The sequence below is a fragment of the Bubalus kerabau genome, chromosome 1 (assembly GCF_029407905.1).
Source record: "Bubalus kerabau isolate K-KA32 ecotype Philippines breed swamp buffalo chromosome 1, PCC_UOA_SB_1v2, whole genome shotgun sequence".
NCBI classification, from domain to species: domain Eukaryota; kingdom Metazoa; phylum Chordata; class Mammalia; order Artiodactyla; family Bovidae; genus Bubalus; species Bubalus kerabau.
In genome coordinates this window covers 264,855,401-264,999,579 of record NC_073624.1, presented here as the reverse complement: position 1 = coordinate 264,999,579, position 144,179 = coordinate 264,855,401, and the positions used below count along the sequence as shown (strand labels likewise).

At 40.0% G+C, this 144,179-nt stretch overlaps 1 protein-coding gene across 6 annotated transcripts; it reads left to right on the top strand.

Annotated features, from left to right (window-relative positions):
- Positions 1 to 57,943: 57,943 nt before the first annotated feature.
- On the top strand, positions 57,944 to 130,784 carry ELL2 (elongation factor for RNA polymerase II 2). Of its 6 annotated transcripts, none has more exons than XM_055565160.1 (12): positions 58,483 to 58,767; positions 79,117 to 79,164; positions 101,841 to 101,962; positions 107,463 to 107,626; positions 114,224 to 114,483; positions 117,509 to 117,633; positions 117,801 to 117,888; positions 119,848 to 120,415; positions 122,937 to 123,003; positions 126,630 to 126,801; positions 129,007 to 129,051; positions 129,143 to 130,784. In XM_055565160.1, the coding sequence occupies exons 1-12, from the start codon at positions 58,615 to 58,617 to the stop codon at positions 129,257 to 129,259; spliced, it is 1,929 nt and encodes a 642-aa protein (XP_055421135.1). In that variant the 5' UTR covers positions 58,483 to 58,614; the 3' UTR covers positions 129,260 to 130,784. The 6 variants fall into 6 exon arrangements, with proteins under 6 accessions (XP_055421168.1, XP_055421135.1, XP_055421163.1 ...); XM_055565167.1 differs by lacking the exon at positions 58,483 to 58,767 and adding an exon at positions 60,042 to 60,548; XM_055565193.1 differs by lacking the exons at positions 58,483 to 58,767; positions 107,463 to 107,626 and adding an exon at positions 57,944 to 58,033.
- Positions 130,785 to 144,179: the final 13,395 nt, after the last annotated feature.

The following is a 144,179-nucleotide window of genomic DNA, read 5'->3' as shown; positions in this document are numbered from 1 at the left end:
GCTGCAGGGAGGGGCCCATGGTTCAATATATCACACCTGCTGGTAACTACAAACATCCTGACCATTCTAAAGCTAGAACTGTGAGACACTGGCCCAAGGAGTAGCAAAGAGTGTCCTAACTTCTCTCAAGTTTGAACTCTGTGAAATTTAGTGACATTTTGTCTTCAAGATTCTGTCATGGCTGTCTATCTGGATCATAAATGGAATGGACTGAAACAGAAGGCAGGCTTAGGAACTCACAGGAAGAGAAGGAACTTTGGACCACACTTCACCCAACACTTTTCATGGAAGAGGCAACTGACGCCAGGATAAATAAAAGTTAGAATACACAATAAACTGTAAGATAAGCTGAACAGCAACAGGAAGTACCTAAAAAGACCCATAAGCCCTAAAGCATAACTGTTTATTTGGACTAAAGAACAGTCATAATAAGCTTAGGAGGTACATCAAAGATGCATAAGAGATTGATCGAGTCAAGTTTCCTGAAAGTCGAGATGACTGGCTGCCTGAGGGAATAAGGAGGGCAAACACCAATGACATTAACTACAAACAGCACCCGCAGTCACAAATACGGACAGATTTCATGCAGACAAAGGAATTCTGACTTAGAGATAAATCTCAAACATACATGAGTAATAATGTGTATTATATATTTATTTTGAAATTTGTTATTAGATTTTTTTTTAATTTAAATGATTTCAAGGGTATACAAAAGATGCCTTTTTTTGACCAGACACCAATTCTACCCTCCCCCTGCACCAGAGCAAAACACTGTTAGCAATATCTTATTTTACTCCATAAATATAACATGCATTCTAGGTTTATGGAGATAAAGACCTGGACAATTTCAATACTCATTTTCACATAGGACTGTTAAAAAATAACAGATTTTTTTTTAACCAACTAAAGTGTCAAATGGCATTTAAAAAACAATTCATAATTTCAAGACCCATCAGCTTGAAAACTTATGCAACACTTACATAATTCATTTTAAATTAAGGAAACTGACAATATTTCATTTATATCAAAATGCAAAAGACATGTGCTTCCCAGGTGGCTCAGAGGGTAAAGAATCCCCCGCAATGCAGGAGATGTGGGTTCAGTCTCCAGGTCGGGAGGATCCCCTATAGGAGGGCAAGGCAACCCTCTCCAGTATTTTTGCCTGAAGAATCCCATGGAAAGAGAAGGCTAGTGGGCTACAGTCCATAGGGTCGCAAAGAGTCAGACACAACTGAAGCAACTGAGCACGCACACACGCATGCAAAGGACATAGAAGAGCCAACAATTTAGAAGAACAAAGTTGGGAGAGATACACCTGATTTTTGAGACTCACCATATAGCTACAGTAATCAAGACAGTATGGTACAGCACAGCATGGGCGCAAGGATAGACAAATAGGTTAATGGAACAGAAGGCAACGTGTTCTTGGCAGATTCATCACATTAATAATTGGAATTGACCTGAGAGTTCACTAAAATCAATAACTTTTTTTACAAAGGTAACTATATCCATGTTCAGCATCATCCTTGTTTTGCCCAGTTGATGTGTTGAAGTAAGCATGGGACTTTACATTTATCACTATTACACTTTAGTTTTATTAGTTGTTACTCTGCCTTTTAGCCAAGATCTTTCTGGATTTTGACTCTGTCATCTCTCTCTATTCTCTATCTCTGCCTCTATTTCTCTATCTCTATTTCTTCATGCTTCTTACTGTTTGTGAACTTAGTAATCATGCTACTTAGCACTCTTTCAGTTATAATTAATAAAGATCCAGTTAAAACAGACCTAAGACAAGAGAGGAAATGTACTGGCTCACATGATCAAAAAGTCCAGCATAGATTCAGATACACCTGGCTCCAAGTAAACAAACAATTACCCTCTGAGGGCTCTCCCTCTAGGCAGAGCTCCCTCTGAGCATTGTTGTCCTCTGTATGGGCTTGAACCTCTGACCCAGTGATTTTAGAGAAAGACTTGGACCTATCTTTTATTGCTCTCTTCCTGAAATAAGTCACATGTTCTTTTCAGAACCAATCGGTGGAGTTAGGAGAATGTACTTCTCTGAATGTCCCTGTCTGAATAACATACTCATGTCTGGAGCCATGAATGAGATAGGCCTCCATCTAACCACATGGACTAGGAAGTAAGAAGAGGGAAAGAATTTCCCAAAGAAAACAAAGCATTGTAGCCAGGTTGTAAGAGAATGGACACCAGAGAAAGTTAAAATGAGATACTTGCACTGTAGCAGTCATTTAGGTTGTTGACAAAATATACTCAGCATGGTCAAATGAAAGGCACTTAGAAACATAAAGATATTGTCTCTAAAGATAATTTACTTTTATATGTATGTATATTTTATTTTATATGTATTTTTATATTTTCATATTTTTAGAGCATGATCCTAGGAAAAATGAATGAACTAGTGTTATGTCTAAAGGAAGCAGGAGACTATCACCTCCACATGGTCAATACTGGCTAAGGTTTAATTGCTTTATTCTCTTCATGAACTCCCAAACTGGAGAAGTTGGAGAAGCCTGTGAGTTAGACATCTGGACTGCTATAACAAAATACCCAAAGTTCAAGATTAAGGTGCTGGCAGACTTGGCTCTCGGTGAGGGCAATCCTGGCTTGCAGACAGCGGCCTGTTCCTTGTGTGCCCTGATGGTCTTTCCTCTGTATGTGCTGCTGGAGAGCTCTTGTGTCTCTTCTGGTAAGGGTATTAGTTCCACCATGGGGACATTGCCATTATGACTTAATCTAAACCTAAATATTTCCTCAAGCCCTACCTCCAAATACTATCACATTGTGGGGTATGGCTTCAACACAAAAATTTTGAGGGAACTCGCACATTCAGTGTATACCAGGCAGCAAAAGAACTGTAACCAAGTTCAAAAGTCAAGGAATGACCAACAGGATGAAATACAGTTACTATTCACACAATAAAATCAACAGAACAAATGTTCCATTCAGTCTTGCACCCAGAAATAGCATTATTCTTAAGGAAGCTTAATGTTAATATACAATGAGAAAAACATTCTCTGTAGCACCTCTAAGATTTCTCACTTGGACCAGGAACTAGTATACAAGTAAACAAATCAAGGAAAAAAGCCTGAAAGGGAACTAACTAAATAAACTATGTCCCACAGGCAGGAAGCTGAAGTCACAACATATTACAGAAAATGGAAGCAAACTGGTCAATTAATTGAAGAATATGACACCAAAACCACCTTTTACAATCCACAAGAATATCTGATAATTATGTGATTGAGGGAAACTGGAAGTACAAGATATAAAATGGGTAATGCCAAAATAGAGAAGAAAATTACAGGTTATTGTGCCAATTAGGGCTTTTAAAATGTTTTTTAAAGCTTAGATATTTAGCTATTGCAGGGCTGTCATTTTCATTTGCTAGATCTACAGAGAGAAAACAAAGAATGAGAGGAGTTTCCTGCAATGTCGAGTTCTCAACATATAAAAAGGGATTTTAAAAGGATAGAAAATTATAATAAAGAAAAAGTAAACTGGCCTTAAAACTTGCTAGAAGGCTCAATCCAACACGGTATGCTCACCATGGTTTCACTTCAATCTCACTGTCCTAGCGTTCAGGCCTCCAACTTTACTGCCTGTCTTGATGACAGCAACAGTGAACGCCACGTATCTTTGGCGCCGCGGGCACTCCTGCTCCTGGCATCAGGAGGCTTGGTTTCTAAGCCCCATTCTACTGGTAGATGAGCAAATAAATGGCTTAATTTCTATAAAATCAGTTTACCATTTAGCCAAAAAGATGGAAATGAGCAGGGGAGCAAAATGCTCAACAAAAGCGCAATATTTTGAAGATGTGGTCTAGCCACATACGCTCACTGACCACTCCACCCCCAGCAAGTCCTAAACAACTTCCAAAGTGCTCTGCTCTTAGTGATTTAGGATGATTAGATAGGACAGAAGTGAACTTAAATAATTGTAATCCAAATCTATAGCAATCCACTGATGTAAAAATGCTAGTCACTTAATCTAAACACAGATATTCATTCATCATTTAAAATATATGTTTCCATGCAGAAGAATAGACTGGTAATACTGGATAATTCAAAATATAAGACATTCATGTACAAGCAATGTTTATTAAAAAATAATGCAATATTTTATCTCAACTGTTTATTCTGAAAAATCAATCATAAAATTAATTTTTATTTTCTGTATACCTGGGTGCTCATTAATTTTATTATACTATATATAATATGTGACACAGTACATATTATATTGTACTCTTTTCTTTGTTTCATCTTTCTTGTTTCTCCAATTAAATTTATTGAGACTTTATTTTTCAAAATAGATTTAGATAGGAAAAATGTGATGACAGAGTTACCCCATACCCAGTTTCCACTATTAACATCTTTCAATGGTTTATTTTAGTTTGAACTACTTTTATTTCCACTTGATTCTTAATCAATATAACTGATACACATGATAATATAATCAAATGGTACTAAAAAGCTGATAATCAAATTTATCAGCACTTACTTTATTCTTCCCTATGCATAATACTTCCATCTATAGCTATTTCTTCTAGTTTTTTAACCTTTGAGCTTCTAAATAACCTATTAATATTAAAATTCCTTAGTTCATCAATATTAGAAATTCTGATTTTTTTCCAAATGCTTCATCAGATTTATCATAGACCTATCAACATTGTTTTATGAGCAGTCTAGGGTTACCGGATAATCCATCCATTTCATTTCTTCCCTATTTCTATTAAGGAACTCCTACCTTTTTGCTGGAGTCTGCAATTGGTGACTCTAGGTCTGATGCCAAAGCTGAGACTTCCTTCACCAATCTCCTGTATAGGAATCCCCTGCTCCTTGGACCTTGAGACTTAATCTTTCTTGGGTTGTGCCCTTATTTTTGCTGGAATAGATTTCCTAAGAAAAGGCTCAAGGGAGCTTTTTTTTTTTTTTTTTAACTTATCTAAAATTGTCTTTACTCTCACAACTGATTGCTAAGCTGAGCATAGAATTCTAAGGTGAAAACCAATTTTTCTCAGACTTCTAGTGACATGTTTTCTATCTTTCAAAATTTTTGCTAAGATGTACTGTGCCATTTTTTTCCCTATAATACATGCCGTGGTCTTCCAGCATTCTCTCTTTAATCCTAGGGTGCTAAAATTTTATGAGGACTTTCTTTATAAGGACCTACTTTCATTCACTGTACTAGGCACCCAGTGGACCTTTTCAAATGGAAGATTCATATTCCAGAATCTTGATCTCTGCTTTCTATCTTATAAAATTGTGTTGAAATCTCTTTTCTGTTAATGACACCATCCCCATATTTTATCAGAAGTCATTTGAGGTAGTATTTTAAGTGCATTAGTCAAATCAATTATTCATTCTAATAGCAGGTATATTGTCTTTGGAATATGGTCTAAAATTTCAGAATGTATAGTATTTTAAGCCAAATAATAAAGCTATTTTAAAGAAAACCCAGTCGCTGGAGTTGAAGTTATCCAGCTTTCTCATTCACCTTCACATGTAATTAGCCACAGAATGGGAAAGACTAGAGATCTCTTCAAGAAAATTGGAGAAAGCAAGGGAACATTGCATGCAAGAATGGGTAAAATAAAGGACAGAAACAGCAAGGACATAACAGAAGCAGAAGAGATTAAGAAGCAGTGGCAAGAATACACAGAAGAACTATATAAATAAGGTATTAATGATCATGATAACCACAATGATGTGGTCATTCACCTAGAGCCAAACATCCAGGACTGTGAAGTCAAGTGGGCCTTAGGAAGCATTATCATAAACAAAGTTAGTGGAGGTGATGGAATTCCAGCTGATCTATTTCAAATACTTAAAGATAATGCTGTTAAAGTGCTGTACTCAATATGCCAGCAAATTTGGAAAACTCAACAGTGGTCACAGAACTGGAAAGGTCAGTTTTTATTCCAATCCCAAGGAAAAGCAATGTTCACACTACTGCACAATTGCACTCATTTCATATGCTAGCAAGGTAATGCTCAAAATTCTTCAAGCCAGGCTTCAGCGGTATGTGAACTGAGAACTTCCAGATGTACAAGCTGGATTGAAAAAAGACAGAGGAACCAGAGCTCAAATTGCCAACATCATAGAGAAAACAAGGGAATTTAAGAAAAACATCTAATTCTGCTTCCTTGACTACGCTAAAGCCTTTGACTATGTGAATCACAACAAACTGTGGAAAATTCTGAAAGAGATGGGAATACCAGACCACTTTACCTGTCTCCTGAAAAACCTGTATGCAGGTTAAGAAGCAACAGTTACAACTGGACATGGAACAATGGACTGGTTCAAAATTGGGAAAGGAGTATATCAAGGCTGTATATTGCCACCATGCTTATTTAACTTTTATGCAGAGTACATCATGAAAAATGCTGGACTGGATAAATCACAAGCTGGAGTCAAGATTGCCGGGAGAAGTATCAATAACCTCAGATATGCAGATGATACCACTCTAATGGCAGAAAGTGAAGAGGAACTAAAGAACCTCTTGATGAAAGTGAAAGAGGAGAGTGAAAAAGTTGGCTTAAAGCTCAACATTCAGAAAACTAAGATCATGGCATCTGGTCCCATCACTTCATGGCAAATAGATTGGGAAACAGTGGAAACCATGACAGATTTTACTTTCTTGGGCTCCAAAATCACTGTGGAAGGTAACTGCAGCCACAAAATTAAAAGATGCTTGCTCCTTGAAATAAAAGCTATAACAAACCCAGACAGCATATTAAAAAATAGACACATCACTTTGCTGACAAAGGTCCAGATAGAGAAAGTTATGGTTTTTCCAGTAATCATGTACAGAAGTGAGAGTTGGACCATAAAGAAGACTGAGCAACAAAAAATTGATGCTTTCAAACTGTGGTGTTGGAGAAGACTCTTGAGAGTCCCTTGGACAGCAAGGAGATCAAACCAGTCAATTCTAAAGGAAATCAGTCCTGAATATTCATTGGAAGGACTGATGCTAAAGCTGAAGCACCAATACTTAAGCCACCTGATGCGAAGAGTTGACTCATTGAAAAAGACCCTGATGCTGGGAAAGATAGAGGGCAGGAGGAGAAGGGGGAGACAGAGGATAAGATGGTTGGATCGCATCACCGACTCAATGGACATGAATTTGAGCAAACGCTGGGAGATAGTGAAGAATAGGGAAGCCTGGCATGCTGCAGTCCATGGGATTGCAAAGAGTCGGACATGACTTAGAGACTGAACAACAACAAGGACTGATTAAATAAATTATTAAACATTTAGCTAGTAGAACATCATGTTGTTATTGTTGTGAACCATTTGAGAGTAAGTTGGGGACATCATGCCCTTCACCACTAAATATTTTAGCATGTATTTCCTAAGAACAAGTCCCTCTATCACATAATGCTTCTAATTTTATGACCAGTAGATTAAGGGAACAAGATATGTTCTTGCTAAAATTAACCACGTGCATAGGAATCCTGTATATAATGTATCTACACTGGAAATAGTCCAATGAGATTTAATGATAACAATATAGCAGGGCCTTTTTGTAATGATCTCACCTCTTCTTTCTTCCTATGACACAGACCCAATGCCAAGCTCTAGAAGACAGCAACTTGGCATAACCAGCCAACATCCATCATGTTTTTTAAAGCCAAAACCAACTTACATTTCATTACTTGTCTTTGATATGCAAAGAATTTTAAATGTGCTATATTTAAATGCTGGTTTGTTCTGTGCGTATGCCACCCTTTCTTCTTACTCTATTTTAAAAGCTGGAGCTGTCCTAATTTACGAGTATGAAAAAAAATTACTGTATTTGGACTTGCTATTTAAAACTCCTGAATGTAATTCTCTTCTTCATATGTGTTTTGGAATTTTCCCCTATCAGAAAGTCTATCAAGACCAAGATCTGAGAATTGAGACTGTTCTATATAAGGAAAATATGGCTTACCTGAAGCTTAAAATTGTGGCCACTTAGAAACTGTCTTCTAGTCTTCAGTAAGAATTTGAGACAAATTTCATAAAAAAAAAAAAAACAAAGTATAACTCTACATAAATAAACATCATCAACACACTTAGGTTATCAAAGAGGAACTACTTTTTAAATGATCTCTCTTAACTAGGACACTTGTGGTTTTTATTGTGAAATAAACAGTCTGTGCAAGCAATCACAATAAGAATATTTATAAAAACTTGATAAAATTCAAAAAGTGATATTGAAAATGGACACTGAATGTTAATTCACAGAAAAGGTATTACATTACCATAAGAAAGATAAAGAAAGCATAAGTTAAATAGATCCCTAGAATATCTGAGATGCTTTCAAAGATAAATAAATGCAGCAATATTATTAATAGCAGCTTTGCATTTTTGTAGCAAACAAAACCCAGTGCTCCTTTCACTTAAAAGTGTTTAATAACACCTTACCAAATGCTGTGGACATCTGTTGTTTGTGTCTGCCTGGCATCCATTACGCACTTGCTCCTCCTCCTTTACCCCATGTGAATCTGGAGAGTTTGTCAATCAGAGGGTCTTACTGGGCTCTGGCTTCATGAGCTGGGACAGTTTCTGGGCCAGGAAATCTTTAAACCATCTTCTGCTGTTCTCAAAGATTGGTGCAAAGGGTGAACGCAGGACTCAAACAGGAGCAGTCAGAGTCCCCTGATGAAATCCCAGCACACGGGATGGCTCTCCCTCTGATCTCAACTTATACAGACCAAGTAAGTCTGGCGGTGCCAATGGCCGTCTTTAACAACCGCACACACAGAATCTGTCTGAGACTAATACCGGTACCCAGAGGAATGCTGAACTGAGTGACAGGCAAGAGAGCCAGGAATTCTGCTGCGTCCTTACATAGAGATGTGCTGCGGTCAGTTCTACACCTGGACTTTTTGGTTAGAGTGCTCAAGTCACTCAGTCATGTCCAACTCTTTGCGGCCCCATGGAGTAGCCCACCAGGCTCCTCTGTCCACAGAATCTTCCAGGCAAGGATATTGGAGTGGGTTGACATTTCCTCCTCCACAGGATCTTCCCCTCCCAGGGACTGAACCCACATCTCTTGTGTCTCCTCCATTGGCAGGCAAGTTCTTTACCATTAGTGCCACCTGCAAAGCCCCTTCTGGTTAAAAGAGGCAATGAATTCTCTTTTTGCTTGAGTTCATTTGAGTTGGATTTCTGTCACTCATAACAAAGCAACCTGACTAACAGACCAAGGCAAGGCCTTTTCCAAATGCAGCGTATAACTAAAGTATATATAAGTACACTTGAACAACACTTGCTCCTAAATGGTACATCTGCCAAATAAAGATTATAAAGTTACAAGAATGTAATGTTAGCTTACTTTTCTTATAACCTTGGAAAGACTTCTACTACTCACATGTAAGCAGCCCCACACTGTCTGTTTTCAAAAAGAGAAAATGAAGTGTGTGGAGACAAAGAGGAGGAAATCAGATGGAGAACTCAAAGAAGCACAGGCTCCCCCAATCTGAAAAGCTTCAGAAGTCATAGGCTCGGTGTCCATATGCTACATGAAAGACTATTAGGTTATTTTGGTTCAAATCTGAAAGCACTACATTAAAAAAGAAAGTCCGTAAAATGAATTAGAGTATGTGACTCAGAATCTGAAAGACAATCTATCTTTTTCTTGCAATGTGAAAAAAAAAAATGTCATTGTCCAAAGTTTGGTTGCAACTATATAGGCAGGAATTCCTATCACTCGTCTGATGTGCGAATTCTCTCCTGCAGAGCACATTCTGTAAGCTGATCCTTGGATCATTTTCCCTCTTGCTTCATTCTCTTCAGTTAATCCCTCAATCAAAAGAGGTATGCAGTTCTAGACCCAGGGAATCACAGAACTAGCAATAAATGTGCAACATAATCATTTAATGACTGTTCTCACATCCCTGTCCATCTGACATCTTTGTCTTACCTTTCCGGGATATGGCCTCACAGAGTCTAGCACAGGGTGAGTCTTCAATAAGTGTTGGCTGAATGAACAAGTAGAGCATTCCAAGGAAAAGACGCTAGAAATGAGCTGCTGTCTTACAGTGGAAGAAGAATTGAGGGTCTGGGATGTCAAGCAATGTTCCAAGAACACAAAGCCAATAATGGGAACCCCAGGAATAAGTTTCTTGATCCATAATGTTCATCCACTAAACGAGAGTTTTCAGCTATTTTTGTGTTCCTAGGAGAGATGTTCTCAGGGCATAGACTGATATGTGGTCAATTCTAAGATATCACAGTAGCCCCCACTCTAGCATGTCAAGTGTTTTGTTTTGTTTTGTTTTTTTAATGATCATTAGCAAACATTAGTATGTGAATTTTTATTAATTATAAGATTTTAGAGATATACCTTAAAACATCTGGTGACAAATGAGCGTGTAAGACACCAAATAAGCTGAAACCATTACACCGCTGCTGCTGCTGCTAAGTTGCTTCAGTCATGTCCGACTCTGTGTGACCCCATGGACTGCAGCCCACCAAGCTCCTCCATCCATGCGATTTTCCAGGCAAGAGTACTGGAGTGGGTTGCCATTGCCTTCTTCGAACCATTACACTAGACTAGACCAATGTGTATAGGTCTTTTTCCTGAGGATACCAAAACCACCCTCTTGACTTTACCTCAGAGTCATTATTCTTGAAGTCACCAAATCTTGAGTTGGTGTGCCCCTCTGTTTTATGTCCTTTAGTTATGGAGATATACCTCTCAAGACTGTACCTGAAGCTGGAAATTGTATCGTTCATCTTTGTATTACCAGTGCCTACCCCAAAGCCACACATTCAGGAGATGTCAGTTTCTAAGACAAGTGAGGACAATTGACCATCACATGCAAGGTGATGGACTTAGACCTTCCCTTCACACCATAAATGAAAAATTAACTCAAATGGACCAGAGACTTAAATATAAGAGCTAAATAGAAAAATATATATTGGAGAAAATCTCTGAGGTATTAAATTATGCAAAGATTTTCTTCAGATAGACACCAAAAACACATTCCATAAAAAAAATTGATAAATTGGACCTCATCAAACTTTAAAAGTTTTGCATTACAAAAGACATTATTAAGAAAATAAAAAGAATAGCTACAGACTGTGAGAAAATCCTTGTAAAAACATATATGATGAAGGATTTACACCCAAAATATATAAAGTATTCCTACAACTCAATAATAAAAGGACAAATGATTCCCTTAAAAATGTGCAAAATGTATGAGCTGATATGTCATGAAAGAAGATATGAAACTAGATAATGGTTAATAAAGATATGAAAAGAAGTTCAACATCTTTAGTCACTGGGGAAATGCAAATTAAAACAAGTATGAGATATCATTTCACACCCACTAGAATAGTTATAATAAATAAGGCAGACAATAACAAATGTTGGTGAGGTGTGGAGAAATGAGACCCCCTCATACATTGTTACTGGGAATATACAATCAGGTAGCTACTGTAAAAAACAGCTTAGCAGTCTGTTAAAGCTAAGCAGAAGAATCAGCAATTCTACTCCTAGATATCTACACAACAACAACAAAATACATCTATACCAAGCCTAGCAGAGAAAAGCTCACAGGAGCATTATTCACAGGAGCCCTAAACTGGAAACAACCTGAAGGTCAGTCAACAGGCAAACAGATACATGGAATGTGTATTTCCATATGATGGAATCCTATTCAACATGACAAAGGAAGGAATACCAACACAAGATACCTACAGAGAAACTCAAAACATTAGGCAGAGAGAAAGAAGCCAGATACAAGAAACCATATATTGTTGTATGATTCCATTGATAGGAAATGTCCAGAAAAAGCAAACTGGAAGACATAAAACAGATTAATAGTTTCCTGGGCCTAGGGATGGAGATAATCGTAAATGAGCATACAGGATCTTGTTGGGAAGATGAAACTGTTTTAAAATGGATTTATAGCAATGGTTACACCATTTGGTAAAGTTATTAGTAATCATTGAATCGTACACTTGAAATGGATGAGTTTTATGATACATAAAATGTATTTCACTATGTTGTTTTTGAAAAAGACAACTGACTGGATCACCGGTCCATTTATACCCATTGAAAAGATTCTTCTCTTCATTGTCATTTAGTATTCCCTTAAATGGATACAGCACCAATTACTAGAAGCTCTCTATTCTCCTGATCTTTAAGATTCTCACCTTTTCCCAAGCCCCACCAAAACTCTCTCAAAATACATTTTAACACACTTATATTTTAACACACTTGTCCCAGTCCTTCAATTCACAGAGTAACATGTACCCTTTGACAATGGCTCATTCACATTTTTATAGAGCCCTTATTCAGTAGGGGTCCCCGGCCCTCAGAATGCTAACAGTTCTACAGAAAAAAAAAACTAGGATTCACACAAACAACCATGAGATAGAGGTTCTGAGGATGGCAAGATCCTTCTGGATGCAGATGGGAGAAAATTGAGAAATCTTTCTGCAAAGAGATGTCATCAAAACAAGACACTGCATGAAAGTCAGAACGCCCACACCTGGGAGTGGATGGTACAAGACCTCCTTGGCCAGCCCAGTGGCTCAGTACCTCTACTCTGAGTGCTGTGAGCAACAGATCTTTGTTCCTGATCCTTCTCTTTTCTTGCCAAACCATGTTCACTTGCTGTTGGCTCTGTTATCATGCTAACTACTCAAACTCAGGCAAAAAGCAAATAACTGAGCTTTCATTTGAGCCCTGTGGTTGTTATCTCCATATCTTCAATACATAATTGTGTCTTAGAAGGTACTATTTCAAAAATAATGTTTTTCACAAACTTCAGCTCCTGTCACCAAGAGATGGTGTCAAAGAGAGGAGGGCTAGAAGGGGAAGTCCTGCCAGAAGACACGCACTAATGCTCTGGAAAAAAACACCCTCATTAGTGATAAACATGCCAGAAGGGTATACTTTCCCCCAGTAAATGTGAATCAAAAGTCAGTATGTAGTATCTTATGTTTGACCATGCATGGAAAATGAATCCTAGCTTTGGTAGGAAACCCACCAAAACAGAAGTTTGACCCTTAGAGAAGCTGCTGAATCACTGTATGGAAGGATATTCTTTGGTTCTTTGGTTCCAAAGAATTCTCAGCTTTTTGAAGAAAATAGATAGTGTCAATGTTTTCAACATTTCTGTCCTTTACCATTTATCATGCAATGAACAAATTCAGTCATTAAGCAAATACTTACAGTACGTACTTATGTACCTTGATATTGGAGATATCAAGGGAACATTTCATGCAAAGATAGGCACAAAAAAGGACAGAAATGGTATGGCTCTAACACAGGCAGAAGAGATTAAGAAGAGGTGGCAATACACAGAACTATACAAATAAGGTCTTAATGACCCAGATAACCATGATGGTGTGGTCACTCACTTAGAGCAGACATCCTGGTGTGTAAAGTAAAGTGGAGTTTAGGAAGCATTACTACAAACAAAGTTAGTGGAGGTGATGGAATTCCAGCTGATCTATTTCAAATCCTTAAAGATGATGCCGTTAAAGTGCTGCACTCAATATGGCAGCAAATTCGGAAAAACTCAGCAGTGGCCACAGGACTGGAAAAGGTCAGTTTTCATTCCAACCCCAAAGAAGGGCAATGCCAAAGAATGCTCAAACTATCACATAATTGCACTCATTTTGCATACTAGTAAAGTTATATTCAAAATCCTTCAAGCTATGCTTCAGCAGTATGTGAACCTAGAGTTTCCAGATGTACAAGCTGGATATAGAAAAGGCAGAAGAACCAGAGATCAAATTGCCAACATTTGTTGGGTCATAAAGAAAGCAAAAGAATTCTAGAAAAACATCTACTTTTGCTCCATTGACTACACAAAAGCCTTTGACTGTGAATTACAACAAACTGTGGAAAATTCTTAAAGGGATGGGAATACCAGACCATCTTTCCTGTCTCCTGAGAAATCTGTATGTAGGTCAAGAAGCAACAGTTAGAACCTTACATGGAACAACGGACCAGTTCAAAATTGGGAAAGGAGTACATCAAAGCTGTATATTGTCAACCTGTTTATTTAACTTATATACAGAGTACATCATGTGAAATGCCAGGCTGGATGAATCACAAACTGGAATAAAGATTGCCAGGAGAAACATCAACAACCTCAGATATGCAGATAATACCACTTTAATGGCAGAAAGTGAAAAGGAACTAAAGAGCTTATTGATGAAGGTGAAAGAAGAGAGTGAAAAGCTGGCTTAAAACTCAACATTCAAGAAACTAAGAACATGGCACCTGGTTCCATCACTTCATGGCAAAAGGGGGGAAAAGTAGAAACAGTGACAGAGTTTATTTTCTTGGGCTCCAAAATCACTGTGGACATTGACTGCAGCCATGAAATGTAAAGATGCTTGCTTCTTGGAAGGAAAACTATAACAAACCTAGACAGCATCTTCAAAAGCAATGACATTGCTTTGCCAACAAAGGTCCATATAGACAAAGCTACGGTTTTTCCAGTAGTCATGTACAAATGTGAGAGTTAGACCATAAAGAAGGGCGAGCACCAAAGAACTGATGCTTTTGAATTGTGATGCTGGAAAAGACTCTTGAGAGTCCCTAGGACTGCAAGGAGATCAAACCAGTTAATCCTAAAGGAAGTCAACACTGAATATTCATTGGAAGGACTGATGCTGAAGCTGAAGCTCCAATACTCTGGCCACCTGATGCAAAGAGCCAACTCATCGAAAAAGACCATGATCATGGGAAAGATTGAAGGCAAAAAGAGAAGAGGGTGGCAGAGGATGAGGTGGTTAGGTAGCATCATTGACTCAAGGCACATGAATCTAAGCAAACTCCGGGAGACAGTGAAGGTCAGGGAAACCTGGTGTGCTATAGTCTGTGGGGTTACAAAGAGTTGGATACGACTTAGCAACTGAACAATGAAAACGTAGTACATACCATATACCAGGGTACTGGGCTAACATGATGAATGAAATAAATAAGAATGAAAGATGTGTGAGGAGTTCAAGTATAGTTCAGTGTTTATTAAAGTATGGCCAGTGGACCACTTGCACTCAGAATAACCTGAAGGGCCATTTAAATGCAGATTCCTGGGCACCCCGTCAGCCAAAATGAAACAGAATCTCTGAGCAGAGCTCCAGAATATACACTATAACAAGTTCTACTGGGAATTTTACATACGTGTTTATGATCTGTATCATAAGCAAATATAGCAGAATAAAAGATGTCTCCATTAGATTTATTGCCAACTATGTGTCAGTCCCCTTGTATGTAATATTCTCAGTGCTGATAATGTTTACATATAAGTTTCTAGCCAGTATAAAATTATCAGTACCATGAAAATAATGATCACTGTTAAAGGAGGACACAAAACAGGATGAAACTGATCCACCAGAGTCAAGAAAAGTATCATAGAGGAAACACCTGAGTTAGGTCTTATAGCCAGACCTTTAAGCTGCATCAGCCACTTTTGCAGCTTTGTCTGAGTCATGATTTTCTAAGCATCACACTCAAGAACTGGATAAATCAAGCTGTTGTTGCCACTGCTGATCCTAAAAAGAGTTGGCTTCTGCCATTCACTCTGGAACCAGTAGAAAGATACTTTGGAACCAGCCTGTATCCTCCTTCAGCTCACTTCTGAGTCAAGGTCTTCCTGGATGCAGCAAACTGGTATCGTTCAGCCACGTATCTAGACACTAGCTACAGGGGAGAACAGGAAATGTAGCTTCACACTTTTGTTTTTATGCTACTCTGGGAAAGGGAAATTCATAATGAAGGGAACTATCAAAACATGGAGTGGATGGCTGGTGAAGAGGTTTTAGGCTGCTATGATGTCATAGGCCTAGCTCCAGAACCTGAGGCTTCAGCCACTCTGCTGTACTGTTCCTTACTGTCACCAGGGCTGTGCAGTACTCTTATTGTCCAGTTCTGAGTCTTGCATAGAATGTAAGAGGTTGTCTTCTTCCATTCTGATTGCTATAATGAAAATATAAACTGGATGATTTACTAACAAAGATACACTATATTTTTCACAGCTCTGGATGCTGTGTCCAACAGGAAGGCCCCAGCAGATTGGCATCTAGTGAGGGCCCACTTATATCAATAACCTCAGATATGCAGAAGACACCACCTTTATGGCAGAAAGTGAAGAGGAACTAAAAAGCCTCTTGATGAACGTGAAAGAGGAGAGTGAAAAAGTTGGCTTAAAACTCAACATTCAGAAAACCAAGATCATGGCATCTGGTCCCATCGCTTCATGGGAAATAGATGGGGAAACAGTGGAAACAGTGTCAGACTTTATTTTGGGGGGCTCCAAAATCACTACAGATGGTGACTGCAGCCATGAAATTAAAAGACGCTTACTCCTTGGAAGAAAAGTTATGACCAACCTAGACAGCATATTAAAAAGCAGAGACATTACTTTGCCAATAATGGTCTGTCTTGTCAAGGCTATGGTTTTTCCAGTGGTCATGTATGGATGCGAGAGTTGGACTGTGAAGAAAGCTGAGTGCCGAAGAATTGATGCTTTTGAACTGTGGTGTTGGAGAAGACTTTTGAGAGTCCCTTGGACTGCAAGGAGATCCAACCAGTCCATCCTAAAGGAGATCAGTCCTGGGTGTTCATTGGAAGGGCTGATGCTAAGGCTGAAACTCCAATACTTTGGCCACCTCATGCGAAGAGTTGACTCACTGGAAAAGACTCTGATGCTGGGAGAGATCGGGGGAAGGATGAGAAGGGGACGACAGAGGATGAGATGGCTGGATGGCATCACCGACTCGATGGACATGAGTTTGGGTAAACTCCAGGAATTGGTGATGGACAGGGAGGCCTGGCATGCTGCGATTCATGGGGTCGCAAAGAGTTGGACACGACTGAGCGACTGAACTGAACTGAGGGCCCACTTCTTGGTTCCTAGGTTGTCTTTGCCCCGTGTCCTCACACAACTGAGGGATCTCTCTGTGGTCTCTGTCATAAGGGCACCAATCCCATTCAAGTAGACTCTGCCCTCATCATCTGCCAAAGGCCTCACCTGGCAATACCATCACCTTGAGGATTAGCATTTCAACATATTAATTTTGGAGAGACATAAACATTCAGTCCACTGCAGAAGTGTTTGCAGTAGGAAGGGATGAGCACTTCACAGCAGATATTCTAACCCCCAAATGGACTTAATATAGCTATTGCCAAAGTCCCTTCTCCTTTAATCATACCTAAGGCAACTGAACTGGCACAGTAAAAAGTAATGCAAAAATCCTCCCCTCTGTTAATGGCCTAAGATCACAAGAAATAACTGAGTCTGTTGATCAGTTGCTTCAGAAATGAATAATCCAATATGCATGCTAAGACCCAAATATTCATTTTCTACTTACAGATTTTAGCAGCACTCAGATGGCAAATACTAAATCGTTCAACAAGGCAACTAATGTAATTATCTAAGGTTATATCTTAAAGATAACTTGGTAGGCTGATCAGGCTGCAGATCGGCTCAAATTAAAACATTGTACATGATTCATATTACAGTTCTATAGAAGCAGCTGGTAACCACTGATATTTATCAATGGAACTTGTTTTTTTCTGCTTGTGATATAAAATTTAAGGAATTCAACACAATGCTTGTCCAAACATTTAAGCATATAAAACCCTATGTGGGATGGGATGAGTTCCACCGGGGTGGGTGTTCTATTCTTAAAAAAATCATCAACACCTACAAGGCTTCATTTTTAGCTCCTACCTCACTCCTTCTCCATGCACTTAAACCATACCTCCTTTGTTCTTGAGCTCATCTCAATTGTCTTGGTCAGGTTACTGACAACCAAAAAGCTGGTCTGAGGGTAGAACAATGGGAAGTTGTGTACTTTACTTCTGTTTCCAGACAAAGAAAGAAAAACAAAATGTTTTTTCATGGTCATTATAAAAGTCAACCACATGAAGAATATTTCTAACTTTTTAAAGTCCTTTAGAAAATATTACCCATTGTGGTACTTAACCTTCTTAAGTGAAGATTCTCACAGAAAATTACTCTCCTACTTGTAAAAATGTGTTGTCTTCTGACAGGCAAGTACCCTTTCATTTATGACATATAATGAAAAGTATATAGCACATGCAGTTTTTATTTTTTTTTATTATCTACCAGGAACCTTGAAGCTAAATTTACTGCTCAACTGCAATAATTACCTTTAGCTGTTTTTTTGATATAATTTTTCCTTTATTATTTGGTTGATAGTCTCTTAATAGAGTTATTAAATCTAAAGTCTCAAGTCATTTTTTCAATTTATATTTCCATAGGTTAAATTTAATATAAAATTCAGTCCCTTTAAAAGTACAGTTTGATGAGTTTTCACAATAGTATATAATCAGTTACAGATTGTCACCACAATCAAATTATGGAATATTTCTGATACTGATCAGGGTTCTTGGCCTTCCCCAATCAATAGAAATTAATAAGAGGCCAGACAAGAAATTCAGGAAAGCTTTATTGGGGCCCCTACTGTTTCAGTGGGGAGTGAAAACAAGTAACAGTTTCCCTCGTTTGCTTCCTGAGGCGCGTGCAAGCTGATGCCTTCTGTGTGGTGTGTCCGGGTGTTTAGCTAGGGTGGCTTGGCTGGTTTACCCACCCCTTTGCTGGTGTTGAGCGCAGATGGCATGTGTTTTGCTCTTGACAGTCTGTTTTTGCTCCTGACTCTTCAGAAGTGTCATTTGGATTGTTTTGTTCTTTTTGTGTCCTGTTGTCCATAATTTGCCCCAACTGTGCATGCACAGTTTTCATTTTGTTTTGTTTTTTTGTTGTTTTTTTTGTTGGTTTTCTTTTTCAGTTCCTTATACTTTCTTTGTATTCTGTTGCTCCAGTAGGCATCCGTCCAGCTGCAAGCACTGCAGCAAGGAGTCCTAGGTCCCAGGCCCAGACTGTCTCATTTCCAGCACCCTAAAAAATTTCCTCTCTGCAGCTGATTGCTTCCCTTGACACCAACCCTCAGGCAAATACTGATCTACTTTCTGTCATTATAGTTTTATCCCTTCTAGAATTTCAAATGAGTGGGGTCACACAGAACGTAATTATGTGACTTCTTTTACTTAGCGTAAGATTTTTGAAATACATTCATGTTGTTGTATATCAATATTTAATTACATTTTTAGTTACCAAATAGAATTTCATGGTATGGTTATACCATGGTTATACCATATACCAACTTGTTTATCCATTAACCAGTTGATGGACAAGTGGATTGTTTCATTTGAGACTGTTATGAATACTGTGGTTATAAACATTCACATACAAGTTTTGTATAGATATATGTTTTCATTTCTCATGGGTAAACACTTAGGAAGTAGGAGTCCGATGGTAAGTTTACACATATAAGACAATGTCAAGTTCTTTTCCAAAAGAGCTGAGCCATTTTGCAATACTACCAGCAATAGATGAAAGAGTTCCAGTTACTCCACATCTTTTTCAACACTTGATGTTGGCAGGCTTTTAAATTTTAGCCAGTCTATCAAGTTTGTAGTAATTTGCATTTCCCTGCTGACCAGAGATGCTGAGTATCTTTACAGGTGCTTATTGGTCATGCTCTTAAATTCTTTTTTGAAGTATCTATTCAAATTCTTTGCCTATTTTTATTAAGTTGCTTGTTTTCTTATTATTGATTATGAGTTATTTATATCTTCTAAACTCAAGCATTTTGTCAGATATATGTTTTGCAAATACCTCCAACCAGTCTGTGATGCCTTTTCATTTTCTTAACTGTGTCATTCATGGAACAAAAGTCTTCAATTTTCACAAAGTCAACTTTGTAAAATGCTTCCTCTCATAATTCAGATTTTTTGTGATTTATTTGAGAACTCTTTGATTAATCCAAGCTTTTTCAACCTCTGTACTACTGACAGTTTGGACCAGATACTTGTTTGTTACATAGGTGGTCTTATACATTGTAGGACATGTATTAACAGGTCTGACCTCTACTCATTAAATACCAATAGCAGGATCCCCCCCACCAATTGTGACAATCAAAAATGTCTCTAGAGTTTGCCAAATGTCCCTTGAAGGACAAGTTGCCCCTGGTTGAGAATCACTGGCTTAACCCAATGTCACAACTTTTTTTCTTTTTTTTTTTTTCAGAAAGTCTTATAGCTTTAGCTCCTACATTTAGGTTTACAATTCATGTCAATTCCTATGTAAGGTTGATGTAAGAATCAAAATGCATTTTTTCCAGACAGATATTCAATTGTTCTAGCTATCGGGTTGCCATTTCCTCCTCCAGGGGATCTTCCTAACCCAGGGATTAAACCTTTGTCTCTTTCATCTCCTGCACTGGCAGGCAGATTCTTTACCACTGGTGCCACCTGGGAAGCCCCATTGTTTTAGCACCATTTGTTAAAAAGACTACCCTTACCCCCATTGTACTACTTTGGGACATTATTCAAAAATCACTTGATCTTATAAATGGAGATCTATTACTGAGCTCTCTATTACATTCCATTTCCATATTTCTAGCCTTATGCCAATAAAACACAGTCTTGAGTACTGTAGTTTTAAAATAAATCATGAAATTAGGTAGTCTAATCACCTCATTCTTCTTTTTCAAAATTGTTTCAGCTCATCTAGGTCCTTTGCCTTTCCACACATCTTAGAACAAGCTTGTCCATTTCTCTTTTTCTTTAATAAACTTTCTGTTTTTGAAAAATTTCAGATTTGCAAAAAGTTGCAAAGATATTATGGAGTGCTTCCATTTATCCTTCACCCAGTTTCTGTTTCCAGATGTTGTTGTTCAGTCAGTCATGTCTGATTCTTGGCCACCCCATGAACTGCAGCACGCCAGGCTTCCTTGTCCTTCAACACCTCCCAGACCTTTCTCAAACTTATGTCCATTGAGTCGATGATGTCATCCAACTATCTCATCCTCTGTTGCCCACTTGTCCTCCTGCCCTCAATCTTTCCCAGCATCATGGTCTTTTCCAGTGAGTTGGCTCTTCACATCAGGTGACCAAAGTATTGGAGCTTCAGCTTCAGCATCAGTCCTTCCAATGAACATTCAGGGTTGATTGTGGTACGCCTAGTAAAGCTAAAAAACCAACACTGGTACACTGCTATTAACTAAAGACTTTATTTTAATTTCATTGGGTTTTTTAATGAATATCCTCTTTCTGTCTCAGGATCCAATCTAGAATACCACATTGCTTTTAATCATCATGTTTCCCCTCTCTCTTCCCAGACTTTCTTTGTTTTTCACATATGATATTAACAGTCTTGAGGAGTACTGGTCAGGTATTCTGTAAAATGTCCCTCAAATTATTTTTCTCATGATTAGACTGGGATCATGCCAGACTAATGCCTGGTATAATACTTCTCTCATATAATATCAGGGGAGACCTACTATCTACAGTTCAGTTCAGTTCGATTCAGTCACTCAGTCATGTCTGACTCTTTGTGACCCCATGAACCGCAGCACGCCAGGCCTCCCTGTCCATCACCAACTCCCAGAATCCACCCAAACCCATGTCCATTGAGTCGGTGATGCCATCCAACCATCTCATCCTTTGTCATCCCCTTCTCCTCCTGCCCTCAATCTTTCCCACCATCAGCGTCTTTTCCAATGAGTCAGCTTTTCGCATCAGATGACCAAAGTATTGGAGTTTCAGCTTCAGCATCAGTCCCTCCAATGAACACCCAGGACTGATCTCCTTTAGGATGGACTGGTTGGATCTCCTTGCAGTCCAAGGGACTCTCAAGAGTCTTCTCCAACACCACAGTTCAAAAGCATCAATTCTTCGGCCCTCAGCCTTCTTCACAACTCTCACATCCATACATGACCACTGGGAAAACCATAGCCTTGACTAGACGAACCTTTGTTGGCAAAGTAATGTCTCTGCTTTTGAATATGCTATCTAAGTTGGTCATAACTTTCCTTCCAAGGAGCAAGCATCTTAATTTCATGGCTGCAGTCACCTTCCAAAGTGATTTTGGAGCCCAGATAAATTAAGTCAGCCACTGTTTCCACTGTTTCCCCATCTATTTGCCATGAAGTGATGGGACTGGATGCCATGATCTTAGTTTTCTGAATGTTGAGCTTTAAGCCAACTTTTTCATTCTCCTCTTTCACTTTCATCAAAAGGCTCTTTAGTTCTTCTTCACTTTCTGCCATTAAAGTGGTGTCATCTGCCTATCTGAGGTTATTGATATTTCTCCCGGCAATCTTGATTCCAGCTTGTGCTTCTTCCAGCCCAGCATTTCTCATGATGTACTCTGCATAGAAGTTAAATAAGTAGGGTGACAATATACAGCCTTGATGTACTCCTTTCCCAATTTGGAACCAGTCTGTTGTTCCATGTCCAGTTCTAGCTGCTGCTTCCTGATTGGCATACAGATTTCTCAAGAGGCAGGTCAGGTGGTCTGGTAGTCCCATCTCTTTAAGAATGGCATCATTAATGATGTTAACCTTTAAGTCAAGTTTCTTTTCAAAAGCCTGTTTGACACTGATTGGGATTGCAATGATTCCACATGTCAATATGGAGAAAACTGTGATCTTAATAACATGGAGTTTTTCAACCCATAAACATTGTTTATCTTTTTACTTATTTAGGTCTTCTTTAATTTCTCTCACCTCCTCTAAGCATGTATTTCAGTTCACTGCCCTGTACCTTCAAGGAATGACATTATTATTATTGTTATTATTCATATGTTCCAGAGTGTACAGTTGTTATCTGGGTAAGGTCACTTCAGTAAGATCTAACTCAGCCATTACTGAAAACAGAACCTAAAACTGCCTCAATACTTTTAAAGGTGGACAGGGAAATGTAGACAGACATATTTATATTATTATCCTTAAAATACCCTTAAAATAGAATCGTAACTACTATCTGTGCTGAGCCAACCTGCAATCTTAAAATTCATTAACAATGAATACACAGTTTGAATAGAAACAGACTTTTTCTGTGAGTCAGTGAGTTTGAGTACATGAAATTGATGACTTTATATATGGTTAAAATTTCATATCCTAAAAGATCAAACATATGAGAATTATATTCAAATCTTAACAAAATTGTTCAATGTTGTCCACATTGTGGTAAAATGGGCATAACTCTGTAGAGTAATAGATTTTAAATGGGAATACATTCTGTTAACACTTTTGGAACACAAATACACAAGAGCATTAAAATTATTATCTTGACCTATTAATTCCACTTTAGATACTCTATCCAATGAAAACAACGCTAAATAGAGTCAGAGGGAAGAATTACCCTTTAATCAAATGTTTTTACTATGGCACTTTTTTATAAGGTAAAGAAAATACTACTTAAATGCCAATAGGAAAAGAAATAATTCTATTCACACAGCCATTTAAAAAGGATGTTTATGCAATTATTCTACAACAAAGGAGGCAAAAATACACAATAGAGAAAAGATGTGGTACATAAACAAACAATTGAATATTAGTCACAAAAAAGAATGAAATTTTGCCATTTGTCTCAGTGTGGATGGACCTAGAGAATACTATGCATAATGAAATAAGTCAGACAGAGAAAGACAGATAGTATATAATATCACTTACATGTGGAATCTAAATTATAATGGATGTATATGCAGAACAAATAAGTAACTACAGTGGAGAGAGAAAGGGGCTGGTGCAAATTAGGGGTATGGAATTAAAATATAAAAATTAATATGTATAAAACAGATTTAAAAACAGGATATATTATATAGCACAGGGAATTATAACCATTATCTTGTAATAATGTTTAATGGAGTATAATCTGTAAAAAATACTGAATCACTATGCTGTACACATGACATTAATACAATATTGTAAATCAACTATCAGGTTTCCCTGGTGGTTCAGCGGTAAATAATCCACCTGCAATGCAGAAGACATGGGTTCGATTCCTGGGTCCAGAATATCCCCTGGAGAAGGAAATGGTAACCCATTCCAGTATCCTTGACTGGGAAATCCCATGGACAGAGGACTCTGGCAGGCTACAGTCCATGGGGTCACAGAAGAGTAGGACTTAGCAACTAAACAGCAACAACAAATCAACTATACTTCAAAAATAAATGTATTAATTAAATAAATAAAAATATTTTATGAAAAGCTTTTAGTATTATAATATTGCTGTTGGTGGTGGGGTTGTTTAGTCGCTAAGTTGTGTCCGACTCTTCTCAACACCATGGACTGTAGTCTGCCAAGTTCCTTTGTCCATGGGGTTTTCCAGGCATGAATACTGGAGTGAGTTGCCATTTTCTTATCCAGGGGATCTTCCCCACCCACGAATCGAACCTGATGTCTCCTGTGTCTCCTGCATTGGCAGGCGGATTCTTTACCAGTGAGCCACCTGGGAAGCCCTATTATAATATTAAATATTTGTATATGCTGTATGAGTTCCGCTTTATTTTTTAAGTACAGAAGACTAGAAGTTAATATGCCATAATCTTATTGGTGGCTAGTGAGACTGGAGTTGTTTACTTCTTCATTTTCCTACTTGCTGTTTTTTAATAGTGAGCCAAGAAAACAATAAAACATTTTAATTTTATAAAAATTTACCTTATTATTAAATTTCTGAGCTGGAAAAAACTTTATAAAACTAGCTGACCCCCTGTACCTCAATGATAAGAAAATTTCCTTATCAGTAGACATCATAGAGAGTTAAAATATTTGTCTAAGTACACAAAGTATGTTGTTAGTACTCTATTGTATAGTCAGATTGTATTCTGACTCGTTGGATATGATACTACATACTGATCATTTCTGTTGTGTCCCAGACTCCATTTCTATGGTTAAGGGGATGGCATAATTCACATGAACAATATTTACTTAAAACAGTTTAAAATTTATTATATAAAACACCTCAAGCAAGGTTAATTTTAATATAGATGCCCTAGAATCTGGGAAATGGAAGAAATTTTAGTGTTGTTTTTTCCAATGATTATATCAAATGCTGAGTAAAAGTGGAGTTTTACCCTAGAAAGCTTTTTAGTTTTGAGATTTAATATGCGTGATTTAAATTTAAAGAGCGTGCACTACATTTTATTTATTAAAAGCTCATTAGTCCCTTGTTCGAGTTACTCCTGTTTGTTCGTAGTTGCTCAAACAGAAACGACAGGGTACAATGTGATTTTACAAATGAGGACTTTCTGTTATGAACTGGTTCACTTTTACTGTTAAACTCTCATGAACTAAATGATATAAGGCCAAAATTACTGATAATTATCTATTAATCATATATTGGACATAACAACCTTTAACTTGGTTTCAAAAACCCAAAATAATTTTTCCTAAAGTCTTTCTCAATATAAAAAACATTTTTAGTGTAACATTTCATACCATTGGAAGATAATTCAAAGGGAATGTATAAGGTTAGTAAAGTGTTTATCTTATCAAAAGTCTGGTCTCTTTGGGTTACTGTTTGGATTCTAGCTAATCAGGCTTAGTTTAAGAACTTTAAGCAATTAACAGTATTCAAACAGCACCAATCTGCAATATTATTTCAGCTGGGAAAGCAGCTATATGAACCAATACAGCTTCCCTACTAAAAATAAATGATAACACTTTCCACTCCCTGGGGAGTTAGTTTTTAAAGTATGTCACACTGCATAATAAAACCAAAGAGTGTGAAATATCTAAGTAATAAAAAACCCCAAAAGACATGCCATGTTTTCAGATTTAAAAAAATAATAAAGTAACTTTGCCAACAAAAACATCATTGCAGGAAGACAAAACAAATACAAAGTGAATTTAAGGGGTAGATTGTGGTCCCTTTTTCTTCAAGAACCACTACTTCCCCTGTTTGTAAGACTGCTTGGTTTTATTAGCAATTTTTAACACACAGTAGCTCAAATCAACAACTCATTTGCTCTTCAGACTTTGACACTTCCCAAGCTGCTAGGCTTGTGCTTAACTAAACAAGTACAGTAGAACAAGTAGAACATTTATGTAACACAGAAACTATAAATGTTCTTTGAGAAACAAAGGGGCCTACACATTCTAGAAGATAAGACTAAGGGCTGAGAGCATTACCTTTTAAAACTCCTGTTGAGGAAGATACATCTTAAACTTGTTGAAGTTAAAAGCATCACATCATTTGTTTACTGACAATAAAATATCCTTCTTTTCTCTAAATAATTTTTTTAATTCACTTAGCATCTATCCAATGTTAGAAATTGCACTAAGAATTTTACACGTATTCTTTCCTTTAATCTTTGGAATAATCCTATGAAGGACTGAATTTATATTCATTTTGTAAATGGAGAAACTGAGACTTGAGGTCATTCAACGATTAAATGCTGGAGCATGGTTCGGACTCATGAGGTCTGCCTTCAGAGTCTGTGGCTCTTACCCATTGTGGGCAAATCAAAATGACACCAAAGAATTTCTAGAATGGAAGTGATAACAAAAATACCTGAAATAAACATTATTCTTGTTATTTAGTTGCTAAGTCAGACTCTTGCAGCACCATGGACTGTAGCCCTCCAGGTTTCTTCTGTCTATGGGATTTTCCAGGCACCAATACTGGAGTGGGTTGCCATATCCTTCTCCAGGGGATCTTCCCTACCCAGGGATCCAACCTGTGTCTCCCAAATTGGCAGGCAGATTCTTCACCACTGAGCCACAAGGGAAGCCTGAAATAAACATGACTGATAATAAAATCATAAAACACATCCCATCTATGGCCTTTCTTTTCCCACTGACAGATATTTAGTGACGTCTCTTACCAGTGCTAACTCTTCCCCCTTGGCCTCTTTCTCTTCCATAACACACTTGTATGCATGCACAGACACACATATACACACACAGCTTCACTAATAGTATCCATGGTACTTAAAAATAGGGGAGGAAAAATTAATATTCTAATTCAAAAAATGGACTAAATGCTAAGTGTGGCCTCAGAGCCTTGGGGGTAGGGAGGGCAAGAGAGATTCTTATTTGACAATCGATTAGATCTTCTCCCACTTGTTTGTTTACTTCTAGGTAAACTCATTTACAAGTATATAGGAATAAGAGAAAAAGTCTCCACAGAAGAGCTGGTTCATGGATTTCCCTCCCATCTCTACTCAAGCCAAAAGGCCTGCTGCTTACCCAAGAGAAACAAATGTCGTGGGCTTTCCAGACCAGAATTAAAAACGAATTCTCTCAAGTAAACTTAGCTCTTAGTGAAGCAGACCCTGTAGGCTATCATTTTCCAGTCTCAGGGACTTTCAGGGATGAAGGATAGGACGTTAAACATCCTAGTCTCATACAGCAACCACTAGCCACAGGTGTCTGCTGAGCACGTGAAAGGTGGCTAGTGCGACTTGGGAACAAACTTTTTAACTTTCTCATTTTAAAACATCACATACAGCTAATGATTATCATTTGGACAGAATAGCTCTAGACTCATCTCAGTAACCACCATTCACTGAGTATCTACTATGTGCTTCAAAACTACATTTGAGGAAGGTCCAATTTTGTCCCCATTTTTCAGAAAGGAAATTGAAGCTAAGAGAGAAAAAATGACTTGCTCATGGCTTTACAACTAGTAAGTGGTAAATTCTGGATTTTATACCCATGTCTGTCCCTCTCAATGCCTGATGCTTTCACTACCAATGGTTCCCAACACTGGTTAGCTATCAGCTGGTGTGCTTTTCAGAAATACTCACCCCCAAGTTCCATGACAGCACCCTTATGGCAGAAAGCGAAGAGGAACTGAGGAGCCTCTTGATGGAGGTGAAAGAGGACGGTGAAAAAGCTGGCTTAAAACTCAACATTCAAAAAAACTAGGATCATGGCATCCGGTCCCATCAGTTTAGTTCAGCTCAGTTCAGTCGCTCAGTCATGTCCGACTCTTTGCGACCCCATGAATCGCAGCAGGTCAGGCCTCCCTGTCCATCACCAACTCCCGGAGTTCACTCAGACTCACGTCCATCGAGTCAGTGATGACATCCTGCCATCTCATCCTCTGTCATCCCCTTCTCCTCCTGCCCCTAATCCCTCCCCAGCATCAGAGTCTTTTCCAATGAGTCAACTCTTCGCATGAGGTAGCCAAAGTACTGGAGTTTGGAAAGTTATGTCCAATCTAGATAGCATATTCAAAAGCAGAGACATTACTTTGCCAACAAAGGTCCGTCTAGTCTAGGCTATGGTTTTTCCTGTGGTCATGTATGGATATGAGAGTTGGACTGTGAAGAAGGCTGAGCACCAAAGAATTGATGCTTTTGAACTGTGGTGTTGGAGAAGACTCTCTCTAGAGAGTCCCTTGGACTGCAAGGAGATCTAACCAATCCATTCTGAAGGAGATCAGCCCTGGGATCTCTTTGGAAGGAATGATGCTAAAGCTGAAACTCCAGTACTTTGGCGGGTCCCATCACTTCATGGCAAATAGATATGGAAACAGTGAGAGACTTTCTTTTCTTGGGTTCCAGAATCACTGCAGATGGTGACTGCAGCCATGAAATTAAAATACACTTGCTCCTTGAAAGAAAAGCTATGACCAAACTAGACAGCATATTAAAAACCAGAGACATTACTTTGTCAACAAAGGTCCGTGTAGTCAAAGCTATGGTTTTTCCAGTAGTCACATATGGATGTAAGAGTTGGACTATAAAGAAAGCTAAGCACTAAAGAATTGATGCTTTTGAATTGTGGTATTGGAGGAGACTCTTGAGAGTCCTTTGGACTGCAAGGAGATCAAACCAGTCAATCCTAAAGGAAATCTGTCCTGAATATTCATTGAAAGGACTGATGCTGAAGCTGAAGCTCCAATACTTTGGCTACCTCATGGGAAGAGCCGGCTCATTGAAAAAGACCCTGATGCTGGGAAAGATTGAAGGCAGGAGGAGAAGGGGATGACAAAGGATGAGATGGTTGGATGGCATCACCGACTTGATAGACATGAGTTTGAGCAGACTCCGGGAGTTGGTCATGGACAGGGAAGCCTGACATGCTGCAGTCCATGGGGTTGCAAAGAGTTGGACATGAGTGAGCAACTGAACTGACTGAAGTTCCATAACCCAGGAATTGTTATTTAATTAGAGGCAGGGTTCAGGCACGTGCATACCTCTGAAATTTCCACTATGCAACACCACCAGTGTGACCAAGGCCTCCTAGTAGGAGACAACCATTTCCAAAAGGAAGCTGCAATGAAATTCTACATCTATTTCTTCTTTTAAACATGGTCAACAGTTTAATGCTAAACAGAGTCCTACTCCTTCCTTTTGCAGGTCAAAGTAAATGACTAAGAGCAGTTGCTCTGAGCTAGGGTGAGGTCACATAGCTGGTGTTTTGATGGAGCTGAGACAAGGATCCAAGTATAAGTTTATATGTAAATGCTGCTGTTTTTGGTTCCCTGGGGACAGCAAATAAGCAAAGGACAGGAAAGCTCAACTAAGGGATTTAAAATCCTAAGTAGCAACTGAGAAGCCCAAGGCAGCAAAGGCTAGGAGTGTGTGACATTTGACTATTTCTAGTGGTGGGAATATCTGGCTCTTCCAGATTCATCAGCATCACCTTCTCTTATCCCCTCTTTCCACTGCTCCAAAGTCCTCAGGAGTGATCCAAGGGCTTCTTTGTAGTATTTTTCACTCTCTCAGATACTTTTGTTGTTGTTGTATTGAGATAAAATTGACAAAGAACGTTATAACATGATTCACTATTTGCATATATTACAAAATTCGATGAATTGTCAACGTTATACTTAACACATAATTTTACCTTTGGCCCATAGTGTGTGCTTAAAATTATGACTATGAAATGAATGAAGCAGGTTTTGCAATTCAAGAGACAGATTACTCAGCTTCTGGATGGGTTCAGATATCTGAATATGTGTTTGGTAAATAACTTTTTAAAAAAGGAAAGTAAAAAGTCCCTTCAGAACCTTTACACATTACTCACAAAAGTAGGTGGAGAAGATGATGTCAGTTTCCAGGGCAGGGTTACAGGCATATCTCCTTTTACTGTACTATGCAGATAACTATATTTTATAGAATCAGAGGTTTGTGGTAACTCTGTATTACACAAATCTATTGGCAAACATTTTCCCGACAGCATGTGCTCACTCCAGGTCTCTGTCACATTGTGGTAATTCTCACAATATTTCAAACCTTTTCACTATTATTGCAATTGTTTTGGTGACCTGTGATCAGTGATCTTTGATGTAACTACTGTAATTGTTTGGGGACATCATAAACCATGCCTATTGAAAAAGGCAAGCCTAACTGATAATGCTGTGTGTGTCCTGACTTCTCCACTGACCCGAAGTTCCCCACTCTCTCTCCCTGTCCTCAAGCCTCTCAACTTCCTGAGACACAACAACATTGAAATGAGGCCGATTAATAACCATACAATGGCCTCTAAGTGTTCAAAGGAAAGAAAGAGATGAATATTCCTCACTTTAAATCAAAAGCTAGAAATGATTAAGCTCAGTGAGGAAGGCATGTTGAAAGCTGTGATAGGCTGAAAGTTAGGCCTCTTGCATAAAACAGTCAGCCAAGTAGTAAATGAAAAGGAAAAGTTCTTGAAGGAAATTAAAAATGCTACTCCAATGAACACCAAGTGATAAGAGAGCAAAACACACTTATTGCTGATATGGAGACAGCTTTAGTGGTCTGGACAGAAGATCAAACCAGACACAGCATTCCCTTAAGTCAAACTCTAATCCACAGCAAAGCCCCAACTCTCTTCAATTCTGTGAAGGCTGTGAAAGGTGAGGAAACTGTTAAAGAAAAGTTTCAAGCTAGCAGAGGTTGGCTCATGAGGTTTAAAAGAAGAGAAGCCATCTCTATGACATCAAAGTGCAAGGTGAAACAGCAAGTGCTAATGCAGATGCTGTAGCAAATTATCCAGAAAAACATTAATGGATTCACCATTCTAGATGCCATTAAGAACATTTGTAACTCATAGGTTAAGTCAAAATATCAACTTATCAGGAGTTTGGAAGAAGTTGATTCCAACCTCCATAAATGATTTTGAGGGGTTCAAGACTTCAGTGTAGAAAGTAACTGTAGAGGTGGTGAAAATAGTAAGAAACTAAGATTACAATTGGAGACTGAATATATATTGTTGAAATCTCAGGAAAAAAACTTGAACAAATGAGGAGTTGCTTTTTCTGGATGAGCAAGGAAAGTGGTTACTTTCTCTCTTTCTTCTTTTTGTACTTTGGCCACACTGTGCAGCCTGAGGAATGATTCCCCTACCCGGGATCATCGAATGAGGCTTCTGTACTTAAAAGTGCTGAATCCTAACCACTAGGCCACCAGGGAACTTCCCCAAGAAAGTGGCTTCTTGAGATGAATTCTACTCTGATAGAGGTAGATTCTGTGGTAGAAGGAAGTCCTGGTAGAAGAAGTTGTCAAGAAAACTGCTGAAAGGACAGCAAAGAATTTAGAATATTACCTAAACTTAGTTCATAAACAAACAGGCATGGTTTGACAGGATTAACTCCAATTTTGAAAAAGTTCTACTTTTCAAAAAAGTAAAAAGCTATCAAACAGCATTGCATGCTATAGAGAACTCCTTAGTGAAAGGAAGAGTCAGTTGATGTGGCAGACTTCATCACTATCTTAAGACCGGCATCATATTCCCAGGTGGCTCAGTGGTAAAGAATCTGCCTGCCAATGAAGGAGACGCAGGAGACCTGGGTTTGATCCCTGGGTTGGGAAGATCCCCTGGAGAACGAAATGGCAACCCACTCCAGTATTCTTGCCTGGAGAATCCCATGGACAGAGGAGCCTGGCGGGCTACAATCCATAGGGTCGCAAAGAGTCAGGACATGATTGAGCGAGTGAACAACAATCAATGTCAAGGCCAGACCCTCCACCAGCAAAAAAATTACAACTTGCTGAAGGCTCAGATGATAGCTAGTATTTTTTTTTTCAGTGATATGGAATTTTTAAATTAAAATATCTATCTTGCTTTTTTTTTTTTTTAGATATAATGCTATTGTATACTTAACCTACAATATAGTATAAACATAGTGTTTATATGCTCTGGAAAACCAAAAAATTCATGTGACTCCATCTATTGCATTGTGGTCGTGCATGCATGCTAAGTCACTTTAGTCATATCCCACTCTTTGCAGCCCTATGTACTGTAGCCTGCCAGGCTCCTCTATCTGTGGGATTCTCCAGGCAAGAATACTGGAGTGGGTGGCCATGCCTTTCTCCAGGGGATCATCCCCACCCAGGGATCGAACTCATGACTTACCTTTCCTGCATGGGCAGGCCAGTTTTTCACCATTAGTGCCACTGGGCTGCCCTTCATTGTGGTCATCTGGAAACAAACCTGTGTTATCTCTTCGGTATGCCTGTATTTTTTGTTTCAGGGGTTGTAAAGGCTTGAATATGATAAAATAAGAAGAAAAAATGAGAATACTGACCAAAAGTTAAGCAGAAGAATTTATACCATACTCATGTATTCCAAGAGTCCAGATAAGCACTGGAAACCTGTATTTATCCTTATCCTAAGTTAGGAGACCACTAAATCAAGCTCTAGGGGTTGGAAAGAAAGTCAACGATGAGAAGGAAATTGCCACAAAATTGCTGCTGTCAACATTACCTTTCAGACTAGCCAAGTATGCCTCTCTCTCTTACAATAAATACCAATAAAAATAATTTGTGATTTAGATTATCCTCAGCAATGGTATGTGCTATAAAATGCACTATGGAAATCATCTCTCTATTTAGGAACTCAGCACAGCTGCACCAATAAGGAGGCTGGGTATATTCTGCAGCTAAATGAACTTGTGTTCTAAGAATCTGCCTTTAGAAGTAACAGCTCTGAAAGCCAGGAGCAAAAAATCTCAAGGATTATTGTAGCAAATGGCTTCAAATAGAAACATCTAGACTGTTGGCAAGTGCTTTTTAGAAAGCAGGACTTGAATTCCCTTGAAGCAAAATTACCAATCATTCTTGTGGCCTGCTGCTTACAAAAGTAAAGAAAACAGGGTTTTTTGAGCTACAGCTGCAGATTCAAAAATTAGGACCAGTAGATTTTGCTTTAGTAATGTAAAAAGCAAAACACCCCAAAGAGAGCAGAAAGAATTAGCTAAGGATGTTAGAGATGTGAAAGAAAATAATGATAGGAAAAAGTCATTTCAAACATCTCCAGATTGTAATTACAAGCCAAGGTTTCTTTTGAATCTTATCTGTCTACTTCACTCCCTGTCCTCACCCCAGGCCTTCCCCCACCTTTCTTATAATAGTAATATATGCCCAAGGCTTAAAAAGAACACAGAGGTATGTAAAATAAAATGTTAAAACCTTCTAACCTTTTTCTGCTCTTAATCCTATTAAAATCCCTGAAAGTCAAAGTCATGACTCTTTGTAACCCCATGGATATACAGTCCATGGAATTCTCCAGGCCAGAATACTGGAGTGAGTTGCCATTCCCTTCTCCAGTGGATCTTCCCAACCCAGGGATGGAACCCAGGTCTCCCACATTGCAGGCAAATTCGTTACCAGCTGAGCCACCTGGGAAGCATTAAAAATTCCTAAAATTTAAAAAAAAATCATTGTCTAGCTCTTAAAACGGAGAAGGCAATGGCAACCCATTCCAGTACTCTTGCCTGGAAAATCCCATGGATGGAGGAGCCTGGAAGGCTGCAGTCCATGGGGTCGCTAAGAGTCGGACAGGACTGAGTGAATTCACTTTCACTTTTCACTTTCATGCATTGGAGAAGGAAATGGCAACCCACTCCAGTGCTCTTGCCTGGAGAATCCCAGAGACAGGGGAGCCTGGTGGGCTGCCATCTATGGGGTCACACAGAGTTGGACACGACTGAAGTGACTTAGCGGCAGCAGCAACAGCTCTTAAAACGTTAAAGAAACATTGTGTCCAGTGTGCATAACTTTGCTTCCCTGGCCTCATATTTTCTATTAGGGCTGGTTGTATAAGCTAGAAAACAGGAGACAGAGAATCAAAAGCTGGAGGCTCTGCTGCTCACTTCTTCCCAACCATTTCTGGGCCTTTCAGCAAAGTTTTTCCTTGTCTGAAAAGTAAGGAAGATGAGAATGCTGGTTCTTGGTTCACTCTGAATTCAAATCTTCTTGTACTAGCACTGTCTAACAGAAACACAACTGAGCTACAAATGTGAGCCACATTGATAATTTTAAACTTTTTAATAACCATATTTAAAAAATAAAAAAGAAGGTGAAGGCAATTATAATATTTTCATCCCAACACAGTCACGATATTATCATCTCAACATGCAATCAACATTTGTTTTATTGTTGTTTGTTGTTTGGTCACTAAGTCATGTCCCACTCTTTTGAGACCCCATGGACTTTAGCTTGCCAGGTTCCAATGTGCATGGGATTTTCCAGGCAAGAAAACTGGAGTGGGTTGCCATTTCCTTCTCCAGGTGATCTTCCAGACCCAGAGACTGAACCCAGGTCTCTTGCACTGGCAAGAGGATTCTTTACTACTGAGCCACCACGCTTCCTGTAATCAACATTAAAACATTAAAATTTGACATTAATAGTTTATATTCTATTTTTCAAACTAAGTCTTCAAAATCTAGAGTGTATTTGACAAAAAAAAATCTTCGTTCAGATTAGCTACATTCAAGTGTTCAGGAGCCACATGTGAATAATTGCTAGTGTTTTGAGCAGCAAAGTTTTATATCAGTGCCGGACATTATCTGAAGAAAAGCTCTATTTCACTGTGTAACCCACTTCTGCATCTCTATACTTGATTGACTCTCTTGTCAACAAAACATTATTGTTGATTATCATTTGTTAGCAATATCTAATTATCAACAACTAAGTGCTAAACCTATTTAGACTACTCATAGAGTTTCAGTATCAGAGTTTTGATTAATATCAGTGCTGTTTTCCTATAATACATTTAGTCTTCAAGTGAGTTTTTCTTGTTTGGCTGAGTCATTCCTATTGAATTGTAGATCATTTATCCCAAGCCATCCAGAATGATTAGGATAGGTATCATTGTTAATTAACCATTTGAAAAGTATTCCAAGCTTTTAAAAGCAGATTAAATCACTTGCTTGTATCCTATCAATAATGTTCTCCACCTCTCAATCCTCTCACTAAAAAAAAAAATTCTAACATTGTACAAAGCATATAGCATTACCAAGCAATGAAAGTTTAGTAAGTGAAATATCACTTAATCATTGTACTGTCTTTTAATAAACTCAACAAATAACTCTTGATTACCTTTCATAGGCCAGGACCTGTGCTTGGTTTTGAGGATTCCTATCTTGGTGGTTTAATTTCAAAGATTCCATCAGAGTAACCCGTTATTAGAGGCTCTGGAATTTATGTATTGGAGTAAGGGTATAATTTTCCATCCCTGGGTATCTTTTCCTACAGACAAGCCTTTCCCCACACCTACTCCATCCCCAAATCAGACACATTTTTAAACAGAATCCTTCTTACCTCTCCAAGTCTATTCTGCCTATAAAACAAAATATGCTGAAATACACTATATTACAACTTTAAGTGTGTGCTATAAATTTAAAAATAGTACAAATTCATTGTAAAAGAAGATATTCAAACAACTCAGAAGTATAGAAAGTAATATATGAAAGTTCTCCTCTCTCTTAATGCATTATTCCCAGGTGGATCGTTCAGAGGTGACCACTTACAGAATTTTATGCCAGAATTGTCCAAGCATATACAAATACATATACACAGATGTATACACATTTGCAAATTTTGAGAAAGCATTTTAAATTAACACAAGATTATGAGGAAAATTCAAATAACACAGAAGCATATAAAAATGGAATAATCATATTCACATAGAATATTTGAGGGAGGATTGTAAAACAAAGTAACACATGATTCTGGAGAAAATGCAAATTATGGTAAAAAGCAAACTGTAAAATGCAAAGTGAAAATTTCCCTATCCCACATTCTCTCTACCCAAAGGTAATAAAATGTGCCCTCGGGTCTTTTTGTGTGTGTGCTCTCTTTGTGAAATTATCTATGACTACACAAGAATACACACACATATACACACACATACATACATATACCCAACATTCATATGAATATATATAGAATATATATATATGTTTAATGTATTAAAACATATATATAATATGGTACTTATTTGTGAAATCAATATATATATAGATAAGTATCCAAAATGACAGAGTGAATCCCCTTGAGATTACCACCCAGACTGAACAGTAAAACATTCCCAGCCTCTCAGAAGCCCTCTTTACAACTCCTAATCCCTGCCCTCTCCCACCATCTGTTTCAAAGCTTTCCGCTATCCAGACTTTTAGAGTAATCAATTCCTTGTTTTTCTTTTTCATTTTACCACCTAAGTACACATCATTAAGGAAATATAACTTTTCCTATTTTTAGATTTTTAAGCAAATGAAGTCATACCATATGTATTCTTTTTTGTCTTGCCTCTTTTATTTGCAATATTTATTTATTTTCAGCTTACTGTATTTTGGGAATCTTAGTCAATATATAGAGAATTACCTCGTCCTTTTAATTCCATGATATAGAATTGGACAAATGGCCTAATATAAAATTATTTTCATTCTTTTTGGCCATTATGAATAACATTATAAAGAACATCTTGGGCATTCATTTTCATAAATCAATTACTGTCACTCAAAAAGTAATCATACTGTTAATGTAAAATGAAATGAAGTGCCATGTTAATTATTTCAGAATTCTTGAACAAATTCAGTTACAATACAATAAAATTTTAACAAGAGATGATCCTATCTTCTAAATACTAGACTGCCTCCCAAAACTTAAACTTTGCTTAGAGGCAAAGAGACATCCTTTGAGCACATTGGCGTAGTGTTTTTCAAAGTATAGTCCTAAATTGCTAGCATCACAGTTACTGGAGGATCTTATTAAAATGCACATTTCCTAGCATTCAGCATCTTTGGAGATGGTCTTGATAAATTAATTAGGATACAGTCTAAACTACTGTAATCAAGAATACAAAATACAGTGGCACCAACAAGATAGGCATTTACTTCCTTCTCATTTAACAGTTCAGAACAGCGTGGGCTGGCCAACGTAGAGAAGGCAGCTCTACTCCAAAACAAATCAGTGCTGTCTTGTTGCTCTGCTAATCTATGAGGCATGGTAGAAGCTGGTCCCTGACCATGTCCATGGACTATCACATTTTCAGCAAAGGGAAGGGAAAAAACAAGTAGAGGGAAAGCCATTTGTCAGGAAGTGCACAAGTTCTGCAGATTCCATTGCCAGAAGAAATATGGCCACAGCTAGTTACAAGGCATGCTGGGAATGTGTGGCTTTGGTTCTGCTGGTTGTGTGTCCTCTTCACTGGCAAGTGGCAGGGTTCAATTACTAAGAGGAAGAAGAGGATGGAGATGTGGGGGTGGCAATTAGTAGTTTCTACAGCACCTGGGAATCTACATCGTTAGGTGCTTGCTCCAAGTCCTCTGTCCTCAGGTGTGACTGGTCACTGGGCTGGAGAAGTGCTCTTTTATACTTGGTTCAATGTCCCTTCTCCCAAGTACCCCTAGAACTCATGAGCCACCTACACTTACTGACTGATGCTGAAGCTGAAGCTCCAATACTTTGGCCACCTGATTTGAACAGCCAGCTCATTGGAAAAGACCCTGATGCTGGGAAAGATTGAAGACAGGAGGAGAAGGGGACGACAGAAGACAAGATGGTTGGATGGCATCACCAACTCAATGGACATGAGTTTGAGCAAGCTCCAGGAGATGGTGGAGGACAGGGAAGCCTGGCATGCTGCACTCCATGAGGTCACAAAGAGTTGGACATGACTGAGTGACTGAACAACAAAATCAGCTAATATCAACAAAGTGCTAATTATGTGCCAAGGACCTTACATGAATTATTTCATTTAATCATTACAACAAATTTAAGGTACTATTTATTCACTCCTTGACTACAGATAAGAAAATTATGACTTACGGAATTTCCTTGCCCAAGCTGTACAATTAGTCTGTAATTAGTAAGGGTTGAGTCTTGAACCCAAAGCCTATGTGCTTAACCTTAGTCTGCACAGTGAAGGGTTACATTTAAAAGAACATCTGTCCTCAAAAATCTATGTATGTTCAATATAAAAGTGACTGATATTAAGAGTTTTGATATAAAGGAGCAAAATTTAGGGGCAATTACTGCGAGATGACACTCAAGGTTAGCCCAGTCCTAGTAAGAATGATAAAATATCAATTGACACTAAGCCTTTACACTCTGTAAGGCACTGTTCTAAGGGCTTCACCCTTGCAGCAACCCTGAGTTAGGCCCAGGGTTGTTGAGCCATGAATGATTAGAATCAATCATCTTCAGTTTACAGATAAGGAAACTGGGGCACAGAAATGTTAAGTCAATTAGCCAAGGTCACACAGCTGGTAAGAATAATATGCTTAACCACTAGCCTATACCATCAACATACAAAGAGAAGCAAGCATAAGTCTCTTGGGACAGCTGATAATTATGAGTCATATTTATTGAAGTTATGGTATATATTGCCTTTTTACAGGATATTTCTTGGGTGACAAGCTTTATCTCTTGTGTGAAGTTGGAAGTTGTCTGATGCACAGATAAGGCAATTAGCAAGTCCTCTGAACATTATGATGACAAGCATCTTACTTCATCCTTATCAATTAATAATCGTCAATTTCTATACTTCAACTTCTATACTAAGCCCTGGAGCTCTACAGGGTGTCTCTGGTTCTTATTTTCATCACGGCTCCTTTAAGTAAAACAATTCTCCCAAATCTGCATTTGAAATTGGTCCAGATTGAGTGGACGGTATTAACACTAGCACAAGGAATGTGGTATTTCTCTCCAATGGCCAGTGCTGCATTTGCACTCTTAGTTTCATCTTACTTCATTGCTTCAGTGCACTTGGAACTGCCACCTCCTGGCCTGCTGCATTCCAAAGACAATTCTCACCATAAGAAAAGAATAGGCATCATTATTATATGAATTATTGAGAATCTCCAATGTATTGTACACATCTTTGGGGGCATGAATTAAAGAGGTAGCATAAAGAAGTTTCTCTCTCTTGAGAGAACAGTTCCATACCTTGATTACAGTGGCAGGTACACAAACATATGCATGGAACGAAACTGCATCCCATACACACATGCACACATACTCTCAAATGTATGCAAGTAAAATATAATGAAAATGGAATCAAGTCTGTAGTACAGTAAACACTATTATACAATATTAATTACCTGGTTTTGACATTATATTACAATCTTATTACCTATTGTATCACATACAAGATGTCATCATTGGAAGTTGAGTGAAGGTTACATAGGAGTCTATGAACGATTTTTACAATTTCTTGTGAGTCGATAGTTTTTTCAAGATAAAATGCTTTAATGGTGGGGGTGGGGAGAGTGAAAGAGTGGTTCCCAGACCAGCTTTGGCATCAGCTGTGATCGTGGTAGAAATACAGAATCTCAGGCCCTACCCTAGACCTACTAAACTAGAATCTGCATTTTAACAAGAACCTCAGATGATTTCTTTGGACACTAAAGTTTGGTGTACAAGAGACAAAAGTAATATTCAAGTATTCCTCACTCTTTCAAAAAAGTTTCTTCCTTTCAGCTTCAGATAGGTTATTTCAGAGGCCTGGGTCTGCTTCACTGGTGTGCAGCCAGTTTAGTCACACAGGGTACTGGCTCAGAAGACCCTTCTACTCCATGAGATTTAGTACTTTGTCTTGAAATTCTTAATAATTTGACCTTTGCCTTTGTCTTTTGTTAGTGAAGTCCTGTGAGACCACAGCACATGCACTCGGAGCTTGGAGCTTCAGCTTACCAATGAGCCCACTGCCCTACCTCACTGGGACGGGCTCTCAGCTGCCCGGGCACTTCAGAAGCCCTCACCCCAACCCCCCAGGACTCACCCAGCTATTGCTACTGGCCTCCAGACCCAGCAGGGGTCCAAACACAGATGGAAGGCTTGCATAGCTCCTGAGACATCTCAGGGCGAGGCGTGTGGCAGGCATGCCTGTCCCAGACCAGCAGAGCTTTCACTAAAAATAAACTTAAGTGCTTGCGTTTTTCAACTATTACCCATACTCTATTAATATTTATGAATAAAAAAGTGATATTCAGAAATAACACACATTTATTCTTCATTGTCTTGTAGCAAGTTCTTAGAAATGGTTGTCTTAGGGTATGGAAAACAAGTGAGTTTAGTTTTCTTCTTACTGTTACCTCTGTATTTTCCCAGTTTGTCTGCAATGAATATTATAGAGGACATTGGCAACATTACATGGTAGGTAGGGCCCCAATGCCTCTGACACTCATTATTCTTTGATAGGAACAACTTGGATTTTTTTTCTCAGAGAGGTACTTTGGTCTTTTGGATACAGCCACCAGTTCGCTAACAGGAGTGATAAAGCTAAGTGTGAACTTCTCACATTTAAGGGGTGCTAATTCATTCAACAGCCCAATTAAGTCACCACCTGATAACCCAATTCATTACAACTTATCAGACTCCAAACACTCAATTAATTAACTCCTCTACATGAGCATACACATCCTGACTTTGTTAACTGAATCATCAAGCTTGTTTTTTTAAACCAGTGATTTCCATATTATATTGGAGGACAGTGAGTTGAGGCAGCCTGAAAACTCCTTATTATACTTTCAACTGAAAAACTGCTTGTCTTAGAATTATGGGGAACCTACCACAATAAAGTATATTCAGTACGTACATACAAAGTCATTGTAACTATGAATGTCCTACTTTCAACAGCTTTCAAATAACTTCTGTCTTCCCACAGTATTTTCTAGATAGAACTTAATAAGATGGAAGGATGAGAAGCATAAGCATTTAAGGTGGTAACAAGGCTAATGAAGCTAGACTTTGAGAAAAGTCCAGTTGGGTGGTTCTCAGTACTCACTTAGAGTCACCTAGAGTTTTTTTTAAATATACAGACGCCTGAGTCCAAACTCAGATCGATTAAATCCGACTCTTGGAGTAGCACTTAGGCATGGTGATCTATACACGAATCACCATTCTGAGTGCTTTTACATAATTATTTCACACTATACCTCATAACATAGGTGCTATTTCTCATCATCTCCATTTTACTTCTGAGGAATTGAGGTCTAATGAGGTAAACTGAAGTAAGCATCCAGGACATTGGCAGACTGCACACAGCCTGCCTTATGCTATGCAGTTTCACAACCCTTCAAGCTCTCTTCCCAGAGACTGGAGGACTGCCATGTCATTCTTGCCCAGAATATATATACCCAGAAGATACAGTCAGAAATGAATAAGTGTAGAAAATGCAGACTGATTTGCAGGAGAGCTAAAAGAACCAGTAAAATAAAGGTGATGACAGAAATCTTGTAAAAGACACCCTAAAACAATAAAAACTACCGGAGCTAGTCTGGCTGGTAGTGACCAGGATAATGCTGTCATTTATTGAATGCAATTTTAGAGAAAAAAAAACTAAGGCAGAGAGAGGTTAAGTAACTTGCCCAGGATCAAACAACTAGTAAGCGACAGGGCAGGGATCTGAACTGAAGAAATGTAGCAGTCAAATCCATGCAACTGGAAAACAGGGAATGAGGAAAACAAGCCAACTTAGTGATCAAACTCACAAATATTTATTTAGGCCAACTGTGCAAAATGAAGCCTTCTTTAAGAAGCTAAATTTGATTATTCATACAATCTCATGGTGAATAAAAAACTAAGATCATGGCATCCAGTCCCATCACTTCATGACAAATAGATGAGGAAACAATGGAAACAGTGACAGACTTTTTCGTGGGCTCCAAAATCACTGCCGATCATGACTGCAGCCATGAAATTAAAAGACGCTTGCTCTTTGGAAGAAAAGCTGATCAACATAGACAGCAAAATAAAAAGCAGAGAGGTTACTTTGTCAACAAAGGTCTGTCTAGTCCAAACTATGGTTCTTCCAGTAGTCATGTATGAATGTGAGAGTTGGACCATAAAGAAGACTGAGGGCCGAAGAATTGATGCTTTTGAACTGTGATGTTGGAGAAGACTCTTGTGAGTCCTTTGGACTGCAAGGAGATCAAACCAGTCAATCCTAAAGGAAATCAGTCCTGAATATTCATTGGAAGGACTGATTCTGAAGCTGAAGCTCCAATCCTTTGGCCACCTCATGCAAAGAGCTGACTCATTGGTAAAGACCCTGATGATGGGAAAGATTGAAGGCAGGAGGAGAAGGGGATGACAGAGGATGAGATGGTTGGATGGCATCACCAGCTCAATGGATATGAGTTTCAGCAAGCTCTGGGAGATGGTAAAGGACAGGAAGGCCTGGTGTGCTGCAGTCCATGGGGTCGCAAACAGTCGGACACGACTGAGCAACTGAACAACAACAAAATAGGAACTTCTCCCTTAAGAAACTGCCAGTTAAGTGGGAGAGTCAAAGTAGAAGCAAGATGAGATTCAAAGATTAGAGATGGGATTGGATGTTCTTTAAAATATCTTTCAAATCTGGAAGATTCTAAGCATCTCTTAGCCTTATCAAAGTTTTGTTTGCCAAAGTTAGAAAAATTTCACAAGGTACTACATAAACCACAAGCACAGAGTTTCCAAGGAGGGAGAAAGAACCTCTGGCTTGGGTGTTCTAATTCAGAGCTTTGTCTGAATTTGAACACTGAGTCAGCCGATCTGATTCCTTTCCCTTTGTTACATATGGGAAGAATCAATTTCCATCACATCATATCCATTTGTGCAGTTGCTTTGAATCCAGAAACTAGAAATTCTTCACATTACCTAAATGTCAATAAAGAGAGGGGGAAACTCTAAACAAAATATACTCAGGCTGTTGGTGTAAGCAAACGGATCAAGGAGGCAGTGCTGGGTCTACAGAATACCTGGTGGAGAATCTAGATTTTGGTTGCTTGTGTTTGATGGGATTTTCAAATTACTTTTAAAAGTAGGTCATCAGCCTGAATTTAAAGGCAGACTCTCTAGGGACTCCTGGTGTGTTTTAAGAAATCTGTGGAGCACAGGCAGCCTTGTCCCCAGAAAGGATTATAGGCAACAATTTCTATCTTGTCTCCAACATGACCAGAGTGGAGTGGATTTAACACCCTCTGGCTATTGTCCAGGGACCAATTACCACATTCACAGCTAACTTAATGGGATCCTGAGTAGCATAATTAAGGGCACAGTAGGCAATAAATGATTATAAAGAACCTTGTGAAATTCCCTAGGTATCTATGCCGGGTCTATCTCTCTTATCTAATACCATTTGTGGATGCACAGATGACCTGGAAATGGAAATTGTGTAACTAATAACTTCTAATTGAAAGAAATCTAACTTAAGCTTCTGTATGCTGCTTGTGGCATGTTATATCTTAGTTCACACGTAGGGAATCTAAACTAGTTATTGCTAACAGCTTTGGAACTCTAAAGCTCAATCATTAGGTTTCATAACACCTATCTGTTCTAAGTGAAATAGTATTTTAAAAATTCAGTTGAGGGACAGTAGTTTTTGTTAGGAGAATTTTGTAACTTCTTGAGAGATGACTCAGAGTGCCAAACAAAGTAAGGCTGTGGTTAAAATGCAGATTCTTGGCCACTCCTCATGCCTAGTAAATTCAGCCCTTCAGGGTTGGAGTCTAGGGACCTATATTTTAACAAGTTCTCCAGGGGATCCTTATATACCTCAAAGTTTGAGAACTTCTGCCTTAGGGTATCACTTGTTACTACCGAATGTTATAAAATGTTGAACATTTGGCACAGCTTTAATAAGCTACAGGAAATCAGCATTCCTAGTGTTAGAAAAGTTCCAGTCACAATTTGACTTTCTCATATTTAGAGGGATGATTAAGCATGTGGCTGAGATGCCACCAACATCACTATAGGAATCTGGTCCATTCTGTGAAAGGCTGCTGCAAACAGGCTTCCTCCCCACCTCTAGACTGGTACCATGATTGGTATGACTCAAACTGCATCGGCAGAAAGTGAAGAAGAACTAAAGAGCCTCTTGATGAAAGTGAAAGAGGAGAGTGAAAAAGTTGGCTTAAAGCTCAACATTCAGAAAACTAAGATCATGGCATCTTGTCCCATCACTTCATGGCAAATAGATGGGGAAACAGTGGAAACAGTGGCTGACTTTATTTTTCTGGGCTCCAAAATCACTACACATGGTGACTGCAGCCATGAAATTAAAAGATGCTTACTCCTTGGAAGGAAAGTTATGACCAATCTAGACAGCCTATTAAAAAGCAGAGATATTACTTGGCCAGCAAAGGTCCGTCTAGTCAAGGCTACGGTTTTTCCAGTAGTCATGTACGGACGTGAGAGTTGGACTATAAAGAAAGCTGAGCACCAAAGAATTGATGCTTTTGAACTGTGGTGTTGGAGAAGACTCTTGAGAGTCCCTTGGACTGCAAGAAGATCCAACCAGTCCATCCTAAAGGAGATCAGTCCTGGGTGTTCATTGGAGGGACTGATGCCGAAGCTGAAACTCCAATACTTTGGCCACCTGATTAGGAGAGCTGACTCATTTGAAAAGACCCTGATGCTGGGAAAGATTGAGGGCAGGAGAAGGGGATGACAGAGGATGAGATGGTTGCATGGCATCACTGACACAATGGACATAGGTTTGGGTGAACTCCGGGAGTTGGTGATGGACAGGGAGGCCTGGTGTGCTGCAGTTCATGGGGTCGCAGAGTCAGACACAACTGAGTGACTGAACTGGAACTGGAAACTGCATCAGTCTTTCTCCTTCATCATTGTACTTCGTTTCTCTAAAATAAGGACGTGTTAATTTGAGCTGTCATATAAAAACCTGTGCAATTGTCCCTTGATGATATTTTTAATTTGTTTATTGTATTGTTCTTTTCAGCATATTTACTGATTGAATGGCACAAAAATTTGTCCCTATGATGGCAAAACTCTTCGACCTCCCAACAAATATTTTGCTTTTAAGTAATATTAATAAGTCCTGAATATTCATTGGAAGGACTGATGCTGAAGCTGATGCTCCAATTCTTTGGCCACCTGATGCAAGGCACTGACTCATTGGAAAAGACCCTGATTCTGGGAAAGATTGAAGGCAGGAGGAGAAGGGGACAACAGAGGATGAGATGGTTGGATGGCATCACCGACTCAATGGACATGAGTTTGAGAAAACTCCAGGAATTGGTGATGGACAAGGAGGCCTGGCATGTTGCAGTCCACGGGGTCAAAAAGATTTGGACATGACTGAGCGACTGAACTGAACTGAAATATGTCTGCTGCGTGCTAAGTTGCTAAGTCATGTCCGACTCTGTGCAACCCTATGAACTGTAGCCCACCAGGCTCCTTGGTCCATGGGATTTCTCCAGGCAAGGATACTGGAGTGGGTAGCCATTCCCTTTTCCAGGGGATCTTCCTGACCCAGGGATTGAACTGGAGTGTCTTAAATCTTACCTGCATTGACAGGTGGGTTCTTTACCACTAGCGCCACCTGGGAAGCCCCATTAATAAGTCTAACTGAGCTAACAAAAAAGACTCTGATGCTGGGAGGGATTGGGGGCAGAAGGAAAAGGGGACGACAGAGGATGAAATGGCTGGATGGCATCACCAACTCGATGGATGTGAGTTTGAGTGAGCTCTGGGAAATGGTGATGGACAGGGAGGCCTGGCGTGCTGCGATTCATGGGGTGGCGAAGAGTCGGACACGTCTGAGCGACTGAACTGACTGAGTTAACAAAATGACAAAAATTTGAACAAAGGAACCAATAAACTCAGGAAGAAATTGGCTTCAGGAGCCTAAGAGAAAGACTGTGCCTTCAAGATACATGACACTATCCCCTCAGGCATAAGAGAATTATTTCACCAAATCCAAAATATAATCCTATCATAGGCAGAGAATTTTTTGGCTTTTGGAAAATATCAGAAACCTGAAAAATAAAACTATTAAAGACTCGGTAACAGGAAAGAACCTTTTTTACAGAAGTTTCCATGCTCGTTTGTTTTTCAGGGAGAAATAACAGCAAATACAAACACTTGATGAAAACATTTATCTTTCTGAGCTCACACAGAAACTAGAAATTGAAATGTACCTGTCCAAAAAAAAAAAAAGCTCTACTGCTAAGGCACTGGAAATCAAGCCCCCTTCATAAAGAAAATTTTCCCAATCAGACACCATTCAGCATGGCTCTATCAGCGTCACTTCGCAAAAGGCAGAAATCTTAAATGGTATGAATCATAACAGCTGGCTTCCACTCCACCAGACAGGAAGCTGGTTGTCAACGGGTGGTAGGGTGTCACTGTCCAGGCAACTCAGCCTGGGTGGTGGGGGGGCCTGTGAGAGGAGGGGAAGCCCATCTAGGGAAATTTTGCAGGTAGTAACTTAGTAATGGGTTTTTTTGTTTGCTTGTTTTGCAAATTTTTGCATTTGGACTGTGATGCAGAGGTCTTCCCTTTTGGCTCAGATGGTAAAGAATCTGCCTGCAATATGGGAGACAGGGGTTTGATTCCCTGGGTCGGGAAGATCCCCTGGAGGAGGGCACGGCAACCCACTCTAGTATTCTTGCCTGGAGAATCCCATGGACAGAGGACCCTGGCAGGATATAGGCCATGGGGTCGCAAAGAGTCAGACATGACTGAGTGACTAACAATTGTGATGCAAAGAAAACTTGAGTTAAATATCATAGTCCATGGGGAACTTTTTCTATCCAGGTAAGGGATATAAGAAGTATGGCTACTGCCTGTTCTGAATTTATATCAATATATAAACTGAATAAAGACAGAAGACATTGAAATTGTTGAGAAATAATCCATTTGCTTAATAATAAGAGTTTAAAGGAAATTGACCAGAATGCTATAATTTGTTTCTTCCTAGCAGAGATGTCTAAAGTTAATTCTATAAACCTACAATAATCATGACAATGTATGGTACTGGGGAAAGGATAGACACATAGATCAGTAAAGAAAAGAGTCCAGAAAGAGACTCATAAATACTGTGGCTAACTGATTTCTGACATAGGTGCAAAGGCAACGCAGTGGAGAAAAGACCATCTTTTTAACAAATGGTGTATTACGTGGAAAAAAAAATGAATTGAGACACTTATCTTACATCTTTTATAAAAATTAAGTCAAAATGGGCCACAGACTTAAATGTAGGGGAAACATATGGAGAATTTTTGTGACTTTGAGATAGGCAGAGTTCTTAGATTTAACACCAAAAACACTATATCTTTTTAAAAAATTGATAAATTGGACTTCATTAAAATTAAAAACATTTTTTGCCCTACAAAATGATACTTCTTGCTCTGCAAAAGATACTTTAAGAGAATTAAAAAACAAGCTAGCGACTAGGGAAAAATATTTGCAAATCACATACCTGACAAAGAACTTGTGCCCAGATTACACAAAGAATTTTCAAATCTCAACAATATGAAGACAAACAATCCAATTTTAAAAACTGACAAAAGATCTGAAAAGATCCTTCAAAGAAGGAGATATGAGAATGGCAAATATGAAAAGGCACCCTATGTCATTAGTCATTCAGGAAATGCAAATTAAAACCATAAAAAGACACTACTATTCATCCTCTAGAATGACTAAAAGGAAAAACAAAAACAAAGTTGACAATACAAAGTGTTGGTAAGTACACAGAGAAACCCAAACTCTCAAAAAAGAGAAATGGAAATGAGATAGCTACTTTGGAAAGTAGTTTAACAGTTTAAAGTTATTAATAAATATATACTTACTATATGCAGTTAATCCCACTCTTAGGTACTTGTCAAAGAGAGATAAAACTCATGTTCACAAAAAAACCACTTGTGAATGTCTATAGCAGTTTTCTTCAGAATCACCAAAAATTAAAATGCAAATATCCTTCAACTGATAACCAAACTGTGATGCATCCATAATGAAATACTATTCAGCAACAAAAAAGATCTAACTATAGATACATTCAACAACATGGGTGAATCTCAAATGCATTATGCTAAGTGAAAGAAGCCTGGCCAAAGAGCCAACATACTGTATGATTCGATTTATGTGACATTCTGAAAAAGCAAAACTGTAGGGTCAGAGAACTAACCAGTGGTTGCCAGGGGTTAAGAGGGAAGGGAAAAGAGTCTGACTACAAAGGACCAGCATGAGCGAGTTTGTTGGAAGTCATAGAACTATTCTGCTTGTCAAATGTATAAAACTAGAAGTAAATATTACTGTGTGTAAATTAAAAATCACATTTAAAGAGCTTGTTTTGAGCTGACACAAATAGTTTACAGTAAATCTTCTGTAATCATGGTTGCAAACCAAAAAAATGCCTTCAAATTTTCTGTTTTTAAAGTAAATTTCCAATGCTATGTTCTGTTTTGGAAAACGATCAAAAATAACATTCAATTAATCTATTCAAATGGATATGCTTAGAGTTAGTATGTAAAAAATAGGTTAATTTTAAAACCACAAGACAGAAACATTTTTTTTTTAAGATTCCGGAAACTAAAAATGAAGCAAAGATACTCATCAATTAAAATCTACATAGGACAGACTTCTTGCACCATGCAGAATACAAGAAATGCCAACATTTTCAAAGCTAAATCATGTGTCTTGGCTTTCTATATACTACTGAAGTTTTAATACAATTTGCTGACTCTGGTACAAATTTTTCACCACGGGTCAGAATTACAATTGATCATTAACATTCTGGATTATTGTTGTTGTTGAGAAATGTGAATATCCCTATTAGAGACTAATAATTTTTAAAACTGAGATATAAATGATATACAAAATTGTGTGAGCTTAAAGTGTACAACATATTGATTTTGATACATTTATATTGCAACATGAGGCTAATTCTCTTTTGCAAGTAAATCAAATCATATTTTATGTTTTTAACATTTTTTATGTTGGCTCAGTCGAGAAATATTGAAGAGAACTATCACAATTGAAATAACTGGAGTATTTAAATTACCTAAAATAATTTTACACGTGAGAAGTAATTTATTCAAGGCAAAGACAAAAGAATCAAGAGGTACAGAATCAGAAACAGACAGCAAGTCTTATTCTCCGTGAATGGCCCTGCCTCCAAGATCAGATTACAGATTATAAACACATTTCTGTTAATTAGTCATTGTTAAAATTAATTTGCCATAACAATTTAAGGAGGGCATTACCACTTTAAGTACTGTGCAACAATATCAGTCCTTGGAGACAAATGGATTCCTTTCTTTTTCCTTGTGTACATTATTTCCTACAATTGAACTGAAATTTTGATCCATTCAGGATGGACAATAATCAAAGCACAGCTGGGAAACTTTATTCGGCAAATATGTGACTACTAGTAGTACGACATCTCTTCTTCTTAAATGCTTTTTTTTTTTTTTTACAAATAATCACTTAAGCTTCACAGTATTTATTATTGCCACAGACTGTTGTTTAGTCACTAAGTTGTGTTCGACCCTTTTGAGACCCCATGGACTGTAGCCCACCAGGCTGCTCTGTCCATGGGATTTCCCAGGCAAGAATCCCAGGGATCAAACCTGTGTCTCCTGCATTAGCAGGCAGATTCTTTACCACGGAGCCACCAGGGAGGCCTGCCACTGACACTGATAGTGCCCTATTCTGAATTCGCATATTATATAGAGTCTCCTCTGATCCTTGGTCTTCCTGCTTACTCTGTACCCAGTAATCTCTTGTTCCCTCTTCACTTCTGATCAAAGTGCCTATAGGCTCCCCTATTATGGCCTTTAACACCTGCTGCTGCTGCTGCTGCTGCTAAGTCACTTCAGTCACGTCCGACTCTGTGCGACCCCATAGATGGCAGCCCACCAGGTTCCACTGTCCCTGGGATTCTCCAGGCAAGAACCCTGGAGTGGGTTGCCATTGCCTTGTCCTCCTTTAATACCTACTTTCTGTCATAACATGCCCCATGGATGAGGTGTACTCTGAATAAGTACAATGCCCAAGAGGCAGCTGTTAATTCTACCCTTTTTTTCTCCATTTCAAAACAGATATTTGTATGCAAGTGACTGACCATGATGTTACTCTTTGGAAAATCTTGGAAACATACAGAAGGACACACACACACCTCAGATGTAAGATACCCATGTCAATACTGTGACCCACCATTGCCATGCTTCTAAATGTAGGAGGTTTGCAGCCCTTACAGTGGGGCGTGGTTTGGGAATATTTCCTGATCTTTCCTTTCTCCTCCTCTTTACTCATAACCTGTCTCACAAAACTTATCCAATCCCATGACTACTACTATTATTTCAATGGAATTGACTCTGAGGCCTAAGACCCACATCTGCAAATTACTGCCAAACATTCACACACACACATCCTACCACTATTTCTAACCTAAACCAGCTTCTGATTTTATTTATTTTCATATCAATACTATCATATAGTAAGCCAAACTTGAAGCTAGTAGTTGTTTGTGGCTCCGCATGCTCCCTCACCTCTTAGCCAGATAAAACTGTTAAATCAGTCAACTCTACCTTGCAGAGCCTTTCATAGCCACCTCCTTTTCTCTATTCACATTGTCAATACCCTAACACAGGCTTTAATTTTTACTTATTTTTAATTAATGTTTATTAGGGTACAGTTGCTTTACAAGGTTGTGTTGGTTTCCCCTGTACCGCAAAAGTGAATCAGTTATGCATACTCATATATCCCCCCTTTCTTAGACTTCCTTCCCATTTAGGTCACCACAGAGCATCGAGTAGGGTTCTCTGAGCTGTATGGTAGGTTCTCATTAGTTATCTATTTTATACAGAATAGTGTATGTACGTCAATCTCAATCTCCCAATTCACCCCACTGCCCCAGGCTTATTATTTTTGTCTCTTAATTCAACTTCCTTTCTCCAGTATCCCTCCACTCCAATTCATTATTCATACCGCTATCACCTGAAGAGTCCTAACATATGATTTGATTATGCCACTTCCTGATCAGAAGCCTCCAAAGGTTCCCTATTGCTCACAGATAAAAGTCCAAACTCCTTAACCCATTATTGAAAGCTTTCTTAATAATCTGTCCCCAGCTCATCTTTCTGGCTCTGTCACAACCACCTTCATGTGTCCCATAGAGCAGTTAAACCAGATTACTGTCTTTTCCCCCAAACACACTGTGATAACAAACCACTGCTTAGAAGATCCCTAAATTTAGAATATGTCAATATTCCCATTATCACAGCTCCAAGCCTTTGACGTTTCAATACTAAGTTTTCCATGAAGCTTTTCCCAACACCCTGAGCTGAATATGTTCCAACAATCTACAACTCCTACACCACTGAATTAGTGCCTGAATGGTGCTTCTCATCTAAGATCCCTTATTCTCATATCTTAAATCTTATTAAATATATTGCCCTGTTTCTAATTCTATAAATATTCTACCCTGTAAGGATCATGTTGGTTCTTAAATTTCCAAAATCCAAAGCGACATCAAAATCTCCCAAATAGTAGGCCATAACAGATCAAAACATGAGAAACATGATACTTGAATAAATTGATGACTGAAAACAAAATGGGATCAGGGCAATTACAATTCTAATTCTCTAAATAGAAACAGAAAAGCTTCTATGTTTATATGTGTGATGTATATTTTTTCTTCTTTTTGCCATAATACGTTCTGGAAACCATATTATAAAGGGAGTGGTATTTTGCCTTTGGGGATCGTGCTTTAGACTAGAGACTCATTATCAAATAAATCATTTATTATGTGTTGGATATGAACAACATTCAATAAAAGCAAAGATATAACAACTGTAAATCCTTATAAATTAAAAGTATGAGATGAGCATTTTCTTCTTTCCTTTTTTTTCTTTTTGACCTTGTACAGCTTGCAGGATCTTATTAGTTCCCTGACCAGGGACTGAACCTACACCCTCTGCAGTGAAAGCCCAGAGTCCTAACAACTGGACCACCAAGGAACTTCCAAGATGAGCACCTTCATATGGGCACCTGGGCACATATTTGTTATACCAATAGTTCTAATATATCATGAATTATGCCATACATAAAAAATACAATTATTACTAGCTTTCAAAAATCTCACTGAAGTCAATATGCTAGCTATAATAAACCAAAGCTGAGTGGATCATTTTATTTATCTTTTAACTGTTCAATAGACTATTTGGTATTTGTGTGGAAGAGGTGACATTTTATTTATCATTTATTTTTATCTTCTATTTTATCTTCTAACTATTCAATAGACTATTTGTGAGGTGACTCAAGAGGTGACTCAAATGACTTAACTCTTTCTTTCAAGACCAACAACCAAACCAACTCCCAAGTTGCCCCCCAAAGTAGAACCATTTCATTTTTATGAATTTACTGTGATAACCTGACACATTCAGTATAATTCCACAGACTTTAGAGCCATGATCAAAGAAGTGCTAGATTTGTAAAACGAAATCTTAGGTTGGCCAAGCTCTATCACTTACCAGTTGGGTGACACACAGCCTCTCTGTGTATCACTTAAAGGTAAAAAGAATGTAAAACAATGACTACCTCAAAGAGTACAGAGAGAAAATTCAAAGAGATAACAGAACTTAACTGTTTTTAAAATGCAAAGTCACATCAGGAATTCAGCTATTATTAACCATCAATACTGTTCTTGATGTTGATAGCATTTGGTCCACTATTACCATGTTTTAAAATGAAAAGCTGAACTGGCATTTTGCCCTCTCTAGTCTTCCTGTTTCTTCAGAAATACATGTGTTCCTTTTCAGTACAAAATAACAAGGAAACAGAGTTGTGAGGTCAATCTTTACCACCTTTCTCATTCTCAAGCTCCTCTGACACCTTTCAGGGCACTTTGCACTATGCTGAAAAGCCACAGAACCAACTATCATGTGGGAGAAAGGGAAATTTTGGTCACTATATTATGCAATTCTGTGGACAGGACATTTCTTTCAGTCAGTACAGAAGGAAAAGGTCTTCTTTGTGTGCAGGAGAATTAAACCATTTTGCTTTCAAAGTACATACAACTTCCTAGAGACTGCTCTTCAAGTGAAGAATGGCAAGGGACAAAGAGGGAGAGAAGCCCAGAAAGGTGTCCATGAGGACTGGTATCCCTATCTTAGGAAGCTAGAGTACTGTTTCCCTTGTACCTGAGAGAATGAAAGAGAGCACCCACCCACCTCACCTTCTATGCAGCAACACTGAGAGGAAGAAAGTATCTTAAGTGAAGGGAAGAAGGTTGGAAGGGGTTGGGGAGAGGCGTATACTTTTCTTACTCCCAGATTACAATTTTTGAAAAGAACCCGAGGGGAGGAAAGAACCTTGGAGACTAAGAGACTGTACTGAGAGTAGTCGAGAGCTGGGATTTGTTTTGTTGTTTAGACCCTAAGTCCTGGCGAGTCTTTTGCGACCCCATGGACGGTAGCCTGCCAGGCTCCTCTGTCCGTGGAATTTTCCACGCAAGAATACTGGAGTGAATTGCCATTTCCTTCTCCAGGGTTCTTTCTGACCCAGGGATGGATCCCACGTCTCCTGCATTAGCAGGTGGATTCTTTACTGCTTAGCCACCAGGGAAGCCCCAGATCTGGGACAGCTTCCCATCAATGCTACCCTCAATACAAACAGCCATATAAACACACAATCTAAAGTAAAACCAGTACGCTTGCCATGTAAACCCAGTTTTAATTTGTGTCCCCTGGCTTCTCCCATCCCAATTGTACCCGAACTCAAATTCATCCTAAAGGGAAATTCTTGAGCTTCTAATGGATTATACCAGCATCAATGGACAGAGACCAAAGAGCCCTCTCCATATACTCTGGGACCATTGAAAGACCTGTAGATTTATTGTTCTATCACACGGTGAGATAGGGGGTGGGGGAGCAGTTTGCTCAGAGCCAGATTTAGCTTATAATAATGATGATGATGATAAATAATGCCTTGTGATATTTCTTATACTTGAATAGTGTTAGTCGCTCAGTCATGTCTGACTCTTTGCGACCCCCTGTGCTGTAGTGTCTGTCCATGGAATTCTCCAGGCAACAGTACTGGAGTGGGTTGCCATTTCCTTCTCCAGGTACACTTGAATGGGATGGAGTAAAAAACAATCACACACGACCAAACATCTGTTCAGCTTAAAATCTGTGTTTAGGCAACAAATATTTATGTGCCTCCTGTAGGTCCTGCAGCCTTGTTCTCTACAAACATTTGGTGAAGTTCCTGTAAAACCATAAAACTACTACTTCAGTTGTGTCCAAGGAAAGCAGGAGATTTTTGCACAGGACTGGGTAAAGTCTTGAAGGAAGAGCAATGCAATGTTGTGGGATCAAACACAATGTGAGGGAAAGAGGCATAAGGAACAGAGAATTCCAAGGGGAAAGAATTCCCACCTGAGTTCTTTCAGAGAGCTTAGCTATAACTCTAAAGTTCTGTGTTCTCTTTTCGTAACAGAAATTACTGCCTTGTATTAAGATGTTGTTGTTGTTCAGTCACTCAGTCGTGTCCAACTCTTTTCAACCCCATGAACTGCAGCACGCCAGGCTTCCCTGTCCTTCACCAACTCCTGGAGCTTGCTCAAACTCGTGTCCATTGAGTTGGTGATGTCATCCAACCATCTAATCCTCTGCCATCCCCTTCTCCTCCTGCTTTCAATTTTTCCCATCATCAGGGTTTCTAATGAGCTGGCTCTTCGCATCAGGTGACCAAAGTATTGAAGCTTCAGTTTCAGCATCAGTCCTTCCAATGAATATTCAGGATTGATTTCCTTTAGGATTGACTGGTTTGATCTCCTTGCATCCAAGGGACTCTCAAGAGTCTTCTCCAACATCACAGCTCAAAAGCATCAATTCTTCAGCCCTCAGCCTTCTTTATGGTCCAACTCTCAAAACCATACTGGACTACTGGAAAAACCATAGCTTTGATTAGACGACCTTTGTCAGCAATGTCTCTGCTTTTTAATATGCTATTTAGGCTAGTCACAGCTTTTCTTCCAAGGAGCAAGCATCTTTTAATTTCATGGCTGCAGTCATCATCTACAGTGATTTAGGAGCCCAAGAAAATAGTCTGTCACTGTTTCCATTTCTTAAAGCCACTTATAGAATTGTTCCTACTAATGTCTTAAAATTGGATTAACACATTAGTAGGAACTATTCTATAAGTGGCTTTAAGAAATAACTCACAAAAGTACTAAGACATGTATCAATATAAGACAGAAAAGCCTTCCACACTGAAAAGCATTACAGCAGAGATTGAAAACTAGAAAGTTGTGAGCTAACTCAGGCCAAGAGACTTCTTTAATGTCCACAAAATGTTTATTGAGACTTTCAGTTAGGTGCCAATAAATAAACTTAGAAAGCTCATGTAAAAATGTTTGATTTACAGCTTTTCTTGAAAAATTACAACATCAGACAACATTGGGCCCCTGCAGGCCCCCAGCAGCAAACAGCTGGACCAGACAGTCACTGAACCTTTTAATCACCCATAACTCACCACAGTCCAGCACCTTCAGTACCTATGGCATACTGTCTGGCTTATTTGGGTACCTAATGGTCCCTGAAGGCACCTGAATTGGTGACCTCAGTTTCAAAGGAGAAGTGAGAAACTGTCATTAAATACATGGCAACTCAGAAAGAGTGGTGACCCAGCACTTGAAGGTCAGTGATGGCCTTGATGTTCATACAACCTGTCTGCACTGCACACTAGACATGAGAGATTGAGCAGGTCCTGAACCAGGTTACTTCCTTTTAGCCTTTTTTCTGCACTGAATTATCATATAAGAGATTTCTTCTCAGTTATTAAGTCTAAACAATAGCTACCTCAGTGTAAATAGTGACTAGAGTTGATACAGACTCTGCCTCTCCTAGTTGTAATAGATTAGGCAGCTTGCTTTTAAATTAATGGTCTCAGCCTCCTCATTCATAAAATGATTGAGTTTAGCTAGAAGCATCATTAAAATCACTTTTAGCTGGCCCCTCCCCATCTTTACCAGCTCTACTTATCTAGAATCTACTAAAACCTCAAAAAATGTTCAAGGTCTACACCTCCACAAAACTTCTCCAGACTCTTTCTTTGAAGCTTTAAGCTCATAAACTCTACCACCCAAATTTAGCACTTACTAATTCTCTAATCTCCTTGCTTTGAGTTTGTTGGTTCCTTCCCCATATTCAAACAGAAAATCCCTTTAAATAAGAGACTATGGTGTTTAATTTTTAAATCTTCCACAGCATTTTACATTTATTTAGCATTCAATAATTGTTAATGAAACTGAATAATAACTAAAAACTGAAAATAATTATAAAATGGCAAACTTCCCAAAGAGCAACTTTCATCAGCCCCCTGAGAATGAGTTACACTTATTAGCATCACAACTTGCCCAATTGATTCAGGCAGGCATAATGTGTACTTTGCAGTGAAGAAAACACACAACTAGATTACCCTATTACTTTGTATTAACACATGGTCATTGCTTCCTTCCATAGTTGAAATGCTCCAAAGGGAGAAAATACAAACATTAACTCACTACAATAATATACTGTAGTACTGGCTGAAAGATTAGGTTACTCACTAAAATACAACATGAAAAACTTTTTCTTATCACAACTAAGAAAAAAAAAAATCAATTTCTTTTAAGTGCCTGCAGGTCAGACATTTAAAAACTATAGTGAAAACCACCCTAGCTCCTTCCCCACCCTGTGGATGTCATCAGAAGTTCTGAGTAAGAGGAGGCCAAGTTAAGATGCCATGTGGGCGGGGATTTACCCACCTTCACCAAAAAAGGAATGGTATACAGGTTTTACTTGTTCTGGTCAGTCTCCCCCACCCCCCACCCCCAAATAATTAAAGCTTTGGATATGTGGTCAGTCCTTCCCTATTAAAGTAAAGCCAACAGAAGAAAAGAATAATTCAAGAATAAAATTACTTTTTAAATTATTTTGTGATTGCCTGACTTATTTAATGAATTTAAGATAATTAAACACTCTAGTAAACTAGATTAACAAGTGTTAATCATGTTTTAACAGGTAGCAGAATCTAGTGGATTGAAATTAAGTCCATTTCAAAAATGCTTTCCTGTGGTGTAACAACACTTAATACAGGCGTTTCCACTTAACCCATATTCTATGCAAGGAGGATTCGTTCAGTAATTTGTTTACAGAACGAATCTGTAATCTGTTCTGTCATCTGTAAGGCTGAAGGGTCTGAATCAAGAGGTAGTGTACATGAATGGTAGAGGATTGATTAAAAGCGGGAGGTGAATCATGGAAAACTCCCACTTGGACCTGTCCGGAAAAAAATAATGGCACTATACAATTTAAAAATATGGGAAACACTGATTAAATGCCTATACATTTTTTCTGGGGAAATCCCTGTCAAACGCAACGGAGTTTTATAATCTGAGGGAAACAAAAAAGCGTCTCAAAAAAAATTTTGTGATAAAAAAAAAAAAAAGACCTTGCAGTAGTTTCATGCCTTTGAATAGTTTGCTTTTTTAATATCTGGTGTCGCTGATCCCCGGTTAACTCATCGTCTGACCGGAAGCCTGTCCAGTCGATCCACACGCCGCGCTGAAGAGCGCTCGGGATTAGGCGTCTTCTTTCAGCCACGCCCACACACGGAGCGTCGCGAGGAACGGAAAGTGCGCCCAGCCTCCTCACCCGCTCACACGCCCGTCTCCTCCACTTAACAGCAACAGCTCAAACACCTCCCTGTCAGATGAAACGGACAGAACCCAGACGAAACCGGGGCATGACGTCGCTGTGTCTCTTAATATAAGTGAAGGCCACTTAAACTCTCCTACTGCCCTTCAAAAGAAAAACCCTAAGTGCCGCCCCAAGTCCCATGCGTGCATGCATAATTTATACATAACCCGGCTCCTACTTTGCAGAACTCCAAAGGAACGGAATACATTTTTCCGGGATGGCAACTGGGCACGGCGTGGGAAAACCCTTCAATTTCCGTTTTCTGCTGTGCCCACCGCACCAAAGCGTCAGGCACCGGTTCACGTTCGTTAAGAGGCTTCACACAATCGAGCAGAATTCTTCAAAGCCGGGGGCCAACTCGCTAATTTCAAATTTCGGGCGAAATGATGGCGAAGAAGAGCGTCCTCTTCCCCAGTTCCAGCCGCTCATCAAAGCGATGAGTTCTGAGGAGCGACTCTCCACAAGTGACTGCGATCTTCCCTCACAGGCACACCCTACTCCAAGGCTAAAGCAGCCGTCGGGAATGAAGTCCTTACTTGACCACCAATTTGGGGTAGGGAATCTCTCTCTCCAAAGACCACCAGCGCAGGAAGAGAGTCTCCCGCCCTACACTCCCAGCTCCAAGTAGCCCCCAAGGGGCGGGGCTTGGCCTCCAGGGAATCAGACCAGGCAACCTGGACAACCTAAATTAGCAGGAGATTCCTCCCCACACACCCCCAAACCAGCCTGGCCAACAGCCGCCAGTGCGGCAAGCCGACCAGGCGTGACGTCAGGTGTGATTAAGTTGGCGCGTCACCTCGACGTAAGCCTCTCACCTCTCGGACGTCCCGTCCCGGGAGCAAAACTCCAGCGACTTTGGGCTCCGCCCCCGTGAGAGTGGGAGGTGGCCAATAAGGGCGGTCCTGAGGAGCCCCGGGGGCCAATGAGACGAGCCCGGGGCGGGGCGCGAGGCCGGAGGGCGGGGCGGGCGGCGGCGGTGGCTGCCAGAGGTCTGGCCTGCGCGCAGTATATGACAGTACGTCAGCAGCGGGATGGCCGTAGCTGTGGCGGCGGCTGCAGACGCCCGAGCAGCCGCGGCCGCAGTGGAGGCTGGAGCCCGAGCGGCGTCGGCGGCGGCACCCCGGGGAGTTTAAGATGGCGGCGGGGGGGGCGGCGGCGGCGGGTCTGCGGGAGGAGCAGCGCTACGGGCTGTCGTGCGGGCGGCTGGGACAGGACCACATCACCGTACTGCATGTGAAGCTCACCGAGACGGCGATCCGCGCGCTCGAGACCTATCAGAGCCACAAGGTGAGGCCGGGCGGCTGAGCCGGCCCGGGGCTCGGGCAGGGGGGAGAGGGCGTCCCCGGCCGCCCCGCCGCGCCGCCCCCTGTCCGACCCGGCTGCACCTGGCTCGGGGCCGGCGGAGCGGTGACTAGCTTCGGCTGCCGTCCGCGCGCGCCGCGGAGCCGGGCAGGGCCGGGCGAGGGTGGCTGACGGCCGCCGCCGTCCGGGGCCGGCCGGGCGCCGGGGCGTGTGGCCGGGGCAGGCGAGCGGGCGAGCGGGCGGGCGGGCGGCCCCTGGCGGCGGGGCCGAGGCCGCGGCCGCTGCAGCCCCTGCGCTGCGGGGACTTTCCGACGGCGCCCGCGGGGCTTTTCTAGCCTTTTCGGTCCCGCTGAGGGAGAGAGGCAACCAGGGAAGAGACGAGTGAAATAGCTCCTCTGCCTCCACGACGTTTGGGGGTGGATGTAGGGAGGGCAGCGTCCAGATACCGAACCGAGAGGACGGCTGGCACTAGCCTTCCGCTTTTGGGGGGCGGGGGGTCCCAACCGTAGAGCCGCGGAGAGACCGGGGCCCTGGCGCTCCGCGTGTGAAGGTGAGACACACAGTTACCCGCAGGGACCTGGGGACACACGGGCGGTCGCATACGGCGCGTGGAGGGGCGGGTGGGGTGGGTGCCCCCCGTGTACTCGCAGAGGCTGACAGGGGCGCTCCGCGTACGCGGGCGGAGGGGGGCACACCTTACACTTGGAGGGACTCGGGCACACGGGCGCTTCGCGTTCCCAGAGAACCGGGGAGTCACACACACACACACACACACACACACACACACACACACACACACATCCAGCGCTCACCCGGGAGCGAGGACCTCGGTCCCCTAGAGAGAAGGATTCTCTGTGGCTCCTCATCCCCCAAAGACGCGTCGCTCGCGGCTGGGGCGGACTCACTGACCTAGAGAGAGACCGGGATCGGGGTGTCGGGGTGCAGGGCTTGGAGGGGAGGTGGTTACACTGCATTCTAGGCAGACTCGGGTGTCGCACCCCGCTCCGCCTTCCGGAGAGAGCGTGGACACAGACACACACAACTCGAGCATAGCGAAGGCTCAAAGACTCAGCGATTGGAGAGGACACACCAAGGAACGCGTTTGCAGGTTTTAGGGAAAAAAAAAAAAAGTGAGAGAGAGGGTGGAAGGCACTGCTAAGGGACGCAGCAAGCGGAGTGTCTGGGGACGCCGTTTATGGCCATGCAGTACCGTGTGTGGGTGAGGGAGGCAGAGTGGACGCATCGCGAAAGGGAAGGCATAGATCATCTGAGAGACCGGTTAACAGTCGCTCCGAGAAGAGAGACATCCGTGGAGGAGAGAACCCGCAGGGCATCCCGACAAAGAGCCGAGCCCATGCCAAGGAGACACGCACCGATTAACTGATCTCATAAAGCAGGCGCAGAGGCCAGGAGGACACCCGGACACACACAGTTGTTCAGATAAAAGTGGAGAAAGGAATTAACATCTGTTGAGCTCCCACTAGTGCCAGGCACTTTAAATGCTTCGAAGGAAGGCCCAGAGCAGTAGGCAAAAACGGCAGAAGTGTGAACCTAGGAGCTTCAACTTAACCTTCAGAGACGCCCCCATACCTAAGGATGCACACAGGGGGAGGCACGCGGCTGTGCATAGCTTGAGAAGTGCCTGAACTCACCTTCCCTGTAAACAGCAGCAGAGACTCAGGGACATGCCCGCAGATGGCACTCACAGAGTGGACGCATGGATGTACATTCCAGGGCATATGTGTTACCCACCAGAGACTATACAGGTGAAAACCCCGCAGATCCAGGAGTGGAGGGAGGAAGGCATGCACAAGGAGAAGCCTTGCACACACCTGTGAAATCTCAGGGGGGAAAAAGGTCTCAAGTATGACTGGGAAGTCAGTGTACACTCAGCAGTAGGAAGGCGAGGAAATAAAGACAGAAAAACTGCTTCTGTCAGTAGGTACTCCCAGACAGGTGCATCTGCAGGGGAGAGAGCAGCACTAGCATGGAGTGCGAGGCCCTGTGTTCTGGAAGCCAGATAGGTAGGCAGAGGGACAGGGGCAGACAGTGGAGAGAAACTCAGCCCTGCAAGATGGAGAGATAAGCCGGTCTCTGTTCCTAGGGGAGGGCATGGAAGCAATGACAGAGGGAAGAAGGTAGGTCAGGGTATGTAAAGAGGAAAAACCGCTCAGAAACCAGAGAGCAAGGAGTCAGTGGGAGGAGGCCAACCTGCAGTCAGAAACAGAGCCAGGGAGCAGATAAAGACTGACACACAGGGGTGGGGAGAGGCATCTCTGGGGGCAGTAGTTCAGCCAGCCATCTTGGGGGACAACTGGCAAACTGTACAGCTGATTACAGTAAGATTGACAGACGCCGGATCAGAGAGAAGAAAGAGGTGGGTGAGGAGGCCACACAGGGAAGGGGTGCTCCCCAGGGAGAGTGAGGTGACAGAGGAGCCCCCAGTGCTCCCTGACCTGCATGGCTGCTGGGGCCCAAGAAGAGAGTGCTATTTGTTTTTCTCCCTTGGTTTCTGCCTCCTACACCTTAGCGCTTCGTGCTTGGGATTAAAGTTTAGAATGCTTTGAGTCTAAAAGCCCCCACATTTATATGCCATTGTCTTAAGAAATAGATCAAAAATTCTTCCATCCCACTGCTTAGTTCTTGATTATTTATTTTCACTTTATAGGCAAAGGTACCAAAGTCAATGGCTTTCCTTACTCCTGACTACTATTGCCTATTAGTGTCATTACTGTCTGTTTCCATCTCTGTGTATGCAAATTAAGAGGCCTGGTCAGTCTACAGAGGCAGAGAAGGGAACCGCAGAAGACTTTTCCAAGCCCCTCTCCCTTTCTGAGTGTAGTCCTTGGGTGCCTTTTCTTCTGGAAGGCTGGTAGTAAAAGTGGTAGTATGCAGGGAGAGGAGGAAGAAATACGTGATTTGATGGTTGCAATTGGTCCCAGCCTTGTTTCTGACTTAACCAGTTCCGTCCCCAGGCTTGACTGTCACTTTAGCCACAGAAACACTTTAAGGGACTTGGAAAAGCAGGAATCGGGGTGAGACTGGGAGCTTCTGACAGCTGAAAAATGGTGTGTTCAGCCAAACTTCCCACAGAGGTATCCTCAGGGCCTCTCCTCTTGACTCAAGCAGGACGGGGGCTCCCCCATCACAATAAAGTTGCCAGCAGTGGGCAGACGGCCCAGCTTTTATCCTCCAGGAGAACGATACATACTTGGTCTGTTACACTTTCCACCCTTATCAAAGTAGGGCTCCTAACTTTAAATTGTAGCTGCATTTGGAATTCTGTTTTCTCCTGGGGAGGAGGGGCAGGATAGCTTTAACCTCTCATGTGAAACTTTACCATTCCTGTACTTGATAGGAAGGTGCTTGATGCTTGACAAGTGGCCTCCCAAGTGTTGGCCTGTGCAAGGTTATGACTGTTATTCCTCCACTTGTGATGACTTTCTAAGACCCAGAAACTTCAAGAGGTTAATTTCCTAAATTAAGCATCAGAGTTATTTTTATCCAGATTATTTTGTATTGGATTTTCCTAAATTAACATACTTGACCCAAGACTTCAGGGAGGTACATTTAGGAATTTTAGGAAACTATGACTTAGGCTAAATACAGAAGTTCTCTAGATGTAATTGGGCAAGTATCCAAAATTATTAGAGTCCATGGAAACAGAATCTTTAATTGGAAACAATTCCTCACTGTTTCAAGACAAACAAACCTAATTGACCTTCATTACTCAAGTTTTCTATTTTTAGAGAAGAAATGAAGAATGCTATTTGGGAACCTTTTAAACAGAGATTAAGGTGGGGGGATAGAGACATTGTGAGTTCAAGAATGGGAGTTATAGCTGGTGTAAATATCTCCTAAAAGTTGTTTTTCACTCAGTTTGAATACAGAAACAGTTTCCAGTTGATTATATACAAAAATATATTAATTAGAAAGTTATTTTCATGGTTTGCAGAATGAATTCAGAATACTGATATAGATATTTAGTATATATTGCAAAGCTACTTTTTTCCCCCATAGTTTATTTTGAATGACGATAAAGTTACTAAATAAAATCACATATTACAACTTTATAGTCATTCTAAATTCATGTCTGAATTTATGGTCTATATAATCCCTATACATTTTAAATGATTTAATTTTACTTTAAATCCCTATACATTTAAATACATTTTATATGTTGCTATAATTACATATTTCTCCCAGATATATCCTAAAAGTGTTTTAAATCAAATCTCAAAATTCTAAAACTTACCTTAGCCAATTCCTTCAGTAATGTGTAGCTGGCTTTATTTTGACATTTGAGTAAGTCATTTTGCAGTAACAAAAACCTTATCAAAATATTGTTTTCAAAATCTGCCATTGCTGAGCCTGTTGATTTTTTTTTTTAATGTTTACTTAAAGTTTCAAAGGTGGTGGCTCAAATAATACTATCATGTTTGTCCAACTATTACGTAAAAGTCTTGCATAGATGCATCTCAAGGCAGGAGACATTCATTCTCTATGCCTGAGCATGAGAAAGAAGATGCTTCAAGGGTTCTGTTAACGCATTCTTTTGTCGACTCCAGTTATTGGCTTTAAATAAATTTTCCTCCTTGTATGAGTGTCTTCTAGGAAAATGACAGTGTTTTGAAAATGTGTGCAAATACACTTACATTTAATTTTGTATGAGGAATTCAGTCTTGCTCAATATTACCAGATTCTGTTATTTCTAGTCAAAGCATAAAGTCTTCTTTAAACCTCTGAAGTTACTGTCCTTCATCATAGCTCCCTTTAATGTGTTCCATGATCTTATGAAATCACTCATCCCACAGGTCATGGGGTAGGAGATATCCTCTCCTCTCCTTTCTTTTTACCAAGTAAAGGTATCAGTGTTTGAGTCATCGTGGTTTAAGGCACAAAAAGACACATGCCTTACTTTTTCCTGTCTGTTCCTTTTTTGTGCCTGCCCTCAAACAATTTTGAATGTGTACGTGTGTGTTCAATAATCTGCTGTTATAAATACAGAAGGACCTGTTCTTCAGGGCACCACTCAAGCATCCAGACCTGCCAGCACAGCTGCCACTGCTGCTGACGTGTTTACTAAGTGAAACAATGAGGTTTGCCTTAGCAGATTCCTTCTGTTGCAGTTTTTTCATATAGCCAGTTTTAATTTAAATAGGTTAATTTACTGACTTTAACTTAAACCCATCTTGAGGCTGAACTTGATCTGAAAAAGCTTTGTATCAAGTAAAGTCAAATCTGTGCCCCATTTTGCAATAAGTGAAAAGTGTATTCAAATGATCAGGTGTTCAGTGCAAAAGGGTGCTCCTCCTAGTGAAAAGCAGTGGCCAGATTGCCTGAAGGGATAGACAGGGAACCTTGGCACCAGAATTGAGAGGAGAAAGAAAGAACATATGTGAAGGATTGGACCATGTTCAGGAAGAGAATTTAAAAGGAAAGGTGTAAAATCCTTGGAATGATTTACAGGAAAGCTTATCAAGGACAACACCAGATCGAACCTTTCTATTTGCACTTGTTTTGTTTTTTTAAAACAAAAAACTATGGAAGCTGTGCTGGGTCATTTTTAACAATTTGCAGTGACTACAGAGAGCATCAGGAGCCTAGCATCAGTGTTCAACCCAAGTGTTTGCCAGTTTGGGTCAAATGTATTTGGAATATTTAAAAAGATGTCCCTAAAATGTGATGAAATGGGCATTTCTTTGTGTAAGATGAGTAGAGTTTTAGAGAAGACAGCATGTGTTTGACCGCAGCACATTTGACTTGCCTGCATACCTCAGGTCCATAGGACATTTCCCATGACTTAATACAGAAATCTAGAAAAGCAGGCCTGGAGCAGGATACAGTACATTAATGACTGTCTCTACAGCCACATTTAAGCTGGAAAAACATGGCATGAATCAGGTCAGATTTACCATGAAAATTGCTTTCTTTTCTTTACCTCTCTCCTTTCCCCTCCTTTCATTTTATCTACCTATCTACAATTTTGGTTGTGGCATTATGGCTCTTGATAGCCATGTTAAATCTTTAGGAAGAACTGGTTTAAGGGCCTCCACTAATACTTGGCCTGCAAAGGCCAAACCTGGAATTTCACAGCTAGCAGTTTAATATAGGATATAAGAAGAGGGAATCTTATTAATTAGACTGTATGCCCCTTAAGGGCTTCCCCGGTGGTGCTAGTGGTAAAGAACCCAACTGCCAATGCAGAAGACATAATAGATGCGAGTTCCATCCCTGGGTCAGGAAGATCCCCTGGAGGAGGGCATGGCAATCCACTCCAGTATTGTTGCCTGGAGAATCCCATGGACAGAGGAGCCTGGTGGGCTACAGTCCATAGAGTTGCACAGAGTTGGATACGACTGAAGCAACTTAGCACAAACGCGTATGCTCCTTAAAGATTCATGAATTAAATTAGCACCTTGATTGGAACTCAGTAGTCAGAGCATTTGGCTACTAGTTTAATAACTAGGTTGTTAGATAACATAAGTTTCTTTCTTGTTGGGGTTCTATATGTTATTGGTCTAAACAACAGCTTTGGATCTTAAAGGGTTTTAACAGGCAGAGACTAGATGGGGGAATCACATCTTCAGGAGAAGGAGTGGCACAGGCAAGGAAAGGCAAAAGTAGAAAAGCTAAATCAGGCTTTGAGAATTGCAAGAAGACCCTGTTCCTCTTATCTTCGAGTGGGGGAGAAAATATAATTGGTTTAAAGAGAGGAAAGGGAGACGAGCAGATTAGAGTTTATTCTGTCAAAACTGGGGAGACACTGATTAGAAAGTTGAGGTGATTGAGCTAATGCTTTAGGATTATTCTGGACTCTGTGCACATGATGAATGTAAGATGCATCCGGAAGGAAGTAGACAAGTTAGGAAGAAGTACATGGTCAGGATCAGAGAATGTAGAATGTGAACTAGGAATACAGTGGGAGACAAGATACTATAGATGAATAGAATCTATGGAATGTAACACCAGGTTTTATAAGAACAGGGTTGAATTGAAATTTCTAGCCATCAGCACTAGGAGGATACCCTTAGTAGGGAGAGAAATTGGAAGCAGTTGGGAGGATAGGATAGGGTGGGGAAGAGAAAGTACCATATTCTTCACTCAGTCCTTTGTTTGGTGATGAGGAGACTTAGGTTTGATTAGCTGTTCTATATCTGAGAGGTATATTTGGGTCTAAGTCTAGATTAGAACAATGCCATACTATTTACATGTTTCAAACTTTTCCATTTGGGTGGAAATTTTGGGGATTGGTGATGTTTTGGGGGAAGTTGAAATTACTAGGTAGAAGAAATTTTGGTTTTGAACAGGTATTTTAAAATTTTGTTTGTATTTTTGTAGGCTCCCTTTATTCAATAACTTTCTCCATAAATTTCACTTAAGACTGTCATAGAGTACAGATAATATGAAAATTGAATTTGATTTTTACATGAAGATCAGACCTTCCATGGTTTCTGTTGCAAGTAATTACTGAAACATTAAGTTACTCTCTATAATGTTCCTGGATTTACATTTCAAACATCATTTTTAAATGATTCCTAAAGGCCTTGAAAGGGTCAGTGTTTTCACTTCCAGATTACTTTCATTTCTGTTTCAGTGTTTTGATTCTCTTTGTTTGTTTGACAGTTTGTGAAAAACAAACCAAAAAATAATCATGAGTACATGAAGCTTTTGTTATACATATACATTGTCTCTATAGACTAGTTATGATCACTTGGTTTGTGGTCCATCGAGATAACCTTGGCTAGAAGACTTTTCTCATGAACAGTGAGCTGGTACAAGGAAGGAACTAAGCTTGAACTTTCTAATAAGATTCTCTGAGATACTTTAGGATCTAAATATGCTTACCTGTAAACTTAAGTGTTAGCATATTTTTTAAAAAGACATTTACTTAGTATCATGGCTTTTGGTTTTCATTGTTGAAACTGTGATGCCTTAGATAACCAGAAAACACATCCATGTGGTTAAAACTCAGATGAAACATGTTTTTAATAAAAGACTAAGGTAGGAGTAGGAATTATTTCTAGAACTATCAAATATTCATTTAGCCAATGTTTATCTCTGACATGTGCAGGCATAGAACTAGGCACTGGATAAGTCAGTGATGGTCCCTGCCTTAAGAAAGTACTCATGTCTTAGTAGTCACAAGCAGACATTAAAATGAAATAAATAAGTGCAATAAAGTCTGTGTGCAAGGGGACGCTTAAAGAGAGAAGGATTAGCTGTGAATGCATCTGAGAAGTAGTGTGGGCTTTTTAATCTCCTGTCCCCTGCCCAGCCCACTCCAATTGTGTTGTGTCCATCACATCCCTGAGATTGCACCTGACTAGGTCCTGTGCTGTCAAATCCAGTGTCAAATCTCTCCGTTCCTGTCTTACCTCAGTATCGCGCCATCCAGTTGATTACTCTTTCCTGTTAGAAACACTCCTGGTTTTCCTCCCACTGCCCTGCCCATTCTCAGTCTCCTCTGCTGATTATCCTCTGCTTGACTGGCCTGTGAAAGTTGGAGATCCCAGTTGCTTCCTCTCTATTCACTTCCCTAGGGGAGCTCATCTAGTCCTGAGGATTTAAATGTCATCTGTATGTTAATGACCTCCAAATGTTTATCTCCAGCTCCAACCTTCCTCTGTTTCCAGGCGCCAATTTTCAACATCTCATCTCTTTATCAAAGTGTAAGAGGTTATCTCAAACGGAACAGTCCCAAACACTGTTCTTGATTTCACGCCTCAGACCTACCTCTTCGTGAGTGTTCCCCATTTCAGTACATGGCAGCACTTGTTCCCAGTTGCCTAGTAATTGACTGGTTTACCTTGATTTATCTCCTCTTTTCTTGACTTAATTGATCCTTAGAGTAAGTTCTGTCATTCTTCGAATGTCTGAAGTCTAACTTCATCCATCACCACCACTCCACACCCAGCCAACCTCATCTCTCTTGAGGACCAGTGCCATGGACTTCCAGCTGGCCTCCAAGCTTCCACTCTTCCTCCAGGAGTCCATTCACCATGCAGCAGCCAGAGTGACCTTTTTAAAACACTTAAGTGTGATCATGTCATCTCCAAGTTTCAAGGTTTCTAAGAGCTTCCTTTGTTTTAGATGCTTCATTTTATAAATTTCTAGTATTTTAAAAATAATACCCATCTTCCAATGCAAGCTTATTTTACTGCTTCTCCTTATACCTTACTAGAGATCAGGATCACAAGGAACAAATCTTCATTTGTATTTATAGTCAGATGCGATGTGTAAGTTTATTTACACAGTTATAAAGTCTACATTAAGTTCTCTCTTTGAAAAAAAGATGGGATATTATGCTTCGAATATTGTTATAAGGTCTGGTTCACAGTAACTAGCTTTTCAGGCCGTTGTTCAGTTTGGATTTTTGCCTTCCATGTTCCTTTAAATAATTGTATGAAATACTAACGTTTCAGACTATTTTTTTTTCACTTTGGCCTACATCAGATAGCTACAGTTTTCCAGAAACTCTCTAAAAACAAGGATTGTGTTAAATAGATCAGATTTTTTTACTTCTCACTGCCCTTTTGATTCGCTCCTTTATATCTCATTCTTCTCTATGCTGTAATGGCTAGAAAAACATTATTCTTTATTCCATACGCGCTTTAATATGGTTCTTCTAAAACTGCAGAGAACGAGTATCTCCTGTGTGTAAAGTTGGATTGACTGACAAAGCAAAATACCAGATTTTGTGAAACTTTGATTCTCTCTTTTTCTTTGGGTGCGGGGGGCGGGGGTGGGGGGGGATTTAGTAAAAGATAGCTTTGATTTACCCCAAAATTTCACATTCATACAATCATTCTAAACATATTACCACCTTTGACAAGAGCTGAGTATATTTGATTTCAGGATTAACTGTCTGATTTCCTGTGCTATATTCTGCTTTTGTTTAGTCACTCAGTCGTGTCTGACTCTTTGCAACCCCATGTACTGCAGCCTACCAGCCTCCTCTGTCCGTAGAACTTTTCCAGGCAAGAAGACTGGAGTAGGTTGCCATTTTCCTCTCCAGAGATTTTCTGCTTTAGCTCCATCTTTTTTTTTCCCCTTCCTCTTCTTTCCCTGCATAGATTGTTTTCTCTTACATTACCGTGGTTAAAGATATAATTATTGGATAGTCTTTGGTTATTCTATCAGGTGACGTTTTGAAGAGCAGAATTAAATGACTTCTTAAAGGGTTATAACCATAAGTTCTTAAAATAGTATAGTACCTCTTTAGGAAAGAAAGAAAGATGTATCTTAAGTCATATCCCAGGATAAGTCATAAATACTTTTTACTATTTATTTGCGTAAGTGAAAACAAATTCAGCTGCCACGTGATATTTTCCTTAAGCTGTAGTGCAAAACCAAAACAGTGATCCCCCCAAAAGCTATTTATTCCTATCAGTTCTTAATTCTCTAACTTTCAGATATTTCACATTTTATATAACTGTTGTTAAGGAGGACCTAACTTATCTAGAGTGGTGGGCAAGAGCACAGTTCTTAAAGTGACCCAGGCCAGAGTTTGAGCTCCAAGTCACTTTTTAAAGCTGTGCAACCTTATGTGATTTCACAGGATTTTCTTGAGAAGTGCAAATAATAGTATCTACCCAATAAGGGTATTCTGAGAACTCCCAGAGGTGATAGTAAAAATGATTACACTGGCCTGACACATTTTAAGCACTCAATAAATAGTAACTAGGTAGCTATAATCATTTCCTAAAACAATCTCACTTAAAGCAGTCACCTGGTACATGACCATTTATAGAAAGTTTTCTGGTTTTGACAAAGTTCCAAAATTATATTTGACTTGGGAATTTTTTCTTTTTGCACTGTCTCTATCATGACTTATAATGCGGCTTAGGTACTCAGATAAAAAGTGAAGTATTTAATAAATACCTATTGGTTAATTTTAAATAATTCAAGAAGTAACTTGAGTCAAAGCTCTATGATGGATGCAAAAGGGAAACTGAAGGTATTTCAAGTATATCTCTAACCTTAGAGTTAGACCTCTGTAATGTGTTTCTTAGAGAAATCACTCTTTTCTAGGCCAGAAGTCTATTTCTTATGGTTGTATGTTGACAAAACCAATAGTGGTTGATAAAGTAAAAGTAACCATAGATTTAATTTTTCCTGAGGGATGAGCAATATGTAAATAATCAAGAGATGTTTATAACAATTTTTATAGGATAACTTTCTTCTTGTGGTGGTGGTTTAGTCACTAAGTTGGTCTTGACTCTTGTGACCCCATGGACTATAGCCCACCAGGCTCCTCTGTCCCTGGGATTTCTCAGGCAAAAATACTGGAATAGGTTGCCATTTTCTTCTCCAGGGGATCTTCCAGACCCAGGGATCAAACCCATGTCTCCTGCATCTCAGGTGGATTCTTTACCGCTGAGCCACCAGGGATTCCCTACTCTCTTTTTATTTAATCCCCAAAGAAACCAGAGCCTTGCCCCTTCTCTCCTCTCCTAAAAGAATCTTATCAGAAACTTAAATTACTGGGACTGGCCTGGTGGTCCAGTGATTTAGATCCATCTGTCAATACAGGGGACATGGGTTCAATCCCTGGTCTGGGAAGATCCTACAGGCCCAGAGGAACTAGGGCCTCACACTGCAACTAGAGAAGAGCCCCCACTCACCACAACCTGCATGTGACAACGAAGATCCAGCACAGCCAAAAATAAATTAAAATTTTAAAGAAGAAATTAAAATTCAGTTCAGTTCAGTTCAGTCACTCAGTCGTGTCCGACTCTTTGCGACCCCGAGAATCTCAGGACACCAGGCCTCCCTGTCCATCACCAACTCCCGGGGTTCACTCAGACTCACGTCCATTGAGTCACTGATGCCATCCAGCCATCGCATCCTCTGTCGTCCCCTCTCCTCCTTCCCCCAATACCTCCCAGCATCAGGGTCTTTTCCAATGAGTCCACTCTTCACATGAGGTGGCCAAAGTATTGGAGTTTCAGCCTTAGCATCAGTCCTTCCAATGAACACCCAGGACTGGTCTCCCTTAGGATGGACTGGTTGGATCTCCTTGCAGTCCAAGGGACTCTCAAGAGTCTTCTCCAACACCACAGCTCTAAAGCATCAATTCTTCAGCACTCAACTTTCTTAACAGTCCAACTCTCACATCCATACATGACCACAGGAAAAACCATAGCCTTGACTAGACGGACCTTTGTTGGCAAGTAATATCTCTGCTTTTGAATATGCTATCTAGGTTGGTCATAACTTTCCTTCCAAGGAGTAAGCGTCTTTTAATTTCATGCCTGCAATCACAATTAAGATTGCATAGTAAAATTACTTAGTAAATTACGTATTACTTTTACAGTCCTGATATATTGCGAGGAATAGTCCCTGGGAATAAGTGGACATAGATTTCTTTGGTCATAGAGCAGTTTTTGTTGCAGTAGTTGGCTTATTATAATGGCGGTTTTCAAGAATATAACTAAACTTTTGAGCATTTTTGTATTGTCTACACTTTTATTCTAAGCTTAAGAATGCCCTACATTCCCTGAGAAATAAATAAGAGGGTTAATTCAAGGAACTCTCAAAGCAGTGAACCAAATAAGAGTTGAACAGAATCTTTTGACTGTAAGGTGAAAGTGAAAGACGCTCAGTGGTGTCCGACTCCTTGCAACCCAATGGACTGTATAGTCCATGGAATTCTCCAGGCCAGAATACTGGAGTGGGTAACCTTTTCTTCTCCAGGGGATCTTCCCAACCCAGGGATCAAACCCAGGACTCCTGCATTGCAGGTAGATTCTTTACCAGCTGAGCCACAAGGGAAGCCCTTTGACTGTAAAGCATCACCTTTATCAGGTTGTTGAAGCATTTATCAAAAGGGGTTACGCTTTTGTTACCCCAGGAGTTACCTGGGCAGACTGGTACCCAGTCGGTACCAGTCTGCATTGTGTTTCTTGGCTGGACGAAGAGACCAGATCACTATCTTATTTATAACTCAACTACTATTCAGTTAAACACTAGAGTTACTTGATTTTCAAAAGAGCTACCTGCTGCAAATATTTAATTAAAGCTAAAAATCAAAAGTTGAAGTCCTGCTGAAATTCCATTTGTAATGGAAATGTACTTAGTAAGTTAAACATTACTGTAAAACATGCCATATCATATTTGGCCACCTGTAATTACTTTATCTTTTAAAACTGCATTGCATTTTTAAATATACAATGAGTTGAGGTTATGTTTGTGCAGTTAAAATTAGGCTAAAAAGATTTAGATGAAAAAAGAACTTGAGACATATAATGGCATTGACTTTTAGAACTTATTCCTGGTCCCTTTCCTATTAACACAGTAGTCAGGTGCATAAAAAGTGGTACAGCATTCTAGGTGTCTCTCTTGTTGCTTTAAAAAAAAATAAAAAATTCAAGAACTATAGTACCTAACATCTTGTCTAAAATTGGGATTAAAATTGATAATGGATTTAAGGGTCTCATATTTTTCTCTTCTAGCTTGTTAGATATCTTAAAGGAGTTTATCAGTAACAGTAATCCCAGTTTATTGTGTTTAGATAAACACCCACAACTACTCCATGGATGAGGGTTTTATTTTTAAAAAAAAAAATGTTAACACAATATTTATATATGTTCCTTTACTATACATGGTCCTTATAGGGGGAAAAAAAAAGAAACAAAACTTTTTTTTTAAGTTTTTATTTAGTCAGAAACTGAACCTTGAAAATTACAATGATTTTATGAAATTCATTTTCCTTGGAAACAAAGCACCAGAAGAACTGAATGAGCATTTAAGTACTTTTACATGTTCAGCACAGGGAGATAACCTATTACAGAGGCAAGAGAAGGAAAGGGTTCTGTATTTGAGATTCAGAAAGCAGGATTTGAGGTCCAGCTCTGCTAACCACTAGCTGGGTGATCTCAACCAATGAACTCTGCCTGTTGGAGACTCATTTATCTCCCTCTGAAATAGATGATGATGTCTTCCTCCCACCCACAGCTGGTTTTAGAAGGCCTCCCGTGAGGCTATGGATATAAAAATGCTCTGTACATTACAAAACTGTCTAAACAAGAACAAGTTATCATTTTTGTTGAGGAATCAAGTAATACAGCTAGAACTCTGGAGGTAAGCTTCTAAATGCAAGTCATGAGGCAAAAGTTTGGATAATGTCAAAATTAGTCTTGAACGTTCCAAAGTTGATGTACAGCATAGTGGTACTGTTTTTTCTATACAACTCCAAATAGTAAAGTATATAATATGTATAGTTGGATACCGCATATATAAAGAGACCATAGCCAACATGATTTTATAATACATTTTTTAGCATAATGTATATAAGTACTTGTAAGTTAAACTTGTATTAGACTCTTCTGTAACATAACAACCAGGAGTAAGACAACTTATGCAAAAATACACCCTAATGTCATGGTACCATAGACACAAGCATCTGGAAAAACAATAGCTAATGGTAGTTAAAGTGGGCACAGTTCAGCGTGAGCAAAATGGTGGCATTCATATCTTGTTTGGTGAGGAAATGTGTAATGTTTTAAACTGTGAGTCCTTTCTCAGTTGGGCATTCATCCCCCAAGTACTCGCCACTCCTTGTTGCTTTATACCCAGTCTCTTACCTGAGTCTTTGATTCCTGATTCATCCAAAGGAAGGCATAGCTGAGGAAATTAATCTTAAACTTGAATGTTAAGTGATTAGTGTGGATTGGCAAAATAGTGTTAGGGAAGTTATGCCAGGTTGAAGGAACAGGTAGGAAGTAGAAATATAGAGGAAAGCGTTTACAAAACAGACTGAAAAAGGTTAACAGTGCTGAGCCACAGTTGGGAAGTAAAAGATGAGACTGGTTGGTCCTATAGTTGGAGCTTCTGCTTTCTGTGTGAGGAGTTGTTTTGCTTTGATAGAGCCCCTTCAAAGTGGTATCTGAGAGAGCTTCTGCTAGCTGTTTGAATGAGGAGCATTTGGAAGGAATTGAAGGAAGGGAAGAATTGATGCTTTTGAACTGTGGTGTTGGAGAAGACTCTTGAGAGTCCCTTGGACTGCAAGGAGATCCAACCAGTCCATCCTAAAGGAAATCAATCCTGAATGTTCATTGGAAGGACTGATGCTGAAGCTGAAACTCCAATACTTTGGCCACCAGATGAGAAGAACTGACTCATTTGAAAAGACCCTGATGCTGGGAAAGATTGAAGGCAGTAGGAGAAGGGGATGACAGAGGATGAGATGGTTGGATGGCATCACCGACTCAATGGACATGAGTTTGAGTAAACTCCAGGAGTTAGTGAAGGACAGGAAGGCCTGGCATGCTGCTGTCCATGGGGTCGCAAAGAGTCAGACACAACTGAGCAACTGAACTGACTGAGGGAAGGGAGAAAGGCCTTTGTTTAGGTGCTTGGTAACAGTGGAAACAGTGTCAGACTTTATTTTGGGGGGCTCCAAAATCACTGCAGATGGTGACTGCAGCCAAGAAATTAAAAGACGCTTACTCCTTGGAAGAAAAGTTATGACCAACCTAGATAGCATATTGAAAAGCAGAGACATTACTTTGCCAACAAAAGTCCGTCTGGTCAAGGCTATGGTTTTTCCAGTGGTCATGTATGGATGTGAGAGTTGGACTGTGAAGAAAGCTGAGCACCGAAGAATTGATGCTTTTGAACTGTGGTGTTGGAGAAGACTCTTGAGAGTCCCTTGGACTGCAAGGAGATCCAACCAGTCCATTCTGAAGGAGATCAGCCCTGGGATTTCTTTGGAAGGAATGATGCTAAAGCTGAAACTCCAGTACTTTGGCCACGTCATACGAAGAGTTGACTCATTGGAAAAGACTCTGATGGTGGGAGGGATTGGGAGCAAGAGGAGAAGGGGACGACAGAGGATGAGATGGCATCACTGACTCGATGGACATGAATCTGAGTGAACTCCGGGAGTTGGTGATGGACAGAGAGGCCTGGTGTGCTGCGATTCATGGGGTCGTGAAAAGTCGGACACAACTGAGCGACTGAACTGAACTGAACTGATTAGGGGCCTGGAAGCAGGCTAGGAACTTTCAAAGTAGAAACTGAGCTTGATTTGAGGGTGTCTGGGACATGTGTGTGTATGCATGCTCAGTCATTCAGTCATGTCTGACTCTTTGCCACCCCATGGACTGCTGCCTTCCAGGCTCCTCTGTGGGATTCTTCAGGCAAGAATACTGGAGTGGATTGTCATTTCCTCCTCTAGAGTCTGGGGCGTGTTGGCCCCAAATGATGATTGAGAGCCCTGAGCCACCTTTGCTTCGTGTGTGTGTGTGTGTGTGTGTGTGTGTGATATTCAGACCTTCAGCACATTTTATTTTTTCTTGGGAATGTCTGCTCATTCCACCATCTCCTGTTTGCTCCAAATGAAGTCATACTAATTTAAGCCTTTATCACCAGAGTGTTCCTAAATGAAACATTCCCTGGAGCCTATATCTAATCCTTTTCCCTAGCCCAGATTCATCTCTGTCTATCTTTCTTACATGTGACTGAAAGAGCTGCTTTCCCTGAAGCAATTTCTTTTAGGAACTCACTTTCTTATTCCAAAAATCAGAAGAGCCTCCAATCGTTTATCCTGTCAAAGGCAAGACTTAAAGGCCACCCCTAAAGGAGTAATGGAGGGGGTTAAGGCAGGACTAGTTCACAGGGTGATAAACCTATGAAATTCTGAGATGGGAAACTTAAATTACTGTCCTATTTATGAAGTAGTGGATAGAAGTTAAAACCGAAGACACATTTGGAGGTCAAGAAGAGATTAGCCAGGGATCACCAGGTCCAATTCTCGTCCTTTATGTCCTGTTTCACATGTGAAAGGAAGCTGCACACATCCAGAGATCTGCCCTCCATCCACACATCACCCATTCCTGTCTCCTTGCTTTTTGCTTAGGGCACTCCTTTTCCTTGGAGTTTGTCTTTTCAGAATTGCTAAAAAAAAAAAAAAAAAAATCCATCTTTTCCATGAGCCTTTTCCCTTTTCTAGTATCTCTTCTAACCTGTACTTTTCTCCTTTTTGAGAATACTTACTGCACCTCCCAGCAGTACTTAACCTAGTATTTAATTATTTTCAAATGTTCTCCAACTAAAAAGTGAACTGTGCACAAAGGAGCAAGCCCCCAAACTTTTGGATCTGCCATAGCAGATATGTGTGGAGCCCAAGATAGTAGGAAAAAATAGTATGGCAAAACAGGAAGATTAAGTCCTAGATTACGGTCCCAGCTCAGTTATTAATGGGACACATGGCCCATTGTGGTTATGTAGCGGAGGTAGGTGGGCAGCCCTGGTGGCTCAGAGGTTAAAGTGTCTGCCTGCAATGTGGGAGACCTGGGTTTGATCCCTGGGTTGGGACGATCCCCTGGAGAAGGAAATGGCAACCCACTCCAGTATTCTTGCCTGGAGAATCCCATGGACAGAGGAGCCTGGTGGGCTACAGTCCATGGGGTCGCAAAGAGTTGGACATGACTGAGCGACTTCACTTTCACTTTCAGATGGGCAGCAACTGGATTATCTCCGGATTCGGAATTCTGGGATTCTAGTAGTGTGTGACTGCCTAACTGAATATGGTGAGAGGAGAAGGAGAAGAGACTCTTAAGTTAAATTTACGGTTGTAAGTCTGGAGAACCAAAAAGAAGCAACCTGACCAGACAGTAGGAAAGAGGTGCCAGTTTGGTGAGGGGCAGCGGTAGTTTGTTGTAGTTGAGTCACTCAGTCCTGTCCAACTCTTTTGCGACCCTGCAGACTGTAGCCCACCAGGCTCTTATGTCCATGGAATTTCCCAGTCAAGAATACTGGAGTGGGTTGCCATTTTCTCCTCCAGGGGATTTTCCCGACCCAGGGACCCAATCAGCATCTCCTGGAGAGTTTGGCAGGCAGATTCTTTACCACTGAGCCACCAGGGAAGCCCTAGGGGTAGTTTGCTGCTACTGCTGCTAAGTCGCTTCAGTTGTGTCCGACTCTGTGCGACCCCATGGATGGCAGCCCACCAGGCTCCCCCATCCCTGGGATTTTCAAGGCAAGAACACTGGAGTGGTTTGCCATTTCCTTCTCCAATGCATGAAAGTGAAAAGTGAAAGTGAAGTTGCTCAGTCGTGTCCAACTCTTAGCGACCCCATGGACTGTAGCCCACCAGGCTCCTCCATCCTGGGATTTTCCAGGCAAGAGTACTGGAGTGGGGTGCCATTGCCTTCTCCAGGGGTAGTTTAGTGTTTGCCAATTTTACTGTCTCTGAGAGTTTCTAATACAAATATCCTAGGCAGTGATAAGTTGCAATTTTTGGAGAGATGCCAGGTTGAGGAATCCTGAAGAGATTCAGAGTCATCACCAAACAGGCAGGGTGAGCCTCCAGGAGAGAGTGGATACAGCAGAGGAAAGTGAGGGCACTAGCTTTTGAAATGAAAGGCGTGATTAAAGGACTAGGAGGACAGGTGTCTGCAAGTGTGAAGAAGCTGTGATGTCCAGTGGAGAAGTGAGCAGTTTGAAAGCTGAGGAAAGTTTGCATTTGTTTGACCAAGAAGAATTGATGAACTTGATAGAGAAGTTCAAATTCCAGTGATGAGCTGAAGATAACCTCCCTTCAAGGAGTCAGGAAGGAAAGTGTCAGAGGAGATGTTTAGGGTTTGTGATTTGAAGAGAGAGCAGGAGGCGGGGCTGATCTAAGTATTCTGGAAGCTAGGACCTCTGTTACCTAAACTGGAGGACCGCCTACTTCCCCACATGAAGGGAGCCTCCCCAGGGCTTCTGCAGGCAAACTGACTTCTGGTAGAGGGTTAGCTGTGGAATGTACGTTTGGGTGAGGCTTTCTCCCTTTAAGGAAATTCAAATTAGCATTAATCTGTATTTTATATTTTCATAAAAGACCATGAATTAGAATGAATCACTGCAAAAAATTGTCTCCCACACCAAGAAATTTTGTCAACCAGTAGTACTTTGATTCTGCTGATAAGTCTAAAGTTAAATTATCTTTACGGTGGTAGAACAATAGTAATAGTATCTATTATGTTTTCTCCAAAAAGATGTTTATCTATTTTTATAAATAATAATAGGGCGGTTAATGCTACCAGTTGATTTTATATTCAGATGATCTATCTTTTAAAGTACTTATCCTTTCCTTATTTCTCTCTAGTTTATTGTGATACTGATTAGTAAACTTTTAAATCTGCAGAGTTTTGGGAAGTAACTGATAGCAGTAGTTAATGTGGAGGGGCTAGGGAGGGGCACATGGGTGCTTCTGTATTTTACTTTAAGATAGAGTTGAGACCAGAAACCCCTGCTTCTGTTTTTGTCCATTGAATTTGGATATGAGGGTATGAAGACTAGCTGATGTATTACTATTAAAATGTTATCCAAATCTGATTTCCCCGTGAAGTTCTGTTACCAATTTGGCGGAGCATTCCCATAGTAGTGAACCAGTCCCATACTGATGATTTTGGGTACAGGAAATTATGCCTGAGACTATGGTAGATATTTACAATTACAGCTTTTCTTTTAAATACATAGCTCTATGAGAAAATATTAAAAGTTAGGAAGAGGACAAAGTCATAATAAAACATTGTTCTAGAAATTATATTCTCCTGATGAAAAGCTTGTGATAGAACTGGTTACTTGTTTGACCCTCAACTAAAAACTCATCTCTGGTAAAATGTGAGAAAATGAAGGAAGGAGAGGGTGGGATATACAGACAGAGTAACCTGGAAACCTAGATACTATGTGGAAAATAGATGGACAATGGGAGTTTGCTGTATGACTCAGAACTCAAACCAGAGCTCTGTAACAACCTAGAGGGGTGGGGTGGGGAGGAAGGTGGGAGGGAGGTTCAAGAGGGAGGGGACATAGATATTCCTATGGCTGATTCATGTTGATGTCTGGCAAAAACCAACAAAATACTGTAAAGCAATTATCCTTCAATTTTAAATTAATTTTTTAAAAATGTGAGAAAATGGAAACCACAGTTCATCCTCAAATATTTTAATTTTATACTAGCATCCTGTTAAGGTTTTGCAAGATTCCTTTAATTATCTCTAGCTTTCCTCCACCTCTTTGAAAAATATATTAAGAAACTAAGCAAGACTATTTTTTCATGTAAAATTGAATTAGTACACTAATCATTTTTTGCCAAATCATGTTAGTCATTTTCAAAAACCTGATTAGCTACACTGCCAAAAGATACCTGGTTGTACTGTCAATAGTGCAGTGTCATTTATCAAGGCAGCTTAATATAATGACATATAAACCTAGGTATGTCATGGAAAGGTTTTCAGAGACTACAGCACTGATCAAATGCATAGATTTAAAGGTTAAACGTTTAGTTCTGTGTCCAGTAACCAAGTTTGATCTGTTTGTTTCTTATGTTTCTTTTAATAGAATTTAATTCCTTTTCGACCTTCAATTCAATTCCAAGGGCTCCAAGGGGTGAGTACTCTTATTTAGCAAAAAATCTAATCTTACACAGTATTACATTTAACTCTTAAAACTTGTTTTCACCTGTGCCTCTTAATATATTAATAATGTCAATCATATTTTGTGAACTTTGTGACTAAATGTAAATTTATGATACTTTTAAGGCTTGAGTTATCTTCTTGATTTATTTAAAAAGTAATTCAGATACAGATATTGAGAGTAGTTATTTCCAAGTCATAGCTAGTTGATCTTTTAACTTTTTTTTTGAAATGTAACATACATCATAGTATTAAGAGATTATATTTTATTTACCACAATTAAGCAACTGAAAAGAATCATTAATTTTAGGCAAGCTATGACTATGTGATTGTTGTTAATATGAACAAACTTTTGTTGTCTATGGCCTTTCTTCCTTTGATTGTACATACTAAGAAATAAAATGTATATATAGAAAATTGGGTTTTTCCAGTACACGGAATAAACAAAGTATTGTCTGTTTTATTGCTGCACTTAAAAGTATAATAAGTGATAACGCCCAATAAAATGGACTGATGAATTTTGTATTTGTAATAGATGATAAACTTCACAGGAGTAGTGTCAGTATTATTTCATAATTATTATTATTACTGTTTAATATTAATAAAATGGTAGACTCAATCATTCCATCACTTAAATTAATATGCATTTCTAAATTTGTCTCTAATACTATCTATAGTATGGAGATTTGGACTATCTGTAAATGGACTTTAGAGCTGTAGTGAAAAGGCAACCTGAGGGGGAAAGATCCTGTTCCTGCTTATTATAAATCTATATACTTGAGAATTTTTATGTCACAAAATGCAAAAATTCAATGTGAATAAATACAATCTTTTTAAACTTAATAACTTGAAAACATTTCAGGAGTCTAGAGATTAATTGTATCATTCAGCACCAACTAAGAGTACTTCTAAATCTTGTGAAATGCTAAGGTGAAGGAGATGTTTGTGTGTGGATGTCAGAGGTTTGCTTCTACATGGTAGCTTTATAATGAAGTCCTCTTTTTTTCTCCCCCAGTAACTGAGTGTTTATGAATGGGATCCTAATGGGAACAATTGTTCTTCTGAATTTTGTTTTATGGCTTTTTAGATGGTCTTTACTGCTGATTCTATCTTGAGATACTAGTTTTGGTTGTTCACTTAAGGCTTCTTGAACTTTCTTACAAATTTCCGTGGCATCAGTAACATCTGAAGGCAGGAATTCCTGAGCTCAGCCAGGCTGCCCATTTCAGTGAAGGGTTACCTGGGAAGAGAGGACAATACTCAGGGGAGGAGAGGAGGGTTTGAACTCCTTTTCCCTCCCTAGCAGCTGACAGCTTGTTTGGTGTCTGCTTCTTCCCTCTTCCCATAATTCTTCCAGTTGGGAAGTGGAGGCCAGGGAAATGCAAGTGAAGAATATTTTCTTAGGAGGGACTAGGTTAGACTGAATAACGAGGAGCCAATATGTGTAGGCTTCCAAGCTCTTGATTCAGAAATGTAGGTTTTAGCAGTCTCAGAAGGAATATGGCTTGTATGGCATACCTGTTAACCCCAGGCCCTAGGCACCATTACCAAGCAGGGAGTTTCTATTTGAAACTTCAGCCCTCCTTTTCTGAAATCTGCTACCCACCTCCCCCAAACTTTCCTAGTTTTCCAGGCTTCCTCAGTTTATCTCTGCTAGCTCCATTCTCTCTTCCTACTCTATTGTCTGAGTAGAGTTCACTGATAAAAGTAATTTAGATATAAATAACTGATGGGTTTAAATCTTAATGGGCATTTGAATTTTAACAGATAAGCTTTTAACCAAATGAGTGGTTGCTGGAGTTGGAAGGCTGGGAGTGTGGGGGAAGGGAGTGCCCCAGAAGGCACTCAGAGCTGGAGGACACTGGGTCCTACCTTGCGCATTCTGGGCTCTGTCTTCTCCGACCCCCACCCCCCACCGCAGTCCCCTTTTTATTATTCTAACTGGGAACAAAATATATGGACTCAGCATTGTTTCAGAGCCTGCAGCTGCATTCCAGCCTCCCCTCCCCCCTTCTCTTTGCAGAGCCCTCCCCGTCCCTCTGGGACTGGGTAAAAACAAAGAGTCATTGCAGGGGAGGGAGTGGGTTGGCACAGCCCACAGGGAGGACACAGAGCCACAAATGTGAGGGTCTTCTGTACAGTGTTCCTCTGTTTTTCTTGAGAGCCATGGTAATTTAACATTGCCGGTACTGATTGCTTTAAAAACTCTCTAAAGAAGTATCCTTAGAGAGTTTTCCTATGTGGAAAATGTTTAGGACTCAAAATTGGAAGGTTTTAACTTAGATTGCCCACAAAAGGGTTTTTCTTAATGAGAAATTTTAGTTGTCTTCTAATATAGGGTTCCAGATGCTTTGAAAGTTTTCCTAGAAAGAATGTGACAAATCTAACAAATGTATAGTCTTTACATCAAATGTGATTGAAAATGTAAATTAACTATCATGACAGTGTCCTGTGTAGATATATTTGAAATAGAAATGAAATGTCAATGCATCATTTTAAAAGTGAACATTTAGTGTCGAGATTATTTCTTCTTTCCCTGATACTAAGCACTGCATGGTTATACTGTTTCTTGTTACTAATTATAGGATTTTCCCCCTTCTGTTAGAAAGTCAGAATTTGGGTCTTGGCAGGTTAGCTTTTAAGCATATTTACTTTTGTGCCTGAACATGTTCTCTTAAAGTTTTCTTCTAAAAAAAAAAAAAAAGAAAGAAAATGCAGACTGGACCATTAAACAAAGTATAGCAATATGGTCTTAAAGAGGAAAATTCTGAGAATCATTGATTACCTGGATTTTTATCATCACAGTTGGGCAGCATAAAAAATGTAAATTGTGTCTTTCACACTTCATCTCACCCTTTACTCTCTGTGGAAGAGAGTACTCAGGAAATTGAATGGTCGTTGAAGGCATTTTATGAATTCTGAAGAGACGAAATAACTGTTAGGAGCAGTTGACTATGTTTTTAAAACTCATGAATATCAGGAGCTGAATAAATCAGCTTGAAATACCTTGTTGATTTTTAAGAGTATGGCTCAACCAATTATCCTCATGGTTCTAATCCATACCTAGGATACTCATAACTAAAGGTTTACTATTGCCTAGTAAATGCATAGAATTATGCCTTTTTGTAGAAAAGATAGAAAAGGTCGCTTTTCTAATTGATAGAAAAAGCTGGTAAGATTCACTACAGTCCTGAAGTGTTCGAGTTGCCACATTCACAGGGGTATATTGGCATAACGCACACAGTTTCCAAAAGCTGCATCCTTATTGTTGAGCAAGCTTTATCTAAATCAGGTTAGTTCTGTATCATATTTTAACTAGAAAACGTGGTAGATGAAAATTTTCCAAAAATGTGTGTTCCAGTAAAATTTTAAAAACTAATTACTGTGTATTTTTATGTTTGTTGAAAATTTCTTATCTAAAGACACAGCTGAAGGAGACAGCTGTACTGCCTAGGTCTTTACACTGCCAAGGAGAATTCTCCCTACACTGCACAGCTCTCAAAGGAGAAGTGCTGGAAGCAAGTTAACTCGGTATTTTCAAGTAATGGCAGTTGTTGCTGATGCAATTATCTACTAACATAATTATTCAATAAACTATAAACAGGTACCTAATCAGTGGGTGCACTAATAACTTTATTGTTCCATTTGTCTCTTATCGCACACATATTCTTTTAGTCCTTAGTGATGCCAAGTACTTTGCTTAAGTGCTTAGTGTGCAGAGATGCAGGCATGGGTAAGACATAGGCTTTGCCCTCAGGGAACTTGTGACAAACACATACAGACTAAAACTCAGGAAAGAATTAATAATGTAGGACTTAATCCAGACCTTCCTCTGTAGAAACAAGGGACTCTCAGGAACAATGCTTATGTATTTCTGATTGGTATGAATCAGCATCTTAAAGCAAAGGTTTCAGAAAAAACAAAATACTGTATCCTGGAAATAGGTTTATAAAATTCCAGAAGGTCTATTAAAATCTGTGTACACCCTCATACACAAAAAGGTATGTTTATAATTCAGATAGAATCTGAAATGGTAAGGTTTTCCACAGCAAATAATGGCCACGTCTGCTGGCCTGAGGCAGCCTTGCAGAGTGGACTTGCCTGTCTGTGGCACCAGGGACTCCTGTGCAGGGTATGATTGTCCCAGGGCGGTGAGAAAAATGTTAACTTTGTCACAGTAAATAGGATTCCAGACTTCAGTATTAACTCAGTATTTGTTATGAGAATGTTGTTCCAAAATTCTCTCTAATTTAATTGCTTGCTTCAGACTCAGCAATCCCAGAGGCTTTAGAAAGTAGAAGCTGCATGTGTAATTCAGAAATTAACCTTAAGATGACTGAAAATTAAAAAAATATTCTCTGTATGTACCACCATGTCATGTTTCCTATAAAATACTGAGTCACACACACTCTACCAAGAAGGAGCAATTAAGAGCCAGCCAAACAGGTTTTAAATGTATGCCTTCCAAAAACGCACAGTGACCTTCTGTGGATGAAATCAGCATTGAACTGCTAAGTTTGAAGGCTTGAATGGTGTTAGAATTTTTGCAGTAGAGACATTAACTCTAAAGAACAGAGTTGGATTTTTTTTCTTCCAAACTTAGGAAAGGATTCAGAAATATTTTGTTAATTACTTGTTTTCCTTTTGGGGGGCTGGAGAGAAGATTGGTTTTGAAAAACTAAATTATACAGTATTTGAAATTAGTAGGCAGTTTCAACCTACCTGCAAATACTTCCCGCAGACTACCCTTCTCTAATCTACTTGATACCCGGGAAGCAAAGATAACTATCTGCTTGAAACAGCAGCAAAGATAAAAATAAATCCCCAGCACTGCCATTCCCTCTTCGATGATACGCCTGCAGTCTGCTTTCCCTTGCTGTTTTTGGTTTGGCTAGTCAACTGGTTTTGCCAACAGTTGTGTTTAGTCAGTCTGCTCAAAGGTTGCTGACTAACAGCTTACCCTTACACATTCAGCTCTGAATGTAATTAATACTACAAAGATTGAATTTTAACATTAAAATTAAATTCTTTTGTAATGGCAGTTCTGGTTTAATTTTTTTTTTTAATATTACAATGGTTAACATGTGTAGATAACATTTTGATGTCTGTATTGAATTATACCTCATTAATCACACATTGGGCTTTCCAGGTGGCTCAGTGGTAAAGAATCCTAATGCAGGAGAGGCAGGAGATGTGGGTTCTATCTCTGGATCTGGAAGATCCACTGGAGTAGGAAATGGCAACCCACTCCAGTATTCTTGCCTGAAAAATTCCATGGACAGAGGAGCCTGGGGTTGCAGAGTCAGACATGACTGAGCACACGCACTGCAACCATATGTTAATTTACTAAGGTGTTAATACAATAATAAATTACCCAATTTGAAAGAAATATTTCACTTTGGTATATATCAGCGATCACAAAGGAGCTGAAGACTAAGTCATCCAGCTCTGTCCTTCATCAAATTGAAGTCACTTTGGAAAGCAGCTATTGGAACTATGATTGAAATCTGAACTTGCAACCAATACCATAAATGGCATTCTTAGCAGTTAGTTAAGCTTCCAATCTTCCTTCAGCAAGCTTTTGTGAATATTTGCTGTGTACCAGGCACCACGGTAAACAGGGTGTGGACCTTGAAATGCCAGCTCTTGTTCCTGACACCACCTGTTTGTCAATAAAACCTGCCACTGATGGCTTTGCCTTTTTGTTTCATTTCCCACCAAAAACTGAAACTTGTGAAGTTCAGTTGCCTGTGTTACATAGTCACTTTAACAGCACTCACTTATTTAAACTTGAAAAGTAATCATCTTTAACCATCCTATAATATCTACAGTTCTTATAGCTAATCCATCCCTAAATTTGAACCACAAGCAGTATTTAAATCTCTTTTGACCTCTTACTATGTGCAAGGCCTTATCCTTATAAGAACATGCTCTATTAAAAAGAAAAGCCAAAATTTAAAGCAGGAAAAACAGTTTAGCAGAATATGTGGAAGCCTTAGATTTTATTTCAAACAATATTTAACACAGCAACAAAATTACTATATATCACTGATTGCAAGACATTTCTTAACCTTTAACATCTTTGGAATTAGAAACGTATCTCAGCAGCAGCATCTTAGTGGTGTGTCATAGTTTGTCAGCATTTTATATTATGCAGTGGTACATAAAATCATGGACAGCCATACAGTTGGGCTGGCATCTTAGATTCAATTAACGATAGCAATGCAGTAGAAATATTTAGAGAGTTGGTGTATTCTGCAGTAAGATTTTATCTAACTAGAATCTTTTCCAAAGTTTTCTTTCCTGACCTCACCCTTGACAAGTTTGCTTATTAGCTCCATATGTTAGATAATGTGGAGAATTTATAGGGAAGGTAAATATTTATAACCATTCTTGAATTGTGATTTAAACTGGAAGGAACAAGAGTATGAAATTAAAATGTTCTCAAACTTATTTTTAGGCTAAAATTTTTAACTTATAAAAGTAATTTGCTTTGAAAACAAGTTTAGAAGAAAAGAATTTTACTGACTTAAAGACTTAAAAAGCCCATATAAATGCTTTGAGGCTAATGAATTTGCCCTTACCAGGCTAGGAATTTTCAAAATCTGTCTTAACTAGTCTTATAATTTGTAGTATATTTAGCATAAGTGCATAGTCATCAATTATTTTGTTTATAGACTCCAGTTTTTTTTTCAGTATTTTTATAACTAAAATTTATTGAATATTTATTATGTTTTAAGACCCCTATTCTAAGCACATTTACACGTGTTATTTTCATTTAGTCCTCGCTAGGATGCCGTGAAGCACATACTCGTATCCTGCAGGTGTATTAACTCTGGCTTTAAATTTAAACCACTTGGTAAAGCTCACACCATTAGTGAGTGAATGAACCTGCACACAGTCTAAGCATCTGATTCCAGAGCCTGTTTTCATCACTGCACTGCCTTGCCTGCCTATAATAAATGTTCAGTGAGCATTTTATTCTCACATTCAGAGAAACATTTGTTGAGTATCTCCCCAGCCAGGAAGAGAGAGTCAGGGAGGGCTCAGAGAGGTAGGGAGGTGTGGCAAATATTCCCACCATCTTAAGGAACTTGAATTTCACCTTGGAGATCAGTGCTTCTTATCTATAAAATCTCTCTAAGGGTCAATGTGGAGAAGGCAATGGCACCCCACTCCAGTACTCTTGCCTGGAAAATCCCATGGGCGGAGGAGCCTGGTGGGCTGCAATCCGTGGGGTTGCAAAGAGTCCGACACGACTGAGCAACTTCACTTTCACTTTTCACTTTCATGCACTGGAGAAGGAAATGGCAACCCACTCCAGCGTTCTTGCCTGGAGAATCCCAGGGATGGGGGAGCCTGGTGGGCTGCCGTCTATGGGGTCACACAGAGTCGGACACGACTGAAGTGACTTAGCAGCAAGGGTCAATGATGAGGTCTGGAAATTTGGCTTTTAAAAATTCCCCCCCTAGATTTCCTTGTAATAGCTAGGTTCACTGTGATTAAGAACATGAAAAGAATATGCACAGACGCAGGTATGCATACATTCTCTTTTTTGGACAAGGTTCATAACTTTCATCATTTTCTGAAGGGGACCACCAATCTCCCCAATACAAAACTACTATAATAGATGCTTTCAGCACATTTAGTAACCAGTCACAGGAAGGAAAAACATTTTGCTTTGTGACCCTTTACAGATACAGGTGTACACATTCAAACAGCTAAAAAAAGTTTCACAGCACGTTATTTATCCTTTACCAATATATTCTGACATGTTCTATTCTATTTCAGTTTAAAAGATCCTGGTCGCAGCTTACTAAAATTATGTCATAACTTGCCAATGGGTCACAGTCTATAGTTTAAAAAACACTACAAGAAATTATCGTGATGTCACTCAGTCGTGTCCGACTGTTTGCGACCCCATGGACTGTAGCCTACCAGAATTCTCCGTCCATAGGATTTTCCAGGCAAGAGTACTGGAGTGGGTTGCCATTCCTTCTCCAAGGGATCTTCCTGACCCAGGGATCGAACCCGGGTCTCCCACATTGTAGGCAGACGCTTTACCCTCTGAGCTACATGCCCTCTGCATATTCTGACATGTTCTATTCTATTTCAATTTAAAATAATCCTGGTCGCAGCTTACTAAAATTATGTCATAACTTTTCAATGGGTCACAGTCTATAGTTTAAAAAACAGTGCATGAAATTATCATTTCCTTTTTTTTTTTTTTTAAATTTTAGAAATTTTAGCCAGGGAGTCATGTGACCAGATATGCATTTTAGTTTGTTTATCCAGTAGCTGCCTTAACTTATATTGCTTATATATGGCAAGGAAGGAAAGGGAGGCGTCAAGGATGGCATCATATTTATGATGAGCATTTCTTTGAATGGTGAGGCTATTATTCAAGATCTAAAATAGATGAAAGAACACACTGAGGCAGGAGTCATGGAGTGTTTGGTTCAGGACGTGCTGTCCTCGAGGTGTTCAGATAGTAACTCTGTACCTCGTTCTGTCAAGATGGATCTGTCCAGGAGACATTGGTAACGGGGGGATTTGGAAGAAACGGGTTTTTCGAGAAACAGTTCGAAAAGACGTTTTATAGGGCTTAAGTATACTTGACAGTCCAGTAGTGAGAAGAAAAAAAGATGTATTAATAGGTGGAATTCTGTTATTAAGGTCTATTAAAAGTTACTTTTTTTCAATTGTTAGGCAAACTGGTTTAGTTATGAACACACGAGTGTTGATACTTTTAATTCTTAACATTTATGAAATTTGAAGCTCCTTTTGCCAAATTTTGTTCACACTCATTAAGAACAATGACAGGCTAATAGAGATAAACCGTGGCATATTGATTATCGAAGAGTACACAAGTAAAAAGCAGTGACTTAGAGCTCTGTGCAGTACGGCAGTGAAAACTCTTAAGTGGGCAGAAGTCTACATATGGTATGACACCATGTGTATAAGTTTAATAACAGGCAAAATCAAACTGTATTGTGTAGGTACACATGTGATTAAATTATTAAAAACAATAAAGGAATGGTAATCACAAAAGTTAGAATAGTTGTTACCTCTGTTACAGAAAGGCAGGCAGAAGGGATAGGAGGGGAGCACATGGGTAGATATGTTATTGCTAATGTTCTCTTATGTTGGGCAGGGAATCCACAGGGTTTACCGTGTTGTCAGGCTTCATAACTATCAAGCAAATGTTACATAAAGCTCTCATTATCATTAACTTTAAATATAGTAATGTAAATACATATCTTTGTATGTTTATAATCTGTCATCTGCATGGATTAAAAGAGAAAAACCAGAACATGTTTCAGTAGATGCCAAGGTGGCATTTGATAAGAATTCAATATTAAATATAGATTAAAACTTTCAGTGGGAATAGAAGAATTCTTTCTTAACATGATGAAAACTATCAAGCTAATAGCCAGTTACTGAACAACAACAGTAAAATACACATGGCCACTCTCATTTCTAGAATTTAATATATTTTGGAGAATGCTCATTAATATAATGGAAAAGAAAATTAACCATTTTTAATTAAAAGCTATGGATAATAGATAAGAGGGAACAAATTTGCATCTGCAGATAAACCAAGTAAATAACTATAAAAACTTATACAGGATTTCCTTTAGTAACATGGTCAGTTCAGAAATAACTGTTTAAAAGCCACTGGCTTAAACATAGTAGAGTGGAATGAAGAGAAGTTTCTTTTAAAATGGGAGAAACAGTGGAACATTTGTAAACTGATGGCCCTCACCCAATAGAAAGCATAAGTTGATACACAAAAAAGGAAGACTTGCTGGAGCAATGCCCATAAGTAGTTGGAGAGATAGTGTCTAGTTGCTCAGAGGAGAGATTGGTTTTAGATAGGAGCAAAGAAAGCTCTTGTATGATAGCTAGTGGGAAGGTATGTATATGAGTGCAGATTTTGAAATTCTTATTGTTTGTTAAACCATTTCTTTAGTCATGTCTCCAAACTAAAGTCAAAACACATAGATCAAAGTCTTATAATCTTCACACTTAGCAAAGTTTTTGGCACATGGAAAATGCCTACTAAGTGATAAATTCAATTTTTAAAAATCACTAGCTTCTCTAAGCACTAACAATTAGGAATTTCAGTATAAAAATGATCTTGTTAATGGTAGCAAGAAAAAATTATAAAGTAGCAAAGGTTAAAGGTTAAATGTAGTCATGTTATTCTATCTAAAGAGCTGTAATACGTTCCTGATGGGTATAAGAGAATATATAACTGATAAATGGCAAGACTGTCTGTCCATAGATTTAGGTTAGAAGCTTTTGAAGTTGTCGTTTCTTCTTCCTAATTAATAATAAGATGTCATATATATCATGATACTAATTTTAAAAACAAATGTGCTATGTGTGTGCTCAGTTGTATCCAACTCTTTGTAACCCCCCTGGACTATAGCCCACCAGGCTCCTCTGTCCATGGGATTCTCCAGGCAAGAATACTGGAGTGGGTTGCCATTCCCTTCTCCAGGGGGTCTTCCTGACCCAAGGATCGAACCCGCATCTCCTGCCTCTCCTCCATTGGCAGGCAGATTCTTTACTGCTCAGCCACCTGGGAAGGTTTAAAAATAAGTACACAAATGCAAATATAAACCTACAAAAAATTTGAAATGCTGTACACCAAAATGTCATTGCTTTACTAATTGCTCTTCTAATGAGATAGATGTGTTTATCTATATTTCCTAATTTTTATATAAGCATAAAATAAATATTTAGAGATGCTGAGCTTAAATGTGTCAGGAATCTAGGAGAAAGCCTGAATAGTCAAGGTTTAAAAAAAAGTTGACAAGGAAAAGAGACAGCATGTTTCAAAGTTATCTGTACCTAGACACCACCTGAATATCTTTCTAGTCAACTACTTAATGAGTTGCTTTGTCATCTATCAGTTGAGAAAGAAAGTTTTCTCCCGTCTGTGATCTTTCTCACCAGGGAAAGGAAGGTAAAGGCGGAGTGGCTAGTATTATCAAGAGCATGGGACGGAGGCCACTCTTCTTACTGAATTAACAGCAAGCATTTTGGAACAGTGGTGTTGTGGAGTCCTGGCAGTGGCTCCAGTCTAGAAAGAATAGATTATGGGGATGAAAAGCAGTAGTCAGCTGAATTTCAAAAGATAAGATTCTTAGGGAACTTCAGGCACTAAAACTCAGAATGTAATAGAGAACCTATTAAAGATAACTAAATTGGGCCCACAGTATTGAAAGGTTAGTACTTAATTAAGCAGCCATAGGAAAAGGGCAATCTTTTATAGAACTTAAAAAGTTTACAGTGTCTAATAATCACTCAGTAAGTTATCTTATTTTAAGAGTGAGAATATAAGGTATAGCCATATTTATGAATGTAGTAGTACTCTACTAATCAACACTAAAAAATTCTTCCTTAATAATAACCAGAATGCTTTTTTAGTTTTCTCTTAATCTGTTTGTATTGGTAATTCATTAAAATCAGTTTTCACAGATTTGGAAGGAGGAACAGAACTTGAGGCGTTCCATTTCCACCAAACAATAGGACGATGCTGACATATTTCCACAGCTATTTAAATGTTTTATATTTGGCTGTAAAGAAAAGTTCCTACCAGAGATGCTTGGTGTTTTGTTTTACTTTTTCAGGAAGATAGTGTTCTGTTCCTTCCTTTGAGAATTTGAAAAATAAAAAAGATAATTGTGAATCCATGATTAATTTTGGATAAAGTCTTAAACTTTACAATTTCAGATTCTGTAAAAAATTTTATATATATATATATATATATATATTTTTTTTTTTTTTTTTTTTTTTTTCAAAAAATGTATAAGGCAATTGAGTCATAAGCCAAATGTCTCCTGAAGCCTACTGATAATGGTTATCTTTTTTAAGGGGCAATGCTTGGAATCATTGTCAAGAGGATAAAATGTTTTACTACCTCATATAATTTCTTTATTCTAGAGGGACCTGTGTTATCTGCCTCCTAACAGAATCAAATAACTATCTAGAATATAATCAACAGTTTTATGATATGAATTACTAAAATACAGTAATTACCTTAGGTGTCCATATGTAAAATATCTTAGCTCTTTCTTTGCCAACATATCTTTCTCTATTTGAAGGGACAGTTTTGATGGCTTTACCAATGGCCCAGGCATACCATCCATAGAAATGAATCATTTTAGTCCTGTGTTTCTTATAATAATAAATCAATTGATCTAAGAGCCTTGACAGGCCCTCTTATTTGCATGACCTGCCAAGTCTCTTAGAAATCAGAATTGCAGTTTCTAATTTAGTTCTTGATGCACTGTGCATATCAGTAGCTTTATACATGTAAAATCAGAAATAGTTTTACTTCTTGAAGGCTTGAAGGAAATTTTAGCAAGTGAATTTGATTTATGAAAACAATAGAAATAAATTTTATGAAATGGACTCTACCTTAGGAATATATTTTCAAGGTAGATTTTAGCAAGAGACCTTTAAAAATTAAAATAAATTTTATTCATTTTTCAAGACTACCTATATAGTTTTGACATACCAAAAAAAAAAAAAAAAAAACCCACAAACTTTAAAATACTGGTCACATTTATGAAGACTGAATGCTTTAAAATCATGAAATTGTGATTCTCATGAGAACTGTTAATTCTGTTTTGTTTTTTCAGTGCACTGTAGCTAGTATCTGGGGTCCTGAAGGCAGCATTTTATTTTATTTTTTAATGGATAGGGCACTTGGGAAGCAGTGTTTGCTACCGTTCTAGAGTAATACCTTCTAGAGTAATTGCAGGTGTTTGTAATTTTTCAGCCTTTCATGGACACCTGTTGTGGCTGATTCATTCTTGTACCTTATCTCTGTGTATGTTGAGTTTGGAACAACTAGAAATATTGATAGTCTTTTGGGTTGTTTGTTTTCCCAGATAGCTTCTTTGGCTTTTATTTAAGCTAACACTTAAATTTTGACCTTGAAGGTTTCTAGCCCCTTACTTTTGCAAATACCAAGAATTCAGAATAAGTATTATCAACTTTTGATTATCCCCAGGGTGCCTGTTATCAGTCCATTACCATTTTATAATTACTTTAAAAATCAAACACATCACTGTTGCTGAGGGAAACGTGTGTGCACATGAATCTAACAGGCCGAAATCAGAGTGGGAGCTCTCCAATACTGTCTTTATGTCATCAGAGCAAACACTCTGGGGCATATGCTGTATGTTGGACATTGTACCAAGCCCTTTAGATGAGCTATCTCTTTAAACTCCAACAATCTTACGAGGTGAATAGTATCATTACCCAAAGGGAAACAGAATTAGTGAGGTTAAGTTGCTTGCCCAAGGTAACGCAGATGGTAGATTCCAGAGCCACATTGGAAACTGGGCATGGTTGCTCCAGATTCTAGCATATGTAATCTAACATACTAGATGTGGTCTGCTTGCCCTGTACCCTTGTCATCTGTGTGTAAAGGAGAAGTGCTCAGGTTGCCTCTTCTCAAACCATTGAATTTTATCCACCTTAGAACTGGAAATGCAAAGAGACCCAATAGTAAAGAAAGCATTTTTAAAAGGAAAGTGAATAAGGCAGAAGGACACTATTTCTGCCTTTGGTATCCTTCAAATATTTGCCTCTAATTCTCATCAAGAAATGACACATAAGAGATCATACTTGTACACAGTCTTTTGTAACTGTCATTTAAGATGTGGCTAAAGTATAATTAATAAAATATCCCCTGACTATTGCACATCTTGCTGTTTCTCTTCCCTTAGCACAGAGCCTGGATTTGTGTCCTTGATCCCCAGAGCCTGCCTGGGTTCTGTGATGTTACCAACTTGGCTTCCTCAGCAGTCCCAGTCCCTCAGCACCCTTTCCTCAACCAGAGTGGCACTATTTGTAGTACATGGTGGGTTCCCCACAAGATTTATTTTGAAGAAAGCATTCTGTAGCTTTAATTTGTTTTTAAATATGTTGATGTTGAAAAATAGAAAATTAAGAATTGAATTTCTTTTTAAATCTATGGAAATATTTTTTAGACTTAAATACCATTTATGTTATTGAACTGATAAGTTTTCACGGCAACATTGAATAAGCTGGAAAAACCATGTGTTTTGCAAAATCTAGAGCCTGGGCCACTTTTAGCAACTTGTTTTAATCTTGAGTGTTCACATCTGCCAAGTCGCCGTCTCCCCCTACGTTTACACAACCATTGCTGACTGCCATACATGACTTCTGTTCCACCCATGTTTTACCAGCAGTGCCTCCTGGCATATTTCAGAAAGCTTTCTTCAAGACTTCAGGAGAACAAGGAGAGAAGATTAGCAATGAATTTGGAAACTGACATTCATATCAAAGATTGTTTTTCCTTGTAGAAATCAGGTTTGGGCTTTGTTTCTGAGAAACAAGCCATTTTTTAAAAAAACAAAATTCTGCTTCCTACTTGACCAGGAGAATTGCTAAGTTTAAAATTATTTAGTGTGGTTTCCCTAAGTCCTTTAAAATGCAAAAAGGTCTTAAAGATGCTAGATCATATTTTCAAATGGAATTTCATAAGGCCAGAGTATCATGTGAATATTTTAATAAAGAAGATAATTTTTTTAAAAAAGAAAAATGTATATTATAAATTTAAGTTCTACAAACTCAGGTAACCACTTGACCTAGGCTTGGGGCTAAACATAGCACAAGGAGGTAAGAAACTTTTTCATCTTGACGTTTGTACCACACAGTGCCTGCTGTTTGCTGTTCGTTTGTTTGTTTCTTCATTTTGCTATTTATTTTTGCCTGCTCTGGTTTTCCATTGACTCTTTTAAGTGATCTATTTCAGATATAGATCTAATTTTTTAGTATTCCTGGCAAAAGTCTTCTTCAGAGTGCATTTAATCTAGTTCTAAGTTTCTTCAGATGGATCCAACAAATATTTATTAGGTATCTATTATGTTCTGATATGTGTGAAAGTAAGACCATGGTCCTTGCCCCCCCAAAAAACTCTTGGTCTAATAGGAAGGAAGACATATGAAGTGCTCAGCACGCAGTACAGTGAGGGCAGCAGGAGAGGCGAGCCCAGGGGGCTGTGGGGCCAGAAAAGGGAACCTGTTTCCCTGGGGAAGGAAAGGCTCCTGAACTGAGGGTAGATAAAGGGTAAGTTAGCACAGGTCAAGACAGAAATGGGGACGTCAAGTACAAGGTGGAGAGTGAGGCCCAGGTCTGTTGGGAAGGAGCTGCAAGTGTCCTTCCAGTTCAGGAGCTTACTTCCACAACAGATCAGTAGAAGGAACCATACAGAAATTATGACGCTTGGGATTGACATGGTCACACTGGCATTTTATGAAACTGATTTTGGCAGCTGAATGATTAGAGGATGGGATCAAGAGAAGACAAAAAGTGGAGGCCAGATCACAAGATGTCCAAGCAGGTGATATTGAGCCCAAACAGAGGAAGGGCACGAGAACATACATTGAGAGAGAATTTGGGGAGTAAAGGCAGTAGGCCTTGCGTCTGGATGCCGAAGGGTGTGCGGTGGTGTGGGGGGAATGAAGAGCCAAAGTTGACTCCCCAGGATGCCAGTAACCTCAGTAAAATAGATGACTAGTAGTTTATTAACTAGGAGATAGATTATGTGACAGTGTGGGCAGACTTAGGAGTAGGATAAGAATTCTTTCCTATAGAAGCATTGATGCTGTGGAATATATTTAAATTTCAGAAGGGAATGGTTAATAAAATGAAAAGCAATTTTAGGATAAGGATTATGAAACTGAACACGAAGTTTTAGTTTTTGCCACCACAGAGGCAATATGGATTAGCCCAGCTATGAAATTTGAACAAACTTCTCAGATTCTCTTGGTGGCTCTGTCACTTTTCTTCTAAAAGCTATTCTGGCATTTAGGTCAATTTTGCAGTCCTTTTTAAATACAGATTTTCTGTTCCCTCATACTCCATAGTCTGTATACTTTTCCCTGGTTCTCTAGTATCTGCTATTTGCATCTTGCCCTTGCCACTGACCTTCCCCCCTTTTCCTGGAAATACCCAGCTACCAACCAACTACCCCCAACCACCTGGGCCCTTCTCAATAATTTTTGGCCATGAGGCTACAAAATGAGTCATAACAAAACCCATTTTGAAGCCCCTTTTTAGCTGGTGAAACCAGCATTGGTCAACTGTATTTTCATGTGCTTAGCAGATTTACATTAAGGTACTCATCATCATATCCAAGAATAAATATACAAACATAAATATATACATATGAGTATATATATACACATATATGTATATGTGTGTACACACACACACTCTCTCTAACAACTCCATTCTTCCAGGGGAAAATGCCTTGGCAACAACCTTGATATTTCTTTCATTCCTCACAGTATGTCTAGGAATCCTGCCATCTCTACCTACAAATTATATCTTGAATCCCTCTACTTCTCTCCATCTCCTGGTCGAAGTAATCATTATCTCTTCTGAATTTCTGTACATAAGTGCCCAATGGCAGGGATCATTGTGGTTTTATTCATTAATGTGTCAGAGAAACCTAGAGTAGTGCCTAACACAGTAGGCTGGCAGTTAATATTTGTGAAATACATGAAATAAATGAACAAATCAGTCAGTGCCATCTTACTGGATAGACCAACATTTAGAAGGCTGGTTTTATATTAAAGAGAAACCTTATTAAAAGAGCCAAAAATTACTCAAGGAAGTTTTTATTCAGTTTTAGTGATACAGCAACTTGGGTGTATTTGACTGTCAAAAATTAACACTTTACTTCTGTAGATGGTATTGCTTACTTGTAACCAATTGAAATTAATTTTTGATATGTTGTCATCAATAATGTTTTCCCCAAAAACAGCCATAAGTTTAAAAGAATATATTAGGGGTGAGAATGTAGTTTCAAAGGAAACTACAGTAGTACTGACTACTGTACCCTTCCAACGCGATGTGTTTAAGTCCTAATATGGGATTTAAGGAACTATATGAAGAAGAATAGAAAAGGCTAGTCTACGTTTACTTTAATACTGTACATCTTGCTACAGAGGAAGAATGCAAGGAAATAAATGGACTTACTCGGTCCTGAATTATTCATATTAATTGGTATATGGCCTGAATTTTTTTTTAAATAACTGCCAACATTTCCGATTGTGCAGATAAATTTAGCATTTTGCACTACTCTCAGTAAAGCCTCTATCATGTGGAAGTTTCAGATGTTTGTAATATGTATGGGATCCACTCCACTCCCTGTCATTCCTTGTCAGTGGGAACATTCATCTCTTACTGATTGCTCTAATACCTAAACTTTTTCTACTGCCAGTGAAAGATCCCCTCCCTACTCCCCCACCCCCACCTCAGCATTGGTTTCTACATCTGGACTGATCTGAGAAGCTTTTTTTCTTCCCTAAACCCATAATGTTAGGCCTAAAGTTATAACTGCAGCTCTAGTTTGAAAAATAGGACTTTGTGGCTTTCAGGTTGAGGTTTCTATTTTCTGTTCTGATTCTAGGTTTATTCTGCCCCTAAACTCTGGAACCTTACCAGTACCATGCAAATACATTTCTCTAGCTAAACTGAATTTTCCAGATTATTAGGCAATTACAGAATCATTAAGAGTCAGGAAAGGATTTGAGAACAACAGAGAATTCTAATGTTTAAATGTTCGTAGCAATTTTTGTATCCAAACTAAGATATATAGTTTATATATAGTAAAATAATAGCTATTTTAGTCCAATAATATTAAGAGACAAGCTGACCTCCTAAGATACTATAGGAATGGAGGGAAGTGGGTTCTGAGGCCATAAAACCTGGGAAATTGCTATTCAGAGTGAAAGGACCTAGTTTAAAGTAAATGATTTTGTTTAAGCTGGCATTTCCCAAATTTATTTGAGGATAGAACCTTTTTCATATAAGGAAATTTCAACATGCTTTATAATATTGGTGGAAAGAAAGCAGACACTTCAGTTCTCGCTGTGGCTGAGGCTTTATTCACCATTTTTATTTATCTAGCAAGTACATATGGAGTGACTGCTTTTTGCTACATACTATTCAAGATGCTGACAATACCTGGAACAAACCAGACAAAAGCCCGTGGCCATCTAAGGATTAGAAGGCCTAGCCAGGGGACAAAGACAATAAGCAAAATTAAGTAGTATAGGTACTAAGTACTTTAGACAAACGTGGGGCCAGTCAGGAGTACAAGGGTTACAATTTTAAATAGAAATGTAACCTTGAGCAAGTCACTTAGCTTCTTTCTGCTCCAAATCTGTAGGATGCAGCCACTTAACTAAATCATCTCCAAGGCCCTGCCAGCAGGTCTGCTTTAAGGACCAAGAGTTGTCATAATCAAGCTGTGGTATTGCTGGGTCATGAACATCTCACTGAGCATTTGCAGTTACCTTAGTAGAAAAGCCTGATAAAAGTCATAGAATTGCTGCCAAATAAAAGCTTATGTAAACCTAAATAATTTGTAATACCCACAACAGAACAAAGCATTTGTATTAAATAAATGGGAAAAAAAACACCTTGTTGGTTCTATTTTTAATCTAGTATGTACCTCAGTCCAGTCCAGTGAAGAAACCTCTGCAGTAAAATTACCAATGGCTTTTAAGCAGATACTAGCATGCCCGTATGAGAAATTTGCAGCAGTACACGTACTGCGCTTCTGCCCTTATATCCTTTTGTAAAACAGAGGTCTGTGACTCGATGTTGAAATGACCTTTCAGACAGTATTCGAGTGCCACATGCCTGAACTTGTGTCTCAGAGTAATTAGAAGCTTTGACTTACACATCTTGGCATACAGTGTTTATGTTAATTATAAATGTCTGAAAGTTTCCTGAAACTTTGTCTTCATAGCTTTTTATCAAAGACAGCCTGGCGTTTGGGAGGAGGGTTGTGGATTGTGGTCCTAAGCCTTTGATTTTCAGCCTCTCATATTTGGAATGAAAATTAAAATCTACTTTTCAACTTACCCAGATCACGGTAGTATATTTTTATATTCTTCATTGTGAATAAGAAACTGTTTGGAATCAGAGTCTTTGATACTTTTAAAATAACATTTCACTCTTAAGGCATTAGCTAAAAATTTCAAGTAGACCATGGGTCCCTAAAGTTCTAAAAGTTCTAAGTCAGTATTCCCACTGACTTATAGGAAAAGCTCAAAATAATATAATTAAAATTGAGAAGTTCCTATCATACATAGGGATGCTCTTCCAAAATTGTTTCTAAATCAGACCTTGGAATTTCTTTTCCCATGGTGATTAGCCCTGTCTTCAAAAGCCGATCCTAGGCCCAACAATAACAGTCATTTTCATCTCCCCCTAGTCATAGTCCATAACCCAAAGCCCAGTTTATAAGAAAATGCTTCATAATCATTCTGGAAGAAAAGACTGACTCGTACTTCACTATCTAAATAAGCTATGGAGTAGGTTCCTGTATATTAGAGAGAGAAGTAATGAGTATCCCCAAGTTCCTCTGAAGTCTAGTCTCTGAAATGGCCCTGGATCAGACAAGGACTCCGATCCCACTTTAGCTGTGGCCCTCAGCAGTCCCACGGGTTCTGGTCCACTCTGAGGCCCCCATAGTTTAGTTCTGACGCGCCCCACTCCGTCGCCCCTCCTGCCTGCTCTAGTTGCCATACACAACCTGCTCTTTCCATTAAGCCTTTGCCCAAGAAGCCAAACTGTTAGGCACATTTACCATTATAAAATAAGTACTCTTATCATTAAATAAATAAGTACATTTACCAGTATAAAAATAATTACTCTTTGTACATACATTTCACTCCTAATATATTCAGATATTGATGCACATAAAATTTATATCTGATTTATACCATCTCCTTCAGGAAATAAGATATACTAAATCTACAGACTGTACAGTGTAGACTTCTGAAATTTTAAAGATAAGAAAATTGCATGGTTGACATCTTGCTCTTAGATATTTTATAAGAAAAGCCTGGGAAGAGCATAGCAACCCACTCCAGTGGGTTCTCCAGATTGCCTGGAGAATCCCATGGACAGAGGAGCCTGGTGGACTACAGTTCGTGGGGTCACACAGAGCGGGACACAACTGAACAACTTAACACGCACGTACCATCTGCATTGCTCCTGCTCTGAAAACCACCTAGGAAAAGTGATGTAGAAACTCAGTTGTGGAAACTCTGTGACAACTCATCATTCCTTAACCTCCAACTCCACCCCAGCTCCTCAGCTGGAGAAAAATACCATGATATGCCCCCAGGATGCCCCTCAGAAATATGATCTGCCCTGACACCTGCCCCTGCTCCTGTGTGCACACTGCTCCCGTACACGCCAGAGGGTGGGGCAGCAGGCCGGAGGGAGCTTTGAGAAGCCCTGCTGTCATTCTCCATTCTCCATACCTCCTTTTTTTTTCTTTAATGGGTACTTTGATTTCTTTAAAGATACCATTTTCCCCTCTAATTCTTCATTAATTATCAAAAGTCAATGAAGTCAGAATTCTCTTCTTTTCTAAGAGACTAACCTACCTCTGTCTCTGATCCATAACTTCTCAGTGTCAGCCTTACTAACGTGTTAGAGACTGCGTGATTCATTGTTGGGGGGCTGTCCTGCACACTGTAATGTGTTGGGCGACATCCCTGGCATCCAAGAGATGACAGGAGCAACCTGTCACACCCAGTGTCCCCTGGGGGGGGGTGGGGCGCGAAACTGCCCCTTGGCGAAAACTGCTCTCCTGATCCCTGTGGCGGACAAGCTTCCAAACACTTTAATGGGTTCATAGCGTAGGTTGTATATTTTTTTAACTTTGTTTCTTTTTAACCTGATTCTTTCCTATTCTGTTCATTGTCATATTTCTTAAATGACTATAGCATTTTTTTTTCTATCTGATATTCTTTTAAAGAATAAGAAAGCTTTCTATGCCCACCATCAGGCCAGACCTTAATGCTTTGAGTGGTGTGCACAGCAATTAATTCATGCAAGCTATATTTCTGTTATTAAACCCTACAAGTTTACACAAAGACTTTCTGTGTATGTATGTGCTTAAAAATGAAAAAAAAATGTATAGGAAGAGAATTTTTCACCTTTAGAAGTATAAATGTTACTTAAGAAGAATCACAGTTAAGATGATAAGAAAGGAAAAGCCATGTTGTGTTTAGTAGATGTCTGAACTTAAGGACTCCAGTAATTAAAAGTTTTCAGTGAAAGAATACTGAACATTTATAGAATTTGAGTACAAACTCTAATCACTCCTGAAAAATAGAAAAAAACTGTATGATTCTACTTTTTAAAAATGTAGTTTAGAACCTCCCAAAAGGAACAGTCTTCCATACTCTGATGGGTAAAGTACTTACGCAGTCCCAGACCTGAACCCTGTAAGAAAGAAGACCTCAGGCCTAAACGGAAGCCAGAACCTGGCCTGGAAATCAGTTTACCACTGCTGTGGAAAATCTCCCCAAGCAGGTTCTCCAGATCTGCAGGGAGGGTTGAGGGGGAAGGTGAGTGGAGGTTAAGTGAGTCATGGCTGAGGAAGGGAAGTCATTCAAGCATTCATACCTTCATTCCCTGTCCACCTGCTGCTGTCCTAGACCTTAAGGAGGACATACACCTAGCAGCCAGTTAGCTCTGAGTCTTACTCTTCCCTTGATGGAAAGGGAAGATTTGGGGGAGAAGAAAGAGAATTAGAAAACACTTTCTCCCTCCTCGCTTGTCTACTAAATTGCCTAGAGTACATATTTGGAGGCTGGAGAGCAGGATTTTACATTCTTTCCAATAAAACCCATTCATTATCACCACCTAACACCATGGTGGCCCCTATATACCCAAGGGAAGAAAGGTCTTGGGAGCTGGGAAGAGTGGTACAGTTGAAAGACAGAAATCTCCAGTCCATGTATTCACAGGTATTTATTAATCCCCCACTATGTGCCAGGAAAACATGCCTGGTACAGGGCCTCAGTAATTGAGAGCAATCCTGTCCCTTTGCTTCTGGGGCCACTCATCTAGGAAAGGAGCCAGGCCTTGAGCCAAGAGCATAGAAGACATCCGCCTGTTCCATAGTTTTGCCTAGGGCTCGGCCTTGGGGGCCTGCAGAATCACCTCTGTGGGCTGCTGATCTTGTTCTGTAAAACAGGAGGAGGAGGAGGAGGGAGAAACACCTACCTGTGTTGTGCTGTGAATGTACTTACGGTATTCACCTTATGCTGCTAGTTACTTACTCTTCAAAAGTAGTACTCCAAGAAGTAAGAATTAAAATGAAATGTGTATGTAATAAGACAGGAAAGGATTGGGATATAGACTGTCTCAGAGACCATCTAAATATCTAGAAGCTATTTAGCAGGGGGTCATGAAGCCACAGGCAGAACCTGTGTGTCTCAGAAGAGGAAGAGCTTTTCAGCAAGTTCACTGATAACTCTTCCATGTGAGATGTAAGCAATTTCTACTTTGAAAAGAAGAGAGTTCCTCTTATAGATTAATTACTGAGCTGACATAATTACTGACACTTTAGAGCAGAAAATTGAAATCAGAGTGTGGTAAGTTATAGGCATGCTTGTCAGATTCCTTGAATGATTCAGTAATTTAAACGGTATAAATGTAAGTGCTCAAGAGGGTTTGGGTAAAAAATGAATGTCATTTGAAAAACAGTAAAGTCAGTCATCAGATCATTCTATAGCATATTTATAATTTGAGGTGTTTCTCTCTTTGTCCCCCTTTTAGCTTGTCAAAATCCCTAAAAATGATCCCCTCAACGAAGTGCATACCTTCAACTTCTATTTGTCAAATGTGGGTAAAGACAACCCTCAGGGCAGCTTTGACTGCATCCAGCAAACTTTCTCCAGGTAAGTGTGTTTCAAGGTATGCTGAAGGGAAAGTAATTTTTCTTTGAGGGTTTTTTTGCTTAAATTAAAGAATAAAACACATAGTAGTCATTCCTTAAATATTTATTGACTTGAATTGCAGACCTCACTTATTTAATTGAGAAATCGTAAGCACATACTATGTGCCAGAAATTATATTTGTCACTGTGGAATGCAATCACAAAAAATTTAAGATTCTTGCCCTCGAGGAATTTTTAAAGTATAGATTTTTTACCTATAGAACATGGTTTATTTTATTTTAATTAAAGACAAGTTTCAGGGGTTTTTAAGTTCTTAATCACTGAATATAAGTAAGTTACAGGGGTCCCCAACCTCCAGGCCACGACCGGGTACCTCTGGTCAGATCAGCCAGCGGCATTAGATTAGAAATAAAATGACAATAAATGTAATGTGCTTGAATCGTCACAGAGCCATCCCCACCCCTACTCCCAACCCCCACCGCCATCTGTGGGAAAACTGTCTTTCACGGAACTGGTCCCTGGTGCCAAAAAGGTTAGAGACCACTGTGGTAGTAACCTCAAGACTCACACTCATGGATAAAGGAGGAAAATACATGTGTCTTATATATGCCCTTCCTCTTTCCCTGTGCAAGGCATGTTGTAAGATAGATTTTTAGAAATCTTTATTCTGCAGCAGAATGGAAACTAGAAATTAACCCCAGGAGAGCAGTCCCTTCTGATTTTAAGGGGAAAATGGAGGGAGGAAGAAAAGAACACACACCCATAGCCCAGGGTGCCCGTGGAACTCTTATCCGCTTAGGTCCTCTGTAAACAATAAGCTGCTTGTTTCACTCTTCTTTGCTGTGGTTGTTTCTTATTAAAGAATGGGCCCCTTGAGTGGATAAAGACAAGGCCTTAGAGCCCCCAGCCCCCCGAGAAACACTAACATTGGCCCAAAGTTCCCCAGGGCTGTCCATCCCTGTATCTCCCCTGTAGCACTTGAAGCCATGAGCGCTTCCCATGTGGGGGAGAGAGAGAGCTGTATTCCCAGTGAGCTCAGGAGGCAGAGATACAAAAGACACCACACTGAAAGCACTCTGAGTTTCTCCTCCCATTTAAGGCGACTAAATAAATTTTGCTCTATCTTAACCTGCCGTTTTCCCTGAGTATATGTTAATTTTGCTTTCTAAAAATTGCTTTCCCCCAAACTTACGCTTTTTGGTATAAGTTGCATGTGTTCCAGGTTATATAGACTTTTCTATACTGTTTACTGTGGTAGCCACCGGCTACATGTGGCTATTTACATTTCAGATGACAAAAGTGAAATAAAAGTTAGTCCTTCACTCATACTAACCACATATTACAGGCTAAATAACCACATGGCTAATGGCTCTCTTGTGGACAGCACATATACAGAACATTTGAAATTGCAGAAAGGTCTGCGGGACAGCACTGTGTTAGATTATAGCATCCCCAAGTAAAAGAGTCCTTGGTGACTGTGTACTTGCACCCTGCCACTTCACAGGTGATTTATCCATGTTACATAGCTGGTTAGTTAGTGGCTGGACTGAATGAGAACTGAGTTCTAACTCCCACCCCGGCGTTCTTTACAGACCACAGGGCATACCAATTTCTAATTGTGCCATCACCTATAATACTTGTCTTCAGCAAATTATTTTTTTCTAGAGAACATTTCAACATCAAATTGAACTCTGTCCAAAATTAGAATTTTACTAAGGAATTTAATTCCCTCTTCAAAACCAGGTCTGTCATCATAGGTAATATGGTTTCTCCCTAACCTCATAAATACCCTGTGTGTTTATTTCTACCTTGCTTGTTTGGAGAAGGATTTAAGGTCACTTTACAAAAGTATCCATGATGGGCCAAACAGAAAAGAAACCATTACCGTGAGAAAATTGTCACAACTCCATTAGTATGATCCAAGTGTGGTAAGAATATACATTGAAATTTGCCCTTATAAAAACAGAAGCGCTCAAACTCTCAGTTCACAACCTGGCAAGAATACCTTTGTATAATCTGGCTGCATCCTTTCTATTCAATTTGATTTTGGTTTTCCGTGGATCTTGTCTCTACTACAGCTGTGCAAGTTCTTCAAGGGCAAGGGTTCTCTTACACCCATTTCCCAGTCTTGAAAGGGTTGGCTGACTCCACAAATAGATGTTCCAAGAATACATATTAACTAGTCTCTTTCTTATCTTTGGTTTAAAATCTCCTTGGGCTTCACTTTTCTTATACGTAAGATGCAAGAACTCTCACAGTCAAAAATTACCTTTTAAAAATTTCTTAACTCTGCCCATTCAGAGTCCTAGTGAAAATATATAATACAGCTCTATAAGTAATGCATATTCAAGTGTAGAAAACAGCTAGAGAAAGACTATAGGAACATTTATACACATGTGACACAGTATTTCAACTTTTAAGGCAACTGAGTTCAAAAGGGATGAGTAGAGAATGTGGGGAATGTCTTCTCGCCCACAGTGTTGACAGCCTATTCTGGTTTCATGTAAACATCTGTTTCTTGACCTTGGATGGTGTAAACTGTTGTTTCATCATGACTGGCAATAGGTTGAGCTTATTCTCACTATGGAAATTACTTAGTAATTAATAAGGGGAGATGCTGAAATTCAAGCTTCCTGCCACCAGCGCGTCATACTGCAGTCTTTTCTTCCTTCCCCTTCTCCCCACTTCCTTCCCTTCCTTTCACTGATTTTTCAGCTCAAGTCGGCCTCATTAAAAAAGAAAATAAAAACAAAAACCCACCTTCCTTGCACTCACCTCTGGGCCCAAAGTCTAGTTCAGTCCCCACCATTCCACTGGATTATGCTCCCCAAAGCGAGCCTTTACCTCCTTGCCCGTAAACCCAGTAGCTGCTTACTGACTATTCTGGACTTGTTGCCTGCATTTTATTCACCCTGTGGACCACCCTGATTCTTGAAGCATTTTATTCCCATGACTTGACACATTGTTCTTCTGATGTCCCTCCACCTCTCTGGCTGTACCTTTGCAGTCTCTCGTGGTCTTATTTTCATCTTCCTATTGGTTATTTTAAATATTAGCGTTATTCACAGTCCAGTCCCTCCTGAGACTGCTCCTTCTTCAAAGTCACCATGTCCAGCACTGAACTCATTTTCTCTCTACCGGCCATAGTATTCCAGTAATCCCCAGTAGCCCGGGCACACTCTTGAACACCCCACTCCACCCCACCTCCCATGGCTAATCACTGACCAAATCCTGTCAATGCTACCTTCTCCCAGTGTCTGAAATCTATTTACTGTTCTGCATTCACACTGCCCTTACCCTGGCTCAAGCCATCACTTCTTGTCTGTAATCCTTCAATAGCCTCCTGACTGGTCTCCAGCTTTCACAAGAGTGCCCCCTTCCTTTCAATCTGTTCTTCATCCTGATCAACAGTATAAAAGAGATGTTTTCTCTCTCTTGTTTTCAGTCTCTGTTATTCTTGGGATAAAGTCCAAAATCCATACTGTGACCTCCAAAGCCCTGTGTCATGTACTTCTTGCACCTTTTTCAGTCTCGTCTCATTAATTATCCTTGCCACCTCTCTCTGGTCAAACTGAAAACCTGCTCCTAGCTCCCCCTAGGAGAGGTGGCACACGTTGGTTATCCCGCTAGAACGCTTCTGTCCTCCACCTCTCTCTAGTCACCCCTCTAGATCACCCTGGGCACCGCTTCCTCTAGAAGCCTTTGCCTTGTGCACTAGTCCATGTGAAGTACCTTCCTGCGGGTCCCTGCCCCCTGTCATCTGTCACTCTGCATCACAATTTCCAGCGTGTTCATCTTTGTCACTCATTAGAGAGCTCCTCGAAGGAGGGACCACTTCTGTCAGTCTTTGTCACAGCCTGTGCACCTCACACTGCCTAGCCTGCAGTCTCTGCCCAATAAATATTCATGAGATGAATGAACTGCCTTTTTAAAAATAGAATTTATACAGTTGTTAGCAATTTACAAAAATTTTGTCAACCCTTACTTTGTAGCATCATAACAAAGCTACTTCCAGTTAAGTTTAGAAATAGAATATCAGGGCTATAGTGACATTTTCATTACTTCTATTTCTAGTCTAAGACAATAGTAATTTCTTCGTAAAATACTAGCATAACTGTTACCATGATCCCCTAATACAGCATGATACTTTAAATACAGAACTGTCTTCCTGGCCAGCATTAGTATTTGTGATTGTTTAACCAAAAGGTTTCTTTTTTTAAAATATTTCTGCAAAAATCTCTTGTCTAGTATTTTTTTCATATATGCTATATCAACAGATTATCTTATAGACATTTAACAATGTAAAAAAATAAATGTAAATATAAAGTTACAAATGTTTAGGGTATTTTGATAAATAGTAACAAACTATGATATTTGGCAGTATTTTTGCCTCAAAATTAATCTAATCTTATGAAAAATAAAAGGAATTATTATGGTGGCTCTGTTTCAGCTAGTCAGTGCTAAAGCATACACATTATGGTTCCATTAAAAGTAAGCTTTTTTTAATCCAATGTTTATCGCAGCACTGTTTATAATAGCCAGGACATGGAAGCAACCTAGATGTCCATCAGCAGATGAATGGATAAGAAAGCAGTGGTACATATACACAATGGAGTATTACTCAGCCATTAAAAAGAATACATTTGAATCAGTTCTAATGAGGTGGATGAAACTGGAGCCTATTATACAGAGTGAAGTAAGCCGGAAAGAAAAACACCAATACAGTATACTAACACATATATATGGAATTTAGAAAGATGGTAACAATAACCCTGTGCACGAGACAGCAAAAGAGACACTGATGTATAGAACAGTCTTATGGACTCTGTGAGAGAGGGAGAGGGTGGGAAGATTTGGGAGAATGGCATTGAAACATGTAAAATATCATGTATGAAACGAGTTGCCAGTCCAGGTTCGATGCACGATACTGGATGCTTGGGGCTGGTGCACTGGGACGACCCAGAGGGATGGAATGGGGAGGGAGGAGGGAGGAGGGTTCAGGATGGGGAACACATGTATACCTGTGGCAGATTCATTTTGATATTTGGCAAAACTAATACAGTTATGTAAAGTTTAAAAATTAAATTAAAAAAAAAAAGTAAGCTTTTAACATTTCTCACATCAGTAGTAGATAATTCTTTTAAAAATGAAAGTAGAACTTCAGTGCCCATCAGGACCCTCGTCTTCACTCCAAATACTGTTTTGTTTCATTTTTTTTCCCCAAAATTTCATAGATTTAGTCTCTGAGAGTTCATTTCACCCATTCTATCCAGAGGGGGAAAAAAAAATATGTGATATGAAATGAAGAAAAGAAACTTAAAAGTTTTAAAATAAGCTTTACATTTTAAAATGATTAATATTAGTTATTTTGAATTTTAAAGTTATTATTAAAGCTGCTGATTGTAGAATTATACAATTCCTGCTTGCCTTATACAATTCCTGCTTGCCTTTATTGTGCAAAATGTGGGACATCTCTAACAAGCCACCATCTTACCTGACAGCTCTGGAGCCTCCCAGCTCAATTGCCTGGGATTTATACAAGATAAAATTACAGTGTGTGCAACAAATGACTCATATCAGATGACACGAGAAAGAATGACCCAGGCAGAGGAGGAATCCCGCAACCGAAGCACAAAAGTTATCAAACCCGGTGGACCATATGTAGGTTGGTACAGATATTTCTCCTTCTTGCTGATTGATTGGAATAATTCAAGGTCACTATAGGTAAATATTGGTAATATTAACTTAATGAAAACACAGAAATTAGTACTGAGAATATTTTTAAAAACATGGTCAAAAGTCATTTGTCCTCTTCATACTGCTGATGGAGTAGATGGAAATTTTACTTCTTTTATAAATCCCAAATCTTCTATTGGCTATTTATTATTACTTTACAGTGCTGGGGACCTGGTCAAGTTACCTTATTATGTAAGACTGTGATGGTGGTGCTGCTGTGTTTGTCACTGGCTGATGTAATTTCAGTGCTGGACAGTATGGTTCTTATTTTGCACTTGTGTGGAGTTTATTTTTTTATAGTAAATTCTATTAGTAGAACTTAAGAGTTTTCTATTAGAGTCAAAGGATCTTTGCACAAGGAATTTTTATTACAAAAGTATAAAATGTGTTTATAGCTAAGCATTAGTTAGTATAATGCTTCTATTGTGATATCATCTCAATTATGAATCCTCATCTCTTCATTAATTAAGAGACTGCCCCACTCCCTTCATTTTTATCATCAGCTCACTCAAGTATCCCTCAAATCAAAGGGAAGACCAGACCAGCCAGATGAGTCTCTCCTTTACGAGCCTATTAACAGTAGTAATAGAATTACCCAGAGTGAGGATAAGCTCTACAAGGCCATGGCTAGTTTAATAACACAAGTCACTGGATAGTAAATGATGAAAGGATATTAGTTTGAAAACATAAATGCTCGCAAAAAGTCTCTTGAATAACCAAATCCCTTAATCAACATCTTTCTACAGTTTTGTATAATTCTACTTCTCTATTTGCCCATTGCTGCCCCAGTTACAATGCATTCAGCTTTGAGAAGCTCCACCAGTATCCTTAATAAGTATTTCTTTGGAACAGAGCCAGTGCTCCTGGGACTTGGTGCTTAGCTTAGATACATTTAGTTTGGTTTAACAACAATTCATGGCTTCCCCAGGTATCTGTACCCACGGGGCCCAGTTCCCTGCCCAGTAAGTTACAAGCAATGAGATTTTTCATCCTCTCTTTCCTACCTGATAAGGTAACAACTTCCAACCTCCTTTCTTTCTTCTTAAAAGTAACCTAATTAACTTTAGTAAGCTAAATCTCAAATTGTTTCTAAAATGTACAAGATCTGCACTTAAATTTAAGTGCAAGGTATGAATTTACTGTCCCTGTTGCTTTGAGAGTGTTTTTTAACTCTGTCCAACACTACCAATTTATAAAACATGAGGTAAACTGGTATGTTTGACAAAGGAATAGCAGACTCAAGCCATCAAAATGGTTTTTTTTTCTTCCCAGTATAACCAGTTGAAAACCTCCACCTTGATTTACTTTTGAAAATTGGCAGTGATCACTGTACTTTTCCAGGGAAAGATCTTGGGTGTACCCTGTGTCCATGTGTTTTTGTTTGTTTTGTAGGGTTGGTACAGTTCATTCACAGCTTACACAACAGACTTTTCAACACCCAGAGTCACACAGACCTAGTTGCCCTAATGGTGTGGGACTTTTGAAACTTGCAGGGTTTCTTATTGGCACTTCCAATAATTTATATACATTTTTTAGAGTGACCACATAGAATTTGAGGTTATCTAAACTTCTGAACCAGGTTACATCTCTGCCCTGTGGAGACGAGGACATATACGTTCCCCCCGGCGGCGATCTCTGCCAGCCCAGCGCTCTGTTAGCCTTCTCCTCAGCGCCCTGGGCTACACCGTCACAGCACAGTGTTCTCTGGTCTTCAGTCTTGTCATTAACCTCCTCAGCCCTTTATTCTCCAAGTCAAATAACCCCAGCTCCTTTTAACTTTTCTTAATATGGCCCACATCCCAACCCTTTAATTATTCTTATTGCTCTCCTCTGGACTGCCTCCAGTTCTTCACCTCAGAACTCAAAACTGCATACGCTACCCTTAAGAAAAGACTGATTAAAAAAAAAAAAAGGACTGATCAGTTCTGTGTACAGTAGAGCAAAAGACTCCAGCTTGGTTCTACTGTATTTGTTTTTTATTTTTTTACTCTTCTTTATTGTGGCGTGTTTTCGTCTTTTTCTTTTAATTCTGTCAGGACCAGGCCCTTACCATGTGTCTTTCCTTCCAGGCAGCTCAGTTTGTATCCTCCTGCTTTTTCCAGTATCTCAAAACTGACTCACTCCACTCTTTAAAATGCTTGTCCGTCACCCTTCAGTACTAACATTACTCAGCACTTAACGAGTGCTTCTAATGCACAAGCGACTGGTTAGCACTGTACACGTAGTCAGTCATCTAAAGCTCACAATCACCCCATGAGGTGGGTAATCATTGCCTCTCCATTTCACATATGAAGCTGTTGGTATCAGCAAATAGAAAAAAACAGGAGTTTGGCCTCATTAACAAGTTGCGGCTTTTTTCATAAGACAATAGGAGGTACCTCTTTAGTTCATAATTGAATTTATCTTATGAGATGATAACAGAAATTGACCTCTGCCAGCTTAGAAGCCCCTGTAGAACAAGGTTTCTTTTAATAGTGTCAGCTGGGTAGAAGACAAATAGAAATAACGCTGGCGTCACTGTGGGTTGTGATGGCATTGTGCCAGGCCTCTGACAGTTGAATTAGGGCACAAGCCCAGCTTCAGGGAAGGAAGGCTGAGCTCCTAGGGCTCAGCTGGCCTAGGCAACCAGGAACGTGAGCTTCTATGACCCTCCAGTGGGCTGCAGAGAAAAAAGCAAAGCCTGTATGCCTGGAAAGGAACAGGAGAAGCGTTAACCTAGAAAATATGGTTATCCTTTTGTCAGTACTATGTCCAGTTGTAGTCATGCCATTTATATCAGTGATGAGCACTGTTGTATTGTTATGATCCTTCCCCTTTGTTTAAAACAAAACACTTACCACCTCTAGTTTACCAGGATCTTATGTCTGCTCACTGACTCCTATCTAAATTCTGGAAATTTATTGAATCATAAATTTGTAAGTATGCTAGTTATTTAGGTATATTAAATAACCCAAACAATGTAATTTCTAAGATCCTTTTTCCAGTCTTTCTAACTTCTGCTCCCATCCTCCTTGTTTTTGATGTTAGTACCTATTTGAGTGACTTTGGACAAAATTATTTAACATGGAGACCTTAATTTTCTCAAATACTAAATAAAGGGTTTTGAACTTAGGTTAGCATCTAAGGTCCTTTGTCGTTCCAGCATTCTGTGACTGAGGTTTACATATGTTTTAATAGTAAGCCTTTTGAAGAAGTGATCCCAAATGCTAAGTAGTGGAAATGGTTTCCCCTGCAGTAGATCATGTATTTAACCATGACAGTGTCACACCACTGTCAAGGTCCTGCCAGTGTTTTTATTAAAGCCTCAGGTCGGTGTTGCCGGGGTTTCTGGTTAGGTTCCACAGAAAAGAAAAACAACTGCAGAAGACAGCTGCTGTCCCTGCTCTCCTTCGGATGGCCTGCTTTAACACCTTCCTTTCAGATTGTTTACTCAGAGTCATTAAAGGGATAAGTCCTATCACCAGCGTGTTAAATGGAGAAGCTGGAAGTGGACTCCTTGTTAGGAAACAAAACGGTTCAGATTTAGTCCCAGATTACCCAACTCTGTCGGACCTGCTGCTGCTGTTTATATAAGGAGCCCAGGGAATTGATTAGCAGTTGGGTCTGGGAAGAGAATTAGGTTCTCCCACGGGCTTTATTAAAAGGACTTTTCTGAGGCAAATGTAAGAAAATAAAAATAAAGCCTTTCTTCTGCCCACTTTGAACCTGACATTTTCCTGCTCTATTTTATTTATTTATTTTTTTCTTTTTTAACTTTAGCATCTCAATTCTCTAACTGCTTACAGACAATACTGATGTTTTCTTCGTCTGTAGCCTGTCTTCCCTTAAATCAGAGGACTCCTTCCTGGTTAAATTGGCACAAACTGATGGGGAGGCGGGGAGCCAGTGACTTTTGTGTAAAACCCCGTGGCCCAGTGTGGCTCCATTCTTCTTTAATCATTTGAAAGAAATGGGTTACCCTGTGACTGGCTATTTAAAATGAGGTAAAGGTGAAGTGAGTGTTCTGCAGGTAGGAGACTCATGGACTGATGATAGTCTAGCATTCTATCCCAGCTGAGACTCCAAGGCAGTCATATCCCTAACCAGATCCTAATTTCTTGCCAGACATCATACTTAGACCCCTCTTAAGGTCACAGTGAGCCTGCCTTATTTGGCTGCCCTCTGTCCATGTCAGGGAGGGTGGGGTAAACTCAGGAGACCTTGGGGGCTCTCCTGAGACCAGGGACCAGAGGTTGGTCAGACCTACAGAAGAGGTCGGGCAGCCTGCAACACAGTGATAGTCCTGTTTTTGTTTTCATTTCTATTTACCTTCCTTGCTGGCCTGAATTCATTCTAAATCACCAGTCATGGTAGTGTGAGTTAGCTAAAAACCATCCTCCACCCCTCCCCCTCCCCAGAGAGTGTGGGAAAGGGATCCACAGTCAGCTTGGTTTGGGGAAGTGGAAGTTAAGCAGGTTTCAAGGGGGAGGGGAGTGTGGAATTTATATCATTTCCTAAACTTTCCTGACCTTTATTCTTTCTTTCCACAAATTCCTATTAAAATTTCAAGGAATAGTGCTATTTGCTAACACTGTTGCAACTGAGAAGTGGTGGGTTGGAAGGTTTGCAGTTGCCATATTAGAAATTTCAACGTGCCTTCAAACTCGGGCAGCCTCCTCTGCCATCTGCTTGTTCTCTTGCTGTCATTCACTTTGATACTCTGACTTTGTGAGCCATCAAAATCTGATTGACAAAGCAGCCAGAGCTTCGTCTACAGGAAGCTGGCAGCCCAACATGAATCAAGAACAGACATTGGGCATTCGTTCGTAAAACCTTTCCAATAAAAGAAGTACAAGTAGGAAACCTTGGGTATTAATCACAGAAACTTCCAAATACTAAATGAGCACTTTACTCTTTGAGCTTATCCCATTGAAACTCTACTTTTCTCATCTGTGAAATGGGACCAAGGCCTACCTCATCAGGTTAACTGTGAGACTATATTATATGTGTGAAGTTCTTAGCACAATGCCCCACCCTCATCCCGTAATTGGTGCAAGATAAATATTAGGTCCCTGCACATCTGACACTGATCTAACTATCTCTGAAGAAAAATACAGAAACCAGATCTAAATCCACCTCCAAAACTCTAATTGTACCTTAATTTAATAGCTTCTCTTATCCCTGGGCAGTGACCCTTTAATGTTGGTTCCTTTGTTGGTCAGTATTTTGATCTGATATTTACAATTGGTGATGTCCAGATTGTAAAGAAATGTAAGAGCCAGTGAGATCATTCTTTTTCCTTTAGGTAGGATTACAGCAAATAAACAGCCCCTCTGGCCAGGCCATGAGGACCCAGCATGGACAGGACTGCTCTTCAGTAAAGTTCCTGCCCCACGCGGCTTTCACCCAAGGTCACAGCACAGGAGAGACTGCTCTTGCTTCTCCATTGTTTCTAATTGCTAGTATTATCCCTAGTGCAGTTGCTCCACGTTGGCTGTCATTACCGGTTCTTCCTTCTCTTTAACCCAAGGGCATAGAGTTGGAGGCTTTTGTAATGAACTCTGAGATTTCACCTCAGAAATCATAAAGTGAGGGTCAGTCCAGTTTCATTCTCATTTCTGTTTCTTCTGCAAGGAATGGTCACCAGTTGTTGTCAGTGACCAGCCATGTCCTGATGGCTTCACCCACATGTAGAATCCACATAGCCCACAGTATTTTCTAGAAGCAGCCGCTTGCCAAACACTTGTCACTGTCAAGTTTAAGCAAACAGTGAGTTGATTGTGTGCATGGCACTGGCCTGTGCAGAACTGGGGTGAGGGCCTCCTCTTACTGCTCCACTCCTCTAACTCACCTGGGTAGTCTCAGCACCACAGAGAAGGGATCTGATTGTCTGGCCTGCTGAGACTGTGTTGTTGGTCGGTTGGTTTTGTTTGTTTTTTGACTCAGAGTTTGTTGTGCTCTGTTGAAAAGCAGTACGCTCGTGAATACCCTGCTGAAGGTTGACCCCAAATTATGACTGCCTCTTCTCTTCGTGGCTTCTGAATCTGAAATTAAGCTAATGACTGAGTTCAGCTGAGAGTATGTCGTTAGTGAGACAAACAGATATTTTCCACATTTAGCATGTTCGTTGTATTCATGTCTGAAAGAAATGACATACAATGTGTAGGTTTAAATTCTGTAAGTAGCACAGGTGAATATGGAAATTATTTCCACCTAACATCAAATGCCTACAGCCTTAAAATGTCCAGTGTGTTGCTATGGTGTATGTCACTAGTTATTATCCATGTGTAGCTAAGTGGCCAAAATGCTTCTATAAGTTTTATTTATTCCAATAAATGATTCTATCATAAAATTCCAAATCTGTATTTTAGGCCATTTATTCAGAATGCTTTCAGTTTGCGTATCTTTCTATAAAACAAAAGCTGAATTATGAGGTCTTTATTCCTTCCAGAAATGAAAAGATGCCTAAATCAGTCATGGAAGTTGAGATGCTCATGATGTTACTGCCCGCAAGTGTGTTAACAGTGTCATTTCTGCTGGACTTTAGGGAAAAGAGTGCAAATTCGGAAAGCTCCTCAAGCTGTTTCAGATGCAGTGCCTGAAAGGAAAAGATCAACCCCCATGAACCCTGCAAATACAATTCGCAAGACACACGGCAGCAACAGTGTCTCTCAGCGGCCGTATCGGGACAGGGTGATTCACTTGCTGGCACTGAAGGCCTATAAGAAACCTGAGCTGCTGGCCCGACTGCAGAAAGACGGTGTCAATCAGAAAGACAAGAACTCCCTTGGAGCAGTTCTGCAGCAGGTGAGGAGAGCTGGAGAGAGTTCCGTCTGCCCACCATCTTGTTGGGGAGTTCATTTAAGAAGGCTTGTTATTATTATCGAGTTAGAGAAATTTCAGGATCGTTTTGATCAATGGTATGTGAACATTAGCTTAAATTCATCTTGGTTTAAACATTTAATGAAAAACTAACTGAATAGTTACACTAGGTTTTATAAGTTAGAGGCTTCTGAACGATTGGAAAAAAGTTTCAAGTCCTTATCTTCATTTGGATTAAACAAATTTTGCTTGAAAGTCCATTAAAAAAAAAAATAAGTTTTTGCTGTCTGCTTTTAGTACTGAATGTACTAAACTGTTGCCATACTTTTTACTGGTTTATGTAGATGAAGTTATACAGTGTATTTTATTGGTCTTTGGTTGGTATAAACTAGAATATTTTTACTTACTAAATAATTGTGAATGTCTTACCCTGCATGCTCTTTCTGTCTGTAATACTCGGCCTTTTTCTACCATTGGATATGCTGAAATCAGTCACCTGTCTTCATTAAAGGATATGAATGTGTTAAGTATTAGCTCTGATCAGTTACCATAAAATAACAAGCTTACATATAAATGTAGGTCATTACTTTTGTTAAAGTCAACAGTTCTTCAGGCTGTAACTTCCTGTATTTTTCAGAATGACTTTGGGTCATAAATGTTGGTTAGCATTCAAATCCACTATAAATCACAGTCTGCTTTCTTTTTTTCTAAAGCAGTAACATTTTCAAAGTTCTTAAATTTCATCTTTAAAAAATAAAATACACCTTCAGGTTTCCATCTATTATTCAAGGAATAACATTTTTTAAGTCTGTTTTTTATCTGTTTTCTCTTATATTCATATCATGATACTAAATGTCATGAAAGAGTAAAATCATAATCTTCAGTTCCGGGTTAACCAGTCCCCAAGATATCTTGAGCAATCTCAATGATCTTATTAAGTCATTTGAGTACTTTTTGAAAACACTTAATTTAAATCCATCTGTCACATAGCAGTTTTAAGAGCTCAAGAGACAGGATGAAAGAATGAATGAGGATGAAGGTATAGTTATGTGTGTTCAGTTTTTTGTTTAGAGAAGGAGGGAGGTTCAGGTTATAAGTCACCAAATAATTTGTGGCTGAACTTTCAGAAAGGTTGTAAATTACCTCCTAGGTTAGAGGATGAGAGAACAAAATGATGGCAGAGGCAGTTCACACAGAGGCTGCTACTGATGTGCGTCAGTGGTCATGTGATCGTGTATGTGTATATAATTTTTAAATGTAGGTGTACTTACTTCCTGAGCAAGTGAGGCATGAGTGCCATTACTGCTGACTATCTGATAGAAGCTTGAGCATAGTCTAGATCTGCAGCATAGTCCTAGCTGCAGATTAGAATCCCTTAGGGAGCTTTTTTAAAAATGCCAGTTCTTGGACTTTGCCCCAGAACAACAAAATGGAGCAACTGAATGGATCCTGAGCCACTGACTGAAATAGGGAGTGAAGGAAAAGGAACGCCCGTGTGCAGGGGGGTCAGGAGTCCTGTCTACACACCCTCTCTTTGGAAGATATCTGTTAGACATACCCAAATGGAGACGGATATTCAGTAGGTAGTTACATGTAAGGGTCTGGGCCAGAGGGCAACTGAAGCTGGAGTTATAAATTAGGAGCTAGCAGAATGTAGACTGTAAAATCATGGTATTTATTTCACTTTGAGAAATCTGGTTGTATCTCATTTTAATTTATTTTTAAATTTTAAGAGAAGCCTATTATTTTCTACTGTATATCAACATTGTTAGTATTCAGCTGAGCTGTGAGAAAAGCATAAAATATCTATTATAATTTATAGTACTTTTAAAAGACTTGGAAAGAAGTAAAGTTATTTAAAAAGACCATTCCAGTAGGAAAATAAAAGAATACCTCTCTGCCAGCCTTGGAAATGACTCTTGGTTCAGCCCCTGAATCCATACATTTATGTTGTTAATGGAGCCTGGGCCTGGGCACACAAGGAATTGTAGGAAAAGATTACACTTGCAAATAAACTGGCTGACTAAAAACAGTAATTTGGGGGTTGTTTTGGTTTCTGTTTCCATTTATTGGTTTGGGGGAATTTCAAGGATTTTGAAAAAGTGGTTCTTCAGGAGAACTGGCAGCTATAAGGAGCAAGCTTAGCAAGCCAAGAAGATGACACACAAGATCATCAGAACTGGTTCAGGATGGGGAACACATGTACACCCGTGGAGGATTCATGTTGATGTATGGCAAAACCAATACAATATTGTAAAGTAATTAGCCTCCAATTAAAATAAATAAATTTAAATTTTAAAAAAAGATCATCAGAACTGATACTATTTATGAAGATAATTTCTGTTGATTACTGAAGGGAAAGTTTTGTAAACCAGCATATAGGCACTGTTTGATTTCTACTTAACACAAGTGGTCAGGGACTTGTATGGTGACTCAAAAGTAATGGAGTTAATGTTGTATAGTTGCTAAGTCCTAAATCTTTTGCAACCCCACAGACTAGCCTGCCAGGCTCCTCTGACTATGGGATTTCCAGGCAAGAATTCTGGAGTGGGTTGCCATTTCCTTCTCCAGGGAATTTTTCCAACCTAGGGATGGAACAGCATCTCCTGCATTGGCAGGTGGATTCTTTACCACTGAGCCACCTGGAAAGCCCCAATGGAGTTATAGCCAGAAATAAATAACAAAGTTGTTAAGAAAACTGTCTTAGATTTCTTTGACTAGGGAAAAAAAATTATTTAAAAAAACCTTCGTCCACTTTTTGCATAATGGTATAATTACTATTTAACATACAGCAGCCATCCAGGAAAAAAAAATAAATATGCATATAAAGTTTTATTTAATTCCCCAAGTGAAGTCAAATAGTATTTATTGAGATCTGGCATATGCAAAGCTAGCAGTCTCTTTGGAGCCATTTGGTATAGTTATTTTCAGTATAAATCCAAAAGATTGCCTGTTTTAGGCTAGGAAATCGCAAAAAGATCTAATGTTCTGTTTTCACACCATGTTCCAGGTAGCCAATCTGAATCCTAAAGACCTCTCATACACCTTAAAGGATTATGTTTTTAAAGAGCTTCAAAGAGACTGGCCTGGATACAATGAAATAGACAGACGGTCATTAGAGTCAGTGCTCTCAAGGTAAGTTCTTTTTTTTTCCCCCCTGCCTTTAAAAATGATGCAAATAAGTAATTATTTTAGTCATTGTTAGTTTAGGGTTGAGATGGAAAAAAAGAAGTAAGGGTAGGCTTTCTATCATGAACATTTGAAAACTGTCTCCCTAACTGGGACATGTGTATGCTTTACAGAAAATTAAACCCATCTCAGAATGCTGCCAGCACCAGCCGTTCAGAATCTCCTGTATGTTCTAGTAGAGACACTGCATCTTCTCCTCAGGTATTGCATAAACTTATATAATCATAGCCCTGAAATGGACTTTAGGTACCATTTTTTTTCAGGTTTTCTGATTTACACGTAAGAGAAATTAGACCCAGAAAAAGCTATATAGCCTCCCTACCCAAAGTCACATAGCAAGTTGTGACTAGCTCAGACAGAGCTCTCACTCTAGAATTCAGATCCCAGCTCCCAACCCAGAACTCTTTGCCACTACATAGCACTATTTGTCATTAAGGTACTTAATGTCTACCTTGCTATTCGGTTCTTTAAGTTTTCATTTTGTTGAGATTATCTACTTTTCCATTTAATCACTAACTAGAAGACAATATTTATTCAGCCTCATATCAAGTCTTAGATTATAGAGAAAATTGAATATATAAGCAAATAAAAAGTTCTGCCATTTCCATATATGTTTTCTCAAAGCATTTTTTGACTAGATCCCAATCAGACTATTCCAGTTAGACTCCATTCCAGCTTAGAGTTTCCCCCTTCAGTTGGAAGAAGGTGTGGAGATCGTGAGCAGCGTAAGAGTTCAAGCCCACCTGGTTCTCAGACCACCTCGAACGCTCTCAGGTCTCTGGGACTAGTGGTGAGACCGACCTGTCTCCCCCAGTGCTGTAGACAGAGTGCTCCTGTCCCTGAACCCCCCTCCTGAGGCTTAGGGAGACGGGACAGAAGTGGGGATCAACTCTCTGACTTGCCTTTTTATTTTAAATACTGTTATTGTTGTTGCTGGATTAGGATGATATTAGCATGATTTTTTTTCTTTACTTTTTTGAAACAGAAATTCCATATTATTTTTATGTACCAGTTGTTAAGACTTATCTTTTAATCCAGTGAAGAGATATATTTAAGGGGGGCCAGGGAGGAAGTGGATAGTATTTCAGCAATGATAGAGATTTATCGAGAAACTATTTTGAAGGTGCTGGTTGTTCCCATCTTAGGACAGGGGAAATAATAAGTAACAGCCAAAATACTTCTAACTGCAGCATCTTAGCACATTCAAAGAGATCAAATAAATGTAGGCTTGTTGCCCTGTTCCTTCCCCTGTTGATTCTGACAACCAATAATGGTTGGTTATATTCAGAGGAGGTTCTCACTGAATATAAGTAGGTCAGCTGTGGCCAGCAGAAGGAGGAGGCCACCTCTATTTAATACACTTCCTGAGTGATATAATCCACATAAATTGGCCTAGTCTCTCAAGTGGAGAAGGAAATGGCAACCCACTCCAGTACTTTTGCCTGGAAAATCCCATGGATGGAGGAGCCTGGTAGGCTACAATCAATGGGGTCAAAAAGAGTCAGACACAACTGAGCGACTTCACTTTCACTTTTCATTCTCATGCATTAGAGAAGGAAATGGCAACCCACTCCAGTGTTCTTGCCTGGAGAATCCCAGGGACAGAGGAGCCTAGTGGGCTGCCGTCTATGGGGTCACACAGAGTCGGACACGATGGGAGCGACTTAGCAGCAGCAGCAGCAGTCTCTCAAGGAATTGAGGGTGGGGTTACATGATCAGAAAGTATAATCTGATATATCTCTTCAAGAAACATGGTAGGGGGGCCTTCCCTGGTGTTCCAGTGGCTAAGTCTCCATGCTCCCAATGCAGGGGGTCCAGGTTTGATCCCTGGTCAGGCAACTAGATCCCACATACCCTAAGTAAGACCCAGTGCAGTCAAAAAAATAAATAAATTTAAAAAAAAAAAAAAAAGAAACAAACCATATTTTCCAGATTCTGTTTTTTTTTACACTAGACATGAAAACTTCTTGTAGGTTGTGCCTTAAGCTCAGAGAATAGTTAACACGATGCTGGTGATGAATTTAAATTGGTTATAAATTTAAGTATGAATAAAATTACTCAGTTCATATGGTAACGAGTGACACATGTATTACATTTTAGTGCAAACCGGCTCATTTATTTTTTTTTTCTTCTCTGTTTCCCCCTCACCACCATCCCTAGAAACGGCTTTTGGATTCAGATTTCATTGATCCTTTAATGAATAAAAAGGCTCGAATATCTCACCTGACAAATAGAGTGCCGCCAACATTAAATGGCCATTTGAATCCCACCAGTGAAAAATCCGCTGCAGGCCTCCCCCCGCCCCCTGCAGCTGCTGCCATCCCCTCGCCTCCACCGCTGCCTTCAACCCACCTGCCTGTCTCCAACCCGCCTCAGACTGTAAATTCTAACTCCAATTCCCCTAGCACTCCAGAAGGCCGGGGGACTCAAGACCTACCTGTTGACAGTTTTAGTCAAGATGGTAGTATCTATGAGGACCAGCAAGACAAATATACCTCTAGGACTTCTCTGGAAACCTTACCCCCTGGTTCAGTTCTACTAAAGTGTCCAGAGCCTATGGAAGAAAACCATTCGTCTCACAAAAAGTCCAAGAAGAAGTCCAAAAAACACAAGGAAAAGGACCAAATAAAAAAGCAAGACGTTGAGATAATTGAGGAAAAGGAAGAGGACCTTAAAAGAGAAGAGGAAATTGCCAAGCTGAACGACTCCAATCCGGATTCCAGTGAAGGTATTTTGCATTTGTAAAAACCCAACTCTGTGGGTTAAATGAACAGGAAGAGGGGACTGTGCTGAGTGTGAGAGTGTGCTGTTTAGAATTAGTAATGCTTTTTTATCAAATGACCTGCTGTTTAGTTATTAATTTTAGTATTGTCCTTTGGAGCACGTTTCTTTGTCTTCCGTTTTACAGTAGTCATTTTCTGTCTCTTCTTAGCCAACTGTTAACCATGGTTTTCTGCATTCATTAATAAGATGGTGACATCTGAAAATGGCCTTTGGTCCTCCAGGGACCCCCTTTGAGAAGGTGGACTTTGTTGCTCTTCTCCAGAGCTGTCACAGTACTGCGCAACCTCAGCGTGACCTATTATATGCCATTCGTGAACTGATTTAACCAGACACACAATTAGCGATAAAAATACTCATTTCCTTCTTTGCCAAAGAAACAGGGTCAACCCTGCTTTAATTAATAATAGCACAGGGGAAATGTCAAATTCTTTATAAAACAGGCGAGGTAAAATTACATGTGGAGATCCGTAGCATCATCTTCATTCAGAGTGAAAGCAATGTGTCTTGTGCAAGGCTATTTGTGACTAGCTTGATTGATTTGAGTGTTTTTTCTCCACCCCCCCACCCAATTTTGAGAACATTGTTTGAGTAAACTAACATCAGTTGTTATTAATAAATTTAACCATTTCAAATTTCTGGAAGCTTTAAAAGTCAAATATCTAGAGACCCAAAGAAGCCTAAAATCATGCTTTACTTCTGAAGAACAGTTAGTCGGTAGAAACACTGCTTACCTAAGGTGTAGCAGTCTTTAAAACCTAATGACATAATTAGATTTCTCTTAGTCCATATATTTAAAACGTAATGTCTCACACACCAGCATAGAGAAGATCCATGCTCATCATTTAGGACTGCTACCAGTTTTAAACCCAGCATAACTAAGGTAAAATTCCCCAGAAAAATTCAACTTTAGAAAATGTACTTCAGTGACTAGACTTTAAGGAGTTTTATCTTTATGTGATTCACCCATAATACTGAAAGCCTGTGGTACTTAGATTTAACTGACCGTTTTAACCATAGAAGAGAAGCTTGGATTATGGGGATAGTATGATTCAGTGCCTTTACTGACGTGGATTGAGTATATTGCCCATCAAAGCATAGCTGTTGAAATATTTAGATCAGCGTGGTAGTATATAGTAGCCCAAGAGTCAGTTGTAAGCTTTTTCCCTCAAACACTATCATACTTGAAGTTGCCAGATCAAGAAAAGAAAAGAGAATAATGAAACTTTGTGCTCAGTGAGCCAGATTCCTGGGTATGCTCCACTCCACACTTCCCACCATCAGAAGGTAATCCTGAGTCAAAGGCATCTGCTGGGAGGACTGGATCCCAGAATGTTGAGTCCTACAGCAGAGTTTGACTATTTTCCCACTTGGAAGCCGAGAGAAGCAGACCTAGTCTCTAAATCCTTCACTAAGGATGGACCAGCAGACCCCCATGCTGTGCACCCATTGAAATTTATCTGATGTCTGCGGCAAAGGAAAAGCCAGGTGACAAGCACTCAATGCCTTTTCCTTTAAGACTCGGGCTGTTGTAAAAACAAGCTTTTACCTAAGCCTGAATCAGATACGCACACACAGTAAGTCCACAAGGTCTGCATAATTTGTTTGGTGTGGTTTGTCCTTTAAAATATTAAACCAAGAAATTATTAAATACTCACTCTTGTTTTATATTGAACATGTATGTTTTGCCAGCAGGCAGGGCTTGGGTTTGAGTTACTAGTTTAATTCTACTTTGAATGATAAAAAAAATTACCCTAATAAAAAATCTAAACATACCCTCTGGAAATGGTACATTCAAACAAATGGAATACTGAGGGATTCACAGAGTAATTCTGAGTGACTGACTTGATTTATCTATTTATTTTGGCCTCGTAAGAAAAAAACCATGTAGTACTATGAGGGTTAGAGATTAGAGGAGTGTAAATTGTTCACTAATAACATTTTAAATTACTTTAAATTGATGGGAAGACTTCCTGCCCAATTGCACTGTCTGCATACAAAAAGAATAGCAGCAAAAATACAGTGATGGAAGCAGTCTGCTACCTGACTTCATTATCTCATCTGCCTTATTTGAATCCTACAAAAAGTAGATGTTGATATAAAGTTTGTATCTCCCATTGTCTGGCTGCATCTGCCACCACAGTCTTTGAATTGCTGGGCAGATGCCACAACTGTTGTGGAAAGAATAGAAGATTGACCTTGGGTTAAGATGGAATTCCTTTATTGTGCAGACACTGCAGTAGCCAGGGTGCTTTCAATGCCTGGCGTCGGTTCTGCTGGCGCTGGTCATAGGGCCTCTATTGTTCGTGCTCAATTGTATTCCTTGCTCACTGTTGCTTATTGAGATGGAAGAATAGAATTTGAGGAAAAGTGTTCCAGATGTTTCTGATCTATTTTAGAATTATAGGCATTTTGTAACCATACTGTTTGGTGAACGCTTGAAAAAAAATTTTTTTTCTTTTTTGCAGGAGTTAAAGAGGATTGCACTGCCTCCACGGAGCCTTCTTCAACAATTGAACTCCCAGATTATTTGATGTAAGTTCAAATGTCTGCCAGTGGGGGAGAACTGTTCAATTTTAGAAACTTTGCAAACTCTTTTCCCATAATTTGCAAATCAGAACAGTAAGAAGTTCAGAAATAAATAGAGTCCTGGAGCCACCCCTGCAATTGAAAGGCTGCCATTAAGCCTGCTCATCCCCAGTCCACTCTTGTCGGCTTCAACAGGTTGTGCCTGCCCCTGCCCTGAGCTCTGCTCAGTGGCCTTTAAGTATAGAGAAGCCTGTCCTTTGTTCTGAGGCCAGGCCAAGCATTTGATTATGGAAGATTTCAGGGATCTTACGCTTCAAAGCTGACAGTCTGTCAGTGCACAGTCATTCATTTGGGCCCCCAAAGGGACAGTTTATTACTATTAAAGTGCTTCAGCCTCTGCAGTTAATACAAAGGAGAAGGCAATGGCGCCCCACTCCAGTACTCTTGCCTGGAAAATCCCATGGACGGAGGAGCCTGGTGGGCTGCAGTCCATGGGGTCGCTAAGAGTCAGACACAACTGAGCGACTTCACTTTCACTTTTCACTTTCATGCATTGGAGAAGGAAATGGCAGCCAACTCCAGTCTTTTTGCCTGGAGAATCCCAGGGACGGGGGAGCCTGATGGGCTGCCGTCTATGGGGTCGCACAGAGTTGGACACGACTGAAGCAACTTAGCAGCAGCAGCAGAGATAGGTGGCTTTTGATTTAAATAAAGCTGTGCCATAAAATTAAGAGGAGAGAGCAGTAAAATTTGCTCATTTCGCTCTAATACTAGTTATAATGTTTTTCTTGTTGTGACAACAAGTTGCTAAATGCTAAGCTGGGGACTTTCTTATAACTGGTCATCACAGAAATTATAACTTGGACACATAATTCTAGCTTTTTTTTTTTACAGACTCAAAGGCTTTTGTAAGAAGAAAATAATTAAGTTGCAAGAGTCTAGAAAAATGGAGAGTGAAAGAACACACAGATTTACTCACCAGTAGCTTAGAAAATTAACAGATAGCTTACATGTAGACTAGAAAATGGAACCTGGGCTGTATGAACATTTTTTGTTTATCAGTAGCATCTCATGGTGTGCAAAGTTAAACTATGCGGTTTAGTGCTCCGTGTCTAATGAAACGTTCATTTCCAGAGTAGAAAACATTTTACACTAAAAATGTGTTACTTTGCTTAACAGTAGTGGTGAAAGCTATACTTATTTGGGAATGATACAGCATGGAATGATAATGCCGGTTATCATCTCTTAACTAAAAGGAATCCAGGAAACCATGCTGAATACTCTCTCATCTTAAAAGTCTGTGTTTGGGGCCGGGGTGTGGTGGGAGAGCAGTGAGTTGGAAAAGCTACTGCCACTGAGTTGGCCTGGTCAGGGATGGATGGGGGACAGTGACTGGCTCCACTGATGTGGGGGGTCACCTCTCCAAATGCGTTCCCTTTCAAGTCTTGTGAAAGGTGGCCCCCTCAAATAACAGCTGCAGTGCTGTGCTCTCATTCTCTTTCGACGGATTTTGAATTCCTCTTATACAATAGTAATACTGCTGTATATTTGTTACATAGAACAAAATCTTGTGGGGAGACTCAAAAGTAATTCTAACCATTCCCTCATGTATTCAGAGTGTTCGCTGTGTTTTGTCAACTTAAGCAATTAATTCTATACTTAATAAGTTGTTTCTAATTTACTGATCTACAGATGGTTGCTGCAGATATCTGCCTCTGCATTTCTATATGTTTATCATTTCTAGCTCTTTTAAAAATCATGAAAATATATAACCTCCATGATTGCTTAATTTACTTAAGCAGTTTATTTTAACCAAAGCTATCTTTTATAAATATTGCAGATTTTCTTAAAATGGTGATAAAGCATGAAATTTCAGAAAAATCACTAAAAATATAGAACTTAAACCTGTTTCTTAAGAAAACCAAAAGGACATCCTATAAAACCCTTAATGACCAGCCTCTGAATAATTCATACTGAACCACAACAGTCCTAATTTTTTTATAATATGAACACTTCTTAATAAGACTGTGGTTGTGACTTATCCAAAGTATTTAACATTTTATTCCATCACTACATTAAGAGCCAACTGCAGAACCATAACAATTTTTATTAAAAATAATGAAATGCTTTTCATTAAAATGTCAGTATAACCAAATAATCTTCTATAATAGCAACACAACTGCTGGCCACTTTGGTACTTTTTTCCCTAAGGGGGTAATTAAATTAAATAAGGAAGGTGTGGCCTCAGGTGTGATTTTGAAGAAAGTGGGATAAATGTTTTATATAACAAATGGAACCTGAGTTTCAGCTAAGCCGTTTTGCTTATGAATGCTTATCCCCAGGAACCTTTCTAGAGAGGACAGCTTCCCTGCTTGGCTGGTGAGGTTCCTTTTATAGAACGTATACTAGCAGGGCGGCTTTAAATCAGCATACTAACACTGTCTCAATTACACTTAGAAAATTAAACCTCCACATGGTCTAACTCAGCAGGAATAAAAATATTAATGAGGACATTAAGGTTGCTCACTGCATCACTTTTCTCACATTTGCAAATAGACATCTGTGCTATTTTGCATTTTAAACAAAACTGGTAAGATTGTCTAAAACCATTCTTGAGAGGACTGAACTCCCAAAATCTTCTTTAGTAAAAGAATAGATGTATACCCCCAGGGCACCCTGAAGCTCCTGCCTGAAATTGCTTCAAAATCTCAGTTTTTATCTCAAAAAATCAAGGGAATTTTGCATCCCATGACAGGAGCACAGGCTGCAAAGACCCAGATCCACAAATGATATAAACTTTAATATTATTGATTTACTTACCACCACTGAACAGACTGACACTGGGAAGATGACCTTCATTCTCTAGGTCCCTAGAGATACTCACACCCTGAAGTAAAATATTTGTAGCCTTTCTATTAAGAAAATAAACTGATAGTATAAAACTGGCTTTCTGTTACACATAGTATGGCAGTAAAAGTTTGAAAAGAACTAGAGAATTATTCCTTTTATCCCCCTTTTTATTTTTCCTGCTCTCTTATTTTTTTTTTAATGGTAAAACAATCCCCCTTTTGTATTTTATGTTTGCCTTGCCAGAAATGGGAGGAAAGGCAGAGGGAACGGCCTGAGGCACCTTGCTGGCAGCAGGTGTGCAAGGCCAAAGACAGAGACTGCCTCTCATAAAGCAGCGGGTCTAGAGAGCGCTCTGCCTTCAGCCCTTGGTGACTGTGTGGCATTCTCTGGCCTCTCGGTCCCCCACCAGCCCTCTGCTCTCCACGTGACTCTAATGGACGGGCTGGCCGCTGCCGCTAACGTGGTAGTCAGTTATTTCGAGCACAGAAAGCCTTAGGAAGCTACCTGTGTAAGTGCTGTCTTCTAGTTGCACTGTAATTCCATTGCCACCATGGTTTTGTTTTATTTTCCCACATTTACTCTCCTTCACTGAGGTTTTTAAACTCTGCTGTAGGATAGTTTCACTTGAAAGGTCTTTGAAGGAGTGGCAGGCTTCAAGCAGTGGTAGAGTGGGACTCAACCTAGGGAAACAACGCACAGATGTGGTTTCCAAATATTTGGCTTAAATATTGTGCGTCATGTTTGTTCTACAGCTCCTCTCCATTTACCTTTTGTCTTATTAGAAAATACATTGCCATCGTCTCCTATGAGCAACGCCAAAATTACAAGGATGACTTCAACGCTGAGTATGATGAATATAGGGCCTTGCATGCCAGGATGGAGACTGTGGCTAGAAGATTTATCAAACTGGATGCACAGCGAAAACGCCTTTCTCCAGGCTCAAAAGAGTACCAGGTAAACACATGTGTTCCTCAGTGGACTGACTTCATATTTTGCCTTCTTCCTTTCTCTGCCCTGCCCATCCCCAGACGTCCTGCTAGCCTTCAGAGCAGGTCCTTTCACAGACCAGCCTCTCTGCAGCTTTTGGCCTTGACTTAGAATTAGCTAGGAAAATAAATATTTGAAACAGTTCTTAAAAATAAGTAACACAATGAGCCTCTATTTCCTCCAATGTAAAAAAAAAAAAAATCACTATTTTTATATAATATGTATAAAATATATAATGTATACTAATATACTTCCCGTGACATAACATGTAGTGTACTAAGAAAAACACAGATGACTAAATAGGGGGAAGAAAAGCTGGATTTGGGATTCATCAAAATATTTGATTGCGTTACCTACTCAACTCAGACTATAGTTCTTATATCTGATACTATTCCCCAAAATTACTATTTTGAGTAAATTTATTTATTTTAAACCTCAGTCTGGCATAGAATATTAAAGGGAGCCTAAGACCACTCAGGTTTGGGGTTTAAGTGATGAAAAGGTGGGTGCTTCCAGCTAGTCCAGCTACTGACATTTGTTAGCAGGTATTAATCCGTTCTCACTTAACTACCTTAAGTGGTAATATTACTACAGCTGACACCGAGCAGGAGAAGCCTCACCCGCCTCCACAGTGTTCTTAGAGCCCTCAGCCAAAGGACTGGTATAAATGGGAGTTCCCCTCCTTGTGTAGGACAGATAAGTTTGTCGCACTTCACAGCCACAAATGGTGTCTCCATCATAGTCCACTGTTGTTCCAGCAGGAACCTACCCAAGAAAAAGCACCTATGCCCTGAAAGTGAAAGTCACTCAGTTGTGTCCAACTCTTTGCAACCCCATTGACTCTTCAGTTCATGAAATTCTCCAGGCCAGAATACTGGAGTTGGTAGCCTTTCCCTTCTCCAGGGGATCTTCCCAACCCAGGAATCGAACCCAGGTTTCCCACATTGCAGGCAGATTCTTTACCAGCTGAGCCATCAAGGAAGCCCTAGAGATTCACTATATCTTCTATTAGTGGGCCATCTTTTAAACAAGCTGCCTAAAGTTATAGAAGACTTTGTAGAGGAGTGGGTGGTTGGGAGTGCAAGAAGTTAGTGATACAGTGGTTAGGAGGTTTTTTTTTTTTCCTTCTATATAGTTATTTACTAGGGTACCACAATTATATTTAAACTAAAATGTAATTCTAAGAATTGCTTAGTGGTTAGGAGCAAGCTCTGAAGCCAGGAGGCTTGCCTTTGGTTCCTACCTCTGCTCTACTTGTGTGACCTTGGGAAGGTTACTTACTTGCCTGAAAATACTCAAAATCCCATCCATAGAGTGAGATGATTATAGCTGTGCAGAACAAATGTAAGCATTTGGAAACTGCTTAGATGCATAGTATATCAGGTCATATGGTACATAAAGGTTAGCTCTTCCCTTGCAACTCAATTCTCCTCCCTAGAGGAAATCAGTATTACCAGTTCCCAGTGTATTCTTTCAGAAGGCTGTGTGATTATAAGATATACACAAGTAAATTCACAAATATACCATATTTAATTGAACCTAAGATGTCATCATCAATAAGATGCACTGTTGTCTTATGTTCCAGTAAGTTGAGATACTTTATTACATTATCTGATTTCATTAAAAATTCTCAGAACATAATATTTTGTTTCTCCCTTATAAACAAATGATACCAAACTATATAAAACTGTTTGTACTTTGCTTTTTTCATTGAACAACATGTATCTTAGAGAACTTTTTTACGTAAGCACATGCAGCACTCCCCTCATCTTTAATGGCCTCTTAGAATTCCTTCGGAGAAGGCAGTGGCACCCCACTCGAGTGCTCTTGCCTGGAAAATCCCATGGATGGAGGAGCCTGGTAGGCTGCAGTCCATGGGGTCGCTAAGAGTTGGACACGGCTAAGCGACTTCGCTTTCACTTTTCACTTCATGCATTGGAGAAGGAAATGGCAACCCACTCCGGTGTTCTTGCCTGGAGAATCCCAGGGACGGGGGAGCCTGGTGGCTGCCGTCTATGGGGTCACACAGAGTCGGACACGACTGAAGTGACTTAGCATAGCATAGGATTCCTTTGTATGGATTAGTGGATGTTTGCTTGCCAGTTGTGAGTTATCTGTTTATACCACAAAGAAAAAAAGTTCTCTTCTGATTTCTAATTATTACTTTTCTAGAATGTTCATGAAGAAGTCTTACAAGAATATCAGAAGATAAAGCAGGTAGGTATCATCACTATTAGTTTTCTGACCTCATTGAGAAAGTATTACGAATTCCATAGTCTTACCCCTGTTTTGTTTTTTTCATCCACAGTCTAGTCCCAATTACCACGAAGAAAAATACCGATGCGAGTATCTTCATAACAAGCTAGCTCACATCAAAAGACTAATAGGTGAATTTGACCAACAGCAAGCAGAGTCATGGCACTAGAGCTCTGCTTGGACCAGAAGATGTGAATAAACTTAAGCTTATTTATTTAAAATTCCAAATGAATTGCTCTCAAAATTCTAAAAAATGAAACTTTGCCTGTTGAAAGTTTCAGTATTAGTAAACTTGAGTTACCTTTTCTTTTTTTCCTTGCTTTCCCATTTTACTTTGCTTCCTTGCATTTTTGAAGCTGCTTTTTCTGGTCCTTTCTTCACCTTTAAGACTTGTGTTTTTCAATAGAAATAATTTTTTTTTTAGATATTGGGGATCCAGTGTCTGTACTTCAAATCAACTTTTTTCCTTAAAAACTGTGTTTGTCATTAGAAATGATTTTCTTTCTTTTTTTTTTTTTTTTTTTTTAGATATTAGGGATCCAGTGTCCACACTTCAAAGTTATGTATGTTTAAAAAAAAAAAAAAAAAAGGCAGTAACATGCAAGGTGAAATGCTTTTGGATAAACATAAGCCTATTTTCTGACCTTTCTTAATGCGAACTCTTTGCCTTAAATGGTAGAACATTTAGAAATTTGCACAAAATACAAAAAAAAAAAGTTAAAACATTGTTTTGGAGGGTTAAGAAATAGAAAGGTGTGTGAGTACGTGTATAGATCTGTATACACACGTGTATATATAGGCTGACTTGATCTAGAACAGTAATCGCCCTGCAAGTTAACCCCCCATTGCAATGGTTGCCTTAAGGTGTTTGCTAGTTGTGTACCTAGTGTGGTTACTCATTAGCTACACTGCTTCCCATTTGATTAGAGCAGTGGGAAGTACACTGTGGCCTACCAGCGTCTGAACGCGTGTGCTCGACCTGTGTGTGTGTGCAGAGGTGGTATGGATGTGAGCGTGCGTGGAGGAGAAAAGCTGCTACTCTCAGTAGGCCAAACGCTCAGGTGAAACAACTGACGAGTGTTACTGTAGGTGTTTTTTTTTTTCCTGTCAAATTGCTACTTCTATCATGGAAGACAAAAAGCATTTCCATTTCAACCGTTTGTCAGCTTTATTAGTGTTGGGCAAAATTGAGATGTTATGAAAATGAAACAGATCTATAGTTTTGGGGCAAAATTATAACATGAAATGTGTAGGTAACCTATTTATATACTGCTATAAAGTATTTTTTGAAGAGAGATATGCAAAGAAGCTATTACCTACATGAAATGTATATTTAAAGAATTTTTTTTTTCATCCTGGGTGCCAGGAATATAAAACAGAGCGGATATATTTAACCATAACATACTGTGATTCATCAAACAGCACAAACTTTCATTTCATGGAGTTTATCTGTTGACGTTGATTTAAACTATCATTTGTTTTATCGTGTGGGAACATAAGTTATGTGGTCAAAAATATAAGGGTTTTGAACTAATGTTGATACAAGTTGTGTTGTCTTATCGTATTGTTTTTCAAAGTGCTGCCAGTTTAAAAGGGAAGCATTATGTTTACAAATATGTTTTGAAATGTTTGCCAAAATTTTGGTGGTATCTTTAATAAAGATGTTTGTCTCCAGCATCCAAAAAAATATATAACTTCGTTGTGTATCGTTGTAAACCAGAAAATGCTGGTATCCAAAAAAAACCTGAGAGAACATGTAGATGGAATTTTGTCTTTGGAGTTCCAAAACATTAACATGAAAGAGTAAATAATATGGTAAAAGTACACTATACAAAGACTACAACAAGGCCCTGTGCACTCTAACTCTAATACATTACCACAGAAATTTGATTTCTACATAGCATGGACCTCTTAGGGAATTTGATTTTTTTTTTTAAGCATTGAGATCCCTGGTGCTCTTCCTTTTACCTCAGAATTGGTACAATCATTGTGTTCATTGATATCAAACTTTCAGTTGGGAAAAAAAAATAGGAAAAGAAACTGGGGATAAAGTTGGTCCTCACTTCATTATGGTGGAGTCTCCTGAGGGATTCTTCCATAGGTGATGACCTCATAGAGGTCATTTCTTAGACATCGTGGCCTTTTAATCAAAGACCGTGTGCTGCTACTTGCTGTGAGTGGTGTTTCTCAAAAGCAAGGTGCTCGGGCCACTTGCATCCCCCAAATTAGAATCTCTGGAGATGGGGCCCACATAGCCACATTTTCATAAGTATCCTCCAAGTGACTTCTGCAAGCTAAAGTGTAAGAACCTTTGGCTTGGAAGTGACTCTAAACATTTAGGTCTCTAAATCTCAAGGTCTTGAACTGAAATTCAGCTGGTTGTTTTTGTTTTTTTTTAAGCCCATCTCTCAGCAGGCGCAAATCACTTTTCCTCTCAACATCATTTGAGGCACCCTCAATTGTTTCACTGCCAGCTCTTACTTTAAAACTTGTTTACAAATAAGGCAAGCCTTCCAGTTGGTTGATTGTTGGCCCTTGGAGCTCCTACCCACCTCCATCAGCATGTCTTCTGGTTTACAAATTGGGTAACAATGGAAGCTGGAGATGCTTTCTGAAAATCCAGGATTGCACGCCCACAGACTTGACCACCTACCTATAAAAGCCTTAATTTAGATGTTTGTTGTGTACATTGGGCAGATCCTTGCAAAACGTGTATCTGTCTGTCTTGCAAATTTGAGAGGTGTAAATCTCTGAATCTGCTGTTACCTGAGACTGCATCTCTTTTAAAGATAGGCATAGGCCTATTAAAATATTTATATTTATAATCATCTTTCATCTCCTACTGCAAGATTTTTAGATTCTCTCAAATAATTGCTGCAGGAATGGGTGGCCACGTAGTTACTACTCTGGTAGAATTTATTTAGGTTTTGTTTTAGTTCAGTTTTGTTTTGTTTTTTGAGAGAAATAGTTAAGTGTAAAATAGCATTGTCAAGATGAGACAATGACTTATTATTTGTTCATCACATTTCACCTAAAATAATTTGAAGCACTCTTGAAGATTTTTACCAACACCCATAAATTAACTCCAGAATGAATGAGCAGCTGATTTAATACAAACCAAAAATAGCATCAAGTAGATGTGGTTTTTTTGTTTTATGTGAGGTTTCACTTCCTGCCTTGTTGCTTATGTATCTCCCTTGGAATACTTGAGAGGGGTTAATACCCTCGTAGAGATGAATGTTCAGAACTTGCTCTCACAGAAGTAATTGGTGTCGTCAGTTGATATCATTGCTGCGTGCATTAATTATAAAAATCCAGTATTAACCTTCCTTCATCTCTGACTGATCTTTTAACCTTTATAGGAGTTTTCTTTCCCCTTAAAATATTTCACCTTATTCTGTCAAACAAATGCATATTTTCATGTTTGAAGCAAGGTGTTGAAATGAGGTTTAGACACAAATGGTGCATCAGTTCCGACCCTCCGCTTGGTTGCCTTGCCCTTCCACTAGTGTGTTCTTTGCTTCTGGAACTTGACTGAAACTCTCCAGCCAGTTGCCTTGTCTTGCTGGCCCCATGAGTACTGAGTCACGTATGTGTGGTTTTGCCTTTAATACTTTTAAGGTTCTTACAGTGTATCACTTGCCTAAGTGTTCTAAATCCTTCTCTTGTGTACCCGATGGGGAAAAATCAACAGCCAGCTTTGAGAGGAACCTCTTGGTAACAGTTATTAACTGACACAACTAAATGAAGGCAACAGAAGATGTTATCAGTGTCCTCTGTAACCTGAAAACTGAACAAGGCTATGAGGCTCATTTCAAAATATTTTGAAGTGTTAAAAAACCTATACATATATATCTACGCTGTTTTCGGTTGTTCCACCCAAACCGTTTTAGGAAGGGAAGATGTCGCAGGGACTCTTCAGTTGTTAACTGAGCTCAGCAGCTGTGGTGGCCCCTGTTGTTCTACACCAATTTCAGTTCAATAAAAATGTTAACTTTGCAATTCTGATGCTCATTTTTCCGTTGTCTCATTTCAAAGCTCTTAATTCTGGTTTTTTTTTTTTTTTTTTTTTTTAAAAAAAGAAATCCCACAACAGTTCTCTCTGATGCCCTAAGGTAACTGATCTTCCTGGGACAGAGACGTTACTTGCTGATGACTCTAGGAAGTGGGAACACAGAGTATTTGGTTCAGGAGCCCCTGCTGCTTGTTTTACGAGTGGAGGACATGCCCTCCAAAGGCAGCATCTACTAGGGGAACGATACTAACAGGTACCTTTTATGGAGGATCTTCCATTGGTTACCCACTTTGTATGTACTGTCCCATTTCTCCTCACCACAACCCTGCTATCCCTGTTTTATAGGCAAGGAAACTGAGGCTTTGGGTTTCCCAGGTGGCTCAGCGGTAAAAGAATCCGCCTGCAAGGCAGGAGACAACGGCTTCGATCCTGGGCGGGGAAGATCCCCTAGAGGAGGAAATGGCAGCTGGCTCCAGTATTCTTGTTTGGGAAATCCCATGGACAGAGGAGCCTGGCGGGCTACAGTCCATGCGGTGGCAAAAGAGTCAGACAGGACTTAGCAACTAAGCAACAACAAACTGAGGCCTAGAGAAGGTAAGACACTTGCCTGTAAGACAAGCAGCTAGTAAACGATGGCGCCTGACTCCAGACTCTGTGTTCTTAACCATATTTCCATACTGCCCCACCCCCACGCTGTATGTCAATACCTGTTTAGGGTAGGGTCACTGTCACAAAGTGACAATTCCAGCAACACCCCGCAGGCTAGACTCTTAATTCAAAGGAGACTAGAATGTGTGTGTTGGGTTGATACCTCACTGGTGATTCTCAGGGAGTCAATTCTGTCAGAAATGATAAATTTGAAAGAAGGCCAAGATACTTGTTGAGGAAACGTGTTTTCTTTATTTGTGGATGTGTACCATCTTCACAGTGGGCTATTGGAAAGAGACTGGGGACAGGCAGAAGGAAGAACAGGGCTACCGTCTTAGAATCACATCATCTTTTCTTCATATTAAAAGGCTGTCTCAGAGACATAACAGGCTCCAGCTCTAAGGGGAATCCAGTGTGAATCAGACATAAGACCCTTCTAGTTGGAGCCTTAACATGCAGTTTCTCCAGGTTTTCTGAGGAGGAAGGGAAGCAAGCGTCCATTGAGCACTAGTATTAAACACCCAGAATGGTCCCTGCCAGCCATGATTCTGGTTGGTTTACGAGGCGCCTCGGGGAGGAATGAGGCTCCCAATGGTATAATTATTTCAACAGCCCTCCCTCCCCCACTGGACACTGGACATTGTACTTGTCTTTTGAGTTCAACTTTTTTCCTCAGCTATAGACTGAAGTGACTCAGCAGCAGAGTGAAAATATGCCTTCTTACCAGGGTATGGAAGAGGCTCAGTTGTTTGCAAAGCACTTGGGAATTCTGAAAACCAGCAATCTGCTGAATGCAACAGGGGAGAGTTTGAGTATTTTCCTAGACCAGGGTGAGTCTGTTCTGATTGCAAAGGGGACAAAAGTTGAGAGAAGCTTAAGGTTTCAAGGTGGAGCGTTTGAGGTTTTATTAAATGACGACCTACATGGACCTGCCCCACTGGTTTTACCTTCCTGAGACTGGGGCAGGAGGCGGGCCGTGGCAGTAGGTGGTTCTGATATTTTGTGATTGCCAAATCCTCAAGTTGGGGTCAGATGAATCTGCCGTGCGATGGGGGAGATGTTATTATTGATGCCTGGTTTATTCTGTGGGGGCCGGGCTGGTTTGCCTTACTGTAATTAGATACTTGGGATGATTTGGGCATCTGGAGATGAGTGGTAAGAATTCCTTATCTGTTCTGTGAAATAGAGTTCTTGCTAAAGATTGAGCCCATATAATTGGTCACCAGGTTTGAACTCGAAAGTTGGGGCTTCTAAAAAAAAAGGCTGACCACTTTACTATACTTCATGGACTCCAGGGGGCTGACAGAATCCACTGTGGTGTAAATAGGCCACGTGATCTAGCAGTCTCATCTGCTCCATGCTAGGCACACTGGCCTGCCTTCAGTTCTCCAGGAGCCCCTGCCCCTCCCATCCAAGCCTTTACTTAGTACTTGGAGTCCATTCTGTACTCCCACCTCCACCCCCGCTCCCTCACTTAGCTACATCCTCCTCACCTTTAAAGTGCATATGTGTGCATGTGCGCAGTTACTGCATCGTGTCCGACTCTTCGAGACCCCATGGACTGCAGCCCGCCAGGCTTCTCTGTCCATGGGTCTCCCCTTAAACATCACTTCCTCCAGGATGCATTCTCTGACTTCTCAGACTAACTTGCGTCATCCTGGTGTATGTTCTCTTTCATCTTATTCTTTGTGGCATTTATCACAATTATGAAACAGTGAGAGACTTGATTTTGGGGGGCTCCAAAATCACTGCAGATGGTGACTGCAGTAATTAAAAGATGCTTGCTCCTTGGAAGAAAAGCTATGATCAACCTAGACAGTATATTAAAAAGCAGAGACATTACTTTACCAACAAAGGTCCGTCTAGTCAAAGCTATGATTTTTCCAGTAGTCATATATGGATGTGAGAGTTGGACTATAAAGAAAGCTGAGCACCAAAGAATTGATGCTTTTGAGCTGTGGTGTTGGAGAAGACTCTTGAGAGTCCCTTGGACTGCAAGGAGATCCAACCAGTCCATCCTAAAGGAGATCGGTCCTGAATATTCATTGGAAGGACTGATGCTAAAGTTGAAACTCCAATACTTTGGCCACCTGATGCGAAGAACTGACTCACTGGAAAAGACTCTGATGCTGGGAAGGATTGAAGGCAGGAGGAGAAGGGGACGACAGAGGATGAGATGGTTGGATGGCATCACCAACCCGATGGACATGAGTTTGAGTAAGCTCCAGGAGTTGGTGATGGACACTGGTGTGCTGCAGTCCATGGAGTTGCAAAGAGTCAGACTGAGCAACTGAACTGAACTATGTTATTAATTAAACAAGTTCCATGAGAGTAGAGACTATCTTGTTCACGGGTGTGAACAAGGGTCTCCAGCTGGGTCTCCAGCTCCCAGCCTGGTGCCTGGCATATAGAAGGTGCTCAATAGAAATTACCTGAAAGAATGAACGAGGCAGGCTATTCAGATATGTCACTTAAAATTCATGTGGCCAGAGGACTTGGGTTACTGCAAAAGCCTGCTGTATCATTCAGGTTTGTGTGCGTTGCCACTATATCATCCCAAAGTCATCGTTTAGGAATGAGTTGCTGATAGCAGACTGATTTTACTTTGGGAATCCCTTTGCCATGATTAACGAATGGGACACCTTCAACGGGTACAGCTCTTTCCAACACTGGCATTCATACCTCTAGTCACCTCTGGAATTTGAACATCTCAATGGCCTATATTGGCTTGGAACATAAAATGAGATGGTTTAGAAAGTTAACCTTAATTGTGTATCATAACTGGCAGGTTCTGGCTTCACTTCCAAATTTCAATAGCTTTTCTCCCAATTCTCAGGGAGAGGGCGGCAGTCTGAGCATCTCTAGACTGATGTTTCTTGAAATTTGACATGTGCTTTTTATTGGCCTTTTTAGTGCCTGGCACTAACGTAACTTTCCAAGCAGTAGACATTTTGAGGATTATCAAAGGACTTTGGGATTCCTGTAAGGACAGAGCTAGCCGGGCCTGTCTAGGGCACCTAGAACAAACAACCATCTTCATTTTGTAGATGATGAAAATATTAACTGGTAGCCACCAGAGCAGGAGACCCTGGGAGCTCACATTCTTCCTGGGGAGGCCGAGAACAGCCCAGCATCCACTGCTGGGAAGTGACAGGAAGACAAGGAGGAGAGGAAAGTGCTGAACAAGAAGCCACAGAACCAGCGGTGCAGAGCACGGAGTCCAGCTGCAGAGCACGGGCCAGTCTGCAAAGCCATCCAGCCTCAGCTTCCCACTGAGTGGAACAGTACCTGCCTCAGAGGGTTGTGATAATATATATTTAGAGCTGTGCTCAGCAGCTAGTAAGTTTTCTGTTGTTTTTTTTTTGTTATTTTTTTTTTGCTGTTTATTTTCTAATTGCCTCCCCAGTGACTCAGCCGGTAAAGAACCTGTCTGGCAATGCAGGAGACACAAGAGATGCGGGTTCGAGCCCTGGGTCAGGAAGATCCCCTGGAGAAGGGAATGGCAACCCACTCCAGTATTCTTGCTGGGAAAATGACATGGGCAGAGGAGCCTGGTGGGCTACAGTCCACGCGGTCTCAAAGAGTCGGACATGACTGAAGCAACTAACTCTTATTTTCTAATTATTTCTTTCCATCTTTTATTTCGACCTGTGGCGGGAGTGGGGGTGGGGGGCGGGTCTTACGGCAACGTACCTGACAAAGCAGCAGCCAGCCAGAACTGAAAACCCTCTGAGATTTTTGCATAACAGTAACTGAGCCCCTGTGGTAGAGAACCACAACCTAGAGCATTTCAAAGTCTCTGCTCCTGAGCGCCCTGCAAACAGGCTTTCTTGGTGGACCTTTTCAAGCACCGCGTTAGCGACTCTTCACATCCCGATTACCAGTCTCTCAGATGCGGTGCGGATGCGTGTATTCCAAACTAAAGCTTCGCTTTTAACATCCTCTCTATTAATTTTCTTTTCCACATGTTTTCATCGGGGAGAGTTTTTAAAAAGAGCCTCGTATACAAGTCTAAATGCTTCTCATCAGCTAGTTACCAGAGGGGGTTGACACGGTTCATTTCGGTTACGAGGCTTTGGGGAAAAGGCTCTTGAGAAAATGACTCTCTCAGGCCTGCAGACTTGCCCTTCCCCTCTCAAGGAACAGAGTTCAATTTAAGGCAGCCTTGTCAAAGGGGTTGCCAAGAGGGTCTCCAGGGCTCTCGCTGCCACCTGAGCTACAAACTCTGCAGCTGAGAACAGCTGTAAGGGGGCACTGGGGACGGCTGGCAAAGCGCCTCCCGTCTCTCCCCATTTTCCCTTCCCCTCCTGCCCCTGTTGACGAGGCTTTATGCCGCCATAGCCAATTATCACCACCCACCTGCTCTTCCTTTAACTCACTGTTCTCATCCCAGTGATCTGTCATGGCTCCTCCCTTCTGCTAACTTGCGCGTCCTATCTCTTTGATGAAAGACCTCTCCGCTTACCGATAGAAGTTCCAAACCGACAAGCAAGACACGCAGACTCTGGAAGTTAAAGTTCCTTGCAGTATAGACAGCAGCATAGCACATGGAGTCCCTACCTGCCAGGGCCGAGCCCTGGTTCTGACATTTACCCATCTCGCCCAGGGCAACTCGCCTACAGTCCTGAATCTTCCTTCCATCATCCCCGGTGAGTTAGGACAGTATCTAACTTGGTTAGATACCCCGGTTATGTAAGGCTGAAATGGTTACATAAGGATGGTTATATAAGGTTATGTACCATGGTGTATTCAGGATGACATAAGAGATTGTTGCCTCCAACTAGAGGGACTGGTGGGCCGGTCCCACGTACCTACTTTCATGGCTGTTTGTCCCCAGAGATGAAAGCTCTGGCAGGTCTAATTCCTCTAGGACAGTGCATCTTAGAGGAGAAGCCCTGGGGTCACCTTCAGCATAGGTTTCATGTTGGTAACCAGGAGGTCCAGTCTGCTATCGCAGCCAAAATTCTACAATGCGTTTAACATGAACGCTTCTCTGCTCTGCTAGCTTATGCCTGCTTTAGGGGGGAAGCCAAATGCTTCTCGCCACCTGTCCCCCTCCTCCCACCTCTCGGTTCCCCCCCTCCACCGCATCCCCAGGGTTGAAGAAGCAGAGGGCAGGGAGGAGGTGTAAGGGGGAACCTATTTGTCCTTGGCTTGCTCTAGGCACTGTCAGAGCCAGGCCCAGGGGCCTGGGACAGCGCCCCGCCGGGCCCTCCAGCCTCTCCTCCAGAGCTCTCAGAGCATCTCCTACGCCGGCCCTCTAGGAGCACAGCCCCTGCCCACTCCTTCAGGCAGGAAGCCAGCAGCTTAGAGCCCTTTCGGAAGACCCACACTGACATGCCAGCTAGAGGTGCTGTGTTTGGTCTCTCATCACCCTCACAGCCCAGCCACACACACAGATCAGCACTTGGGGCCCTGCAGCCTTCACAAGCGCAGAGACTTCCAAACGCATAGCTCCCCTCTGCTGTAGGTCCGGGGGAGTTTTCAGACATAAATCAGTTTCCAACCCCCTCTGTGTCCCCTTGGCTTGCAGAGTCACAAATCAAGTTTTCTTTTTAACTTTCCTGGAGTGCGATTACATGTAAAAAGCTGTATATATTTAATGCGTACAACTCAGTGAGTTTGAGGATAAGTGTGTACGCTGCTGAAGCCATCAAGGCCACAAACACGTCCATCACCTCCCAAAGTCTCCTCTTGCCCCCTTTATTATAGTCATTTGTGTGTGTACATGCATGGAATAAGAATACCTAATATGGTATCTGCCCTCTTAGCAAATTTTATGTAATACGGTACCGTTAGCTGTAGGCACTCTGCTGTGTAGTGGATCTCAGAACTTCTCTTGCATTGCCGAAGCCATGTTGCCTCTGGCCATCACCTCTCCACCTCCACCCCCATCCCAGGCCCTGGTAACCGCCACTCTACTCTGCCTCTATGAGTCTGACTATCGTAGATTCCACATACAAGTGAGAAACAAAGAATCTGTCTTGCTCTGTCTGACTGATTTCATTTTGCATAATGTCCTCCTGGTCCATTCATGTTCTCACAAATGGAAAGACTTCTTGTTCAAGGCTGACGAATCCTCCCCTGCGTGTACACACCGCATTTTCTTTGCCCATTCATTCATCTGTGAGCATCCCGGTCGTTTCCCTATCTCAGCTATCACAAATGTGTTGCAATGAACATGGGTGTGCAGGTATCTCTGTGAACTTTTTAATAATTTCCATCCCTTTGGGCAAACATCCAGAAGTGGGATTGCTGGGTCATATGGTAGTTCTATTTATAATTTTTTAAGGAACTTCCATACTGTTTTCCATAGTGGCGACACTAATTTGCATTCCCACCAACAGTGTACCAGGTTCCCTTTTCTCTGTATCTTTGCCAACATCTAAGTGATCTCCACGAAGCCACTCTCAGTCCGTGGTGAGGGGAGGCACACAACTCTTCACAGAAGGCCTCTGATTTCCCATGTCGGCTGACTTCTCAGCATCAACCCCTTCTGCCAGTGAGGGGCCAGGAGCTATAGGGAATAAGACTGGGTTTTCTGATAACCTCCTCTACAAGCCCAGCATCTTGCTTTATGCCATAGGGGTAGGTGCCATCTATCATCTTGTGACTTCATCCCACGCTGTCAGAACCCTGTCATATACACACAGGAGCTCCTCCACCACAGAACTCACGCTTTCATCCAACAAAGTTATGTGCACCTGGGCACTGGGCTAGGTGGTGGGAAGGTACCACTGAACAGGACAATGCGAACTACACAAATTATTTCATTCCAATGTGGTAAAGGCTGCAAAATAAAAGGGTATCTCTGAGAGTGAGGAATAAGGGGACATGGGGCAGTGAGGGAAGGGGGCAAGGCCTTCTGGAGAACTGGCATTAAGGATGAGGAAGAGAAGGTAGGTACCAGGAAGAGAGAACACGTTTGAAAGGCCCTGAGAGGAAGGCCTTCAGCATCACTCACTGATTGCACATTCATGCAAATCGCTTCTCATTAACAAGCGCCACCATTTAGGGTCTTGCTTTTCTGCTGCTGAATGTTGAGCTTTAAGCCAACTTTTTCACTCTTCTCTTTCACTTTCATCAAGAGGCTCTTTAATTCTTCACTTTCTGCTGTAAGGGTGGTGTCATCTGCATATCTGAGGTTATTGATATTTCAATAACTTTTGAAAGTTATTGTTTTAAGCCATGATATTCTGAATGTTGGCTTAAAGCTCAACATTCAGAAAACTAAGATCATCGCATCAGGTCCCGTCACTTCATAGCAAATAGATGGGGAAATAATGGAAACAGTGAGAGACTTTATTTTGGGGGGCTCCAAAGTCACTGCAGATGGTGACTGCAGCCATGAAATTAAAAGATGCTTGCTCCTTGGAAGGAAAGGTATGACCAACCTAGACAGCATATTAAAAAGCAGAGACATTATTTTGCCAACAAAGGTCTGTCTAGTCAAAGCTATGGTTTTTGCAGTGGTCATGTATGGATGTGAGAGTTGGACTATAAAGAAAACTGAGCACCAAAGAACAGATGCTTTTGAACTGTGGTGTTGGAGAAGACTCTTGAGAGTCCCTTGGACTGCAAGGAGATCCAACCAGTCCATCCTAAAGGAAATAAGTCCTGAATCTTCATTGGAAGGACTGATGTTGAAGCTGGAACTCCAATATTTCGGCCACCAGATGCAAAGAGCTGACTCATTGGAAAAGACCCTGATGCTGGGAAAGATTGAAAGCGGGAGGAGAAGGGGATGACAGAGGATAAGATGGTTGGATGGCATCGCCGACTCAATGGACATGACTTTGAGCAAGCTCTGGGAGTTGGTGATGGACAGGGAGGCCTGGCGTGCTGCAGTCCATGGGGTCGCAAAGAGTTGGACATGACTGAGTGACTGAACTGAACTGAACTTTCTGTTGCTGAACTTGGTTCTCTCCATGGCAGCTTTGCCCATGCTAAGCGATTCTGGGGAGATAACACCCAGAAAGGCCAGACATGGTTCCCTCCTGAGGTGCAGTCACTGGAGGTTACTGCCTCTCAGAGGCATCTGAGTACTTGACGTTCCTTCCTTGGGGCCTCCTCCTGCTGCTAATAAGTTCTGAGGAAAGTTTCCAAAATTGAGAGACACCGATTAAGTGGCCAGTGGCTCCCCAACCGGTCCATTAGCTTTCACAGGGATAGGTGTGGGCTGGGGAGAAACAGTGACCGCCTTTCCCAGGAATTGGGGAGCCCACAGTCTCCCCTGAGGCTGGAGGCTGGTGCAGAACAAGCATACAGGGAGCCAAGGCCAGGAGGTACCTGCCGCCGAGGGGAGGCATCTGGGGTGACGGCAAGAAGTCTTGGCCATGATGACAGAGCCCTATCAGCCAGAGGCAGTTTCTCTGTGGAAAAAAAGAAATAACATCCGTACTACTGAAACTGCCAGCCCATTCTCTCTGTTGTCAGCAGTCAGGGAAATCATCTGTGGTGTGACTCTAACAAAGCAATTGGTGGGCAAGCAGGATACGAAACAAGAGTGGAGAGAGAGAGAGATCCCAAAAGGTCGGGGAAGCTGAAAAAGGCGCTTCAGACAATAAAATGAGGTAAAGCAGGGAGGCGAGGGGGCTATTTGCTTAAAGCCCACTTTACAATGGACAACGCTTTGTGCCTTGTCCAGGCTTTTCCGCAGGTGTCCTCAATGAGTCCTCCCCTTAAACACTTTAAAGCATGAAGTGGGACATCCCTGCAAGAACAGGCCAGTGGCATCATGTCTAGGACAAGAACGGAACTCTTGCCTTTCCCAGCTGACACCCTGAGTGCCCCCCACATCCTGCCAGTGCTCCTTGCCTCCCAGACTTGGTGCTGATCCCCCAAATTTACCTGGTGACATGGGTGCCCCAGGTCTCCTTGGAACTGTTTTTCCTCTAAGAGTCCTGGAGTAAACCTCTTTTTACAGGATGTAAGATATCCATTTCCCTAGCTGAGCTCTGGGCCAGCTATTTTCCATTGCCTGGGCCCCTTCAACCAGGCAAACGCCTCAGTCCGCTCTCTGAAACCCAGCCTTCTGCTCTGTTAACCCCATCCTTGAGTTCGGGCCATTCCACAGATCACTGATGGTGCCCCCTGGCATCCTCCACTATCTCAACCATCCCCTCCACCTGTATTCTGCCCAGAGGTGGGGTGCGCTCCATCACAGTCAGACCAAGTGCCCACCTAAGTGGAAACAGAATCTTAAGGGACACTTCCAAGCAAATCAGTTTCACCAGATAGCTTTCTAACTCACTGACCATAACTGGTCATTCAACAAAAAATCACTTTGTCCTTTATCTTTTCTTTTGTTGAGGGAAAAAAAAAAGAGTCATTTATACCTTTACAAAAATTTCAAACAGCACCTAGTAAATAATGTACAAAGTAGAAGACCCCTGTTCTCACTCCCCTGCTCTAAGCCCCAAAAGGCGCTGCAAAGGGTACATATTCATACACAGTTTTTCCTTCTGTTCAAATAGGATATCGAACTGTAGGCCTGCAGCTTAATTTTTTTTACTTAACAACATGACTTGCACATCATTCCATTTTAGTCCTTGTTGAAGTCTTTCATTCTTTTTAAGAGTTGCATGGTATTCCACTGTTTCATCATAATTTTATAGTTTAATCACTCCTGGTTGAGATTCAAATTATTCCTGGTAGTGAAAAACTAAAATCATTACCAACAATAGCCAGATAAATTCTCTTTTCAACTGGTCAGTATCCCTCCTGACAAAACTCGACCTTGCCCCCACTCGCTAAATCCTCTTAAAGCATGAGAAAGCCATAAAATACAAAGACTGTTTACAGGATGTTCAGAAATAATTTACAAATGTACAACTTTTAAATATTGTGCATCAATTTCTAAAAATGATCAAGGATATTTTGTTTCTCGATTTCAGCAACCTCGGATGCTGTGAATAAGGAGAGAAGAAAAATGCAAATTTCCCTACTGACAATTCTGGGCTATTACATCATATAATATGCTGCATTGTATGTTTATTTTATATGTTTAGCATTTAAAATAGTTATTAAATTCTGTTCTTGAACCATAATTTTGCATGCATCTGGTTTAGCTCTACTAAATGGATTTAAGACTCCCTCTCAGTCCTCTGACACTACACCTTCCTGAGACTTAATTTTGATTCATCCTGTGGCTAACCAGATTGCGTTGTCCACTTTTCTCTATAATTGAGTATCTCTGTTGAGAAATCTGAGGTCAGCCTACTCTTTCCCTCCTTATAGGAAATTTTATTTTTCTGCCTAGATGCCTAGGAATTCTTACATTGTCCTTAGATTTCAGTAGCTTGACTCACTCTGTCATTGTGTTGATTACTCTGTTGTCAGCTTTTTTCCTCTGAAATCTCTTCATCGGCAAAATCAGATCATACTTTGTATCAGTGGAGTTTTATTTTTGACATTTGTATTTCCT

What these genes read in the sequence shown, in the direction of transcription:
- ELL2 (XM_055565160.1), top strand. Translation starts at nt 58,615, where the DNA reads ATGGCGGCGGGGGGGGCGGCGGCGGCGGGTCTGCGGGAGGAGCAGCGC. An exon ending in ATCCAGCAAACTTTCTCCAG is followed by an intron (nt 101,963 to 107,462) that starts GTAAGTGTGTTT and finishes CTTACCTGACAG; the next exon opens with CTCTGGAGCCTCCCAGCTCA. An exon ending in AATATCAGAAGATAAAGCAG is followed by an intron (nt 129,052 to 129,142) that starts GTAGGTATCATC and finishes TTTCATCCACAG; the next exon opens with TCTAGTCCCAATTACCACGA.